Below are 141,582 nucleotides of genomic sequence, written 5' to 3' on the forward strand. Positions count from 1 at the left end.
AAACAATTTCCCTTCTAACTGGCTCAAATGAGCTGATCTTTCGTTGAAAAAAAAAAGACATCACAATGTTAACAATATGTTCTTTTTCATCATATGGTAATAAAATATAATTTTTTATATATAATAGTTAAGTGAAATAGGATAATAAAAAGCTAAATTTACAATGGAGAGACTTATATGCATCGTCCAATAGAAAGAAGTCTAATGTGCTTTCTGACATTTCATTGAAAACATACAATACCAAAAAAGAAAAAATAGAGTAACTAAAATGTAAGAAAGGAAAAAAAACCTAACAAATTCAACACACTGAATCATAATTCAACATGTAGTATTAACGCAACCAACAAACACGACAACCCTGAAATAAAAATAAAACATGGTTCCAATATATTTAGTTATAGAGATTAGGAAAAACATACATAAAAACTCTACTGAATAAATAAATCTGTCAAACATTCTCACATAATTTGTTTCCTTAGATAAATTTGGCTCTTTTCTTCCAACAACATCATCACATATATATAGTAGGAAATTACCTCATAACAAAGTTTTTTTTTTGGTAGGGGACAGGGAGAAAACCTCCCAATGTATTATTCGAAATCAAAATTATACAAGAACTTGTCGTGGATAGCGGAAGCCCAGCTCATCCTCCTTAAAAATCAACTGAACCTCAGGTGGAACAGAATCCAAGAAAAGAAAACCCAAAGGTAACAAAAAGCCTGGTTAGCCAAACCATTGGCGAGACGATTGGCTTTCCGGTAAATATGAGTAACATAGACTGACCAGTCCTTCTGCATAAAGCCATAGCACAAGCTTACCAGGAATGACAAGGGACGAGTATCACCAATGTATAAGCCGTAATAGACACTCCACCACCAATGTATAAGTCGTAATAGACACCCCATAGCTCCGCCATAGGTGCCGAACACCGACCAATTTTCAAAAGAAAACCTCCACACCATTGATCATCACCATTCCTTAACACACCCCCAGCCGTTGCAAGACCAGGATTTCCTCTTGATGCACCATCCGCATTAAGCTTCATCCAACCAGAACTCGGGCTCCTCCAGCAAATCATATGTTCTACCTGAGGTCGTGTAGTAACCATGTCCTCTTTGTTAGAATTCACAGCTGTCATTTCCGTAGCTAAATCCTTGATGAAACTCACTCGATCGCTGCATTTACCACTTACCCCAAAGACATTTCCACATCTCCATTTCCAACCCCACCAAACTGCAACTGCAAACAATGTAGGCCAAGGGACTCCATCAAGAGTTACACCGTGTGAGAGATTAGCATAGACCCATTCCAGCAGATGCCCCTGAAAGAAAGTTTGATGCATACATACCGGAACCAACCTCTCCTATACACCAAACATTGCCGGGGAATCTCACAAAATATGTAGACTAGTCTCCATCCCACCCTTACAAACTGTACATACAGCCGACTCACACAAGTGTCTCCTATGCCTTTCCACATTCATCATAATGGCTTGATTCCCAACAAGCCAGAGAAAAAATCTTATCCGTTTTGGCACTTTCACTCTCCAAACCTTGTTAAAGAACTCTGTCATATTCGGATTCGGGGACATATCTCGTGTTAACAAAGCATATGCTGATTTTATAGAGAAACTCCCATCCATAGTATCACCCCACAAAATCCGATCCTCATTACTTGTGTTGGTAACAAGAACAAACGCTGCCAACTCCAACCTCGTACCCGATGAAACATAAGGTAAAATCTTATCGAGGTCCCACCCTACGCCAACTTTCCACAAGTCACAAGCTTTCTCATGAACCGCATTTGCGAGTAAGTCCCTTGTCACTGACTCCACTAGCGGTGAATGTGACAACCATCTGTCAGTCCAGAACTTGACTCGTTTACCATCGCCCAACACCCAACTCTGACCCTTACACACCACTTTCCGTAGTACTGTACCGATGCTTCTCCATGTGGAGAACCAGTTTGACTTCACCTTAAGCCAGTCCTGATTATTCACCTCCCCTACCTTATACTTGCTTCTTAAGACTCGCGCCCAGAGGCTTGTTTATCATGTAGAATCCTCCACCCAACTTTAGCGATTAGTGCTTTATTCATGTCCTTCGAGGCCCTGATACCTAAACCCCCATCCCCTTTAGGCATACACACTTTCTTCCAAGCAACCAAATGTTTCTTTCTTCGTTCTCCCGTACCGCCCCATAGGAAAGTGCGAGATACTTTATCAAGATTAGCCAAAGTGGCTTTAGGGAGCATGATCGTACTCATTGAATGAACCCGAATGGAAGATAGCACCGTTTTGGTAAGCGTCAAATGCCCATCCAAACTCAGAGTATGACTTTCTCGCCCTGCCAGTCTCGACGAGACCCTCTCTAACACTTCTCCAAAGGTCTCCTTGTCCAACCGCTTCTGCAGGAGAGACATTCCCAAATACTTCCCCAGGTCTTTAGTGCTCTTAATCCCACTCTCTTCACTAATATGCTTTCGCAGCTCTCTTGACACATATTTAGAGAAGAAGATTTTTGACTTCTCCAAACTAACTTTTTGTCCAGAAGCACCGCAAAACTGCTCCAACACACTGCATAGAACCCGAAATTGAACTACCGACGTTTCAGCAAACAGAATCAAGTCGTCAGCGAAACAAATATGTGAAAGTTGTGGACCTCCTCGTGAAAGAGTAATTGGTTTCCATCGTTTATTCACCACCGTCCTATCAATCAGATGACATAATCTCTCCATACACAAGACAGACAGAAAAGGTGACAATGGGTCTCCTTGTCTCAGACCTCGCAGAGGTTTAAACGGTTCTGTGTTCTCTCCATTCCAGAGTAGATTCATTGTTGGACCCAAAACACTAGTCATGATCCAACGAATCTAAACCTCAGACAAACCCGCAACAGCAAGAGTATCCTCCAAGAAGTCCCAATGGATCCTATCATAAGCTTTTTTCAGGTCTAACATTAGAAGCATCCACCCCTTTCTCCCCTTCTTCCGCTTCATTGAGTGCACTGCTTCTTGTACCACAACAATATTATCCGTGCTTAGTCTTCCAGGAATGAAACTTGCCTGCGCAGGGCTGATATGTTACGGTTTTGACTCACTTTGACCCTGTTTATTTGATAGTTTTGTAGTTGTTTGAGTCCTTTTCAGGTTATAATAAGAGGCTAGGAAGCTAAAAGCAAGGATTGGAACAGCAGGAGCAATCAGAGCAGAAAGGAGTTGAATTGAAGCAGAAAAGCTGATTTTAGACCCAGGAGCACATGCTCCCGATTTCCGAGCACATGCTCCCAACTCTACGGATTCATGACGACACGTGGCAAGCATCTAGGCGCCGATTCCCTGCCTAATTCCCCTTATTTTAGGCGATCCTTTGTGAGAGAAAGAGGGAGGAGATCGATTTTTAATAGGGAGATTTGATTTGGATTCTTTCTTTATTTTTCTCTACTTGTATGCTATTTAACCTAGGGTTTTTAGGAGAGAAAATATACTTTTCTTTTTGGTTTTTGAGCGACGTTTTGTGAGGGAGAGGAAGAGCGGCCACCTTGTGAAGCATACTCTGAACCCTTTTTATTTTTATGTCATTGAATTTCTCATCTTTTGCTATGATTCATTTCTCTATGTCTGAGTAGTTTTATTTGCTAGATTAGGGGGTTTCAAGGGGGTTTCATGGGTTAGCAACAGAACACAAATAGGGCTTTATATAATCGATTGTCTTCACTATTGTTAGTCTTAATGCTTAGGTTGATTTGATCACCCAATCTATGATTTTAGGTTTATCTATTCATCAAAAGTGTAATAGGTTGCTAGAAAAGACATTAGTGGGCAAATTATCCTAGACCTGCGAAAGTTGATGTGTAGGTGATTTGTGAACTTATCATTCCTGTTCTTTAATGCTTGTCTGCGATTCTGGGCTCAAACGACAGTTTAGGGTTTATGGACCGCCGAGCATGTGCTCCGGATGTCTGAGCACGTGCTCCGCGTTTCCGCACAGAATCGATCAGATAGAGTTATTGATGCCACGACAGTGGATCAGTTTATATTTATGTTTGAGTTCTAGACTGGTACTTAATCTATGCCCTGAATAGTTGTTTAGTTGCTATCTCTGAAATTCCCGAGAATTATCTCTGATCTAGTGTTTTGCTTATTGCCTTTTTATACCGTTTTAATCGCGTTACTGTTACCAAACAAACCCAACTTTGAATTGTCTTAGCTTGAAATTGAACCAATAGAACCATAGAGTAAAACTTGGTCTTCGTGGGATTCGACCCCTAAGTACTACTTATTTGCTGTGCACTTGCAGTAGGAAAATAGGGTTTAAAACTCTGTGTTATCAAGTTTTTGGCGCCGTTGCCGGGGACCAAAATTTTACCTTTGGTTTTCGGCGAAATTACTAGACTAAGACCTTAATGATTTGTCTTTCTGTTTCTCCTTTGCGTGTGTTTCAGGTGCATGTCAAGAAGATCTACAAGAAGAAACAACACCGAAGAACTAGTTGCTTTGTCAGCCGCAGAGCTCTCTTTGGCAGAAAGAACAAACCGCAAGAACAGAAAGTTTCAATCCGTCAACATGGGTGACAACAGAAACAATGAGGATATGGCTGCCGAGTTGCAGAAACTTCGACAACAGTTGGGGCAGTTGCTCCGTGCTCAACACGAAAGAGCCGCGCCGCCGCAACCGTCCATTGGGGACAAGGACAACCCGCATGTGTTCTACACCAACCGAGCGGCGATTGTTCCTCCCGCCATCCCGAGACAAGATTTTGAGATCAAGCCACAAATGATCTCTCTAGTGAAGCAGCACCTATTTCACGGTCTCCCAGCTGAGATTCCGATGGACCACATCGAGAATTTTGAGGAGATATGTAGCACCACTGGTTCAAATGGGATACCGCCAGGCTTTCTGAAGTGCAAGCTCTTTCCTTTCTCTCTTGCGGATAGAGCTTCACGTTGGCTGAAGTCATTGCCACCTGGGTCTCTGACATCATGGGAACAGTGTAGGTCTGCGTTTCTGGACCATTTCTACACCAAGGCTAAGACCGCTGCCCTCAGGAACAAGATTTCATCGTTCCAACAGCACACTGGAGAAGCCTTCTGCGAGGCTTGGGAGAGGTACAAAGAGTACCGTAGAGAGTGTCCGCACCATGGATTCAGTGATGAACAGATCCTGGGCATTTTCTATGATGGAGTTAACTGGGACTACAGAAACGTTCTCAACTCGGCCAGCAATGGGGATTTTATGACAAAGTCTAAGGAAGGAGCATATCAGTTGATTGAGAACCTAGCTGCAAGCTCCAGCAACAAGGCCCCTGAGTATGACAGGTCCGTGAAGGTCAACAGTGTCGATACGCAAAAGATTGATGAGTTGACAGCCAAGGTGAACCTTCTTCTGAAGGGGAGCCAGAAAACTGTCCATTTTGTCGATGAGACCGAAGACATGCCGCTAGCTCAGGAGATTTTTGATGGAGAGGATGAAACAATGGAGGTTAATTATGTGAGTGGGCAAGGTTTTGTGCAGAACAGGGGTTTCAACCCGAACTACAGAAGCCATCCGAATTTGTCCTACAGAAGCACCAACGTGGAGAATCCTCAGGATCAGGTGTATCCGCAGCAAGGAGCTCAGAATCAGATGAGTTATCAGAAAACCTTCTCAAACAACTTCCAAGGTAAACAGTTTGTGCCCACTCAAAACCGTTTCCAAGGGGGGAACCAGCAGGCATATACAAGTGCTCAGCAAGCACTGCCTTACACCAACCAGCAGTTGGGACCTTCATCTGCTAGCAGCTCTCAGGATGAGCTGAAAAACATGATGCAACAACTCTTGGTGAATCAACAAAAAGCTTCAGTGGAAATCAACGCTAAGGTCGATACCATGTACAATGACCTTAATGGGAAGTATGAGGCAGTGATGTCACATGTGAAGAAGCTTGATGTTCAGGTTGCACAGACTGCTGAAGCCGTGAAAAGAACTCCTGGGACTCTGCCCGGAAAAGGGGAAGCAAACCCGCGGAACGAGTATGTCTATGCGATTGAGCTAAGGGGAGAAAAGAAGTTACCCCCTAGAGAAGCACCATCCGCTAGGATTGACAAGGGCAAGGGTATTGCTGAAGAATACCTTCCTCAACATGCTGCTGAGACTCCACCGTTGAGTCAAAAAGAAGCCGAAGCATCCGGCGAGCATGTGCTCCCATCCAGCGAGCACGTGCTCCCGACTCCCGATCAGACCGTTCCAACTGAGGTACGTCCTGCGCGCGTGTACACCCCTAGGGTTCCTTACCCTGTTCTTCCTAAGAAATCTCGCAAGGATTTGGAGGATGCAAAGTGCAAGGAGATGTTGAGAGAATTGACGGTAAAACTACCCCTAGCTGAAGCTGTTCAGATGATACCTGCTTTAAAGAGATATGTGAAAGGGTTGGTTTCTGGGAGAGTGTCATAGGAAGAGAACGTGATGATGGTTTCAAGAGAGTGCAGTGCTGTGCTGCAAAACAAAGTGCTAAAGAAGAGAGATGATTCAGGGCGATTTGTCTTATCCGTGAGAATCGGTAAAACGATTTTTGCAAACTCCCTCTGTGATCTAGGTTCCAGTGTGAACCTTATGCCATATTCAGTGGCTAAAAGGCTGGGATACACGAAGTTCAAGTCTACACGGATTTCGTTAGTATTCGCGGATAGATCCACCAAGCGCCCCATAGGAGTGTTGGAGGATTTACATGTCCAGATAGGGGACACGCTTGTACCAGCAGACTTTGTGGTTCTGGAACTTGAAGAAGAACCACGTGACCCCCTGATCTTAGGTAGATCATTCTTATGCACAGCTGGTGCGATTATAGATGTGCGAGGGGGAGCGATCGATCTCCAGCTGGGGGATATGATTGTAAGGTTTGAGATGAATAAGCTGCTCAAGAAACCTATGATAGATGGTCAGAATTTTGTGGTTGATGATGGTTCAGAGGTTGCACATGAGGTTACCGATGAAGTTCTCACTCTCGACCCGTTGGAGGTTGCCTTGACAAAGGCAGAAGGAATGTTGGAAGAAGATGCGGAGCACATGCTCGCAGGACGCGAGCAACCCGATGCACATGCTCGGAAAACTGCGAAAAAAAGAAAAAAAGATGTGGAGCACATGCTCGCAGGACGCGAGCAACCCGATGCAAATGCTCGGCAAACTAAAAACAAAAGAAAAAAAAGAGAAGAGCGATTGGGCCAGGTAAGTTTAATGAATTTCAGGCCCATGCCCACCAAGCCCAGACCGATTTCAGTGATTTTTGAGACTAAATTGCTTTATTATCCACCACGTCGGAGGCGCCGCCTTGCCCGTTCGGAGAGCGAGAGCCCAGACGATTCCGACGTCTGATCACGGTTACACACACCATCATTGTTCTATCCGCCTTATTTTCTTTTCATTTTTTGTTGTTATCTTTATTTTTCTTCTTGTCTAGGTCTCTCTTTGGCTTATTTTCACACCGGGGACGGTGTGAAGTAAGTCCGGGGGAGGGTCACCTATGACCTTTGTTTTCTTTATTTTTCTTTTTATTGAGTCTGTTTGTCATGTGAGTCGAACCAAAACTTGTGGGAATTAGGACCGAAATCTGTGATGTTTTTAACCATTTGTGAGTTTGACCGTTTCCTAGTGACCATTGTTGCAGAACTAAGAGTACAGAGACGAGCTAATACCTCTTCACATTCAGACCCTTCTCCTGGCCAGAAAAGCTTCATCCCATTAAGGTCTCACCGGAAAGACTTAGACTCTACTTTATTGGAACCTAACCGGATTTAAATTCTTCTCGTTTTGGGCATTAGGATAGGGAATGTGTCACATATTCAGGACTTCTTATTCATTTTGCCAATCTTGCTGATCCTGAATAGCTAGCTCATTTTAAGTTAGTACCCACCCCGAGCCTAAACTCTTTTCAAACCACTTGCACTTGTATTTTTATTTTTTCATTCTGTGCAGCTATGTGCAAAACGGTCGGGGAGAGCAGGACTGACACAATCTCTAACTCGCTCTTGCTGGAGAACCAAAGAGGAAAAAGCCGGACGGACAGAGCACGTGCTCCAACCCAGCGAGCACCTGCTCCGAAATTATATAAATCCGAGTCCGCGAGTTGTTTTGAGCAGAGAGAGAGCCTAGGATACGGTCCGCATGCTCCTGGGGCAATATCAGAAGAAGATCCCCCATCATCCTTCATATGTCTCATCAAAAAAAACAAAAAAAAAAAAAAAAAAAAAAAAAACGTTTAAGGATGATGGAAAGGGACCAGAGCTAGTGTTACACACCCCCGAGCATGCGTTGTAACCTGAGGAGAAAAGAGAGGCTGAGTTTGAGAAGATAAGAAGAGGAGAGCGATTAGAGGTTGTGGACATCAATGAGTCCACTCTCCCTTACCATTTTGTGCGATATCCTGCATCTCTTTCGAAGTAATGGTAACCCCTAAACACTCTATAGCTCCACCATTAAAACAGCCTTTTATCTACCAAGCCTCGATTTCACTAGCTTAATGCCCTTAATGAGAAGCTCACGCCAATTTTAATTGAATGTAAAGAGTCTTTGTCTGGAAAGTGATCTTTTTCTGGGTTTGATTGCCAATTATGGTTCTGGTTTTGGAGATGTTTGCTGGAGAAGTTTTTGGTATAGCTTGTTCTAACACATGTGGTCTGCAGGTCATGGTCTACTCACGGTTTCTGAGATTTTTGCGAGTTCCCACCTTGGCTCTCTTGGCGCTTGGTTTGAGTTTGTTTGAGGACAAACAAAGATCTAAGTCCGGGGGAGTTGATATGTTACAGTTTTGACTCACTTTGACCCTGTTTATTTGATAGTTTTATAGTTGTTTGAGTCCTTTTCAGGTTATAATAAGAGGCTAGGAAGCTAAAAGCAAGGATTGGAACAGCAGGAGCAATCAGAGCAGAAAGGAGTTGAATTGAAGCAGAAAAGCTGATTTTAGACCCAGGAGCACATGCTCCCGATTTCCGAGCACATGCTCCCAACTCTACGGATTCATGACGACACGTGGCAAGCATCTAGGCGCCGATTCCCTGCCTAATTCCCCTTATTTTAGGCGATCCTTTGTGAGAGAAAGAGGGAGGAGATCGATTTTTAATAGGGAGATTTGATTTGGATTCTTTCCTTATTTTTCTCTACTTGTATGCTATTTAACCTAGGGTTTTTAGGAGAGAAAATATACTTTTCTTTTTGGTTTTTGAGCGACGTTTTGTGAGGGAGAGGAAGAGCGGCCACCTTGTGAAGCATACTCTGAACCCTTTTTATTTTTATGTCATTGAATTTCTCATCTTTTGCTATGATTCATTTCTCTATGTCTGAGTAGTTTTCTTTGCTAGATTAGGGGTTTCAAGGGGGTTTCATGGGTTAGCAACAGAACACAAATAGGGCTTTATATAATCGATTGTCTTCACTATTGTTAGTCTTAATGCTTAGGTTGATTTGATCACCCAATCTATGATTTTAGGTTTATCTATTCATCAAAAGTGTAATAGGTTGCTAGAAAAGACATTAGTGGGCAAATTATCCTAGACCTGCGAAAGTTGATGTGTAGGTGATTTGTGAACTTATCATTCCTGTTCTTTAATGCTTGTCTGCGATTCTGGGCTCAAACGACAGTTTAGGGTTTATGGACCGCCGAGCATGTGCTCCGGATGTCTGAGCACGTGCTCCGCGTTTCCGCACAAAATCGATCAGATAGAGTTATTGATGCCACGACAGTGGATCAGTTTATATTTATGTTTGAGTTCTAGACTGGTACTTAATCTATGCCCTGAATAGTTGTTTAGTTGCTATCTCTGAAATTCCCGAGAATTACCTCTGATCTAGTGTTTTGCTTATTGCCTTTTTATACAGTTTTAATCGCGTTACTGTTACCAAACAAACCCAACTTTGAATTGTCTTAGCTTGAAATTGAACCAATAGAACCATAGAGTAAAACTTGGTCTTCGTGGGATTCGACCCCTAAGTACTACTTCTTTGCTGTGCACTTGCAGTAGGAAAATAGGGTTTAAAACTCTGTGTTATCAAGGGCCCACCTGCTTTGACACAACCCCCTTCAACCGTTCCACCATTGTCTTAGTAATAATCTTGAATAACACATTACACAAGCTGATGGGTCGAAACTGCGTGGAAAATGTTAAGCTTATACGAAATTTAATTGACACATTAATTTGTGTTTTACACATTAATTCATTACCATAACGGTTATTAATTGAAAGTCTTTGTATTTCCTCATCCCTTACAAAGTTGAGAATACATTCTATATAAAGACTACATAGTTACAAAACAGATTTAATCTCACGAGAATATCAGAGAGGATCTCTAACAAATGTTGACCCATTATTGAGGAGAGTTTTGAGGACCTAATATTGACCATCGTTCACCCTCCCGCAGTGAAATCGTCGGGACACCGGACGGTTAAACTGGACCTGAATTCGTTGAACAACATTGTCGGGAGACCCTATGTAAAAATGTCCACAAATTGCAAGGAAGAAGGAACGTGTAGGACCTTCACCTGTCCAAGTGCCACCTTCTCCCGAACAAAGTGGAGATCAATCTCGATATGTTTAGTCCTTTGATGTTGAACCGGACTGATATTATCGCAATAGACTAACGTTGCAGAGCGAATCGGTATATGCATTTCCAACAGAAGGTTCCTTATCCAACAAGTTTCAGCCACCACTCCTTTATATTCTGATTCAGCACTAGAACGTGACACCGTTTGTTGTCTTTTGGATGACCAGGAGATTAAGTTTTCGCCGAGATAGACACAGTAACCCGATGTTGAGTGTCTTGTGTCAGAGCAACCTGCCCAATCTGAGTTAGTATAAGCAGTTAGAGAACCAACTGTACCTCTATAAAGTTGCAGACCATGAGTTAGTGTGCCTTGAAGATACCGGATGACCCTTTTTAAAGCTTGAAAGTGTGGAACTCTGGGATCATGCAGAAACAAGCATATCTGCTGTACTGCATATGTGATATCCGCCTAGTGAATGTCAAATATTACAGAGCTCCTGCTAAGCTTCGATACTCTATTGGGTTTTGAATCTTTTCTCCACACTCAGCCGTGAGCTTGGAGTTGACATCCACTAGAGTCGCCACTGGTTTGCAGTCTTGCATTTTAGCTTTAGCTATTATCGACTTTGTATAATGTGATTGAGAAAGTAGAATCCTAGCTTTGTTATACTCTACCTTGACCCCGAGAAAGTAACTTAATCGGCCACCATCGGTTATTGGGAACTCGCTTTTGAGAGACTCCGTGAATGAATCAATGAGAGTTTGTCTTGAAGCAGTGAGTATAATGTCATCAACATACAATAGGAGGTAAGCCATATCACTGCCCTGTTTATACACAAACAGAGAGTTGTCACTCTTGCTCATACTGAACCCAAGCTTCGACACAACCTTTTTAAATCTTGCATTCCAAGCTCTTGGAGCTTGTTTTAGCCCATATATTCCTCTAGATCTCCATGCAAGAAAGCATTTTTTACATCCAGTTGCTTTGTTCCCCAGCCTTTGGCAACTGCTACATGTAGAACAGATCGTATGGTTGCAGGTTTAACTATTGGTGCAAATGTTTCAAAAAAATCGACACCTTCTTCTTGAGTTTATGCTTAAACAGCCACATAGAATTGACAATGTTAGCATTACTTGGTGGTGGTACCAAATTCCAGGTCTTATTTTTAATTTGAGCATCATATTCATCAGTCAATGCTGGGTTCCAGTTATGGTCTGCTAAGGCTTGTTTGTGTGTTTTGGGGAGAGGAGATATGGTGGTGGTGGTGAGAAGAGAGATAGTTTATTTTTTCTTTCTAGTTCCTGCTTTGCTTCTAGTGGTCATAGGGTGGGACGAAGCTACCGTAGCCGGTTGAACTAGAGGAGGAGGAGGTTGAGAAACAACAGGAACCAGCTGTTGAGTTGTTGTAGGTAGTTGTTGTTAGATATTTGTTTGAAGGATATCTCTGAACATTGCTGAAGGCTCATCAACCTGCTCTAGAAAGTCATAAACAGTTTGATCTTTTGGATCTTTAACATCGGCTGGGAAGATAGATTCATCGATTATAACATGCCTGGATATAATTATTTTGTTTGCAGTTATATCCAGACATCTATATCCCCGATGTTAAATTGGATAGCCAAGAAAGATACAAGGCGTGGAGTGAGGTGAAAGTTTGTGTTTTGTTGAATTGTTCAAGTTTGGGTAACACAAACAACCGAAAACTTTCAAATGCTCATAGGTTGGTGCTTTCTTGAACAAAACAGAGAAAGGAGTTTTAAAGTCAATTGAGGAGCTAGGCAAAATATTCAAGAGATGAGTAGTTGTATGGAGAGCTTCAGCCCAAAAAGATGGTGAGAGATGAGCCTGGAAGAGCAAATTTCTAATGGTATTGTTGATTGTTCTTATCATCCTTTTTGACTTCCCATTTTGCTGAGAAGTATAGGGACAAGAAAAACGAACCTGTATACCATTTGTGTTAAAGTAATGTGAAAGGAAGTATTTGAGTATTCTCCCCCATTGTCACATTGAAAGGATTTGATGGATGAATTAAACTGAGTTTTGATATAAGAAGAAAAGTGCAGGAATTTTGCGAATACTTCACTTTTTCTTCGAATAGGATATACCCACAGAAAATGTGAGTAATCATCAAGAAAAATGACATAGTAGCGAAGATCACTTAGACTTGGTATAGGGGAGGTCCAAATATCAGAATGAATAAGTTCAAAAGGTTTAGAAGCAACAAAATTTGATTTATGAAAAGGAAGTTTTACATGTTCCCCCAATTGACATGCATTACAAGATGATGTCAAGCTAGTTTTATTACAAAGAAATTTATTGGAAGCTAGCACAGATTTTAACGTCTCGGTATTGGTGTGACCGAGTCTCATGTGCCATAGAGAAGGAGAAACAACAAGGCAAGTAGAAGGAGAGCTTGTTTTATTTGAGGGTCGAAATGGATAAAGATCTCCAGTACTATCACTGCGGAGCAGAGGCGTTCGTGCAAGAAGATCCTTCACAAGAAAACCAAAGCGGTCAAGTTCGACAGAGCAAGCATTGTTTGTTGTAAATTTTCGAACTGAGATAAGAGTTTTGATTGTAGCAGGGGTAATGAGGATGTTACGAAGAGTAAGAGGACGAGATAGAGAAGGAAGAGTGGTGTGACCAGATTAAGAAACAGGAATAGACGAACCGTTGCCAACAATGACTGATTTAGTGGTGTTCAAATTAAAAACAGAATGGAGTGTACCTGGTGTGGAGGCTAAATGTGCAGTAGCACCAGTGTCCATGTACCAATCCCCTTCGTTTGGTTCTGCAAGTGTCATGGTGTTGAACGCCTCAGCAAAATCTCGAGTCGGTTGTAGATCAGCAGTATGAGCTTCTGCATTGTGAGTGTTAGCTGGTTTCGGACCTGGTCCTAGCAAACCACGGTTTTGAACATTTGGAGGGTATTGTGCCCATGGTGCAAACGGAGGTTGTTGCCATGGGTTGTATGGATTTGGCCAGTATGTCCCCCACGTAGGGAACTGTTGTCTCTGTTGTTGCAGCGGGAGATTGTTTTGTTGTGGAGAATTGTTGCGACCCTTGTTAAAGCGATTGTTTCGACGCCATGGTTTGTTGTTCCTCTGCTGAGTCTGATTCTGCTGATTCTGGGTATTGTTGGTTGTCGTGACCAAAGCTGTAGGAGCAGAGGCATGAGCCGTATGTGAAGCAATGGCCTTGTGAGCTTTCTTCATCTTCGAGCATGGATTTGGCATCATCGAAGGATGGAAATGGCTTCTGGTGTTTGATAACATTGATGATGTTATCAAACTTTTCATTGAGTCCATTCAGCATGTACATCACAAGATTGCGATCATTGACTGGAGCATCAAGATTGGAGAGAAGATCTGCCATTGACTTTAGGGATTGGCAATATGCTTGAATGGACAGATCACCAATCTCCATGGTTCGCAGGTCATTGTCAATCTTCATGACCCTCGCATCCTTGTTGTTACGAAACTGATTTTCTATGCGGAGCCAAATGTCTCGTGCTGAGACAGAGTTTCATAGATCCATAGCTTAACAAGTCCGTCTCGTTTCAGCCAAGTTTGATCATTTGCATTTGCTGGAGCAGAAGAGCCATCAATATGTCCTAAGACATCGAACGTGAGGCAATGAGTGAGAAAGAGTTCTCTCCAGGCATCATAGTTGTGATCATCTAAATCAAGAATCTGAGAAATGTGAGATTTGATGTTGGTGACACCAAATGCTCGTTCAACTTGAGCAGCCATTGAAAGAAGAACAAGCTAAAAAAATATAAAAGAAAGAGAAGAGAAAGGAAGAAAAAAAATTGAAAGCTAGACTAACTTGGCTCTGATAACATGAAAGTTTTTGTATTTCTTATCCTTTACAAAGTCGAGAATACAATCTATATAAAGACTACTTAGTTACAAAACAGATTTGATCTCACGAGAATATCGGAGAGGATCTCTAACAAATGTTGACCCATTATTAAGAAGAGTTTTGAGGACCTAATATTGACCATCGTTCATTAATCGTATATTATTTAATTTAGTAGGCATTATTGTAACTTAAAGAATCCCTACTTTATTATTTTGGAAGTAGATGATTGTTTTTGGTAGACTATAATATATAATAGATTTACGAATAATTTTTGGTTATAGATATGTAGGTGACATTTTGGTTATAAAAATTTAGGTGTATTAGGGATAGTATGGATATTAGGTTTATTAGGGATAGTATTGACTATTATTAAAATAACAAAAAATGAATCTTCAACCCAAAGCAAAAATCTTCCGAAAAATATCCGAATAAAATATTTATTGTTAGCAAAATATATGGGTGATGTTTTGGTTATGAATATCTCTTATTATTAAAATGGAAGATTTTTTGGTTATAAATATCCCTTATTGTTAAAACAGAAGTATATTTGCTAACATAACATTTTATTTGTAAAATTTACATAATAAGTCCTTACCATTTTAATAATTATCACAACTTAAATCTATTATTTGTAATATCACAATCTAAAGTTATATGTACATTATCTATATATACATTTTTGAAGTATATTTTGGGTTCTACCCTTTTAATTTTGTTTATTTAAAATTTTGCTTATTTCTTGGTTATAATTAAGTAAAATATGATAAATTGATAAAATTAATTTTTTATATAGAAACTAATTAATTCTTATTTCTTGATAAAATTAATTTTTTATATAGAAACTAATTGATAAAATTTTGCTTATTTCTTGGTTATAAATAAGTAAAATATGATAAATTAATAAAATTAATTTTTTAATATAGAAACTAATTAATTCTACTTTAATTCCTTATTAGCAAAATGTTTTTCTATATATGTGTCCCAAAATAAAATAAAAAGTAGAAAAATCAATTATTAAACTGTATACACTGAAAAATAAACAATCAGTTAAATTAAATAATTATATATCAAACAAAACAATAATATAGTATTATTTTAAAAAAATAAAAAATATTATTCTGATTAATTATACAAACAGTTATAATTCGTAATTTTTAGTGTCTTATCCTGATAAAATTCTAATACTTTAAGAATAGTTGTATCACCGCTTAAATATAAAAATATTAAAAATTAAAAATATATAATTTTATTACTAAATTATATACTGCTAAAATAAAAAATTATTATAAATAAAATTAAATAATTGTTTGTGGTATACCACGAGTTAAACCTAGTTTATTTATAAACAGGTGCAGATCTTATTATCTATTCTATTATTATTTATCTATTAAAACGTGTTATTAGTGATATGATAAAATGAGTTATAAATTTGTAATTTTATAATGGATGACGAATTAAATGTAAAATATCAAAATTATATGATGATATTGTTTAATACTAAGATATATTAAAAATTTATTTTAACATATAAAAAATATTTTTAAAATTTTTGTATAATATAAAATTCTAAGGTGGTTAACCTATATAATATATAGTGCATCTAAATTTTTAAAAAATCATTAAAAACTAAAAAGAAATTAGGAGATACTATGAAATTAATGTCCATTTTCTTAGATACTTGTTACAAAAATTCGATTTCAATTACACAAATTAATAACTTAGGTACATAGTGAGTAGAGTGACAACATGGGGACTATATTAAGCCGGAGATGGAAAGACAATAAGAGGAAACTTGCGGCAAACATCGAGTCCTGTCGTTTCTGCTAGATCATATTCATCCCCGGAGACTCGGACATCCATCCTCCAGTTGAATCGGTTCACAAGGTTAGCTAGTGTCACCTCGACCAAAGCCAGCGCAAATCCGATCCCAGGACACATCCTTCTTCCAGATCCAAATGGAATGAGTTCGAAGCTTGTTCCCCGAAAATCCAAATTAAAGATGAGTTTAAGTGCCTTTCTGGCCTAAACTCTTCTGCATCTATCCCCCATGACACAGTGTCTCGTTGAATAGCCCATGCATTGACTATCACCTATATATAAATGTCCTCCAGTAGTCTTTTAATGCTTATTCATGATTTAATGACTAAAAGCAAAAGAAAAATAAAACTACCACCTGTGTGCCTGCAGCTACGTCACATCCTCTTACTTTGACATCTTCAGTCAGTAGTCTCGGAACTAGTAATGGTAAAGGCGGATGCAACCGTAGCACCTCCTTAACCACTGATTTTAAGTACTTCATATCTTCAACATCTTCTTGTGATCTATATAGTTTAAACGTCGTTGCCTCAGTGCGAATCTCGTCTTGGAGTTTCTTCATGCATTCCGGATGTCTAATAAGCTCTGTCATTATCCATTCTAGTAGTGCGTAAGTTGTCGCCGTTCCTCCTAAAACATATCCTGAGGAATAAAAAAGTTCATTGTTCCAACCAAATAAAGAAAGTTATTCCTATGTATTCATGGCTTATATATAAATGTTACCATTTACCAAGATTATGAACTTAATGTCGCTTCGTCAGACTTCAATTCCATTTCTGTTCTGTCTTTCTAAGGATAGCATTATATCGACTAAATCATGTGTTGGTTTATCAGCATCTACATGCTCTTGCACCACTTTGTCCATAAGACCTTCAAATTTTTCATTCACTTGCTTCACTTTATCATCAAGACCACGGATTTTATCGATCCAGGCCAAACAAGGAATATATTCACCAACTAGAAACCCGCCTACAAGCTCCATGATTGTCCTCACTTGATTCTTGAAATCGCTCATGCTTTCCTCATTGCTATGTTTTCTTCCCAAGGAAACTCTACTTGTCACATCGCTTGTCAGTGTGATAAGAAGCTAGTTTAGATTTAGAGGTGAAGTACTAGAACTCGCTTTCTCCAGACTCTCCATCATTAGACTTATCTCTTCTTCTCTTACTTTTTCAAAGGATTGTACCATTTTTTTACTTAGTAGGTGGATGACGCACACACTCTTCTCACAAAACAGATTTAATATTTTCATCAGTTACTTATTATATGTTACTCTTAATATATATATATATATATATATAAACAAAGTACCTTAATATGCCTCCAATATTCTCCGTAAGGGGAAAAGGCCACGTCTCTCCCACCGTTCAGAATTTTTTCGACCACTTTTAATTGCGGGCGGTTTGCAACCTTAAAATCGTGTGTTTTCATGAGGTCATGAGCTACTTCAGAGGAGGAAACTACGATGACCGGGACGCGGCCGAAATGAAGGAGCATGAGTGGGCCGTACCGGAAGCTTAGGGAACGAAGAGAAAGGTGAGGGTGGAGGCTTAGCTGGTGGAGGTTACCGATCACAGGAAGTCGCCACGGAGAAGGTGGTAGGTTGATTTTGGTAGCGGTTCGTTTGAGTAGTCGTGTTAGGAGAAGTAGTGCTAGGATTGTTGTTAGGCAGAGAGAGATGATTACCATTTCCATTTCGTACTTTTGAAATCTACATTCAATTTTTCTCACTCGTTGATATATATATTTATGTGACAATGAAAAAGCAAACTTTTTAACTACCACCAGGTGTTTGTTCCACCATGCGTTAGACAATTACAAGGTGTTATTCAACTATAGATTTTAATAGAATATAAATCTTTGGATCATTTGTTCTTATTCAATAAATTTAAATCATATAATCATATGAGTATGTGGTAAATAGTTGTCGATGTTGCGGCATCCGTTCGTACGGGAGTGAAATGGACAGTCATGAGTCTTATGACATAGCCTGGTTCATCTAAGCGCGCTAGTCTCCTACGATAAACCAAAATCTTAAATCCAAAAACCAAAAACTATAATTCAAAAAATATTAAAAACTTTTAAGAGGTGTTTCAGATTAAGTTATGTATACAGATGTCAATCGGGTCTTAAGCTCTCGGGCATGGCCCGTTATGTAGCTTAGCAGATCGGGTATGGGTTTGTAATTTGATGCCCGAAAATTGGTGGGTCACGCGGACTCGACCCATTTAGTTTGCGGATCAAATTATGACCGCGGGGATGCGGTCAGTCCGAAATTTTTTCCGTTTCCTTCCACTAAGTTTTAATTCTACTCGATTTTTCAATGAATCTAATGAATCTGGTATATTTGTGATGAATCTGAAGTTATGTTAGTGAAGCTCGTTAGTATGATTTTTAACGCCCGCGGGCATGCCTGTTAGTCTGCAAGGCTAAGCAGAACGGACATTGACTGTGATACGTTGCCCGCCGCCCATGGCGGACCGGTCTGCAGCGAATCAGAAAAAAGCAAGATCGTCGCGGTCAGTCGATGCGGTGGCGGGCATGTTTGACATCCCTAGTTATGTATATCTTTACACTAGTGTTTAATTAAATGATCTTTAATTTTATTGAGATTAAACGTTTATAATGTCTTTTTGTTAAAATTTATTGACGAACTCAATTTTTTTGAAAAATCTAAAACAGGTTTCCAAGTTATAGAACATTTTCCACAATTTCCAGAATAGTTTTTATTTATTAAACTTGGTTTTGAACGCGTCGAAGACTTAAAAAATAAAACAAATTTGCATTGGTTCACATCACCCATATGTGCTGGTCTGCAGAGAATATTTGTTGCCACCTTACTCGTGAGTTGTTAGTTTATGAGAGAGTTAGAGACAAGTGTTTCAATAGATGTCATATGGAGAATGCACATGAAATAGAATGCATCCTTGCATGAATGGAATGCATCCTTGCATTTCATACGTTTATATAATATGAATTCTTAAGAAGAAGCGAACACAAAACTATCAAGTAATACAGTTGGTGATCATTATAAATTGACACATCGTTAAAAAATATGTTCATCGCATCCTCGATATGACACCAAATGCGACACTTGCCTCCAACGAGGACCGGCTTAAAAATAGCTAAAAAAATTATGATTTCTATTTAATTTTTAGAAAATAGATTTTAATTACATAGAAAAAAAATTTATAATTTTTTTTAGATCTTAAAATACATTACTTTTTATTTTAATTTAATATAATTCCAGTGCAAATGCACACATTGCATGTGTCTATCGCCGACACTGCCTCCAGCGCTCTCGTAAGCTTTGGCTATATGAAAAACCGCATTTTGGTTTGGTTTCTCGTGTCCTAGCACATTGCACAAGCTAACAATATCATTATGAAGTAGATAAATTACCCCTTTTTTTATTTATCTTTTTTACTTCTTTTTTTTTTGTAACAATGCGAAGATATTATAATCTTTTTTCCCATACCGGTGGCGGTTCATATATTTAGAAAAAAATTCATAAAAATTCTTTAACTAAATTACGAAAAACTTTTCGGTATCCCAAAATTTTCAAGCTCATTTTACTACGCCTTGTTAACCAACGTTAAATACTGTAATATTCTGAGATTGATTAAGCGAAGTTGGTGGAATTGAGGGATGTGATGTTATTGACTAGTAATACGCTTTCTTGGTCGATATGGGTTGATGCCTTCATCATTCTGTCTTATTAAAGCAGTTTACATGTAAAACAAAAAAATTCTCTTAAGAAAGGTTCTTACGCACAACATGTTAATAGAGGACTAAAAACATTTAAGAGGCCTTCCAAGTTTGTGTGATGGTCCTTGATTAACAAAAGGTTCATTTTTGCGAGTGGTACTGTTATGTCTTACCTTCTTACAATTATCACATGTAATTGTTATGTCCTACCTTCTTACAATTACCACATGCATGTAACTGTTATGTCCTACCTTCTTACAATTATCACACGTAACTATTTTCAGTGAACCCAGATCCGACTCGGAGCATTAACTTTAATTAGATCCGACTTTAGGACACATGTCATTAGCATTAGGGGGGATCGAAGAGCTCGAGGCTAACATGGTCCGGCTCGGGAGTCAAGGGGAGCTCAGGCGTCGAGGTGCACAAGATGAGGAGTCCAGGGTCAAGCAACGGGATTCGCGGCTCGAAAGAAGATTTGGGCAACATAGAGATTCAACGGTACAAAATAACTGCAAAGATCAAAAGAGACACATTTATGGAGAATAATCGTGTTTAATGTCTAAATTTATTATATATTTTAGTATAAATATAGGGTTTTGTAATCACAAAAAGGACACACGATTTCGAGGCAAGAAGCTTAATAATACATATTTTATACTACAAATTTGTTGTTGAGATCTGACTCATTTCTAACCACAAAGATTATCTATCGTGTGTGGGATGTGACTCCCACATTTAGCATGAATCGGAAAAAATCAAAAACAAAAAAATTTTTTATATAATTCACTTAATTTGTTATTTCACATGGGTGTATATCAGTCACATCAAACTAGAAAAAGGTATAGATTGTTATCTGAGATGTGGTAGTTGTGAGGATACTGATCAATTAATTAATCATGCAATGTTTGAATATCTACTAGTTTGCCAAACTTAGAAACTATCTCAAATTCCTGTGGAAGAAGGAATTTTTCCGACATATTCTCTGTATGAAAATATGGATTATCTATTATGATGAATATCTAATACTGTGGTATATATGAAAAGCAAGGAATGACATAATCTTTCAAAATGTGGGAATAAACATTTAAGGTGTTAGGTTTGGCGGAAACCGAGGAAAAAACTTGGTAGTTAGCCCAAATAGAGATTGGCACGGATCATCAGGGTCTCATGGTTGTTTAAGACCCACCGTGGCTGAGATTTGATTCAATTGGATCTGGTGGTTCAGGTGTAACACCCGCGAACTAAAAGGAAGATTTATAATGCATTTTTTTTTTTCATTTGTTCCTCATCAATTTGAAGGGGGAGTATATTGTTTCTCATTTGGTGAGGAACATAGATGAATGATGTGAAAACAATATTACTTCTAAATGGTAAAAAAATTGATGAATGAAGAGTAATATCACATTTCTATTTGTTCTTTTCATATATCATGGTTACTAATTGAAACCTATGTTTTCAAATGACAAAGCACCAACTATGAAGGTGAAACAATCGGATCCTTTTTTTTTTATATAATAATAAATACATTATATAATTAAGTATCATGTACTATTTAATGAAACCAACCCAAACCACAACTCAACATTAAACCAACAACAATCATTATGCACAGCGAAAACATACAAATAATATAGAAACACTACAACATCAATACAATAACATTCCTAACCATTCTATCCAACAACCTAACATAACTCTATCCAAGGTTCCAACATAAACAATATATCCAACAACACACATACGAGACCCTAGATCATCCTCCTCCTCATCGCCATGATTCGACGTCACATACCTGCACACCACAAACAACAATTGAGATGCGTAAGTATTATCATAAATACTTAGTGAGGCAATCCTCCCATCTACTAGGCTATATACACAAGCAACTGAGATTCTCATGTTTAACAAACAACAAACAAACACAACAAACCAGGAAAATCACGAATCAGACAAGTTGGTGTCGACCGACACCAGAGTGGTGTCGATCGACACTGGCCCAAACATGGTGTCGACCGACACCAACATGGTGCCGATCGACACCGACTCCGCAGACGTTATGTGTCTGTATTTTATAGGTTTTAACCATAGTTTTTAGGTTTGTTTTGAGTCTTTTATTGAGTCAAAGTGTGCTTTTAGAGTCTTTTTTAGTCTTGTATGAGTTTGTACAGGTTCTAGGTTGCTTTTGGAGGAAACTGAGTGTTTTGGGGATGAAAACAAGCATCTGGAGCCATTTTGGTGAAGACTGGTCGGACTAGCAAGCTGATATGTCTATATTTTGCATCTCCTTAGCATGCATTTGTCATACATTTAGCTAGGATAACTAGTCATTTTGCATCATTTTAGAACCTCTTTTATACACTTTGCATGTTTAGGAAGCTTTTGCATCATCCTTGCATGCATTGTGCATTTCGAAGTATTTGAGGTGTTTAGGAGACGTCGAGACACACACAATCGAGCCACTCTCAACCTCCACAATCGAGCGACTCTAAACCTCCACAATCGAGCCACTCTCGACCTACGCAATCGAGCCACTCTAAGGGCACCAGTCGGACCACTCAATCGAGCCATCACTCGAGCCACCGGTCTAGGGATTCAGCTTTTGACTTCTTCATCAAAGTTGTAGAGAATCGAGTCATATTTCCAATGCCGTTTATTTCAAGCCAATCGGAGGTGTGGTTCAAGAGTTATCATCGTTTTAGTAGATGCGTATACACCCAGCTCGAATCACTTTCACCGACCATACTCGAGCCATTTTCACTCGCACGGCTCGACCTACTCCTACTCACACCAATCGAGCCACTGGACGCACACGGACGAAATCACGCATGCCAGGAAGACGCTCTGTCTGACACGCTTCTGGAGACTCTCGAACCAACGCTCTATCTTGTCGTTTTAAGTTTTAGGGATTCACACGTTTTTACTATATATACATTTTGTTAAGTCTTGGTTTAGGACATCCTATCTTTTATCTCATTTTCGTTTTTATTCTTAAGGTTAACCTAGCCACCTAAAAAAACGTTCTCAGACTTGTAATCCGACATCTCCGAGTTTATTCAGTATTTTCATTTGATTCCTTCTACAAAGTTGTTCTTCTCATTTTTATCTATCTTATTATGCTTGGTTCAATGTTTTCTGTGTTTGTATCTTGGATAATGATTTTCGGATCTGAGTAGTGTAGTAGTCCTTGAGGATGGGATAGATTAGGTGGAGGATCTTAGGATGCAGAGTGTTTAAGCTTTGATTTTATGATTCCCTTCTGGACTAGTGTTAGAAATACTAGTTTCTCTCTGATGAATTGGAATTAGGTTCGAGACATTTCCACACCCAAAAGGTGTTTGATGAAATGTCTGACCAAATAGTGCCAGAGACTTACGTTCCTAGCCTAAGAGATTAGTTGTCTAGGATGTTTGTTGACATGAACGAACTTGTTTGTCGTGCCTGCTCAACCATGTTTCTCTAACGAGAACTGAGTATGGAAGTGGTTGAGTCTGAGTAGCTTTTATCAAGAGATTGGATTAGCTAAGTTGTGATGTTCGTTGTCTAGGGACAGATTGCTTGTGGCATGTTAAACACTTTGTAGACTAGGAGACTTCACCGACATCAATTACTCCCATCCTTAGGACCTCTTTCTTTCTGAATTTTATTACATTCCTGAGACTGTTTCATTTCTTGCCTTTTAGTTTATGCTTAGACTCGTTTTTATTTTTATTCATTTTCGCTTCTTGTCATACATTTTCGTTTCTAGTTATGTGACTCATTTCCGTTTGGCACTCTGATCACACTAAGATTGTTAGACATAAAAACACTCTTTTTGAATCGGCTTAACTTGTGATTTCTTGATTGCATCTTGAGTGGTAGCAATATCCCATTTGGATTGACACCTTAAGTACTACAATTGCATAAGGTTAATTGAACCTGCTAGGACATACAAAAATCCTAGTATCACAAGCAGATGAAGCAAACACAGAAAAAAGCATCCTGGATCGGCCAATCCACATTTGGACCGGCCAGTCCCGAACCCGAAGCAACTTTTCCTTTTCCGTTTTAAACCGACTTTTAGGGTTTTATTTTACTATTTAAGCATGAGGCTCGACCTCAAAAAGGATACAATTTTATTCTACGCAGCCTTTAAGCACTTGTAACTTTGGGAGAAGATCTCTAATCCTTCTTGACACCTTGGAGAAGATTTCTAAACCCACTTTATTTCTTTTGCAATTCAATTATGTCTTCTTCATCTTTGATTTGCTGTTTTTGTTTCTCCATGTCTGAGTAGTTTTTCTATTGGGTTTCGGGTTTCAAAGGGGTTTATGATTCTCTAATGATGGTGATCTATATTTGGGATTGATCTATTTTATTCTTCATCTATTGTTGTTCTTAAAGCCTAAACTAGATTAGCTGCCTAGTTTATGATCATAGGTTAAATTCATCGAGGCACCGAAAGTGTTGTTAAGTTGCTAGAAAAGAACATAGGTGAGCAAGGTGGACCTTAGCCAACGGAAGTTGAAGTTGAGGCACCTTGTGAACAGATCAAACCTAAACTTTTATTGCTTGCTTGGTTTGCTAGATCCAAACGACGGTTTAGGGTTTAGTGAATACATTGCATAGATAGTTAACGCTGCGGAAGTAGGTTACCGTGATTTGAGTTCTAGAACGGTGCTTAACGCATCCCTATCTATTCACCTTAGTCCGAGATTATATTCTCCATAGATTTCCTGCACCCAATATTTCCTTTTTGATTTAAAACAGCTTATTTAGTTTCCGTTTTTAGTTATTACTTGTTTCACAAACTTCCTTTTTTCTGTCTTAGCTATATTCGATCTTCATAGTTTCATAGTGCAATTATTTGGTCCTTGTGGATTCGATCCTGAAGTGTTACGACGATACCACTAGATCGTGGTTGAGTGCACATTAGGTTTTATTTGACACTAGATCAAGACGCATTCTACTCGAAGCCGATCATCGAATCTACGTTTCCAACCACCTCCAATCCGTTCCAAACTCACCCAAAAGCTTCAGGAACCTATAAGAACCATAACACAACCATCACAAGAGAAAACAACACCACAAAAACAACCAATCAAGCAAACAAAGGATCCTCACGCTTAGATAAGCCATGGTCATGCACTCACCTCTTTTGCAGGAAGATTCTAACCCAACAACGACGAATCCAACCCTTAGAAGCCTTCTCCTTTGTTCCTAGCACAAGATCTCCACTCCACAGGGACAAATCTCACCAAAACAGCTTAAAATCTCCAAATACCCTCAAGAACACTCTCTCTTCTCTCTTTTCTCTTTAGAAAGGCTAAGACAACTACTCCCACGACCTAGGTCGAGTTTTCTCTTATATACATCGATTAGGAACTCTCAATTAAGCCAAACCAAACCAAAACGACAATTAAAAACAACATGGTCGAACCAAACATTGATGGTGTCGATCGACATTCTTCTTGGTGTCGATCGACACCCCTTCCCAATAACCAGAAATTGGTTCGCGGGTGTTACAATTATTCCCGTCTAACAAAGGATTCGTCCTCGAATCTGAACACACCGACACTCATCCGCAAAACTCATCAAACCACCGTCGCAACGGTTTGTACCATCCAACCATATGGTCTGCCGCAACCATGACACCACTGGTCCACACAATCCTGACCCCGCCGGGTAACAAAGTCCTGCCCCCACTAGTCAATCCAAACCATACTCTTCCAATCATCACCACTCTAGTCCCCCCCGAGCAGCATACACCTGACCCTCCCGGTCAACACACAGAAGTCCCGAGATTGAACCCCCATCAACCACGAGATCCGCATCTGATCTCAACCGGACACCTGAGATTGAACCCCCATGAATCTCATAAATCCACTTCCGGTTACCATGCTTATCCCCACGTCCTTGACACTTTTGCCACCAACTCATCTGCTCTTAGGCCGCAACCTTCAAGCCATACCGATCACACTCTCAGACCCTCCGTCTTCGAGCCATACCACTCATCCTCGAGATCTCGGTACCAGGAGAATCCCCATCTCCTCAGGAGAACCCCCATCTCCTCTGCCACCCTCAGGACCGTAGTCCCTCAAGTTATTGGTATCCAGGGAACCCCCCGTCACCTCAGGAGAACCCCCATCTCCTCATGAGTTGTTCAGGACCCCCCATCTCTATAGCAAATGGTCATAACGTCTATAAGCATTTCTCCAACTGGGACCACCCCCCGTGATCTGCGTAGAACATCTCAATGTCCTACCAACACCATAATCTCTCCCAGAATATCACCACTGTCATGGCCACCCCCAGGCCTCACTCCAGACATCTAAAACACTTTGGATGTCCCCCCGCACACTTTCCAAAAATGGACAAGTTCTACCTCCCGAAAAATTTTCCATTTTTAGAAACCATCCATATATGGAACTTTCCATTTATGGAAACTTTCATTTATAAAATTCCCAAGCTATTTCATTTCCACATAACACACAAGTCACATAATCCAAAAGAATTCCATTTGCAAAACATCCACTCCCACAAATCACCGCCAACGGTATTTCCCGATACCGGCGTGACTCCGTACCACAAACAAATTGACTAACTACTCATAATCAATTTCCATTCACAACATCCTATATTAAGCAACAGGAAAATAATTCACCCAATTAAATTCCTAGTCGCTCTAACCATCAACTTAACCATCCTAAAACCGTAAGGGCTCTGATACCAAACTGAAACAACCTGATCCATTTTTTATATAATAATAAATACATTATATAATTAAGTATCCCATACTACTTAATGAAACCAACCCAAACCACAACTCAACATTAAACCAGCAACAATCATTATGCACAGCGAAAACATACAAATAATATAGAAACACTACAACATCAATACAATAACATTCCTAACCATTCTATCCAACAACCTAACATAACTCTATTCAATGTTCCAACATAAACAATATATCCAACAACACACATACGAGACCCTAGATCATCCTCCTCCTCATCACCATGATTCCACGTCACATACCTGCACACCATAAACAACAATTGAGATGCATAAGTATTATCATAAATACTTAGTGAGGCAATCCTCCTATCTACTAGGCTATACACATAAGCAACTGAGATTCCCATGTTTAACAAACAACAAACAAACACAACAAACTAGGAAAATCACGAATCAGACAAGTTGGTGTCGACCGACACCAGAGTGGTGTCGATCGACATTGGCCCAAACATGGTGTCGACCGACACCAACATGGTGCCGATCGACACCGACTCCGCAGACGTTATGTGTCTGTATTTTATAGGTTTTAACCATAGTTTTTAGGTTTGTTTTGAGTCTTTTATTGAGTCAAAGTGTGCTTTTAGAGTCTTTTTTAGTCTTTTATGAGTTTGTACAGGTTCTAGGTTGCTTTTGGAGGAAACTGAGTGTTTTGGGGATGAAAACAAGCATCTGGAGCCATTTTGGTGAAGACTGGTCGGACTAGCAAGCTGATATGTCTATATTTTGCATCTCCTTAGCATGCATTTGTCATACATTTAGCTAGGATAACTAGTCATTTTGCATCATTTTAGAACCTCTTTTATACACTTTACATGTTTAGGAAGCTTTTGCATCATCCTTGCATGCATTGTGCATTTCGAAGTATTTCAGGTGTTTAGGAGACGTCGAGACACACACAATCGAGCCACTCTCAACCTCCACAATCGAGCGACTCTAAACCTCCACAATCGAGCCACTCTCGACCTATGCAATCGAGCCACTCTAAGGGCACCAGTCGGACCACTCAATCGAGCCATCACTCGAGCCACCGGTCTAGGGATTCAGCTTTTGACTTCTTCATCAAAGTTGTAGAGAATCGAGTCATATTTCCAATGCCGTTTATTTCAAGCCAATCGGAGGTGTGGTTCAAGAATTATCATCGTTTTAGTAGATGCGTATACACCCAGCTCGAATCACTTTCACCGACCATACTCGAGCCATTTTCACTCGCACGGCTCGACCTACTCCTACTCACACCAATCGAGCCAATTGAAAGGGTTATAGGTGCTTATTACCTTCCAGTGGACGTGTTTATATCAGCAGGCATGTCATTTTCGATTAAGAGGTTTTTCCCTTCTCAACCTTGTACGTTGATGCCTCACAACGATGTTCCGCTGGAATTGATGTGCGCCGGCGTTGTGGAAGATGAACTTTTCGTGTTCTGCAAGAAACTCTCTATTTCGGCTAACCTTGAACCTGTTTGCAAAAGATTCAACTTTCGCACGAGAAACTGGGCTGACTCACCTCTTCATAGGCTGGGCATGGAAGATTCCGGTTCCATGATTGCTTCCATAAAGGCCCCAGCCAGGTCATCAGAAACCATCGGTTCTAATGAGGTCATGGGTTTGATCCTCTCCTAACACTTTTATAGTTTTTGCACCTGGTATAAAGTTTGGCTAGATCCACCACTGAGCTTACCTCCTTTATATAATGAGGTTGAAACTTCAGTCTGGACAATGAACTGTCTGATTGAAGCTGATAATAGAGATGTCGTTTTTTACTGACTATTTAGACGTAGTGTAGATGGTATTTTTACCTATCAACTGACCAAATTTTTTAAAGAGTATGTGGACCACAGTAAAGATTTTTCAATTTTCGTCTTTTATTTCTAGTAGTGTGAATATAAAAATGGATTTTCTATCTTTATATATTTGTAACAAACCGTATTATATGAATTTTGTAACTCTCTTTTGAGCTAATCATATAAATTAAAGATGTTAAAAGAAAAAAAAAAGAGAAAAAAAAAACCATTATGATGTGTTACATTATTACATCTATTATTGGCATGTACGTTGATTTTTTCTTTTTTTTTGAAAAAGAGTTCAGTGGGTTGGCAATTTGAAAATGACGGAAGGATTATTCTTCACTACGAAAAAAGAATAAACAAGAAGATACATATATTTGTCGCGTCTTTCACGATCTTATGTTCAATAGTCCAAGCACTGAAGAATGGACCCTTGTATTATTTTATCAACTTGCAAGTCTGTGAGACTTCACAAAGAAAAATATAAAATAAAAAATGATGGAACAATTCTCTCTGCTTTATAGTTTTCTTCTGGTTCTGGCCATCGTTTTGGCAACAAGCTACTACACTGATGCCTTCACCAGAAATGATTTTCCAAAGGATTTTCTCTTCGGTGCCGCCACCTCTGCTTATCAGGTTCAGACTCTGCAGTCTCCTACGTCTATAGCAAGTTGGTCTTTTTTTTTTTTTTTTTCGTTTTATAGTCTAAAAATTTGATGGAAAAAATAGTGGGAAGGAGCTGTTGATGAAGCCGGAAGAACTCCTAGCGTCTGGGATACAACCTCCCACTGTTGTAAGCTTTTTAATTTGTTAGTCAGTTTATATATACGACGTTTATATGAGAATATTCATAGATCACTGTTCAATTATTTCAGATAATGGAAGTAATGGAGGAGATATAGCATGTGATGGGTATCACAAATACAAGGTTTCCTCTTTTTATATTCTGTCTTTTACTTGTCAAAGAAGTTATCGGCTCTGTTTTTTTTTGTTTCCAATGTCGATGTTATTGTGACTTTTTTGCAGGAAGATGTTAAGCTGATGAAAGATATGGGCATAGAAGCATTCAGATTCTCTATATCCTGGTCAAGACTTATACCTAGTAAATGCCTTCTTCCTGGTTTCTTTGTTTACACGCAACTAAACGATATTGTATCTAACCTTTTAAAACCCTAGATGGGAGAGGACCCGTTAACCCAAAAGGTCTACTGTTTTACAAGAATCTCATTAAAGAACTACGAAGCCATGGTGAGGTTTTCTTTTTTCTTAATACTTAAATTTTCCTTCTGTCTTAAATACTTTGATCCAAACTAAAGCCAATTCAATATAAGCTTCTAAGTGATTTTTTTGGCAAAACTAATTTAACAGGAATCGAACCACACGTTACACTTTACCACTATGATCTTCCTCAGTCTCTTGAAGATGATTACGGAGGATGGATCAACCGAAAAATCATGTAAAGTATCAAAGAAGCTGATTCTGATCTAACAAAGCCAATTTTTAAGCTTTATTTTGTATATATCGCAGAGAGGACTTCACTGCTTTTGCAGATGTTTGCTTCAGAGAGTTTGGGGAGGATGTGAAGTTGTGGACTACGATCAATGAAGCTACAATATTCGCCATTGCGTCTTATGGCGAAGGAATAAAGTTTGGACATTGTACTCCTACCAAATTTACTAATTGCTCTACCGGAAACTCTTGTACGGAAACATATATTGCAGGCCATAACATGTTGCTAGCTCATGCCTCCGCTTCAAATTTGTATAAACTAAAGTACAAGGTATACATATATATATATATATATATATATATATATATATATATTTATTTATTTCGCTCTTAAAATCTTTCAATCCGTATGAACGTAATTCATATGATGGTGCAGAGTAAGCAGAGAGGATCAGTAGGCTTTAGTATATTTGCATTCGGGTTATCTCCTTATACAAACTCCAAGGACGATGAAATCGCAACTCAAAGAGCTAAAGCTTTCCTCTTTGGCTGGTGGGGGAAATATATAATCTTTCTTTGTTTCAATAAACTTAAGGACAAAAATCTGAAAGATATATAATTCAGGATGTTGAAGCCTTTGGTATTTGGAGACTATCCAGATGAAATGAAGAGAACCTTGGGGTCAAGATTACCGGTTTTCTCAGAGGATGAGTCGGAACAAGTGAAAGATTCATCCGACTTTATTGGAATCATTCACTACACGACTGTCTATGTCACAAACCGACCTTCACCTTCTATCTTTCCTATCAGCACTAACAAAGTCTTCTTTGAAGACATGGGCGCATACATTATCTGTAAGCCTTATTTTCATCATATCAGATCAGTCAATTGGAAACTCTCTCTTTTTAGCTGATAAATCTTCTTCTTTGCACAGCCACTGGTAATTCTTCATCAACCGAGGTGAGGCCTCTTGCAAATCTGCATATGTATATCTATGTGTGTCAAAACCTCTTTGTTTGATCTTGAATCTGAAAATATTCCTTATTGAATATGCTTTTATTGAAGTTTGATTTCACTCCATGGGGTCTTGAAAGTGTTCTTGATTATCTAAAGCAGAGCTATAACAATCCTCCAATCTACATTCTTGAAAATGGTACTCTTTATTCTATTTTTGTCTTCTTGCGTGTTTTTGTCTTTTTGAAACCACACCTATTTGTTCTCAAAGATTCTTCATATCACACTAAAAAAAAAAACAAAAACAGGTAGACCCATGGAACACGATTCGATGCTACAAGACACACCAAGAGTTGAATACATTCAAGCTTACATTGGTGCTGTGCTCAACGCCATCAGGTACAATTATCCTTCTTCGTCTTTTAGTTCATTAGATTAGCATTGATGTGTTTTAGTGGTCCGATGTCCCACTTTCATTATGGTTTACTTGACACACTGTTTTTGAAAAAAATCTTCCGACATGATCAGGAATGGATCAGACACGAGAGGTTACTTTGTATGGTCACTGGTTGATTTGTATGAGATAGTGGGTGGATACAAGCTGAGCTTTGGAATGTACCACGTGAATTTTAGCGATCCTGGTCTCAAGAGGTCTCCAAAGCTCTCCGCATCATGGTACACTGGTTTTCTCAATGGCACAATTGATGTTGCTTTTCAGTTGATAAGCAACTTCTCTGGCTCTTCATCACTGTAATGTTATAACATTAACGACTCTTGGTTCAGCTGTGATCCTGATTTGGTTTGATTTTATCTGTTATGTTGGCAAAACTCAGTGAATTTGAAAATGGTGTAAGACCAAAATAAGTTGTACGGATTCTGAAACTTTAAACAAAGACAGCACTTAATGTTTCATTCCAGTTGGCTCAAAATTTCAACATCTAGCATCTTTAACCTTTGACCAAAACGCATCCTTAACCTATAGAGTGTGAAGCAAAACGAGTGCGCATATGACATTCATTGTGTTCGTACAAACCAATTACACATAGAAAACATACTCAAAAAGTCTTAAGTTAGACTTTTTCTTTTTCATCTGTTAGCAAATCAGTTTAACGTTTCAGGTGAAAATTATATTACGTTAGTTTAGGCTAATCTTCTATTGATCGTGGTTGTCCTATAACAACAAAGTAAACCTAATCTTACTAAGAGTCGATGGTATAACCAAACGTAAGACCCAAGGATGATACTTATTGGCTCCTACTGTGATGGAGCAATTTGGAGAAAAGGATCCAACAAGTGTGAGGCACTTTGTGGCCAAAATGGGTAGACAATGCAGAAATAATATCTAAAGCATAACTATGAACCTCAGACTTCCTTGACATTCGGAGAAACATTGCTGTCCACATTCCAGGTGCAAGCTTCACCGCCTCACTCAGACACCTGAATCCATTGCTCACTCTTTTCATTGTCCCTTCTTCCTGCAGATTTGAATTCTAACAGTTCTTCAAAAGACTTTTCATTGCGGAACAAAAAAAAGAAAACGGAAGGTTTTGATTATTACTGACCCTGAGATTGACAGTCTTGTTGAAATTAAAAGACTCTTCTTCCAGGAAAATATCGACCACTCTGATTATGTCCTGAAGAAGGAAGACCCGAACTCTCTGCCCTTTCTCTGATAATATGAACAATAGTAGATCTTCCGTGGCGGAAACTACTGAATGCATGTCGAATGATTTTAGTTCAGATGATTTCTTCAATGCTTGATCTTCTGGAGAGTCTCCTGAAGTTGCAGAAGCCTGTTCGGATATTGCTGCTACCTGGAAAGAGAGTTTGTTAGCCACATTCTTCAGATTACTCAAATAATGCTATAAAGAGAAGGTTTATATGAGGATACCAGGCGTTCAAGTCGATTCCACCTTATTGATCCATCATTACAAATGACAAGTTCCCTCAGTATTTTCCTCATATCTGGGCTTGGATCTGCTAATAGCCTCCCGATAACAAATGGATATGAGCTGTCGATCACTTTAAACTCTGGATCAAGAATCTTAGCCGTGCCTTCTAGTGAACCAAGGGATCTTATGACAAGAGCATAATCTGGAGGCAGCGAAAAGTTGAACTCATACATAACATCATATAATTGTTCCATCACCCCCTGTACAGCAAAAAGCAAGGATTATGGTAGATGGCCACAATCATATCTTTCAGTGTATGTGTCTGTCGGAATTAACTTGTGAAGATACCTGGAAATCTTGTGAAATTCTGGTAGTCGAACCAAACGAAGCACGCAAAGCGTGTGAAACCGCTTGTATATCGACCCCTTCAGGCAAAAATCCCAAGGAAAGGAAATCATTTGCCAAACTTAGAGAATCACGGTTGACAAAATGCACCAGCTGTAATTGTAAAAGAACTAATCAAAATCTGCAACGTGAGGCAAAACACAATTGCAGATGGAAAACTTATTCTTTCCCTATCTGCAATAGAAAGATGCTGCATGTAGTTTATTTTTTAATCAAAATCGAAAAAGAAGCTAGAAAGACAGGCAAGCATATAAGACACAGAAAAGGAAGGAATAAACAGACGCAGAGCTTACAATTTGAATAAGTCCCACACGGTAATGGCGAGGGATATTCCCCATCATCCCAAAGTCAAAATAAACAAGAGACCCTTCTTTCGTAGCCACAAGATTTCCTGGATGCGGATCAGCGTGAAAGAATCCAACCTCAAGAAGCTGCTTTAACGAACAGGATAAGCCCTGTGAACCAAACCAATACAAGGTTCTCAATGAAACATTTACAGGCACCTAGCCATACTAAGTCCACCCCTATCTCTCAGAATCACACAGTTCTATCTATAGATTCATTTGTCACTTCGTGAGGGATGGACATTAAACATTTACAGGAACCTGGTTACTTTTTAACCTGATCAATCAAGTCCCTTTTATCAAGGGAAAACCTTCTCAGCTTAATTTCATCTGTTAGTTTTATGCCATCGATCCACTCCATTGTGAGCACTGCCGTGCGTGTAAAATTCCAGTAAATTTTAGGAACTTTGATGTTCTCTGCTCTGTGATTTCTGGACTTGATCCTAGGTCCAGCGTTGTCGTTAATCTGCTCATTCCCTGTAAATGTTCAAAGTATTGTATTTGATCATCTTATATCAGAAGAGTGTGCACAATTTTAATCAAGAGAACCTACCCAAGTCAAAACTGTATAGAGAAGCAAACCGTTCTGCATTTTTCGCCTCTCGAACGTAATCTATTTCATCAAACATATGTCTGACCTGTTCATCCAAGAGAGACATGAACACGTTCATATAGTAGAGGTAAGCAGGAAACTAGTTCGAATATTCCATATAAATGACTCACCATCTCATTCACCGCCACCAAAAGATCCTTACGGGCTTTTGCGAATCGTTTCAGTTGTCCCCCGATCATTTTGAATAAGAGGGCATCACGTGTTAGAATGAGTGACATTCCAGGTCTCTGAACCTTAACAGCTACCAACTGTCCAGAATGCAGATGAGCTGCAATACTTAAGGGAAAAAATGAAACAATTAGCTTCTAGTAACTCTAAATTGAGAATAATGGAAAGGAGAATAACGGTAGAGACCAAAAGGATAAGAAAATAGCGGAGCACAGTTAAAAGGTATCTAACCTTTGTATACCTGACCCAGCGATGCAGCAGCTACAGGCTTAAGACTAATATCTGCAAAAAGTTTTGACACTGGAGCACCTAGTTGCTCTTCAATACATCGCATGGCAACAGTAGTTGGAAAAGGAGGAATTTGGTCCTATAATCATTTAGAAAAAAAAAATTATCCAATTACTCGAGCACAGCCACATGGATAACATGAAAGAAAGAAAGATTCTCCACCTGTAATTTTGAAAGTTCATGGCAATATACAGATGGTAATATATCTGGTCTCGTGCTCAGTGCCTGTCCAAGCTGCAAGTCAAATGATATATTAATAAACAAGGACATCAAAGAAAAGACTATGATTAGTATGTTAGAGGAGTATTGGAATAGCACACAAGTAACATGCCTTAATGTAGAAAGGCCCCAAGCTGATAAGAGTCTCACGGAACTGCATCCAAATTGTGATAAAGCACTATCAAATAAATTATTGCCCGAGACATGTATCCAAAAAGCACTCTTCATGTTAAACTAATTAAACAAGTAATGGAAAACAAACAAATTTCCATAGATAGCGAACTTGCAGACCTTGACAGCCCGTTTCCTCATATCCTGAACAAAGAGCTGCCAAAAGGCAAGCTTCACCACATGGTATGAAATGATTGCAGCTCTATACAATGCCAAAAAGGGGCCAAAACGATACACTGCAGAGAAACTTTTCGAGCTATATGCTCCAAGAGCTTGTCCAAATTCGGTTTCAAGGGATTCTCTCCGCAACTTTGCATAATCTGATGTAGGTATTCCACCATGTACGCTGGTAAAGCCTGATGAATACCTGCAAATCCATTGCCAAAAAGAATTAAAAAAAAAAAAAAAAATGATTAGCCCAGTAGAACATCCTCAAATCCTCGACAGGTTGTGTATCCGCAAATTATTCAATCTGATCGAGAACTCACGCTCTGTGTTGCAGGTATAATGGTGAAATCCATGTACTTGTCGTCTGTCTTGAGAACCCATTATCAGTCCCTCTCGATATGTACTCCCCATGCTTGAAGTCAATAGTTTTGTTATCACGTAACGCTACAACTATAATAACAACAACAACAACCTCAACAACATCAAAATTCAATTTCCAAAAAAAGGAAAATCTCAGCAGCATTATCATATCATATAAATCTAATTCACGTCTTGTACACCCTTGAGCTGATCTAGAACACAGTAAAAACTCCACTGAAGCTAAAGCTTGTACAACCAAGGGATTACAAAGCAAACGAGTAATCACTAATCAGCATTACGAAACTAACAGCCCAGTTTCTAAAATTTCCCAAACGCAGAAATTGTATGTTCTCGTGATAATCACAAATCCAGTAAAAATCAAGTGGATTCTCGAATCAGAAATCCAGAAATTTCAACACGAAAATCATCCACACCCGCCAATTTCTAACGAATAAAATCAAAAATTGCAGTCAAATGCAAGACATATAAGGAAGAGAAGAAAAAACGCACTTCCCCGGAGAAGCGACACCCGGCGGTGATGGCGGAGAGCAACAACGACATTCCTCATCGGCTAACAACAACACGAACGAGACGACGACGAGGATCTATTAAGTCGAACAGCTTGCGAAAATCCCATAGTCCGTCTGATTTCACACCGCTTCGTAGCCTTTTTTTTTTTTTTTTGATGCACTGAAACTGTTCGATAAAATGCGTAAACGAGATCCTCCGTCCGTAGAAGAAGCAGAAGGAAGAAGAAAGTTTTTGAGAGTAAGTAACCACGTAAAGGAAGCAAAACAGAGCCCAAGGACACCGAGTGAATTAGTCGCCACGTCCATGACACGTGGTGAATTCCGAAGCAGTCGGCTTGATCAGGCCCATTAAACTTAGGCCCATGAAATTCAACTAAACCAGATTAAGGATAAGAATACTCTTGTCTCCAAACAGAACTTCAAAATTTTCAAATCGGAGAAGGGATAAATCGACGATATCTTTTCTTTCTCACACGATATATACTTTAACCCTTAGTCGTCGTCGTCGTCGTCTCCGGCAGAGTCAATAACACCGATCCGTTTAAGAGATGGAGAAGTCAGTGGATCTAGTTCCGGCGATGGTTGTATTTCTCGCAGCAGTTCACGTCATCGCCTTGGTAACTTTTTTTTTTGTTCACTTTGTTCTTTCCTTAATGCTCTCTCTGACTCTCTCTGATTCGAATTTGTATTCGTTTATTATCTGTTTTTTTGGGATTTTTGGTGTGTAGGTTTACTGGATTTATAGATTGGCATCAGATCGTCCACCTCAGAGAAAAAAATCTCAGTAGAAGAAAACTTCGATTCTTCATCGATCGGTGTGTTTCGTTTTTTTTTTTTTTTTTTTTTTTCCAATCTGTTTTGATGAGTATTTATGGAATTTGAAACTTGTGTAAGGATCTTGATTAGTTGATTATATGCATACACTTTTTTAGTGTTTGATAGATTTTTTTTTTCTTCTTTTCCAATCATTGTTTCATTAGCATCATCATAAAGACTTGATATAGAGAGATATGTACTAAAAAGTTACAAAAACCAAATTTTATTCTATGCTAAGGAGGGGGATGTGTTCTTTGTTCTTCTTGGTTGGCCTTGTCCACTCACTTTTTCTCAATTGCTATAGTTTTGCAGCACCATTGATTGATTAGTTTGATTACTACAACTTATTGATGAAGGCACCTTGATTGATTTGATTATTGGTTGGTCCTGACTCCTGTAAAGGGTAGGGGTTTCTTTTGTTTTTTTTTAGAGGGTGCCTTCTTGGTATGTTTTTAGAGGAACCGTTACATTTTCGTTAGTAAAGTTCAAACTTATGATGAGTGTGACCAAAACGAAAGAAAGTTGTAAAAAGGATTTGATTGATGATGATGAGTGTGACCAAAAGTAAGAAGAAGCAATTGTAGTAGATATGGTTATTATAACTGATGTTTAGTAAGTCGACCAAAAGAAAGACCAGACGAGGTGTGTGTGTGTTTTTTGTTCAGTGGACTTATTATATAGTCAAAGGTCAATTCTAGTTTACACTCTAAATTTAGGGGAGTTCTTGTACTTAGGATTTTCAGATTAGATTTTTTTTTGGAGAGATTAGTGTTAATCAACTGGGAGATTAAAACTTTTGTCAAGTTAGTCACTAACCCTAGTGTGTCCATAAGTCTTTATAGCTTTTAATATCTCAAACCAACTCTTTCGTCGAAATTAAAGAGGATTTGGTGAAGAGAATTAATGTGGATGATGATGACTACGTCAGGATAAGAAAACGAAACACTTTTCTAGCCTGAGACACTGCAATTTCAATTTGTTTCATGAGTAATGCGTGACAGATACATCTCAGTACCAAAACAACATGTCTATTTATTTAATCAAGTTCTGAAACGATGCCAATTAGCTAAAATCCAAAAACTGTTTAAATAAATGCCATAACAATATTTATATGTTTACTTTTTCTTTATCAAATTAGTCCATTACAACATATTCTTCTACAAAAAAAAACAAATTATTACATAAAATGATAGATAGCCGAAAATTACATAGATCCAAACGTGGTAGCTGAGTCAACCAGTTAATGTGTGCTGGCTTGGATTGTATGCCATGATAACAACAAAAACAGCTACCTTTTTTCCAAAATTGTTTATGCTCCAAGGACACCTTTTAGTAAATCGTGTTAATCACATTTATCATACCAGTCAGTGTAATAATGAATTTTTGTCAGAATTAAGCAACATATGCTATCTTCTTTTCTCCATCACATATACTATTTCCAAGTTGTAGCCACAACCACAGAAAGAGAAAGAGAGAGAGAAAGAACAACGTAATCAATCACAAACACACAAGCCATGAACCAAACCAAAACCTCCACCGACGATAAAAACACCAAACCAGCTTCATGGACAACCGAAACAATCAACGGTGGATCCTTTCGCCACGTTGACCTCAACACCGGAACCAACGGCTGGTCAACACCACCAGGTAACGTCTTCCCTCTCCGTTCCCAAAACTACTTCACAACCAAACAAAAAACTCCCGGCGGAGACTACCTCCTCTCTCCCGCCGGCGTAGACTGGCTCAAATCCACAAAAAAACTAGACCACGTCCTCTCTCGTCCAGACAACCGTGTAGCACACGCAATCAAAACCTCCCAATCTCCTAACAGCTTCATCTTCGCCGTAAATCTCCAGACCCCAACCAAAGAACATTTTTACAGCTTGGTCCTCTACTTCGCAACACAAGAACCAGTCCCTTCAGACTCGCTCCTCCACAAACTTATCAACGGAGAAGACGACACGTTTCGTGACGAGAGGTTAAAGATTATTAGCAATGTAGTGAAAGGTCCTTGGGTTGTTAAAGCAGCGGCTGGCAAGTTTGGTGCGTTCGTTGCTGGCAAAGCTTTGAAGTGTAGTTACTACAGAGGAGCTAACTATTTCGAGATAGATGTTGATATAAGTAGCTCGGCGATCTTGACGGCGCTTGTTAGGTTTATGTTGGGGTACGTTACGAATTTGACGATTGACATAGGTTTTGTTGTGGAGGCGCAAACGGAGGATGAGTTGCCGGAGAGATTGATCGGTGGTGTTAGGATTTGTCATATGGAGTTAGCGTCTGCGTTCTTGGTTGATGATGATGAGAAGAAGAAGGATGATGATATTGATTTGCAACAACGGCGGAGAATGATGGGTGCGGCGGAAGGAGAGAACACGGTGAGGATGTGATTGAGAAACGAAGTCAATGTTTTTATTATTAAATATATAAATTGATCTGAGTTGTAGAAAGATAGTTTAATATTTCAGTTATTTTGTTTCCACGATGAGAACAAGGTTTGAGATTCTTTTTTTTGTGTTTGACTTTGTTTTGTGGACTAAAGAAATTTTTAATAAGGATTAACTTTGAAATGAGTTTTGAGTTAGAAGAAATGAGGGAAAATGGTGTGTTTCACACCCTCAATTTTTGTATACAAAATGACGTGAGTTTTATTTAATGGAATGTTAACTCATCGTTTTTCTTGCCACAATGTTCTCGTCATTGATTTCTAAGGTTGACAAAAATTTTAATAAAAATTTATACATTGGTTTCTGCTCAAAACAAATTTTGGATAGTAATTTTGATGAGTTAAGGTGAAAAATACCATGCAAAAAGGTTGGGTTTGAAATACAGAATTTTTTCCAGAAAAGAAATAGACAAAAGTTTATGTAGTTTATGTAGTTTCAATGTTCTGCTACTAACTTTTCAAGAGCATACGGACAGACATGTCCGAGCAAAGGCAGCGAGAGTTAGCCACTTTGGGGATGTTGTGGGCTTTAGTCCACCAAATGGACTATCATTTTGGTATCAAGAACCTAATTAAAACAAATGGATTCTGACTTTGATGATCGTGCATCTCTTTTGCAGCCTTCGACCGCTTTCTAGAGTCGGGTAAAGAGTAAAGTTAACCACTCTTATTTAGTACTTTAATAAATCTTATATAAGGTTAGCATCTATCAGTCCTTAGGACCTTAGTTCGGTGCAGGTAATGTCGGCTTGTCATCGCATAAGCTGTGGAGTTTTATTGAACTGATCAATAGAGCGATACATTAAAAAGGAAGCTATTTCTTAAATATGAAAGTAACAGCTGATATGTAAGGAAAGCCATAATCACATATACTTCCTCTCTTGTTGGGGTAACCTGGAAAGTCCCATTTGTCAAATTGCTTGATTAAACGCAAACCCTTTTCTTCAGCTAGAGCTTTTATATCCCACTTGTTAAATGGGCGTATGTTACGAATAATATGAATCTCTCCATCTTCCTCTTTCAACATCTCTTTTGCACTCTCCATAAATCCTCCTAATACCCCATGGTGTTTCCTGTGATTTTTACACACAAATGTTCAATATTATATTAAATAGGAAACATTCTGTGTTTATATATATACCTGTATATAACTGATCTTTTTTTTTACTAAATATAATTGATGATCTTCATAAACATTTTAAAACATATACTTAAAGAGTTAAGAGATAATCTAAAAATCTTAAAGAATATGGTAACTTGTAGAGGCATTCCTCTATTTATTATGTAATCTATCTTTTTGGTGAAATTATTATGTAATCTATATAAACATTATACATATATTTTAAATTATCTATATGAAAGCGATTCCAAAACATGAATACGAAGTTACGAACATCCTAAGTTTTGCATCAAATCTCGAGATCATAATTCCAAAAATCTTTCGATATGATGGGAGAGAAAAACCTTACCCTGCATGAGGAAAATGAAAGAGGATAACATCGTATCGAGCTACACGATTGTCTGAGGTGATGGAGTGTACGCTAACACCACGGACCACGGTGCACCCAAGTCTCTCCAACTCATCCACGTTCACTTTTCCATTGTTGTAGTTACGCCCTAGCTCCTCTACCATACACAACATTAATCATCAAATTTGATAAGCTAAAGTTTATGTTTGCTTGTGGTGAATAAATGTTATATGATAACAACAACAATATTTATCAGATGATTAATAATGTTTTACTACGTACTACAGTACCTCGAATATCAAGGGATGTTGCAGTGATGCTGATGGCAGGACCAAATGCTTTGGCCAAAGACAAAGAAAATGAAAAATCTCCTTCTCCGACCACAAGTATTTGCTTATTGCTGAACCTTAACTTTTCTGATTGCTGAATATCCATTTCAACATCTGGCGTGTCTTTTCAACCAACACCATGTCCTTATATACACATATGGATGCTTGAGTCAAATTAAGAGAGTTTTAGTGTTAAATGTTTGGTTTTGTATCCGTCTCTTCGAATATTGTGATCATTTATATATTTTGAAGACCTTTCATATTCTATTAAGTATTGATTAGTCAAACTTCTTCAGTTCTTCTGTAATTCTCTTTGTTCAAAAATATTATTACGGGTTAGGTTTGTTTAATCTTTACTTTAGTTTGGTTAAGGATCATGAATGTTATTTTGGCCCTAATAAATATGATTATCATATATTCATATACTACTACGTATATACAAAGGAGTGACACCTTCTGATTCCTTCTAGGGTCTAAAAAAAGCTGAAAAAGCTGGGGGAATTTTTTTTTCTTTCTTTTGGGCAATTTTAACTGAAAATATTGAAACGTTTTAATTGAATTATAAGGTTTCTTTTTTATTCATTAGAAACAAAAAGTGTAATTAGGTTCCCCAGCTTTGAAACATAGTTTCCAAAAATTGTAATTGAAAATTAGACAAGAATGTTCTTACCAAATTAGCAAGAGACGACAAACAAAGAGATGTGTGTTGTGTTTGGTCAAACATTTTAGCAGCAAAAGCTTGAACTTTTCCTTTCCGTCTTTCTCCGATCTGATTTCATCCTTTCATTTATCTTCTTTGTATCCTCTAAATTTAATAGAGGCATTTTATGTTTCGTAATGTCTAAAGATGTTGGCCTCAGAGCTTCACTGGAGCTTTGTGCTTGGTGTGGTCTCACTGTACGGAGTAAACTAAGGTCTTGGACTCTTGGTGGCTCATTGGGTCGTGTAGATACAGAGTATTACATGAAATATGTTCAGCCTTCTGAATATGCATATCCAACGCATCCCACATAAACGGCTGTTTTCATTCTACGTTGCATCCACTTCAACTGAAACAGGGACGTCTTGATGCTTGGTGTGCTTCTAAACCGCGTGGAGCACATTCTAGCTGTGCTTGTTTCTAGAGTCTGGCCTCTAGGACCATTTTGACGATGTCATCCGATTCAGAGCATGGCTGAGCTGATTATAGACAAGCAAAGATGTGTTGTTTTGCATCAAAGTCACCATAACAAACCTAATACGTAATTTGATACTTCATTAATACTTTTGATTATTTTTTTTGTTGTTTTCTTACATAAGAATGTTTTGGTCAAACATTTAGTTCCTGACCTTTTCTTTGGTAGCTCTTGATGTGATATTTATCCTTTCATTTCTGATCTAATATCATTTTTTATATCTTCTTCTTCTCCTCCAGACCAAACACACATCAAAAGTTGCAATATTAAGCTCAAAACAGACTCAAATCTTGAATTTTTCCTTCCTTAATAGCACCAGAGATGGAAGTAGAAGAGCAAAGCGAAAGTAAATTACGTAATGTGGTGTGTGGTCCGGCGCCGTGGCTAAAGATGTTGGCCTCAAAGCTTCATTGGACCTTTGTGTTTGGTGTCGTCACAATTTATGGAATAAACCAAGGGTTTGCTTACTCATTTGGAACAGTAGCTACAGAGTATTACATGAAAGATATTCAAAAGGTTCAACCTTCTGAATATCAAAGTATCAATGCAATCAGTAAGATTCCATGGATCATTAAGCCTCTTTGGGGCATTCTCACAGACGTTCTTCCCATCTCTCGTTTCCACAGAAGATCTTATTTCATATTAGCTGGTAAATGTCACTCGAAATCGGAACAAATCCTCAGCAATTGTCTCATTAATTATATGCTTTTTGTACTGTCTTTGCAGGGTTGCTTGGAGGGGTTTCTTTCTCGTGCATATCGCTTCAGAGTAATCTACACCTTTACTTGGCAATAGTTGATGAAAATATCAAGTGCTGGAATGGCGATAGCTGATATGACAATTGACGCTTGCACTGCTTACAACAGTATGAAACACAAGTCTCTTGTATCATATATGCAGAGCTTATGAAGGTTAAGCACCTCCGTTGGAGCACTTGTTGGTTTTTTATGAGTGGTATCTTAATTCATCTTGTTGGCTCCAAGGTTAGCGAACCGTTTGCTGTGACGTTTTCCATTTGGTGATTTCTCTCTAATGTTTTGTTTTGTTTGCCTTCTAACATTATAGGACGTGTTTGGCTTGATGACATTTCCATTTGCATTAGTAACTGTAGTTGGGATCGTGTTTATTGAGGACCCTCATGAGCAGGAATTCAATACATTCACCGATGCATGGAATGCCTTGTGTAGGAGGATGAAGCGCTCAGAAGTGTGGCATCCGAGTTCGTATATGTACATTTCCCTTGCTTTTGGTGTGAACATTCATGAAGGTATTTTCTATTGGTTCACAGATTCAAATGATGGTCCTTCGTTTGGTCAGGTAATCCCAAAACATGCAGCTTCAATCTTTCAAACCCCACCCGAAAATGCCTAATATATATATACTAGGTGTTAGCTCAGGCTATGCGTGAGTTCTTACATACGGGCTATTCTATTTTGAAAAAATAATAATTAACATGTTATTATTATTATGTTTTTTTCGGTGTGCATCAAAATTAAAAGACTACGTACCATGAATTTAAATAAAGCAAAGAAATCAAATTTTCTTTTGATGATAATATTTAGGGCAATTAAGTCATATTGTATCTTACATGCCATATGCCATATATTTTTGTAGTTGTAGTCAATAGTGATGTTTCAAAATCATTGTGATATATATTTTCATAAAATTTATTTTGTGCTGTTAGTTATGCATATATATATATATATATATATATATATTATGGTGATAGCTTGAAGAGATTTAAAATGTTTCAGTTAAGAAAAAAAATTAAAATAATAAACAGTAGGTTTGCAATGTCTCATACATATATAATTAAGTGAGTCTAACCATAGATTATTAGACTACTATATTTCCATAAAAAAACAAAAAAAAAACCAGTGACTACTTTATTAGGTTATTATCTTAAAGTCTTTAATTGTGTATGGACTTTGATTTATATGAAACTAGCAATTGACCCGCGTTACGCGCGGTAGTTAGATGAAGGTGTATTTGGAGGTTTTGTTGTGTATATTATTTTTCGGCTATGTAAATTCATTTTTATGCGTGTTTTCTGTTTTCTAACGGCTTCCATATAATTTTTTCTATATTTTGTGACCATTTGACTAAACTTAATCTCTGCGTATACTTTATCAAACTATATTTTGGCACACACTACTGAAACAATAGCTTCTGTTTCTTATCGGTTCCTATGCAAAATGGTCAAGCTATATCTACTGCCTCCTGATTACTAACCTTGTCCCATAGACTGTCTGATGCTAAGATTAAGAACTCGTGTTGGTAAATTGAGATGCATGAGTATTTGATAAATACTCAGTGAGACAATCCTCTCATCTACTGGGCTATACATAAAAGCAAGTGAGATACCAATGTCCAAAACAATCAACAAACAAAGCATATAAACCAGGAAAACAAACATCGTCTCGCTGGAAGGGAGGTGTCGACCGACACCAGCCAAGTGTCGACCGACATTGGCTCTTGGTGTCGACCGACACTACCCCATAGTGTTGATCGATGCTCCTTCACTGGTGTCGACCGACACCCTCCTGGTGTCGATCGACACTGACTCTGCAATCGCGAACCGCTCAAAGCCGAGAGTCACATCTCGCTTCCAATCACCACCAAATCGCCCAATACTCAAACCCAAATCCATATGCATCCGTAGGAACCTATAGCAACCTATCCCATCAAGAAAAACACACAAAAACAGCAACAAACAAGCAAGAACAAAGGAATTTCAGGTTTAGATCAGCCATGTTCATGCACTCACCTCTTTGCAAGAAGTTTTTGACCAACCACGACGAATCCAACCTTTCTCGCAAGCTTCTAACACGTCTCTAGCTGTGGATCTTCACTCCCACAGAAAGATCTCACAAAAAACGCCTTGAAATCTCACAAACTCTCACCAAAACCTTGAGAAACTGTTTCTTTCCTTTTCTCTATGTTTCAAGCGATATAAAACAATAAAAACACAACCTAGTTCGTTCTCCCACTTAAATATCACGGTTCCTTGAGTTTCCTTAAACCAAACCGACCAAAATAAACAATTAAATCGAACTGGTCGAACCAGAAAGATGTTGGTGTTGACCGTCACCCCCTTGGTGTCGATCGACACCCATCCCCAAAATACACATTTTGGTTCGCGGATATTACAATTTGAAATTTAGTAAAATACGTGAGAAGGTTCACCCAAAAATACATTTATTAATTGTTTTAAGTTCATTTGTTTTTTTAGTTAATATAACTACAATTATATGATAGGAATCTCCATGTAACCAAATTAATATGAAAGTTACAAAAGATGTGATATAATATGAAATTTAATAAAATATGTGAGAAGGTTCATATATACTTACATTTATTATTTTTCAAATATAAATTGTTAATGTAACTAATAATATCTGATAGGAATTTCAAGCAATACAAATAATATATTTATTATAATAAAGAGATAAGGAAAAAAATTAAAAAAGAAAATAATTATTTTGGACAATATGCTACACAAATTAAAAAATAAATAAAATATTTTAAGTCATATAAAGTTAATTGAAAAAATATAATAAAATTATTAAAGAGAAAATGACACAAATTGCAAGAAGAGAGTGGCAAATGACAACTTCTTAGAGAAAAAAAAATTGTTATTTTGGACTATGTACTACACAAATTAAATAATAAATTAAACATCTTATTAAGTATAATACCAAATTATATTTTGTTTTAAATATATATATAAATAAGATAATATATGTCATAGAAATTTAATGAAAAGAATATCCTAAAAATGTTAAAGAGAAAATAACACATGTTGTAAGAAGAGAGTGCCAAATGACAACTTCTTAAATCTTGTTAAAAGAAAACCTTACTTTATTATATAAGATATTCTAGATCCACTATAATAAGATAATCTTTTAATAAATAATATATTTTTTTCATTCATCCAATTTTTAATGATAAGACTTTATATGTCAGTACTCCTTTGATTATAATTAATACGCAATACATCTCTAGCTAGTGCAAGTTTTTGAAAGAAAGTGATTATTTGATCAAAAACATGAATTTTAGTATGTTTTTCCTTCTTCATTAATTGTTCATAATTTGTTCTCTAGTTACATCTCTGTTTGGTATTGCATGTGGAGACACTGAAATTGTATGGCCAACAGAAGATCACAAGGCCCCTATAGTCTGGCTTCACGACATCGGGCATAATTGCAAAAAGTAACTTTTGATATACTTTTTCCTTCTTCATGACATCGGGCATCGGGCATAATCACATGCTTTACTTTTGATTTTATTTACCTATATATATAAAGTTGTTCACTTATCCTTTCTCTATATGAGCATCTAATCAATTTTGCTGCATTAAAAAAATATTATTTTTAATATTCATTGTATATTTATTAGTTATAATTAATAATATTAATAAATACATAAAAACGAATTAAATAAAATTAAATAAATTTTAAAATAGTATAAACAATAATATATTTTTTAGTAAATAACAAAAATAATAACTATCTAAAAATGAATTATGTAAAATAAATGAGAAATTTAAAATAGTAAAAATAATACTATAAATTTGTTTTAGTAATAATGTTATTATTATAATTATAACCAAAAAATGATTATATTCCAATTTTTAAATGATTAATGAGTTTTAGAATGTAAGTAAGATTTTAATGCTTGGTGGATTAAAAAATAAAGTTATGTAATAGTATTTATAAAAATTTAAACAGAAAAATAAAATTGAAGTGAAACATTAGTTTCTAAGAAACATAGACCATAAAGATTTATTATTAAATTTTACTTATAAGAAAAAAAGATTAATTACTTAACTTAAGTTAAAAGTTTTGATCTAAAACAAAGACATTGTAAGGGGCACACTTTTTTTGGGAAAACTATGAAAAAAAAGTTTGAAAAAATAATCTATCTAAAAAAAAAATCAATGGTTAGGAAATATAGAAAAAATGATATGTAAGCCGTTACAAAAAGTGGCAGATGATTTGTGTAAAGTATATTATCAACTGGAGCTACAATTTTATAACATGATATAAAACATATATAACAAATATAACATATATATATATGATCAAATGCTTTTAAGTTTTAACCCAAAACATTGGCAAAAACAACATATTTAAAGTACAATATGTTTTTTTTTGAGAAAACGAAGCTGGGTTGCATCACAAAATTAACATATGCAAATAACATATGAGATTTTAGAAAAATATGCAACTTGGATTAGTGAATAAATATCTATTGTGTAAATGTTTCGCCATTTAAGAATTCTTGACTTAGTCGGAAATTCTATTATGGCAGATGATGCATTTGGACAACCTCATTGTAGCAATATAACACTAAAACTGTTCATGAAACTTTGTGTATTCGCATTTAATGTAGAATATCGATATGTTTAATTGGTCTCTATAATTAGGTTAACGATTGACATTGACGTAAAATAAGTACGATACTTATATAGATTTATCTTTTAATCTTCAAATTATATTCATATTCAATAATTCTTATTGATAAAAAAATTAACTAAAATTCCACGTAAAATCGTAAATAGATATAACAAAAAAATATCATCTTCAAAAATATATATGTTATATATCACTGAGTAAAGTAAGTTTTGTATTTATATAAATTTATATTCAAAAATTGAAATGATTATATTTGAGCTCAACAATTTCTATTGATAAGAAATATTTTAAATTAAAATCTCGCGCATGCACGGATACAAATTATAGTATATATATATATTATTTGTTTTTTTTTCAAGTATCTAAGTCACCTATTTCGTTATAACAAAAGTTTAAAACGAGTGACATCTTCTACTAAGGGCATCATTAATGGGAGAACTTTTTTTTGTGTTCTTAGATTAAATATATAGTGAAAATAATGTTAGATCAGTTGTTAAGATCATAGGTAAAAAAAATGGGAGAACTAATTATGGTGTTCTTAGAATAAAGATATAGTGAAATAATATTCATAAACATTTTACAAATTATAAAAAATTATAAAATAACATTTAAATTGCTTACTTATATAAAAGCAATGGGAGAACTTATAAATTAATATAATATTCATAAACATTTTACAAATTATAAAAACTTATAAAATAACATTTAAATTGCTTACTTATATAAAAGCAATTGTATACTTATAAATTAATATAATATTCTTAAACATTTTACAAATTATAAAAACTTATAAAATAACATTTAAATTGCTTACTTATATAAAAGCAATTGTATACTTATAAATTAATATAATATTCTTAAACATTTTACAAATAATAAAAACTTATAAAATAACATTTAAATTGCTTACTTATATAAAAGCAATTGTATACTTATAAATTAATATAATATTCTTAAACATATTACAATTATAAAAACTTATAAATTAACATTTAAATTGTATACTTATATAAAAGCAATTATATACTTATAAATTAATATAATATTCTTAAACATATTACAATTATAAAAACTTATAAATTAACCTTTAAATTGCTTACTTATATAAATGAAATATTTTCTTTTTTTCCAAAAAATCTCGTCCAATCACATGAAGCCACGTCAAATAAGAACTGGGCTTAAATCAGTTCTACATCAAGAACTAAAAAAAGTGTTCTAAGCCACTATTCATTATTTTTATAATTTTTTTGGGCTTAAAACAGTGTTCTCCCATTAATGATGGCCTAATAGAGTAATTTATAAACACTTGTGAAAAGTATTTTTAAAAGTTGATTTTGACATGTTCTACAAATATTATGATTTGATTTGAAGTGGTATTTGTATATAATTTTTTTTTCCTTTTTAGTATTAAAATATTGGTGACATGACAAGAATAATTAATAAATTTTCTCTGTCGTACAATTTCACATAAATTTCATTTGTTATGTTCTCACTTAGCTAAAATTATATATACGTAAAATCATGTTCTTCTCTCTACTTGAAGTGTATCTCTGATCACTCTATATATTCCTATTCTTTCTGCATGCAACTCAGCTGAATTTGTACGTCAATTGAATCTTCCAAATGTATGGATCCATGCAGATGTTAAATTTTGCCATATATCTGTTTTTTAGTTTTAGTCAAACAGAAACAAAATTGAAGTTTCTAATTAGAATTTATAATTTTTATGCATAGGTAAAATGGATTTGTCCGACTGCTCCAATACGTCCCATTACTTTCTTGGGTGGAACACAAACTACTGCTTGTAAGATATACTACTTGGCTTTAAACTTCAGAAAGACACTAGTATTAATTAATATCCTTTAAAATTTTAATTAAAAACCAATAATATTGTATATAAAATTTTAGGGGCTGATGTCTGCGGAATTTTTGAGAACATGGAAGAGGATATGGCTTCTTTCAATTTAGCTTATTTGCTTGTTGTTGACCTTTTACATCATGAACCAAACAATGGTAACCAATAATCATCAACATTCAACACATAGCATGCTTAGTTTTATAGTATACATCAAATTTTTATATCAATTCTATTAATCCAATTGGTTTTGATAGTCATGATAGGACTAGGAGGTATCGGCTTGGGTGCAGCGGTAGCTCTTTACTATGCGTCTTCTTATATCACAGGAGTGGTAAACATAAACCTACAATTTATTGTTGGAATCGATGGCTGGCTTCCCGCTTGGAGGTAGGCTCGTTTTAAACCGTAATGTCACTATTTGTAATAAACCTTAAGTTACACAACTTTTAGACGTGGTATAAACCTAAATCAATCTTGCAGAAACTTACAGAGTATAACATATCATTATGGGTCCACAAGTATTGCTCCATCGTTACCAATCTTAGTTACACATGGAAATTGTATGTGTATATTGTCATCTACAGATCTACATTACAATTTAGATATCAATCGCGAGAAGATGCTGATTCTTCTTAATTATTCTTTTTTTTTCCTGTGTGTGTCACAGCTGATAATATAGTTCCCTTCCAATTTGAATACAGAAGTGCTGAAATTCTTCGCATGGCTGGATTTCCAATTATGTTTATAGAAAACCAAGGGTCTCTGAACATGAAATTAACTTCACTTTTTATTTGATTTAATTTACTACTTGACCTTATTTTTCTGAATCTAATTTTTGGATTATGCCTTGTGCAGGGATCATTATCCAATCATATCGATGATGTTCGCTCATGGCTCAAAACAAATTTCCAACTCTAAGGTCAATAATCACCACTGCGTAGAGAAAGAAATTGGAGAACAAAACTATCATACAATATACTACATTCATTTTTAAATCCTCATTTTAGTTCAAAATCAATAATATATATGAACATTATAATTAATATTATATTATATTAACTACATTTAAACAAAACTAATTACTTTATAAGATCTAAGTTATATAATTAACTTGACATGCAACTACGACGTATATACAAAGGAGTGACTTGCTCGTTTTACATTCCTTTTCTAGCTAGTGATGAAGTTATACATTATGTAGAAAAAGGAAAAGTCAAAAGTATTAATGAAGTATTAGGTTCGTTATGGTGACTAATTACAATTTTTGTTTCTAATGAATAAAAAAAACCTTATAATTCAATTAAAACGTTTCAATATTTTCAGCTAAAATTGTCAAAAAAAAAAAGCTGGGGGAATTTTTTTTTTCTTTTGGGCAATTTTGACTGAAAATATTGAAACGTTTTAATTGAATTATAAGGTTTTTTTTTATTCATTAGAAACAAAAAGTGTAATTAGGTTCCCCAGCTTTGAAACATAGTTTCCAAAAATTATAATTGAAAATTAGACAAGAATGTTCTTAGCAAATTAGCAAGAGACGACAAACAAAGAGATGTGTGTTGTGTTTGGTCAAACATTTTAGCAGCAAAAGCTTGAACTTTTCCTTTCCGTCTTTCTCCGATCTGATTTCATCCTTTCATTTATCTTCTTTGTATCCTCTAAATTTAATGGGGGCATTTTATGTTTCATACCAAAGCAGGTCAACGAAGTTTCATGTGTGCCAATTTCATTCTTGTTTTTTGAGCTTTGGATTCAAGATTCATCATTTTTATGGTAGTAGAAGAGCAAAAACTTGACAACGGCGGATCCGTACATGTGGTCGAAGGAGGAGAAAGCCATTTCCGTAATGTCTAAAGATGTTGGCCTCAGAGCTTCACTGGAGCTTTGTGCTTGGTGTGGTCTCACTGTACGAAGTAACCTAAGGTCTTGGACTCTTGGTGGCTCATTGGGTCGTGTAGATACAAAGTATTACATGAAATATGTTTAGCCTTCTGAATTTGCATATCCAACGCATCCCACATAAGCGGCTGTTTTCATTCTACGCTGCGTCCACTTCAACTGAAACAGGGACGTCTTGATGCTTGGTGTGCATCTAAACTGCGTGGAGCACATTCTAGCTGTGCTTGTTTCCAGAGTCTGGCCTCTAGGAACGTTTTGACGATGTCATCCGATTCAGAGCATGGCTGAGCCGATTATGGACAAGCAAAGATGTGTTGTTTTGCATCAAAGTCACCATAACAAACCTAATAGGTAATTTGATACTTCATTAATACTTTTGACTTTTTTTTTTTGTTGTTTTCTTACATAAGAATGTTTTGGTCAAACATTTAGTTCGTGACCTTTTCTTTGGTAGCTCTTGATGTGATTTTTATCCTTTCATTTATGATCTAATATCATTTTTTATATCATCTTCTTCTTCTCCTCCAGACCAAACACACATCAAAAGTTCCAATATTAAGCTCAAAACGGACTCAAATCTTGAATTTTTCCTTCCTTAATAGAAACAGAGATGGAAGTAGAAGAGCAAAGCGAAAGTAAATTATGTAATGTGGTGTGTGGTCCGGTGTCGTGGCTAAAGATGTTGGCCTCAAAGCTTCACTGGACCTTTGTGTTTGGTGTCGTCACAATTTATGGAATAAACCAAGGGTTTGCTTACTCATTTGGTACAGTAGCTACAGAGTATTACATGAAAGATGTTCAAAAGGTTCAACCTTCTGAATATCAAAGTATCAATGCAATCACTAAGATTCCATGGATCATTAAGCCTCTTTGGGGCATTCTCACAAACGTTCTTCCCATCTCTGGTTTCCACAGAAGACCTTATTTCATATTAGCTGGTAAATGTCACTCGAAATCGGAACAAATCCTCAGCAATTGTCTCATTAATTATATGCTTTGTACTGTCTTTGCAGGGGTGCTTGGAGGGGTTTCTTTCTCGTGCATATTGCTTCAGAGTAATCTACACCTTTACTTGGCAATAGTTGATGACAATATCAAGTGCTGGAATGGCGATAGCCGATATGACAATTGACGCTTGCACTTCTTACAACAGTATGAAACACAAGTCTCTTGTATCATATATGCAGAGCTTATGTAGGTTAGCACCTCCGTTGGATCACTTGTTGGGTTTTTTATGAGTGGTATCTTAAATTCATCTTGTTGGCTCCAAGGTTAGTGAACCGTTTGCTGTGACTTTTTCCATTTGGTGATTCATCTCTAATGTTTTTTGTTTGCCTTCTGACATTATAGGGCGTGTTTGGCTTGATGACATTTCCATTTACATTAGTAATTGTAGTTGGGATCGTGGTTATTGAGAACCCTCATGAGCAGGAATTCAATACATTCACCGACGCATGGAACGCCTTGTGTAGGAGGATGAAGCGCTCAGAAGTGTGGCGTCCGAGTTTGTATATGTACATTTCCCTTGCTTTTGGTGTGAACATTCATGAAGGTATTTTATATTGGTTCACAGATTCAAAGGATGGTCCTTCGTTTGGTCAGGTAATCCCAAAACATGCAGCTTCAATCTTTCAAACCCCACCCGAAAATGCCTAATATATATATACTAGGTGTTAGCTCAGGCTATGCGTGAGTTCTTACATACGGGCTATTCTATTTTGAAAAAATAATATAAATTAACATGTTATTATTATGTTTTTTCGGTGTGCATCAAAATTAAAAGACTACGTACCATGAATTTAAATAAAGTAATCAAATTTTATTTTGATGATAATATTTAGGGCAATTAAGTCATATTGTATCTTACATGCCATATGCCATATATTTTTGTAGTTGTAGTCAATAGTCATGTTTCAAAATCATTGTGATATATATTTTCATAAAATTTATTTTGTGCTGTTAGTTATGCATATCTATATATATATTTTTATGGTGATAGCTTGAAGAGATTTAAAATGTTTCAGTTAAGAAAAAAAATCAAAATAATAAACAGTAGGTTTGTGATGTCTCATACATATATAACTAAGTGAGTCTAACCATAAATTATTAGACTACTACATTTCCATATAAAAAAAAACAGCGACTACTTTATTAGGTTATTATCTTAAAGTCTTTAATTGTGTCTGGATTTTGATTTATATGAAACTAGCAATTGATCCGCGTTACGCGTGGTAGTTAGATGAAGGTGTATTTGGAGGTTTTGTTGTGTATATTATTTTTTTTGGCTATGTAAATTTATCTTTATGCCTGTTTTCTGTTTTCTAACGGCTTACATATAATTTTTTCTATATTTTGTGACCATTTGACCAAACTTAATCTCTGCGTATACTTAATCTCTGCATATACTTTATCAAACTATATTTTCGCACACACTACTGAAAAAATAGCTTATGTTTCTTATCGGTTCCTATGCAAAATGGTCTAGCTATATCTACTGCCTCCTGATTACTAACCTTGTCCCATAGACTGTCTGATGCTAAGATCAAGAACTCGTGTTGGTAAATTGAGATGCATGAATATTTGATAAACACTCAGAGAGGCAATCCTCTCATCTACCGGGCTATACACAAAAGCAATTGAGATACCAATGTCCAAAACAATCAACAAACAAAGCATATAACCCAGGAAAACAAACATAGTCTCGCTGGAAGGGAGGTGTCGACCAACACCAGCCAAGTGTCGACCGACACTGGCTCTTCTTGGTGTCGACCGACACTACCCCACAATGTCGATCGATGCTCCTTCACTGGTGTCGATCGACTCTGACTCTACAATCGCCAACCACTCGAAGCCGAGAGTCACATCTCGCTTCTAATCACCACCAAAGCATATAACCCAGGAAAACAAACATAGTCTCGCTGGAAGGGAGGTGTCGACCAACACCAGCCAAGTGTCGACCGACACTGGCTCTTGGTGTCGACCGACACTACCCCACAATGTCGATCGATGCTCCTTCACTGGTGTCGACCGACACCCTCCTGGTGTCGATCGACTCTGACTCTGCAATCGCGAACCGCTCGAAGCCGAGAGTCACATCTCGCTTCCAATCACCACCAAATCGCCCAATACTCAAACCCAAAGCCATATGCATCCGTAGGAACCTATAGCAACCAATCCCATCAAGAAAAATACACAAAAACAGAAACAAACAAGCAAGAACAAACAAACAGAAACAAACAATCCCATCACCTCTTTGCAAGAAGTTTTTGACCAACCACGACGAATCCAACCTTCCTAGCAAGCTTCTAACACGTCTCTAGCCGTGGATCTTCACTCCCACAGAAAGATCTCACCAAAAACGCCTTGAAATCTCACAAACTCTCACCAAAACCTTGAGAAACTGTTTTTCTCCTTTTCTCTGTTTCAAGCGGCGTAAAACAATAAAAACACGACCTAGGTCGTTCTCCCACTTAAATTCAAAAGAGTGGGTCAAGTCACATTATACAAAGGAGTGACTTGCTCGTTTTACATTCATAGCTAGTGATGAATTTATACATTATGTAGAAAAAGGAAAAGTCAAACGTATTAATGAAGTATTAGGTTCGTTATGGTGACTAATTACAATTTTTGTTTCTAATGAATAAAAAAGCCTTACAATTCAATTAAAACGTTTCAATATTTTCAGTTAAAATCGCCAAAAAAAAATAAAATAAAAAAAACTGGGGGAAAATTAGACAAGAATGTTCTTAGCAAGAGACGACAAACAAAGAGATGTGTGTTGTGTTTGGTCAAACATTTTAGCAGCAAAAGCTTGACCTTTCCCTTTTCGTCTTTTTCTGATCTAATTTTATCCTTTGAGTTTCATTTATCTTTTTTGTATCTTCTAAATTTAATGTTCAAAGATATTAAGACCATGTCCACCGGGGCGTTGCTCACACAAATACTTTTATTAACAACAAAAAAAAAGAGGAGAGAAGAGAAAAGGAGAAGAAACGATTCCTCCTAAACAAACTAAAGAAACTAAATAAACGTTTCTCAGAAGAAATAACACTAAGTGTCACTTATTTAGTGGAACAAATATTAAAAAAAAAAAAAAATCTGCAATAAAAGTAAATTTTTTATTTTGTTGAGTAACGATTCACCGTTTCTCCCACTAATGATGCCCTTAAGGCATTTTATGTTTCTCCCACTAATGATGCCCCTAGCGCATTTTATGTTTCATACTAAAACAGGTCAACGAAGTTTCATGTGTACCAATTTCATTCTTGTTTATTGAGCTTTGGATTCAAGATTCATCGTTTTTGATTCCCAAATCTTTGATTATTTTGCTTTACATCAAAAGATTCATCCTTTTTCTTTTGATCTAAGTTCAATCCAGTTCAAGAATTACCCACTTCAGTAGACTCTGTTCCTTGGATCTTTCTTTTTGTAGTGCAAATCCACATCACATTTGAGCTCAAAACAGAGTCAAATCTTGAATCTTTCACTCCTTACAGAAGAACTAGTTATGGTAGTAAAAGAGCAAAAACTTGACAACGGCGGATCCGTACGTGTGATCGAACGAGGAGAAAGCCATTTCCGTAATGTCTAAAGATGTTGGCCTCAGAGCTTCACTGGAGCATTGTGCTTGGTGTGGTCTCACTGTACTGAATAAACCAAGGTCTTGGACTCTTGGTGGCTCATTGGGTCATGTAGCTACAGAGTATTACGTGAAGTATGTTCAAAAAAGGTTCAGCCTTCTGAATCTGCATATCCAGCGCATCCCACATAAGCGACTGTTTTCATTCTACGCTGCATCCACTTCAACTGAAACAGGGACGTCTTAATTTTTGGTATGCTTCTAAACCGCGTGGAGCACATTCTAGCTGTGCTTGTTTCCAGAGTCTGGACTCTAGGAACGTTTTGACGATGTCATCCGATTCAGAGCATAGCTGAGCCGATTATAAACAAACAAAGATGTGTTGTTTTGCATCAAAGTCACCATAACAAACCTAATAATTTGATACTTCATTAATACTTTTGACTTTTCTTTTATTGTTTTATGTTTTCTTACATAAGAATGTTTTGGTCAAACATTTAGTTCCTGACCTTTTCTTTGGTATCTCTTGATGTGATTTTTATCCTTTCATTTCTGATCTAATATCATTTTCTCTATCTTCTTCTTCTTCTCCAGAACAAACACACATCAAAAGTTCCAATATTAAGCTCAAAACGGACTCAAATCTTGAATCTTTCCTTCTGTATAGAAGCAGAGATGGAAGTAGAGGAGCAAAGCGAAAGTAAATTACGTAATGTGTAATACAGAGTAATGAATCGGTTGCATTTCTATTCATTAGACGTACGAAATATATACAAATATGAGAGAGTGTTCTCCAAGTATTGGTTGTACACAGTTGGTAAGTGAATATTACATATTCCCTTATCTATCATTCCCCCACAGTCTTAGCGTCGTTGGGAAGGATGCCGAGACTGGATCGAAAGTCGGTGAACAATGGAGTGGTAAGACTCTTTGTGAAGATTTCCGCATATTGGTGAGACGAGGGAACATGGAGAACACGTACGGTGCCGAGGGCGACACGTTCACGAACAAAGTGAATGTCGATCTCGACATGTTTGGTTCGTTGTTGTTGAACATGGTTGGTGGAGATATAGACGGCGCTGATGTTGTCGTAGTAGACGAGAGTGGCTTTGGTGAGAGGACAGTGCAATTAGAGGAGGAGGTTACAAAGCCACGTTGTTTCGGCGACGACGTTGGCCACGCCGCGATACTCAGCTTCCGCGCTTGAACGAGAGACAGTGTGTTGGCATTTGGAGGACGAGGAGATTAAGTTGTCGCCGTGGAAAATGCAGTAGCCGGAAATTGATCGTCGGGTAGAGGGGCAGCCAGCCCAATCGGCGTCCGTGTAAGCGATGAGACCGGTAGGTTGTGTTGGGTAGAGTTGGAGGCCGTGATCAAGAGTGCCCTTGAGGTAGCGCAAGATACGTTTGACGGCTTTGAGTTGAGATTCGCGGGGGTCATGCATGTATAGACAAATTTGATGGACGGCGAAAGAGATATCCGTGCGTGTAAATGTTAAGTACTGGAGGGCGCCGACGAGGCTTCAATAAAGAGTTGGATCGAAGACCGGTGGGCTATCCTCGATGGCAAGGCAAGCACGACGATCGGCTGGCGTGGTACATGAGTTGCAGTTAGACATGTTGACTCGGTGTAGGATGTCAGCGGCGTACTTTCGTTGTGAGAGGAAGAAGCCGAAAGTGTTGTGTTTGATGGCAATGTCGAGGAAGTAGTGAAGCTCACCAGAATCTGTCATTTTAAACTCACTGTGAAGAGAGGTGATGATGTCGTTGAGTAGCTTGGTGAAGGATGCGGTGAGACCAATGTCGTCGACATATAGGAGGAGATAGGCGGTGCCATGTGGTTGATGGTAGACGAACAAGGATGGGTCTCCTTTGCTTTGCATGAAACCAACTTTACGGGCATACTGAGCAAAGCATTTATTCCAAGCACGTGGAGATTGTTTAAGACCGCAGATGGACCGTTTGAGCAAACAAGCATGATCGGGTTTGTCCAGGTCGCGGAAACCCCGCGGTTGGTGCATGTAAACCATCTCCTCGAGTGTGCCGTTAAGGAAGGCATTCTTGACATCAAGTTGATGTATAGGCCAGTTGCGAGATAAAGAGAGCTCTAGGACGAGATGAATTGTTGCAGGCTTCACGACAGGGCTGAAAGTCTCTTGACAATCGATGCCGAGTTCTTGAGATTTCCCATTTGCAACCAACCGGGCCTTGTAGCGAGATAACTTCCCATCTGCACCAAATTTATGCCTAAACAACCACATAGAGCGCACAATGTTAGTATTGGGGGGTCATGGTACTAAGTCCCACGTCCTCTTTTTAATTTGAGCTCCATGTTTGATAACTCTCTAATTTATATGTTTTTAGCATCCTTTTTTTTGTCTATATTTTGCATTGTCCATACCTCTAACTTAGCATTTTTAGGTCATTAACTGTAGGAATTCACTTTTAGACCATTTAGGGTGTTGCATTTCTGCATTTGCATATTTTGGATGAAAACAGGTGCTAAAGAGCCAAAAATGGGGAAAAACAAGGACAATCCGAGCATGTACCCGAAGGAGCCATCGAGCTGCAAGAACAAGTCCGAACCCCCAACACGATCAAGGAGGATCCGAGAGCATGAAGAACAATCCGAAGATCCACCCGAGGAGTAACCCGACTTCACCCTCGTGTATCCCATCGAGTAGACCATCGGGCAGGTTTGGGAAGCTAGGTCAAAAGGGTTTCCATATATAAACCCCCTCCTCTCCTAGATCGCAAGGGAGCACACCGCAGACCCTCAAACCAGAGAGCGAGAGCTTCTGTGAGAGAACTGAGCGACTCAAACATTTTCCTTTTCATTTTGCATTTTTATTTTCATAGTTTTTATAGTTTTCTTAGATTTCTATCTTGTACTCTTTCTACTCTACTCTATCTTTTAATACAATGCAAGTTTCATTCATTTTCGTTATTTTGTTCCTTGTTATCATGTCCGAGTAGTGTAGTAAAGTTTCTAGGGATGGGATTGATGATTTTGTGTTCTTGATTGGTTAGGATGCCTTAGTTTGATTGTAAATGATTGATAGATTTCCTTCTAGGTTGGTGTTCTTAATGTTGTCAACAGACCGAGAGGTTGAGATTAGATCTAGGGCATTTCAGCGACCGAGAGGTGTAGATGAGATGCGTGAATTAGCCAATGCTAGAGGTTTACTTGACTCTGAGTAAGGGATTAGATGAGTTTGAGTTTACTGACAATAATGAATCGTTCTTAATGCATGCTTGTTCATATTGCTAGTACGAGAGTGTGGTAAGTGATCAAGGTTGATTGTTGCTATTGCGAGAGTGTGGTGACAAGGTTTTAGAGATTCATTGCCTAGGAAATAATTGCTTGAGGCATGTAAGGCATCTGTACTGGTCTAGAATACTTAGGATTCGATTACCCCATCCTTAGGAGCTTTCGTATTTTATTTGTTTACATTTTCTTTACCTACTCGACCACTTACCCGATCAGGTACACGATAACCTGCATCGAGTACTACCTCGAGCTGTTCATATCTCATTTGCTTACTCGATCACCCCACTCGATCTTGTACTCGACTGCTTGCATCGAGTGCTTAGGTCGTGTGGTTTCTTTGTTTATATTCCTTTCTTTTATTTATTTTAGGACTGTTAGAACAAAAACCCTATCTGCTTGGCTTGACTTGTATTGTCCTGATTATATTCTTCCTGCTAGCAATAAAAAACTATTTAGATTGATAACCCTTTGTACTACAACTGCATAGGGAATTGATACCCTGGGTGAAAGGGGTTGTTTCTGTTTGGTGATCCCGCTTTTGTTACGCGTCCGCATAGGGTGACTAACGGCTTGTGGAGGCGGTTGTGCAACTTGAGGTTTTGGAGGTGGGAGTGTTGTTTGAGGAATGGTAGGTTGGTGGTTTAGTGAAGCTTGTCGGCGGAGAAGAGGAGAGATTGGTTGCGGAGGTGGTGGTGGGTCGTCAAGTGGTGTAGAGATTTTAAACTGGGAAAGATTGGAAAAAGGAAAGCTTGACTCCTCAAAAATGACATGGCGTGAGATAATTACCTTGCGACTAGTGAGGTCAAGACAACGATATCCTTTATGATTGGAAGGGTAGTCAAGAAAGACGCATGCGGTGGAGCGAGCGTCGAGTTTGTGTGAAGTGGTAGGGAGGAGATCTGGATAGCAAAGACACCCGAAGGTAATCATAAGTGGCTGGTTTGTTGAACAGTTTTGTGAACGGGATTTTGTTGTTGATGGCAGATGAAGGAAGAATGTTGAAGGGATGAGTTTCCATCATAAGTGCCTCCACCCAATATGTGTTTGGCATGTGTGCTTGGAAGAAAAGTGACAGAACAGAATTGTTTAATGTTCGGAGTGTGCGTTCAGCTTTGCCGTTTTGTTGGGAAGTGTGAGGGCAGGAGAACCGAGGGGTGATGCCGTGAAAAGAGAAGTAATTGAGAAATTCTCGGTTTTGGTATTCACCACCATTATCGCATTGGAAATTTTTTATGTTGCGGCCAAAATGGTTAGAAACATAAGCCATGAAAGTTAAGAACGTTGAATGGACATCTGATTTGTTGCGAAGAGGAAAAACCCAAAGAAAATGTGTAAAATGATCAAGATAAATAACATAATATTTATTTTCACTGATGCTGAAAACCAGAGAGGTCCAAACATCTGATTGAATAATTTCAAAAGGTGCAGAAACAGAAGAAAAAACTGAATCAAATGGTAATCAGTGTTTCCCCAATTGACATGCATGACAAAGAGGCATATCAATTTTAGAACAATTTATTAAACGAGAAGAAATAAGAGATTGAAGAGTAGTGTTTCCCAAATGTCCTAGACGACGATGCCATAAGAGAGAATCATGCACCGTTGCGAGCATGGCTTGTGGAGGTGATGAAAGAGAGGTGGCCGATGGTGGTGAATGGACTGAATAGAGAGGGCCACTGCTGTCACAGCGGAGTAGCGGGATCCGAGAAAGGTAGTCCTTAACACAAAAACCAAAGGGGTCAAACTCGACAGTGACATAGTTGTCGATAGTGAATTGACGAACATAAATAAGATTTTTTGATAATAGACAGACACACAAGTACATTATTGAGATGAAGTGGTCGAGATTTAGAGGGCAGAGAAGAATAACCAATGATTTTTGTAGGAATAGAAGATCCATTACCGACAATAACCGATGGGGCGGAGCTCGAATTAAAAAGAGAATGAAGGGTGCCTAGTTGTGCGGTTAAGTGCGAAGTAGCTTCGGTATCCGTGTACCAACTGGCATCATTTGGGTCATGCATGGTCATGTTCCCAAATGCAGCCGCTAGGTCGGCAGGGAGTTGTGTAGGTTGAGCCGGAAGAGCAAGTGACTGCGGTGAGTGGCCGAGTACGCCTGTCGCGGGATGGGTGGTGGAGGAAATGTGCGCCATCAGTGAACGCGGCATCTAGTGTTGTTGTGGCCAGTGCGGATATGGCGTTGGTGCGGGGAACCAGGGTTGATGCGTCTGCCAATTATGTGGGTTCAATGGCCAGTACGATTGTGGCCATGATTGTCGTCTGCGTCCCCTGCCTGAATTGCCACGTCCGCGTCTGCGGCCCCTGGTGTTGGTGTTGTCACGGTAGCCGGAGTAGTCTCGAGAACCGGAGGTGGAACCGTCACGGTGGTTGGTGTTGTGAGATATGGAGTGATGTTGACCATGTGATTAGGCATAGAGGACGTTCGAATATGAGGTATTAGCCGAGGTGATCGTATCGGTGCGCACTTGCTTAGAGAGACGACGTTCCTCCTCCACGAGCATGTATCTAGCAATGGAGAAGGAGGGAAATGGTTGGCGGTGTTTTATGATGTTGACGATGTTGTCGAACTTCTACGACAGACCGTTTAACTTGTGCATGACAACAACACGGTCAGTTACGGGAGGTTCGAGAGCTTATGCCAGTAGTCATGGACCGACAAGTCACCGATAGTGAGAGATCTGAGTTCGTTGTCGAGTTGGATTGCGCGGGCCTCTTTGTTGTCACGGAAGAGGTTTTCAATGGATAGCAATATGTTGCGGGCGCTACTTCGAGTTTTGAGGATGGTGTCGAGAAGGGAGGAGGAGATCGTACCATAGATCCACATCTTGACAATACCATCACGTTCTTGGAAGATGGTGTCGTTTGCATCAGTGGGAGTAGAGGTGCCATCGAGATGCCCAAAGACGCCAAAGCTATAGCAGTGGGTCTCAAACAGATCACGCCAAGCATCATAATTCATCTTTTGCATATCAAGTACAAAAGGAATATGTGACTTGATGTGAGTCACGGTGAACACTTTGTCAAGTGGTTGGGCCATCGTAAATCTGTCGAGTGAAAGAAGAACAGAATAAAAGGAAATAAAATTGTAGAGAGGAACAAGAGAGAACGAGAGGAAGAAGAGAGACAAGGGAGATCGGGAAAGAAGAAGAGCGGAGGGAGGCGGCTTCTTTTTTTTTTTTAGGGTTTTTTAATAGAAAGATGGCTCTAATACCATGTTACAGAGTAATGAATCGGTTGCCTTTCTATTCATTAGACGTACGACATATATACAAATATGGGAGAGTGTTCTCCAAGTATTGGTTGTACATAGTTGGTAAGTGAATATTACATATTCCCTTAACTATCAATGTGGTGTGTGGTCCGGTGCAGTGGCTAAAGATGTTGGCCTCAAAGCTTCATTGGACCTTTTTGTTTGGTGTCGTCACAATTTATGGAATAAACCGAGGGTTTGCTTACTCACTCGGTACAGTAGCTACAGAGTATTACATTAAAGATGTTCAAAAGGTTCAACCTTCTGAATATCAAAGTATCAATGCAATCACTAAGATTCCATGGATCATTAAGCCTCTTTGGGGCATTCTCACTGATGTTCTTCTCATCTATGGTTTCCACAGAAAACCTTATTTCATCATAGCTGGTAAATGTCACTCAAAATCGGAACAAATCCTTAACAACTGTCTCATTAATTATATGCTTTGTATTGTGTGTCTTTGCAAGGGTGCTTAGAGTGGTTTCTTTCTCGTCCATATCGCTTCAGAGTAATCTACACTTTTACTTGGCAATATTGTTGATGACAATATCAAGTGCTGGAATGGCGATAGCCGATGTAACCATTGATGCTTGCACTGCTTCCAACACTAAAAAAACGATTCTCTTGTAACGGATATGCAGAGCTTATGTAGCTTAAGCTCCTCCGTTGGAGCACTTGTTGGTTTTTTTATGAGTAGTATCTTAGTTCATTTTGTCTGCTCCAAGGTTAGCGAACCATTTGTTGTGACTTTTTCCACTTGGTGATTCCTCCATCTCTAATGTTTTGTTTTGTTGCCTTTTGACATTATAGGGCGTGTTTGGTTTGCTGACATTTCCATTGGCGTTAGTAACTTTAGTCGGGATCGTGTTTATTGAGGATCCTCATAAACAGGAATTCAAGACATTCACCGATGCATGGAACGCCTTGTGTAGGAGGATGAAGCGCTCAGAAGTGTGGCATCCAAGTTTGTATATGTACATTTCCCTTGATTTTGGTGTGAACATTCATGAAGGTCTTTTCTATTGTTCACAGATTCAAAGGATGGTCCTTCGTTTGCTCAGGTTGTCCCAAAACATGCAGCTTCAATCTTTCAAACCCCACCCGAAAAATGCCTAATATATACTATTTTTGTGGTTTGTTTCAGGACATTGTTGGTTTCATTTCCTCAATTGGTTCAATAGGGTCAATTATAGGAACACTGTTGTACCAGCTGGTCCTAAAGGATCATTTGTTCCGTAACATATTTAAGTGGACTCAAATTCTCTTTGCTTTATCCGGAATGTTTGACCTCATGTTTCTGCTACGTCTCAACTTAAAATTTGGTTTACCGGATTATCCCTTCATAGTAGTGGACGAGATAGTTCATGAGATGATCGAGTGCCTGAAATGGATGTCGATAAAAGTCCTTGCTAACAAACTTTGTCCTGACGGAAATGAAGGGACCTTCTTTACGTTGCTAATGTCGATTGCGAATTTAGGTGTCATAACCTCAAATGGGCTAGGAGACATATTGCTGCATGTCCTCAAGGTGACTGGGACTGAGTTTGGTAACCTCTGGCTTGCGGTTTTGGTTAGGAATGTGATGAGACTTTTGCCGCTCTTTTTCTGTTTCTTGTGCCTGAAGGAAATCCGGAAACAATCAAGCTACCGAATGAGAGAGAAGAAACTGGGGATCAACCAGCAGATGAGAAAAATGGGGAAGAACATGAAGCAGAAGAGGTAGAAATGGTACATCTTCTTCAGTCTGATGATAGAAGAATCACTCCGACCAAAGGCCGCTAGTGACCACTTTAAGCAAGCAGAGCTCGCACCTGACGGTTCCACATCAGAAAGTTGGAAGTCGTTAACTTTGTCACGTTGGACATGTTGAGACTTGACGTTATGGAGAGAAGTAGTAGCAGAGGTATCAATAACATTGGATGGTTCAGCAGACATGGCGAAGGAACAAAGAAGAAGAAGAAGAAAAAGAGAGCGGCGTAAAAAAAAATTTAGGTTTAGGATACTTGCTGCTCTGATACCATGTAAGGAAATGCTTTCTATTGATGTGTATTGTGTACAACATTTATAGTTCTATACATAAGGGTTTTGTACCTACTAATTTACACATATATCCTCTTGTTATATCTCTCCTCTATAACCACCACCTAATTTTAGCTTTTCTCTAGTTCAAATGATACCTATCTGAATCAAAGAAGTGGTGAGTGTCAATTTCACTACTCTGTCACCATCCTCTTACAATACATTTTTTCTCTCATTGGCTTTTCGAGTTTTCTATATCTGTTTGGATTTCAGTTGGACTATATCAGAAAATAGTCATTTAAAACTAATTGTATTATTATTACAAAAACTTAATTGGTACGGAAGCAATCTATGTCCTATTTTTGCAATTTAGAATCCTTCACACTAAATCTATGTCGTATTTTGCAATCTACGGCTGATATTATTATTATTGTGTGGCTTGTTTCTTTTTATGTTGACGAATCATCAATGCCTCAAAGTGGATATCGAATGTCAAAACTCTTATCCTAATGTTTGCATTACAATGTTCAGTTGTCACCACAATAAGCTGTGAAGATTAGTGAATTGAAGAGCAATAATTAAAAACAAGATGCTATTTCTTAAACATGAAATCGGGTAGGAGACCTACAATCACGATTAATTCCACTTCTAATCGGGTAGGAGTATCCCTGAAATCCTCATTTGCTAAATTGTATTTGCTCGATTAAACGTAACCCCGTCTCTTTAGCTAGAGCCTTGATATCCCCCTCGTCAAATGGGTATATTGTCTTATGAGTGACATGAATCTCTCCATTTTCGTCTTTCACCATCTCTCTCGCACTCTCCATAAAACTTCTTAATACCTCATGGTGTTTCCTGTGAATTGTACACGCAAATGTTGAACAATATATTACCAATAATAAACAGAAAAAAAAGATTAAGTGTTGCAATTAGCAATGGACAAAACGATCGTCCTTTAGAATTTTAAGATAGTGCCCCCATCCTCATGTAGCCAAATGCATTAAAAAGTTAAACACAAAAAAAATAAATGAAAGTTAAAGATTAAAAAAAAAAGAACTTAAATTAAAAATGTCATGTGAAACTTTTCTACTTGATTTCCATGAAGATTTGAAAACGCAGATCTTGTTGAGTTCTAGATCATATGTTGAGATCATGATTCATATATAATCCTAATGTAGGAGCATTTCGGATTATATATTTTGTCCATCTCTATTTGCAATACGCCAATACGTACATACACATGGTGTAAAAAGCTCTCAATCTCACGACATAAACCTTACCCTGCATGAGGAAAATGAAAGAGGATAACATCGTATCGAGCTACACGATTGTCTGAGGTGATGGAGTGTACGCTAACACCACGGACCACGGTGCACCCAAGTCTCTCCAACTCATCCACGTTCGCTTTTCCATTGTTGTAGTTACGCCCTAGCTCTACCGCAAACATATATACCATATATATAATCACAAGACTGAATAAAGATATTGTTGAATTTTCATGTGATAATGATTATCTATTATCTCAGATAAAAACAATAAAAAACAAATTTTAGAGAATGATTGATGCATGATTTTAGATTTACTCTTACCTCGAGTGTCAAGAGATGTTGCAGCGATGTTGGTGGCAGAACCAAAGGCTTTGGCTAGAGATAAAGAAAATGAAAAATCTCCTTCTCCGACCACAAGTATTTGCTTATTGTTATACTGTCTTAACTTTTTAGATTCCTGATTATCCATTTCAACATCTACATGTTTTCAATTTTACACCATGTCCTTATATACACTTGTCTTTTCGAACTTTGTGATCATTTATGTACTTTGAAGAACACATGACATCGTATGAAGAAGAGAGTCAAACGTTTTTTTTTTTGGTTCAAAAGTTCTTTGTATTTTTTATTTTACTTAGGATCATCACTGGTCAGTACTAATATTAGTATCATCTTACACATATACGAAGAAGTGACTTGCTCATTTTACATTCTTTTTCTAGCTAGTGATGAAAAAACTAAAAACCTTCTTGGTAAAGATTCATATTTAAAAAATAATACACATGATGACAACTTTTTTTTCTTGTAGTAGGATTTTTTAAAGCTTGTTTTCTTTCTTTATTGAATGCAAATTTTATTCAACCAAAAAAACCTTGTTTACAATATATGCATCTTGTGCTTGATAAAACTTTGAAAAATCAACTGAAAGTTTGGAAAAAAAATATCATTATCATTAGAAACGAAAGATTAACAATTAAAAATATCATTAGAAAAATATATATATCATTATCAAATAAAATAATATATAATAATGAGTAAACAGGTAGTAGTTGGTGGCAAAGCTATTTTTGTCTATTTCTATATAACTTAATAATAATGGTGACAACATCCCAAAGATGCTGGGAATGGGATATGCTATTTTCCTGTTATAAAGAAATGAAAATAGACTTTTTGGTATATCAAACTCAGTCGAGAAGTAGTGGTGACAAGATCTATTTTGATCCAACGGTGTCCGGACACGTTCATAAAGAAGAAAGATACTAGGTTAATGAAATGTTCTGTTCCTTTGTTTGCCTTACTTATCTCGGAAAAGCTTATATTTCTTTATTTTTTTCAGTCGAATGCAAACAAATATTTTTTTTATGAACGTGTATTGCATATAATATAACATAATTTACAAATAATTTCAGATACACTGTATTTACTTAACGTAATTTTAATTACAAATCTACAAATTCTTACGTAGGAGTTAGGACTTCAGCAATTTAAAATAAATAGTAGTATAGATGAAAAAAAGGAAAAGTCAAAAGTATTAATGAAGTATTAGGTTAGTTATGGTGACTTTGATGCAAAACTAAGCTTTAAAATAAATTTCATCGTTAAACCTTACAATTTTTGTTTCTAATGAATAAAAAGACCTTTTAATTCAATTATCAGTTAAATATTGCCCAAAAAAAAAAAAAAAGCTGGGGGAAAAATAGACAAGAATGTTCTTAGCAAGAGACAAACAAAAGATGTGTGTGTTGTGTTATGGTCAAACATTTTAGCAGCAAAAGCTTGACCTTTTCCATTTCGTCTCTCTCTGATCTGAGTTTTATTCTTTCATTTCTTTAACCATTTCACTGCTTGCAGCTTCTAATCTTCTATTATAGTTCAATGGGCATTTATGCTTCATACCAAAACAGGTCAACGAAGCTTCATGCGTGCCAATTTCATTCTTGTTTTTTGAGCTTTGGATTCAAGATTCATCCTTTTTGATTCCCAAATCTTTGTTTTTTTTTTACTTGCTTTACATCAAAAGATTCATCCTTTCTTTTCTATGATCTGAGCTCTATCCAGTCCAAGAAGTACCCACTTCAGACAACTCTGTTCCTTGGATCTGTTTTTTATTTTCAGACCAAACCCACATCAAAAGTTTCAATATTTGAGCTCAAAACTCAAATCTTGAATCTTTCACTCCTTACAGATATGGTAGTAGAAGAGCAAAACCTGGAAAACGGCGGATCCGTCCGTGTGGTCAAAGGAGAAGAAAGCCATTTCCGTAATGTGGTGTGTGGTCCAGTGCGGTGGCTAAAGATGTTGTCATCAGAGCTTCACTGGAGCTTTGTGTTTGGTGTGGTCTCACTGTACGGAGTAAACCAAGGTCTTGGTGGTTCATTGGGTCGTGTAGCTACAGAGTATTACATGAAAGATGTTCAAAAGGTTCAGCCTTCTGAATCTCAAGCTCTCACTGCAATCACTAAGATTCCATGGATCATTAAGCCTCTTTGGGGCATTCTCACTGATGTTCTTCCCATCTTTGGTTTCCACAGACGACCTTACTTCATCTTAGCTGGTAAATATCACTCGAAAACGGACCTAATTCTCTGCAACTGTCTCGTTAATTAATATGTTTTCTGTGTGTCTTTGCAGGGGTGCTTGGAGTGGTTTCTTTGTTCTTCATATCACTTCATAGTAATCTACATCTTTACTTGGCACTGTTATGGATGACAATATCAAGTGCTGCAATGGCGATAGCGGATGTGACCATTGATGCTTGCACTGCTTACAACAGTATCAAACACCCTTCTCTTGCATCGGATATGCAGAGCTTATGTAGTTTAAGCTCCTCTATTGGAGCACTTCTTGGTTTTTTCATGAGTGGCATCTTAGTTCATTTTGTTGGCTCCAAGGTTAGCTAATTGTCTTGTCTAGTGTCTACTGTGATCTTTGTTATTCATGATTCCTCTCTAATTCTGTGTTTGGCTTGTTTTACTGACATTAGGGTGTGTTTGGGTTGCTGACATTCCCATTCGCGTTAGTATCCGTAGTCGGGATTGTGTTTAATGAGCCCCATGTTCCTGGTTTCTCTTACAAACAGGTAAATTTTTTTCTATCTTGAACTAGTTTGATTCGTAGCAATATGTGATTATTGACTCTTGGTTGTATCGTTTCAGGTACACCAGAAATTCACAGATGCAGGGAAAGCGATGTGGAGGACAATGAAGTGCTCAGATGTGTGGCGTCCGAGTCTGTATATGTACATTTCCCTTACTTTTGGTTTGAACATTCATGAAGGTCTTTTTTATTGGTTCACTGATTCAAAGGATGGTCCTTTGTTTGCTCAGGTAATCCCAAAACAAGAAGTTTCTATTTTTAGAATCCATCTGAAAATGCCTAATATGTTGAGTGGTTCTCTGGTTTTGTTTCAGGAAACAGTTGGTTTCATTCTCTCAATTGGTTCAATCGGGTCGATTCTAGCAGCAATGTTGTATCAGCTAGTGCTAAAGGATCATCCGTTCCGTAGCTTATGTTTGTGGACTCAACTTCTCTTTGCTTTGTCCGGAATGCTTGACCTTATTCTTGTGCTACGTCTCAACTTGAAATTTGGTTTACCGGATTATCTCTTCATAGTAGTTGACGAGATAGTTTCTCAGATGATCGGTCGCCTGAAATGGATGCCGCTACTCGTACTCACTTCAAAGCTTTGTCCTCACGGTATTGAAGGGACTTTCTTTGCATTGCTAATGTCAATCGACAATGCAGGCCTCATGACCTCATCTTGGCTCGGGGGAATATTGTTGCACGTCCTTAAAGTGACTCGGAATGAGTTTGGTAACCTCTGGCTTGCCGTTTTGGTTAGAAACGTGATGAGACTTTCGCCGCTCTGTTTTCTGTTTCTTGTGCCTAAGGGAGATCAGAATACGTTCAAGCTACCGGATGAGATAATGGGTGAGGATTCTTCGGAAGAAGAGGAAGACGAGAAAGATGGAACTCGGAATTTGGAGTTGGCATCTCTTGTTCATTCTGTTGATAGAAGATAGCTTTATAGTTAGTGTTTGAAGCAAATGCTTCGACTTTTTTTCAGCAGCTTCTACCAACTTTTACTTCTAGTACTGTGGAAAGTGCAAATGGCACTACATTTTTCTCTGAATACATAACAAGTTTGTGTTTTTTTCTTTTTTTGGTGTAAAAGAAAACATCTTTAGTGAAGTTAGGGGCCTAATCTTCTTCCATATCTAAAATAGTTTCTCAAGAACAAAACATGTGAATTCTGCAGAAGAAACAATGAATGAGGAATCTTTCAGAAATTTGAATACACAATTACAAGCTGTGTCTGGGGACAAGTGCTCTACATATCTTCTGGATTTAGAAACACGAAAGGGTTAAAATCTTTTTCATAGGAAGATAATTTCCAGTAATGCAAAGAACAAACCATGAGGTGAGAAACAAGCATAATCGTATCATTATCTCGTGCCTCGTCTGCGCCAGTCCCTGTCTCTATCTTTGCTTCTATCATGATCATCTCGATCGTGGCTTGAACTTTTTTCACGTCGGTCTCTATCCCTGTTCAAATCATGTTGCCTGTCTCTGTCTCTGTGTCTCTCTCTGTCCCTATCCCTGTCTCTGTCCAAGTCATGATCTCTCTCCCTCTCCCTGGTTGATGATTTCCGCGGCGGACTTTGGCTCTTGTTTTCCCCACGTTGCCGCTTTTTAGAAGATTCTCGAGAATCTTCTCGCCTCTCCTTCCGCTCTACTATTGATTTCTCTGCAGTTAGGATCAATGCTTAAATTTATAAGAAGGGTCAATTGGATCAACATGAACATTGGCCATGTCCTGGAATACACCAGATGCTGCCAGTCTCCGTGATAAAACCATTTCAAGAAAAGAGGAAGCAGTAGGAAAACAAAAAAAGACACCCTAAATACATGGATAATCAAAATCAAAGCTAAAGCAAGAAACATGCATGCTAAGTTCGACACCAACAAAAGTGCAAGAGAGCACAGGCAACTTAAAGAGTTCTAAATACAAACACTAGAGAGGATATAAAAGGAAGCAATTAGTTCTTAGTTGTTAGCTATCCAAGAATTCAATCAGTGGAACGAGTAATTCAAATTTCACGTTTCTTTTTCCGAATCACCAACACAAAAACAAAGGCAAAATATTTGTAAATTACAGAAGAGATTTTTGGAAAAAAAACTGGCTTCAAATACTTGCCCTAAATTTAAGAAAGTAGGACAAGTTTCGCCCATTGTTGCATCAAATGGACATGGAGAAAAATAACAACCTTTCCCAAAACAAAAGAAGAGTATATGTTTGATGCGAGTGAAGTAAGAACTTACGATTTCTGTTGCCCTCGTTAGGTCCTGATAAGCCATAATCAACTTCAAGCCTTTTTCTGTTGATTTCTACTTTTCTCTCTATCTCCTCGGAGTTTTTCATCCCCTGTTCCTCAAGAGTTTCACGATACTCTATTAAAGCAACTTCTATGCGTCTACGCTTTTGTCTGCAGTAACAAAAAAACAGGTCAAGGGAGAAGTCTACCGAGCTTAAAATTATACAATTGAATAGCAACTTCTAGTTAAGGTAAGTTCTCATCTTTTCTTGTAAACATTACAGTATCGGTGCCAACTCATGAATGTGACTATGGGCTTCGACAAATCCGGGTATATACAATTGATGCGTATGCCCAAAAGTTTCTATAGCATCAGTTATCTACCTTAAGAGGGTAAGAGCTAAAATACCAAATATTGTGTACTCTATAAACCCCAAATCTTTTTAAGTTCAAAAGAACACACATCCCTCACTAATATAGACTACCCTTACGCTGATGTTCCTCTTTCCTGGAACTTTTCGAGCTATTCTTTGTTATTTTTGATGCTCAAGCACCAAGATGAAGCAATAATGCAATTGGTGTTTTTTTTATCCATATTGTGCCAGGTTAATTTACTTTCCTTATATCTTTCCAAAAGCAGATTCATTGATCATACCTTTGTTCCTCATCCATTCCATTGTCAGGTTGGGCGCGGACACAATCATTACCCTTGAGATCCTCGTCATCAGCCTTGAAAGTTATCCCACCAGTATTGTCACTTCCTGAAGAGGAGCTCCTTTTTTGTTCATCATCAGCTTCGTCATCGTCTCTCGCCCATTTTGAAGCTGGCAATATGAGGTCATTCCTCTCTTTTGCCACAAAGGCTTTCAGCTCAGGCTGTGGGATTGGTATTGTCGTAGGAAGATTCATAGGCTCTTTCATTTCAACTTCTGCGTAGCTGTTCTTGATATGCCCCCGCTCACTCTTAACTTCTTCCCAAGTCGAATGGTCTTGCGGATGATGCTTTGAAATTTCATCCACTGCTTCATAGCCACGTTGTTTCTCTGTGTCTTCAAGGCTTAGTAGCCGGGCAACCATCATTACTCTACCTCCTACAAGAGACAGTCCGTTGTGCCGGCAACGTCTCTCAAGCTCAGAGATCGGTAAATCCATCAGCTCTTGCCTTGCAGCTCCTTTGCCTATTGCCAGCGCAGCATCTGGATTGATCTTACCAATATCACTCTTGTTGTCAACGGAACTTTTGTTCTCTATTTCGGGTGCATCACCGCATATAGAATGAAATAAGGTAACACCAGATACTCCTGATCGGAGAAATGTGGAACGTAGTCCATATATGTATGCGTCTGAAAAGAGAAACCAATCTGCCCATACTTGCAGTACTTTGAGAACCCGTTCCTGCAAAATTTCAGAATGAGTTTAGAACAGTATATTACAAGGGACGGAAAACCATCAAGGATTAATTTTTCTTTCTGACAGTACTTTTAGAGCCTCAGCGGTAATTCTTCCAGTTATGCTTCGATACAGATCATTGAAGCTTTCCATTATGTCGGGTAGAGTTGCTTCGAATTTGGTTCGGTACGCAGATGCATTTTTAACACGTGCACTGCTATTATGAAGAATATCAGACACTAGCATGAGTCTAGCAACTTTAGTTGGAATTGAGGTCTCTTTTAGGGTCAAGGACTCCGTCAAAACTTCAACAACCTGTGGAATAAGTACACATAGATAAGCAGGGAAAGGCATTTGAATATCTATTTTACAACGAGTAATTCATTTCAGTATTCTTTGTGGTATCTAGAAAGAAAAAAATCTGAAGATACAATCAACTGGAAAAACATCTGATTTTGGTCTAATAACAAGTTATTTTTCTAAATATGTTATGTGTAAAATGCATTTTGAAACTACTGCATACAAATTAACCAATCTTCAGAAATTTTTATAATAAATCAGGATTAAATTATATGTAAAAGCCTTTGACTGATATGTATGAATTGTAGGATCTTCCGTAAACTCAAATGTACCGAATATAACTAACATATAATACCTCTCCAGCTGCATCTGCATTATCTAAAGCGAAACCCATAGCTTCTTTAATCTGACTCCTTTCTAAAGTAAGGTTACGCAACATGTCCTCGAACTCATCCCTCTGGGGATCGGTCAGAGTCCTCTCAACTTCCGCACGCTGTAAAATTTACCAGAGTGAGATATTCCGCACAACCAAAATACAACTTGGCGAGCAAAAAAAAAAAGAAATAAATAAAACAGAAGTGAGACTGCAAGAAGATTACCCTGCTTCTTCCCGCTGCATATGTGCTGGCAGACTCTTTTTCGAGCTCCTGGGTCCTAGTTACAGGCAGAGGTGGCGGTATCCATCTGCAATAAGAGTAAATAGACAGTGTTAATACACCAGATGTCATATGCAAAGGTGAACCAACCCAACCGAACACCCGGATCAGTTTCACCGTCGGCAAGTTACAATACCTTCCACTACCAGTTATCATGATATACGGCTCTGTTCTCCACCTTTGAAGTGTATCACCCTAAACAACGCAAAAATATTCATCAGCTTATGAAAATGTAAAGCTCAAGGAGAATCTAAGATATGCCTAATTATATAACAATCAAAATGTACCTGAGCAAAGGAATAGAGTCTCCAGACGTAGTAAGTATGCTCCTTCGAGCCAAGCTCGAACAAAAACTTAAACATTGGATTCCCACGGCCCCTCTCCATGATAGCTTGTTCAAAAGCACATTCACCATCCAGAACATACAGAGCCATTGTATCAATGACATGTCTGAGGTGCTCGTCCTCAGGAGTAACAACAGTGATATCCGGAACATTAGGGGTAAGAACCTGTTCCACGAAAGAGAGGTTCATTTGGAATATGATTACTAAAGATAGGTAGCGGATAAGAGTGTCGTCAAGACGTCAACTACATGTGCCACATCAGCAAGTTAGTCGAATCAGGTTCATTTACAAACAAGAGAGAAGCCTTAAGTATTGAGAAGTTTCTGAGTATTTGGGCACTGGTTTGGGGCCATTGGGGGGGGGGGGGGGGGGGGGGGGGGGGTTCTGGGAAAGTATAGGATGCACTAGAAATAGAATTGATCTCAAGTTTGGTTTTTAGTTCTGCTTCCGTCTAACATTACTTCAAGAAGTAATAACAATCAATCCTGGAACTTAACAGTACCATTTCTGAACTAAAAAAAGTAATTCAACGCCTTCCTAGAATATCAATAACATATAAAGAACCAATTCAAGCCATGTGTAAGTGTAACCAAGTTTACATACCAGCTCAGAGTTTTGATTTGGAACAGAAGTTATTGGTGGACCCGTTTGACCAGAAAAAACCAAGTTGCAGCCCTGCCAAAGAATATAGATGATATTTTATAGTTACACTAAACAGATATAAAACTGGATGTCAATAAATTTTGTGCAAAAAATGCCAAGGAAATACCATTAAATTGAGAGATCAGGCCCATTCTTAGGTTAGCGAATAGATTTAGAAAAATGTATCTAGAAGAGCAGCACAAGATGCATTACAAACCTCCTTACTCCGAATAGCCATATGTCCAGGTGGTGGAGCGGGTAATGCTTGTGATGGTAGAGATACTGCTTTACCCCATCCAATTTTAAGTTCATACTCGTACACGATTATGCCTGTAAAATTGAAAATTTCCTTCATAACTTTCTTTAACATTGTCACATGCAATCAGGATGTATAGTAAGTACAAAACCAGTGAAACATAGATAGACTAGTCAATAGTGCCAGAAGGGTCACTAGTTTCTAACATTGATCAACCACCGAGTATATGAAACAATCAAAAAAGAAAAGCAAAGAAAAGGTGCCAACACTAAGCAGTAATGATGAAGAAAGAAGAGCCGGAAGAAACTGCATCAATGAATAAACAAAAGAAAAGGTTCCAAAGTAAGGCAGTACTAGTGACTAAAACTAAATGCTAATGCATGCCTTGTATTGAATATTGGTTACATATTTCTTTGACACTGACACAGGCTTTACACATACAAAACCAATCAAATTTTGTTGAAGTGAAGTACTCAAACTAATATGGTTTTACAAAGTATAGAGCCTAAAGCCGTTTCTTGTTCAATTATCCATTTTAAGTGCAGTACTCGAACTAATATGCTTTTACAAAGTATAGAGCCTAAAGCCATTTCTTGTTCAATTATCCATTTTTAGATTTTATATCATATATCACACATTACTTAGCAAATGATTCTAGCCCAGTACAATAGAACTTAGAGGAAAAGAGGCTAGCTAACCTTGCATTTCATCTTTTGCAGCTTGTCCATCAGCCCTATTCATGAAGGAAACAAAGCCACAGTTTCTTTGTCGCCTCTTCTCCTCATCTGTTCTTGGCCACATAATCTTGACACTAGCTATGGGCCCAAATCTTCCAAAAGTGCGCAGAAGAAAATTCTCATCAACCTACGTGAGCATATAGATTATACCTCATGAATATTAAGAAATTGTTGGCAAGAGAAACAACACATGAATCCAAGTAAGAAAAAAAAAAAAAAAAATACCTTTGGGGAAAGGTTCCCAACATAGAGATTCGTAGTTTGTGGGTCACCATCGTCAAACGATCCTAGCCTTCCACTGGGATCAAAATCATCAGGTAGCTCATCAAAGCGGCTAGATGGCTGAAGACAGAATAATTTTAGTACAGAAAGCAGGGGATATCGCTCTAAAAAACAGTGCCAGAGTTAATATGAGAGTAGACCACCGATGAAGAGAGTGCAAGAGTATGATGAACTAACCGAGTTATCGCCCTGACGGTCACGATCCTGGTTTCTTCTTTCTCTCATTTCTTGTTCGCGTTTTAACTCCTCCATGAAATGATCTATATTTCGAGTCTTTCCCTTTTCTCTTTCCTTAGGCCTCTCCTCTTCCCTCTAGAAAGATGAAATAAATGAATTTACAACCCCATTGCTGCTTCAAACAAAGAACCCATTCAAAAAGAGATTTACAGTGACAAAAGCCATGCTACTAACCTTCTTCTCCGGTTCTTTACCCTTAGACGCCAGTGGTGGTGGAAGGAAAGAGGGAACATACCTGCATAGATCACGTGAAAGATAATCTTCTATACACAAGAATACACACAAGGATTTCCAACTTATCAAGCAATAACCAAAGAACATCATTCCTAAGACCCAACGTTTAGCAATAAAGCATGAAGACCTCAGCTAATGGAACTCTACTCAACCATGTAACAAGCATACCAAAAGTAGTATACTCATCAACAAAATCACGAAAACGAAAGCAATCAGTTTTACCTACTCCCCTTCTTTGAAATGGAACCCCCATCTTTGGACTTTTCACCTGCCATCCGCGAACGCATAGAAAAAAAAGGTCCATACTCTTATTAATGTGTTTCCCAATATAATCAAAGCATCGCTCTAACCATTTTGACACCCATAAACAAAAAAAAAAAAGTACACACAAAGAGAGGCAAGGGTAACAACAACACCGTAGCATTCTCTTCAAAGACTAACCTTCAGAATCAACCTTAGGCTTCTCTCCTGGATTAATCGTCCCACCTCGAACAAAAGTCTTAGTAGTTGCACTATCTCCTTGAAACGATTCCACGAATTCTTGATACAAACGAGCCGTTTCGTCCTCAGCTTTCTACGATAAAGATCGAAAAAAAAAACATCGATTAAATCAATCTTCCATGAACAAATTCGATTGAAATTTCAACTCATGAACAAGGAAGAGATACAAACCTTCTTCCGAGCTTCTTCTTCTTCTCTATGTTTCTGGAATGGCGTCTTCTTTCGATTAATCGAGAATGAACTCATTTTTTCAGCATCCAACTTCTCTTGGGGAAGCTTGTAACCGCGCGCTGGCTAAAACCCTCGTTGACGAGACTGGGAAGCCTCCTAATAGAGGATTGAGAAAGATCAAAGTAGAAAGATACGATAACTAGGGATTCTGATTCGGATTTAAAACTAGGGTTTGGAGGAATCGACAAGGGTGACGATGGATTGATCAAAGAAGCTAGGGCTTGAAGAGAGAACACATACAGGACGAGCTTAAAAAAAAACAGATTGAATAAATTAAAAAAAAAATATTAGATAAATCATAATATTATTACTTTCTCTCTTTTTTTTTAACACGAAAATAAATCATAATATTCATTATTCAATCAAATTTATTCAGTCGTCTCTTGTGGAATTTCGAAGTTTAATTATTGATAATGCTTCAGAGAGAAAAAAACATTGATATTCCACACAAAAAAATTCTGTTAAATTATTTTCTCATTGCATTTTTTTTATCTGCAATTTGATGGTTTAATTTTTTTTTCTTTTTTTTGTCGATGGTTTAATCTTTATACCGTAGATTACAAAGTTTTATTGATTCATTTATTTAAGAAATTATATGAGATTCAAACAATTTCATTAGTTTTGAAATAATATAGTGTACCCACATATTTAAATTATTTTATTTTTCTTTCATTCACGTACTTTAATATCAATTTTTACCTATATAAAGCATCACCACCACATCATTCATTGCTTTTCTCTCCATGATATACATGACTTCTTGGATTGAAAGTTCTTCATTAAGTCCAAAGTCCAGCAAGCATCCCAAACATGTTTTAATACGGATCGAATTAAGTTTGGTTTACTCTCCTCACTATGTTGTCTATCATGTTTGTGTGTAAAATACGCAGGGATCTGAAATCAATAAGAGCAGTAATCATAATATAGTTCCAAAAAAAACCCCAAATTATTATTGATGAAGTTCAGCCCAATTTCTCCAACTTTTCTTTCCATTCGCGTATTTGTATATCGATTTCTATCTAAATGAAACAGAGAAAATATATATTTATCAGAAATAACAACATATAATCTGTGGTAAATAACAAATTTAAATTATTACTATTTAGTTTACTCTTTTTAATAAGAGAAATAGGAAATTAGAGAGCTAGAGAGTGATTTAGAGTAGGTCTCTTATATTCACTTTTACATATTAGAATTAGAGTTTGTTAGTTAATTCGTGATTTCATATATTTAGAAATTTGATTATTTTGGTCTATGCTAAGTTTATCAACATCACTCGCCTAATTAGTTTTTAAAATTCACCACAAAATTTGTACAAGTTTTCATAATACCATATATTAAATATTAGAGTGCGATTGGTTTTCTGATATATTTGTCTATTTTGTCCATGTTATTTTGGTTATTTCTGATACAATTGATATGATAAATATATTTTAGAAATTTGTGATTTATTTTTGTCAATGGCTATATCATCACTAATGATAAAAAGTCATTGAAGATAAAAATGTCAAATATTAATCTCTTTAATTTAGTTATTTTATAAAAAGGAAAAATACATTTCTAATTTTCAAAAAATGAAAAATACTTGTTTCTATGTCACTTTTCAAAATATCATTTTTTATCTTCTAAAAATACCTTTTTATGGTGTCTATTTTCAAAAATACACATTTTCTATATACCAAATGACTAAATTCTAAACCCTAAACACCAAATACTATATCATACCCCTTAAAACTATTCCGTCAATGTAAAGTAGAGAACTCAAACCTAAAAAAATTGTAAAAATTAATTTAGCATATTGTAATTGTACAAAAGACGATAAAAATGAAAAGAACCAAAAATGGGTATTTGAAAAATAATATCTCAAAAGGGACATTTCTAACAAAATCTCAAAAATAAATAACAAATCAAATTGGAAAAATGAAATTTTATATATAAATTAAACATTAGTTTTTAATAATATATTTTTAAACTACAATAATATATTTTAGTTATTTCATTTTTTTCTTTTACTTTGTAGTTTAAAAATATATTATTAAAAACAACTAAAAAGGTAAAAAAAAAATGATAACTAGGAACTTTACTTAACATGCGTCATGATTTGAATAAACTCAATTTCATACATTATTATCTGTTTATTTGAAATTCATAATTATATAAATAAAATAATTATCTAAATGGATTTTTTTATTTAAATAAAAACAAAATTTCAATCACCTAAAATCATATGATATAAGAGAAATTGATAGAAATGCCCTTTTGTAAATACCTTTTTCAAAAATAACCTTTTTGGCCATTTTCTTTTTTGCTCTTTTTTACACAATTATAATATATTAAATTAATTTTTGAATTTTATTTTAAGTTTGTATTTTCCTATTTTACATTTAGATATAATTTTAAAAGGGTAGGGTTTAATATTTAAAAATTAAGGTTTAGAATTTAGTTATTTTGTACCTAAAATAATGTATTATTGAAAATGGACAACACAATAAGAAATTATTGCAAAAATGGTATAGAAAAAGAGAGTTTTTTTTTTTTTTTTTGCAAATTCTCTTGTCAAATCAACTTTTTTTTTTATCGGCAGCAGCTGATGTTTAAGTAGTGATCACTGATCATTGTAGTGATTCCTAAGCTACAATGCTAAATTAGTATCAATGTAAATCACCGCATCCAAGAACTAGAGAGGTTTGATAAGACTTCTTATAGTACCCATTACGGAGAGGTTGATAAGACTTCTTATAGTACCCAATTCTCAAAATCTTATATTACAAAGACGTTGACCACAACGTACCCAAATGAACAAAACAAAGAAATTACATTCCAACATATTTCTTTATGGTGGTTCTAAAACCTTCTCCTGTATCCCCAACATTTTAAATTGAATAAGCTTGCACTCTTTTCTTTGAACAACCAATCAATCAAAGGTGGATCCCGAAAACAAAAAACAAAAACATACATGTGGACTGCGTTATGAAGGGTAAATGATGTTGATAAATCTATAAACCATTGATGATTCCTTTAGTCACTATGATTGAACCTGGAAGCAGCTTCAGAGTTTAAGATGGAACAGATTCCGTTAGTTCTTGTAATTTTTTCAGACCAACGGTGGCTATGAGTTCCATCGAGACAAAAACTTCATAAGATTTTGCCTCTTCTTCTCCTTCTTCCTCTTTGAGGCCGCATGTGAGTTTGAGCTTCTCTGCCTCAGATTCTGCTTCTTGCGCTTCCTCAAGTAGAAGATTAGCTTCTTCGAGGTCGCTCAGTTCCAGAGCAGCTGAACTCTCTGCTTTTGCAGTGCCACTGTCAATCCGCAACCTCTGGAATCTACTGATAGCCAGTTCTTTTTCTTTTGACAGAATCAACACCTCTATCTCTTGTAGCCTCTTGATGGTTTCTTCAATCTCATGTTCTGCTTTTTCGAGCTCAGCGTTGGCTTTTCCTGTTTCCATCTGTATCTTATCCTTTTCAAGATTTAAGGACTTGGCTTCTGCAGCTATTCTTCCAGCTTCTTTGAAATTTCTTGTTGAGGCAGCCACTTTCTTCTCTGCTTCAAGCTCCGGCATCCTTTTCTCTATGAACATAATTTTATCCATGAAAGATGTAATATTCTGTTGGATGATCGACTTTTTAGAAGATTGCTCCTTTAGTGACTCTCGGGTACTAGAAACCTCCTCTTGTAACTTCTGGACTTCCTCAGAAAGCTTCTCTTCGATATTTACAAGCTTAGCTCTCTCTTCTCTAGTTTTAGATACATATGACATCAGACCTTCACGCAATTTACTAACTTCCTCATATTCACAGGCTTCATCTGCTGAAACACGGACAAGATCACGGAGTTTGGCTCCTCTCTCCTTCTCAGCTGCCACAAACTCGTCAACCTCTTTCTTTTTCATTGACAAATCTTCAGTTTCCTTATCAATCTGGGTGAGTCCCGCTTGCACATTGTTTAACATATTATCCAAACTTGTTTGCAATTCCTTGTAGCCAGTCACCACATTATTAATTTTTTCCTCGACTTCCTCTATTTGCAAATTGTTCTCATCAATCTCCTTCTCCTTTGCCTTCACCAGAGCAAGCAGCTCCTCAAGTTCATCAGACAATTGTTCCTTCTTCTGACGCAGCATCTCCTTCTCTTTTATATCTTGTTCAACGGATCCCTCAAGAGTACCATTCAATGACAACCGAAAATTATCAACTACCACAGATTCTATATCCAATTCGACTTTTCTAACCTCAACATCTTCAGAACATGAATGCCATTTCTCAATTTCATCTGAACAAAAAGCTTCTGCCTTATCCAGAATCGATCCAGCATCATTCTCAGCATCTTTGCAAAACATGCGAAGCAAAGAGGCAGATTCTTCCTCAGCTTCAATCTGAGAAACAAGAACCTCCTCCATTCTCGACTCAATAGCATCACAATCAGACTCAGCTTGGCGTAGCAATGACAACAGAGCTAGCCTATCTCTTTCCTTAGCCGCGAGGCTTTCGCTAATCCTCTCAGCCGCATCGAAATCCTCCGCCTCGATCGCTTCCTCAAGCTGCTTCTCGAGCTCTTCGTGCTTAGTAGAAGCTAATCTGAGATTCTCAGATGCTTGCCTTCTCTTCTTAATTGCGCTCTTGCGTGCAGAAGTAACCGAAGCAGCCAAGTCACGAGCACGGTTCAGCTTCGTTTCGATCTGAGCCTTGACTAATTCTAACCTCGAGCTACCATTACTAACAACAACAGCAACATCAGCGGGAGGAGTAGAGGAGTCCAAAGATTGGTTACCGGAATCAAACACTTGCGCGACGGAATCCGATACTTGACTGACGGAATCCGATACTTGACTAACGGAATCGGATTGTTGACTGACGGAATCATCTTCGTCTTCGTCGAGATTGTTGATCTCGTGCCTGCCGTATCCTATTCTTAATCCACCCGCTCTTTTCTTCCTCCGTGACACCTGACGTCCATAACTCTTCGCCGGAGATGGATGAGTAGTAGTAATAACTGACTCGATCGGCTCAGGCTGGTGTTGAACCGGAGTCACAATCGTTAAGTCTGAAAACAGATTCTCGTCCAAAGCTTCTGTCGCATCTGGCTGAGGAGCCGTCGCATTCGTCTCCGCCGCCTTGGTCTCGTTATCTTCAGAATGAGTCGGTTGTGTAATTGAAGATGAGCTTACCTTTTTGTCACTGTTATCGGCGAGCTGAGACGCCGGCGTGAAAAGTTCCATCCCTTCGAAGAGAGAATCCATATCATCGTCGCCACCATCCATCGCCGATCTGATCACCGCCGGATCTGATCTACTTTTTGTCTTTAATGGAGTCATTTCACTTACTGGGCCTTAATGTAATTAGGCCTTTTAACGGCCCATATTTGATTATAATGCTGACGGTCACTCTTTCCGATTTCGTTAGCGCCTTTTCATCTTCGACACTTATCGGCGAGACTCAGAGAAACTAATCGGAAACCTAATTCTTAAACCTCTGAGTAATACACAACGAGTTTGTTTCTTCAGTCAATCAGCTTTTTCAAAATTTTAATTTCTCGGTTCGATTGAAGATGGAAGGAGGTGGAGGAAGTAGCGGCGGTGGTGCGGCGGCGGGAGCTGGAGTGGTTCCGGTATCAGCGATTGAAGCTGTGACCCAAACAGTTGCGCACCTTAAGGAACTGAAACCACAGCTTGAGCAGATGCTTACTTTAGCTGAGCCAGAGGTTCTTGCTGCAATGAAGCCATTGCAACGAGCTAAGACTATGTACTTGCTAGCTGATGCAACCACTACTCTTTACGAACGTAACTCTCTTTCTTCTTCTTGTGAATCTGGTTTCCATTGAAGTTTGTTTTATCTACGATAATGTTGAAATTTATTTGTGGTTTTCTTTTTGTTTTGCAGTGAGGTTGAGGTGTACTGGAGTTGATCCTGATGATCATCGTGTGAAATCTGAAATTGTATGTGTAATTATGTGTCTTTTGTAGACTCTGTATGCTTTGGAAATGTAATGAAAAAGGTTTTTTTTTGCTGATTTGTTGATTGTGGTATTGGTTGTGTAGGAGCGGATAAATGTGTACCGAGAGAAGTTTCAGAAGTGCTTGGATCAAAGTAAAGGTAAAGATTGATTTTTCTAGTGCCTGAAATGATTTGTGGAGTGAGAGAGATCAAAATTGTTAGTTCTCACAAGTATTTGGGTTAACATTCTCTGAATGTGGATTGAGAAGACAAGTATTTGGGTATTAAACTTTTGTTTCTGTGGTTAGAAAAGCCATTTTGTTTCAACTTGAATTGGTGATTGTATTGCCTTGTGTTGGAGAAAGTTATATGACTTTCTCTTTATATTGGAGAAATGCTGCATCCTGTGTTGTTAGGGATATAATATCTCAGCAACCTTTGAATATTATGCTCAGTTTAGAATATTTTTCTGATAGGTGCTAGCCATTTCTCATGTGGTTAATGGAATCATGTGGGTACCTGTTGAATGATACATTCTCTCTTAAGAGAATTTGTGTTTCTGATCCTTTTTTTTTTTGTTGGGATTATGAATCTCTGCCTTCGTTTGTTTTCTTTTATTTCAATCTATGCTTAGTATTGCATGTACCCATCTTAAATGCAGGGGGGTAGTAGTTCAACTTTTTTTACTGAAGTGGTGACTATAGTGGAAGGCTTATCATAATGACTCGCGCCTAATGCATTGTTCTGTATTTATCTTTTCGTAACCTTACTATTGCATCCATCTATTATCTTGAATTTTAAGTGAGATTCAAGAGCTAGTTTCTCTGTTTTCGCTTTCCGTTGAAGAACTTTTTAATTAAATGGAGTTATATTTCACTTTGTTTTTGTCAGGATTTACTTCCATTTATAAAACTTTTTTGATTTGAATTCACTAGAGGCTAATTGTTGACTTTTTGTTGTATAACTTTTTGTTCCTGTCTGCTATCTGAATCTGGGGGATATTAGTCTCTTCTCTTTGTTTATCGAACGAACTTGTATGTCTCCGTACAAGGTGTTTACTAGATTGGTCACGCTTGTGCGCTGTTTTTTTTTTTTAAATGCCTCGTCGGACTTTCATACAACGATCGTTTTGTCGGTCTGCTATCGGATACTAATGGGCTGAGTAGTTCTACTTAGTTACTCAAAAGTATTTACCTATGCGCATCGTTTCATTTTAATTTGTTTGGTTGATGTTAGGTTCATCTGATTAGGAAATTTTGTATTCATTTTGATTTTGTTAGGGACTGAATTGCTACCTCTTATTCAATGTCTTATCCACTAAATGATCTCTTATCTGTTTCTTGTTTATATCGTAGAACCATTGCGCCCGACTACTGTCTTAAACCGTCAGGCAGCAACCCGTTTCATCGAGCACTCTCTACCTGATCTTACTTCGAGTAAGTTTAAATGCAGTTTTTGTCTCCAGCTTTCTCTTTACCTTTATATTCATGATTTTGTGTGACTCTTACACTCATTACTAAATGAATCTAGCCCAAAAGCAAAACATTAGAGACCTCAGTAAAGGAGAGAAATCCAGGATCAGGTATTCGGAAACAAGTGCAAGAAAGAGGAAATACCAATCAAATGAGAAACAATCTGTTCAGTCAGCCGCGAAGGACTTTCTTGAAAAAGCAGCTCGTGAGATTATCGGTAACAATGAAAATGGTTTGAAGGGCCCTTTAGTGGCTGTAGCTGATGGTTCAGATGATGTTGAAGTTGGTACAGCCTGACGTAATACCAATATATCATGGTAATGGTCTTTTCTGATTATCTCTGATAACTGAAAGCAAATCTCTAGAATTTTCAACTAGGTGGTCGTTCAGGAAAAAAACAGATACCTTCTCCTAATAAACTTATAGACATTTATCGACAGCTATCCCATAACAAAGACTGTTTGTGTCCATTTCTTTTGAAAAATTTAGTCTCTTTATAAGGTTTTTTCCCCCTATGGATTTATTTGCTTCTCCTGATGGTGTAATTCTAGTATCTTTGACACTTTTCTTTGAAGTCATAAAGGGTTGGTCAGTGAGGAAGTAGTCAAGTAGTAGTGTTTATTTTGGTGATTTCCTAGGCTATCAATGTCTTCAATTTCCTAGGCTAGTAAAGTAGTAAAGTAGTATCAATCTCTAATTTTCGTCGTGCCAGTCTGTTGCTTATTTGCTGACTGTGGAGGTTTGAGGTTTTCAGCATCATTTATTTCTGTCTATGCCGGAATAATGGCTCAGTTCTTTCTCTTCGTAACATTGCATCCTGCATCCGTTACTTCGCAAATTCTCAGTCCCTTTGACACTCTCTCTTCTTCATTGTTTGCAGCTGCTGCTACATTTTCTGGATAGTAGTTGTGGCATTTGTCAGCATCGCCATTGCAGAGAAGTTGGTTTTTGCAACTCATCTTTGATAGGGTTTTTATATTTTTGGACCCACGTTAGTGTTATAGTGTATGCTGTTGTACATTGCATTGTGTTACTGTTAGCAACTATTTTCTGAAAGCTCTTAAAGTTGGCGAATTTATATTCGGAAAATACATTAATAATGTCTAAAATGCAAAAGAATCCAAGTGGGTTTGTTTAGTCACACATCCAACTATGACCAAATAACAAAAAGAGATGGGCTGGAATATTTTATTTTGTCCAGCCGCATAAACAATGCAGCCTATTTTGGTATCAAAAGCAATTGTTGTGTGGCTTGACAACAAGTACCGTCCGGTTCCTATCCTATCTTATGTGCCCGTCCGGTTCCTATCCTATCTTATGTGCGCTCTAATTGGGTCACTTCCAACACCAACACTTTATCGTTCAATCCTGCATTATAGGGCTCGATTACATATTGTAATAGTTGCTCCGGCATGGTAACTATTTCGATTTGATAAATAAAATCTTGATATATGTGACGTTACGTTTGGAGAAAATCTAAATAAATGGTTCATTTCTCTCATTAATCCAAAATATAATACAGTGTGTGTTTATATAGCATACCAATGAAACTATAACTCAATATATCAAATACGTAGTTTGTCAATCTCGCCTAAAATATGATTACACAACTACATCAGATAATGTTTTACATGCAAACTACCACTCAAACCGTCATCTTATTTACATCAATTTGCAAATTTGTCAACTACTTAAGATGTATTATTTATACACTCAATCATATTTTACTGTTGAAGACCACCACTAGAAAAATGTCTCTATAAACACATTAAACCAACTATATAGCTTCATAGAGAAAATTTACAATTAAGTAACTAAAATTTTTTAAAAAAAAAAAATGCTACTATTATAGTTGACAAAGAAAGAAAAAGTTAAGTAAAATACCACATAAAAAGCATATACTGATCTCAAATAATCCTAATTGAAAAAAGAAACTCAAATAAACAAACCAAGCTTTACACTAACAATAATTCCTTTTCATTTTTGATTAGTTGCTATATTATATTTTTTTTTTGTCTTTTTTTAAAAAAGAAGTAATCATAATCTTTTTAGTTTTAGGATTTTTATTTTATTGTATACTTTCATTTTTTTTTAATATTTTCTATACCATTTCAAATATAACAAATGCAAATTCTTTTAATTTCAGATTTTTAACTTATGTGATTTCATATTACTTTTAGTTTTAGAATCTTTTACATAAAACCCCAATGATTTATGACTTGACCCCAGTTAGTGTTGTAGTGTATGCTGTTGCACATTGCATTGTGTTTTCTGAAAGCTCTTAAAAGTTGGCGAATTTATATTCGGAAAATACATTAATGTCTCAAAATGCAAAATAATTCAACAAATCTCGTGAATATGAACAAAATCAGAGCAAAACAACGCCAAATCCAACAAATCCAAAAATCCCAACTTGACTGGCCAAAGAAGAAGCAGAACCAGTGACAGGAGCAACAGCAGGAGCACCCAGTAAAGCTGGAGAAGGTGCAGGAGAAGGAGCAGAACCAGTGAAGAAACCACCAGTGTGGCCACCACGAGAGGACATGACAACAATGTGAAGCTTCTCACCTTCGACACAGTTGCTTTTGGAGCCGCTGATGAAGTAAAAAGGACCAGATCTCTCTAGCTTCACCTTAGTGTCTCCATTGCTGTAATTAGCTGCTGGGTTTGTGGTGTTGCAGTTAATGTATGCGTCCTTTGTCACTTGCAGAACAGAGTCCTTTTCCCCATCGTACTTCCAAACTGTTTCACATACAAACAGTTATAAAATTTTCAACGTTAAGAGGAAAGGGTTGATTTTGGATTTGAATTTGGGGTAAAAGAAAACTTACCAAGAGAATCACCAACGTGAAAACGTAAACTCTCAGCCCATTTGTTTAGAGACTCAGAAGGCGAAGAAGGGATTTTCCAAGCGCTGGTTTTGCCTCCGACCAGAATCTCTTTGCAACAGGCGAAATTAGTCAACAAGAAGAAAATGGAGAAGATTAGAAAAAGAGTTCTGTGAGCCATTAGGGTTTTAAGTTAGTGTATGAGCTAGAGAGATAAGAGTAAAAGAGAGATAATTTGGGCTCTGTTGTGAATGATTGGGTCTGTATATATAGAGGAAGAAACTAGCCGTTGTAAGTGTAATAGTGTCTGCTCTGCTAATCTCACTGTTGCTTCCAACGCTTACTTTTAAAACGGTCAAGTCCCCGTACCAAGACAATTTACATATAAAACCAATTATTTTAACAACGGTCGGAGACAGAATTTTAAATACGAGTGCAATGAGGGACCAGTAATACTATCGTTTTGTTTTTTGGTGTCTTGCGATTAAACTGGCAAGAGAGACTTTAAGCAAATAGAGTTTAAAAAGAGAGTATAAATAGAATTGAAAGAATCACATATTGTCAATCAAGAAAAGATAATCCGAAGTTTCATTTGGGAAAAATCAGACAGAATACACACTCTAAAGAAAAAGGTTTACATATAAAAAACCCTTCTTTTGTTACTGTAACCAAAACCAGAGATGAAACAAGAAGACACCTATTGAGCAAAAACAAAGCCTTTTAGCACTTGTGAAAATCATAATCTATATTACCTTCTTTCTTTCTTTCTTTCTTCTCTTGAATGTGTTTTCTGAATCAGTCGATCTTAACCGAGGAATAGATGAGCCTTGTGAACCAGAGACAAGCGTAGAAACCGATTGTTCCGGTCAGGACAAAAAACGCGTAAGAGGCGATGAGCATGTATCCGAAGTAGAGCATAGCCGAGACGAGCTTGGTGATCTGGAGCTTTGTGAAGAAATAGAAGGCAGCGTATAGGAAGAGATAGACCGCAGAAGAACCTGAGGTGAGGTAAGACCTCCACCACCAGAGATAGTCTTCACTGCAAAGCTGGAAGTAGCAGAGAACAATGGTTATCTCTGCGCAGGTGACCATAAGGATCACAAAGACGAGGAATAGGAAACCGAAGATGTAGTAGAACTGGTTGAGCCAGATGGATGTGAGGATGAAGAAGAGCTCGATGAAGACCGCACCGAATGGTAGGATTCCTCCGATAAGGATTGAGAAAACTGGGTTCATGTACCAAGCTTGTTCTGGGATTTGACGTGGGATTTTGTTGGTTTTCACGGGGTCATCGAGCGGTGGCTTCTTGAATCCGATGTAAGCTCCAACAAAGACAAGAGGGACTGAGATTCCAAACCAGAGGAAGATAAGAGCAAACATCGTCCCAAAGGGAACAGCTCCGGATGATTTTTGTCCCCAGATAAGAGCGTTTAGGACAAAGAAGATGGCTGAGACGACTGCAGGGAACAAGAAGGCTGTTCTGAAGGCAATTCTCTTCCATTCTGTTCCTTTGAACATTTTGTAGAGACGTGAAGAGGCGTAACCGGCAAAGAGGCCCATGAAGACCCAGAGGAGGAGCATGGCTGTCATAAGACCTCCCCGGTTGGAAGGTGATAAAAATCCGAGCATGGCAAAGATCATAGTGACAAGTACCATACCTAAACACTGGACACCTGTGCCAACATATACACAGAGAAGATCTGAATTGGATGGAGGTCTGAACACATCACCATGGACGAGTTTCCACCCAGTCTCTTCTTGAGCTTCTTCTTGTGTCTCAAGCTCGTTGTACCGTGAAATGTCACGGTAAAGGGTCCTCAGCATAATCATCGCTACCATACCAGAAAGGAAGAGGACGATCATCAGAGAGTTGACAATAGAGAACCAGTGAATTTGATTGTCGCTCATCAGAAGATAAGCATCCCATCTAGACGCCCACTTCACTTCACTTTCCTGAAGAGGCAGCAGGGTGAGAAGAGGAACACAATCATCGTATCTCACTAAGACAAAACAGTGAGAAAAGGAACACAATAGTTATAAACTGATAGTCGAAGAGGAACTTGCCTGAAAATCAACATCATATGTGAAGATAATTTCCTTCTTGTTTTCGACTTCTTGAGGTGTAGCTGAGCTAACAACCAGGCGTTTAGTGTGAGGATCACAGGTAGTCAAACGGGTCTTCTCACTCCATTGTCCCTCGTATTCATGCTTGACACTGCAAATGAAGGGAAGGAATATTAGAACTGAAAAAAAAGAGAACACCCCGAGAGTCTATTTTTGTTCAACAAGAACTGCACCTGAATGGTTTGACCTCAAATCCCACAATCCTTGCAGCATCGGTTTGCACATCTCTGTGATACCGGACAGTGAAAGCCAAGTGATTGTGCATAAAGTACTTTTGCTCTTTGCTCTGTGTAAATCCAAAGGAAGGACTGCTTAGAAAATCGTTGCTTTCACACTCAACGCAAATAATGAATAATCTAAACTTACTTACCCCCTCATACTGCCCTTTAAGACCGATATGATAGCCTAGCTGATACACAACAGAGGGAGAACCCTGACCAGGATCAATTCTTTCAATTGGAACCACTAGAGGAAGGTTATCAAGGATCCTAACACACACATATACACAAACACAGCATGAGAAACGTAACAGAGGAAGCGTACATGAATGTAGTTCTCATAATTCAAAAGTCTTACATGTTGACCCGATACTCATCATCAATCTTCTCTTTGAATGCCTTGGCAGACTTGGCATCAAGCGTGACACGGCCGAGAACATTACACATTTGTGCTTCACGCATTTTAAACTACATACATTATTCCAGTTCCGCAATAGTTAGTTAGGGGTTGGTAAGACAATAAATAATATCAACTTTTTCTATCAAAAAAAAAAAAAAAACAGAGAACAAACCGAATAAGGAGCGTTTTCGATCCGGTCACCACGAAGCACTTCACCAAGATTCTCAGTACTGTCAACAATCTTCTTAGGACGGCAAAAAGGAAGAGAGTAATACGAATACGGAAGCTGAGTCTTAATAGATGTCAACTTGTTCACTTTCACCTTCAACTCATCTCCCTACATAATAATACCCCAAAACATAAAACAACAGCTTTGGATCTTCTACTACTATACGATTGTATTAGCATTGCAAAAGATTTGTATCCAGTTTAGCTATGAATTAGTGTAATGAGAGATTAAGAGCCTAAAAAGTGTCGGTGGCACTAAGAACTAATCTTGAAAAAAACCAGATCCGAGAGATCCAAAATCAGATCCCAAGTGGAATTTAAGAATACGTTTTTTTTTTTTTTTTTTTTACCTTTTCGAAATCCTGAGGAGCGACACCGGGGAGGTAAAAAGAGTGAGCGGCATGGATGAAGAGAAGAAGAATCACAGATCCAAGGAATTGTAATCTCCTTGAACTTCTATAAAACTCCATAGCCATGGGTTCGGTTTCCACAGATCTGGAGAGCTTTATAAGCTTTTTTTTGTTTTCCACAGTTTTGTGAAGAAGAAGCAAAGAGAAATCGAATTGATTAGAGAGAGAGAAGCGAAGATCCTTGTTCCTCTCTCCGTTATTGCTTTCGTTTTCCTGTAACATCATTTTATCCACTTATATATCGCCACGTGTCTAACATAATGGGCCTCATTTCCTAAGCCCATTATATAATTTACGCTAACATTTCTTAGGCCCATTGAATACTTTGAATGGGAAATCTTTTGGATGATGTTATTTTGGTCACGTTGAAGTAAAATCTATTAGTTAAGTAACGTTAAGCAAGCCACAAGATGTTAGTTTTGGACATAATTATAATTAAGGTCAATTGTCATCAATACCAGTAAAATAGATTTTTATTCCAAAAATATTACAATTTATTTTTTTTCCCAAAAATACCACTAAAATGTAACTTTTTTCCAAAAATACCACATAATTGAACTAAAGTTTTAATACTAAAAATTAATTCTTAAATTCTAAATACTAAACTCTATCCCTATAAATTATACCCTAAAATTAAATGTGTCAAACCAAACCTAAAAAAAAAAATTCTACATTCTTAAAAATCAATTTTTTGTGTTTGTACTAATTTTGAAAAAAAAAACTTTTGTGGTATTTTTGGAAAAAAAACTAAAATGTGGTATTTTTGGAAAAAAAAACTTTTTTAGTGGTATTAAAAAGAATTTCTCTTCTAGTAGTGTGATATATATATTAATTCGATTATTTGATTCTCATAAGTCATAATGAAGAGGAGATGGTACTTGTATACGTCTCGTTTTGGTTCTCCCTGCAACGTGTTGCCAAATATTCGGACCAATGCAAAGCAATCCATCCCCACGGACCTGCCTGGCGACCTTCATGGCATCTCTGGGGTACTCTCCACAGGTTGTTCAAAGCTTATCACTTTTGAACGGTTTTGTTACACAATTTTCTCTGTTTTTTTGTTAATTCCTAGAAAGAGTTTAGTAATACGGTTAAGCTATTACCAAAGGCAATGTATCTGTAATGTTGGTTGTATGCACGGGGTGTGTTTCAAGTGGTTTGCTAACAATTCAACACAATTAATGGACATCATACTACAGTATTGACAACTTCTTGCTAATCCAAACGATCCTAGGTTTCGGGATATATTTAGGTTAGTTTCATATTCAGATTTGCAGCGATTTGGAGCTCGTATTGGTATCCTAGTTTACAAGTCCACTGACCAATGCTACCAAAATCTCGATAGATGATTTGATAATTCAATAAATGTGGTTTAAATAGAGAAAAAGAGGACAAAGTAGAAATTCAAATCATAATAGAATATCATACCATTGAAGTTATACAGTAAACAACAGTAAAGTGTATTTTAATAAACCTATTAAATCTTACAAACCTAATAAACCAAAACGACAACTATAACTATTGGGCCTAAGATATATGTTAATCTTCTAATTCCTATATTTATGTGGGTCCCAAGTTATCTTTTAGAACTACGTTTGTATAAATACCTTCGGACTCTATTGAATATACACACTTTTAGATTTGCACATTATTTTGTCTTATTTCATGGTATTAGATGGTATTAGAGCCATTCAAATCTATGACCTTTTTTTTTTTTTAACACAGCCACCGCGGTCGTTGTTTGTAAACAACCGCCGCCGCTGCACGACATATATGTCTAGTTTCTTGTTGCCAATGTTCATCTAAATACCAGTCGCCGCAACATGTCTACCTCTCCACAAACTTCTTCCACACAGGTGGTCGTCGCAGCTGCACCCTCTACGTACCAACTCAGTTCTTCTGACAATCCCGGTGCTTTGATATCCTCTTTTATTTTGCAAGAGGATAACTATGCTGAGTGGGCTACGGAACTGCAGAACTCCCTCCAAGCAAAACATAAGCTTGGCTTTATCGATGGATCTACTCCGAAACCGACGTCTGAACCCGATCTCAACATGTGGCGTGCTGCAAATTCCATGATTATGGGTTGGATCTGAACCCCTATTGACCCTAAACTCCGCTCAACTGTTTCTTTCATTGCCGAGGCTTCAACTTTGTGGGAGAGTCTTCGGTCTCGGTTCTCTGTTGGTAATGGGTTCGCAAGCAAGTTCTCAAATATGAGATTGCGGAGTGCAAACAAAACAGACAAAAGTTGTTAGAATATTATGGCCGCTTATCGAAACTTTGGGAGGAGCTGCAACACTATAAAACATGCCGTGAGTCTACATGCGCCGCTGCTCCGGATATTGCTAAGGAACGTGAAGATGACCGTGTTCATCAATTCCTTGACCTTCCACAGTTCAACAACATCCATTCTACAATCACTGGTGAAGATCCCAAGCCTCCACTCACTCAAGTTTATTCTCGTGTCATCCGTGAGGAACAAAATCTCAACGTTGCACGCTCCAAAGAAACAACTAAAACAGAGGCGATTGGTTTCACAGTGAAAAAAGAGGTTCCCCCTCAAGCGGCGGCTGTCTCTGCTCGACGCTTTTGTGATCGTTCTACTCTTTCATGTACTCATTGTCGTCGTCAAGGACACGACATCTCCGAATGTTTTCAACTCCACGAGTATCCAGAGTGGTTCTTTGAACAAAAAGGCGGCCCTCGCTCGACAACAGCCAACCAAATCGTTCTGTTCAACGTGGTGGTCGTCAAACAAGGGGTTCTGGTTGCAGCCGAGGTCGTGTCAACATAGCCCGTGTGGTGTCTCCATCTGACACTGGCCATAACCAGATCACACAACTGATCAACCTGCTCGAAGCTCAACGCTCCAATACCTCCTCCGAAAAACTGTCTAGTAAAACTCACTTAACCGATGTAGTCTTAGATATTGGCGCCTCTCACCACATGACTGGTGATCTTTCTGTTTTGGTGGATGTGGTTGATATTATTCCTTCACCTGTTACTAAGCCTGATGGGCAACCATCTCGTGTTGTTAAGTGTGGTTCCCTTCCATTGAGCTCAGCCTACCTGCTGACTGATGTGTTGTTTGTTCCTGATTTTAATTGCACTCTAATCTCAGTCTCCATTGGTATTTTTACTGACACATTGTGCTTCTTGCAGGACCGTTTTTTTAGGACTTTGATTGGAGCAGGTGAAGAGCATGGGGGAGTGTACTATTTTACTGGAGTGTTGGGATCATGGTCTCCTAGGTTATCGGCTCATCATCTTTCATCAAGTGCTTTGTGGCATAGACGGCTTGGCCATCCTTCTCCTGGTGTTTTAGTTACTTTATTTGAGTGTGTTCCTTCTCCCAGCATTGCAGGAGATATCAAAAGTTGTGACATTTGTTTCCGTTCAAAACAAACAAGAGATGTTTTTTATGATAGTAGTAATAAAGCTTCTGATTGCTTTTCACTTGTTCATTGCGACGTTTGGGGTCCTTATCGCACTCCTTCTACAAATGGTGCAACATATTTTCTTACACTTGTTGATGATTATTCGCGGGCTGTCTGGACCTATCTCATGACTGCCAAATCTGAGGTCCCTCAGCTCATACGTAATTTTTGTGCCATGTCCACTCGACAATTTGGCAAACCCGTCAAGTCGTTTCGCACCGATAATGGCACAGAGTTCATGTGCCTTACTTCTTATTTTCAAGAACATGGTATCTTGCATCAGACTTCTTGCGTCAATACTCCTCAACAAAATGGTTGTGTTGAACGTAAACACCGTCATATTCTTAATGTTGCTCGTGCATGTATCTTTCAAAGTCATATGCCCGTCAAGTTTTGGGGCGAAAGTGTCCTTACTGCCACACATTTAATAAACAGAACACCATTTTCTGTGTTGAAGAACAAGACTCCCTATGAATTGTTGTTTGGCCAACGCCAGTCGTACTCTATGATACGGACTTTCGGTTGTTTGTGTTACGCACATCTTCGCTCTCGAGATAAGGACAAGTTTATTCCTAGGAGCCGGAAATGCGTTTTTGTTGGATATCCCTATGGGAAAAAGGGGTGGCGTCTATTTGATCTTGCCACTGAAAAAATTTTCATAAGCAGAGATGTGCGGTTTGAAGAAGAGATTTTTCCTTTCTTGGATCTTCCGTCTTCTCCTTTGTTACCTGTACAACATCCTGTTGTTGTTGATGATGACTGGGTTACACATTTTGTTCCTCCGACGGTTGCAGTTGTTTCTCCTGACCTCAATTCATCTCCGGATGTCCACCCTGTCCCTGTTCGTCTTCACCTCCTGTTGACAAACCGTTAGAGCCTGATTCACCTGTTACTTCGGGTCTACCAGAACTGTTGGGCAAAGGTCATCGCAAAAAGTTCCCCTGCGTACTTCTTAAAGATTTTGTTGTCCTTCCAGTACACTCTTCCTCTCACGCTCTTGCATCTGATCTCCCCGACTCACTGTCCTCGTCTACTGTCTCGGGTAAGGTTCTTTATCCTATCACTAAGTTTTTGTCTACTGCTGGTTTCTCTGCGAACCACATTGCTTTTATGGCTGCGATTTTAGACAGTCACGAGCCAAAGCATTTCAAGGACGCAATAAAGATCAAAGAGTGGTGTGAAGCAATGCAGAAAGAAATAGACCCATTTATTTAACCATCACGCGTCCTGATTTGAGCTACCCAGTACACATTCTTTCTCAGTTCATGAAGACTCCGCTTGTTGCTCATTGGGAAGCTGCGCTTCGTCTTGTGTGTTGATATGCTCAAATTAAACCTTGAGGTACTCTCTCAAATTAAGAGGTCACTATAATACTTAGGGGTCGAATTCCACAAGGACTCTAGATTACACAATAAATTATAGAGTTTTATAATTAAGCTAAACAAGTTGATTTAAATAAAGAAAAGCAATGCAAAATATTAAATAAAACTGTTGTAAATTCAGAAGATCAATAAGCTAGGTCCAGGAAATTTCTCAGGAAATTACAAAATATTAAATCAATAATTAAATAGGATTCAAGCAATTAAAATCAGATCTAGAACTCTAAACTCTTTTGTAAAATAAATCAGTTCTTACTGCAAATATTATTTAAATTTTAAACCAGAAAATCCAAATCTCTTTGTAGAATTCTAGGTTAAAAATCAGCTTTAAAAACAAGTTTAGATTGTTCACAAAATTACTAAATCAAATCGTTTTGCAAGAAGTAAGTTTGCTCATCAAAAGGTTTTATCAGGAAAATCAATCATATTCTCATATCAATTAATTTTCCTAAGGTTACTAATTCTAGATGACCAATCAAGGATCAATATGAAGAACAACCTATGATGAAGATCTAGAAAGATAATGAATCCTAAATAAACATATCTAATAAATCATAAAATCCCTGTGAAAAACCATGAACCTAACAAGCAAACTACTCAGACATATTCAATGAAGAACAAAACATAATTCTGAATAATAAGCAATTGAGATTAAAAGAGTAAGGAAGGAGTTTAGGAATTCTTCTCTCAAAGCAGTTCAGATCTCTCTCCCAAAAGCTCTCAATATCTCTCTCAAAAAGCTGCTTAGAAAATAAAACTTGCTAGAATAAAACTTAAGGGTCTTCTAAAACCTAAAAATACTATTTCTATGTCCAAAAACACGTTAGGGAGTAATGATGCAAATATGGAAAACTTTGGGGCAGATTTGTAAACTTTCCAAAACTTGCTTCTCTCTCGGCTAAACATGGTGTCGATCAATGCTAAGGCAGTGTCGATCGACACTCTCATCCTTCCTCGGCTCCAAGTTCTCTTCCTTAGCTGAATTGCTCCAAAATCCCTTCTAATTGCTCTATTTTGCTCTTTCCATGCCAAAATCCTAGAAAACTTGTTAAGACTCTAAAACATCCTACAAAACAAATCAAAAGACTATAAAAGACTCCTACTATCATGGTTAAAAGCCATAAAAACCATGATATATCATATGTTATTTCAAGGGCGCTCCTGCTCAAGGCAACCTTCTCCGTTCCGACAGTTTTGTGACTCTAACGGCTTATTGCGATTCTGATCTCTCTGCCTCCCCATGCACTCGTCGTTCTTTGTCCGCTTATGTCATTTATTTGGGTGACTCCCCCATTTCTTGGAAGACCAAGAAACAAGATACAGTCTCGAGTTCCTCTGCTAAAGCCGAATACCGGGCCATGGTTTACACCCTTAAAGAGATAAAGTGGTTAAAAGGTCTCATGGAGGATTTAGGCGTTGCCCAATCTTCTCCGATTCCGCTGCATTGTGATAGTCAGGCAGCGATCCACATTGCTGCTAATCCTGTTTTTCATAAACGAACCAAACATATTGAGCGTGACTGTCATCAAGTCCGCGACGCTGTGCATGCTAATTTGATTACTACCGTTCATATCTCCACTTACGACCAAGTTGCGGACCTCTTAACCAAGGCTTTGCCTGCGCCTCAGTTTCAACGTCTTATGTCCACTTTAGGTGTTCGATATTTCGTCCCACCAACGTGAGGGGGGGGGGGGGGGGGGGGGGTTTGGGCCTAAGATATATGTTAATCTTCTAATTCCTATATTTACGTGGGTACCAAGTTATCTCTTAGTTAGGCAACTACGTTTGTATAAATACCTTCGGACTCTATTGAATATACACACAGATTTGCACATTACTTTGTCTTATTTCAATAACAAACAGAGGAAGAGCACGTAAAGAGTGAAGATGGCAATAACAACAATAGTCACGGTGTCAGCACGGCCGTTCTCGTTCTGCTCCTGCAGCCAGGTAATTATAAAATACAAAGTCCCCATCAAAATCAGCAGGATGAAGAACAAGGAGAATACTGTTAAATCACCATTTTCTCTGAGTTTTGGAATCCTTGAGTAGTTGAGTATTTGGTTTTATTGGATGATGATGAACCGGCTTACAAAAAGAAGCGCGGTAGGCTCCAAAACAGAAACCGAATCAGTCTTTTAAGCAACACTACCAACATTATTGCGTATTCACTTTTCAATCTATCGTTTTTTTTTTTTGCTCTTCCACAGAATAAGAGTTTTTCAATGGTTTCTTATTGGATTTATAGTGTGTTGGTGATGATTGAAAAAAATGGAAAGTAATCATCATAATTAGATATTTAACATTTTAAAAAAGTTCATAGTTTTCCAAAAAAAAAAAGGAAACAACAACAACGTGCTCACTTTTACAAAACGTTGATTTTTTTTCCTCATTATAATTTGTACAACAAATTCCCAAAATGGAAACAAAAAAATCTTCAGTGTTTACATATTTAACATTTTGAAAAATTGTACATATCTTAGTTTTCCAATTTTTTTTTTTTTTTTTTTTTTGCATTATAACCATTTATAGATTTAACAATTTGAAAGACTAAAACCTATTTCGATAACTTATGGAGATTGGCCTCTATTGACGCTTCAACTCACACAAGAAGTGTATCGACAATGGTTGATCACTAAAACTATACTCCATGTTGGTCCCAATTCCTTCCTAGAAAAGCAAGGTGCAGGTCATGGAATTGAGAACCAAACAAAACTCATGATAATTGATAGTTAATACTCTTCTTGATCATCTTACTCGCCTAAAACGCTAGAATTTGAAATACATACACATGTCTGTCTTCTCCAGGAATGCTTAAGTGAAGATTCTAGTACATTGCATCAAGGCGAGGCTCCTGATGGATATACTTGAGGTCGCTGCTTTTCTCCAATATATATTCTTTGCTCCTCTTCCTCCTCTATGGAAACCAAATATTCTGGCTCAGTGGAGACCATATAATACATTATACATGTTTCCTGGTTTTAACAAGACAGGGCCTGCGGTTAGAACTTAGAAACGTAAACTAAAACAGGAGACATGTATCCAGATTACACGAGGGTGAATCACTGGAAATACGCGGTAAGCGATGTCAGAGCTCACGTAAGAACCATCAATCATGTGTTTGTAAGATTAACATAGAACTTGGGAGCAAATAAAACTTGTGAATGAAATATTGATTCACAATCTCTTTGCTTTTGGTGACAATCGAAGTTCTTGTCCCTCTGTTAAGATTTTTTAGTTTTTTTACACACTAACGAACTAATGAGCTATTTCAAATTATCCTCTTTTCTATTTCATTAGCTTCAATAAATCCTTTATTTGATTCTTCTACATTCTGCATTTAAAAGCTTTCGACGACTAAATGACCTATCTGATCAAAATCCATTAACTCCAAACAATTAATCCAATTAAGTCCATCCCTACTATTATTTGAAAAGTCGTTTATAAAATAAACATCAGTTTTGTAAGAAATTACAGGGATATGTCATCAGAAACAAGGCAAAATAATAGATTCTCATTAAAAAAAAAAAACAAGATGTGATCATAACATTTGGATAATTAAATTTTGTTTCATCTTTCAAATATAAAAAATGTATACTATATATATTGTATGTCGAGAAAGTACTTAATTATCTAAAGAGTCTCAGTGGTTAATATGTTGTTGTATATTGTGCTGTTTATACAAAGATATATATTTTTTAAAAGTTGATTATACGACATGTAATCAGTTACTTTGGAACGGATACTTTGAAAATTTTGGATATTTTTGAAAACAAATAAGTATTTTTTGGATAATTTCAACTAAGTAAATAAAAAGTAAGTATTCAACAGGATCTTTGTGGTAAAACAGATGGTAAAAGTAAGGAATCTTTGCTACCTAAGTAATTATGATTATTAGGGAAATCATTTTATGCAATAGTAATAGTACAAGAAACATTTCCCTATCTTATACCATCTCGATATTTATAGAACAAAATCTCTACTTTGGAATAATTATTTGAAAATTTTAGGAAATATTTTTTTTTAATAACATGTAAATGATGTTATTTATATAAAAGAAAATATGATCTTCTAGAAAAGAACGTGTAACAAACATGAACAGGTAATTCAAACAATAAAAGTAATTATCTAAACTATTTCTAATCAAACAAGATGAGATCATTTAATTTGGATAATTAAATTTAATATCAACTTTCAAATATAAAAAATGGATACGATACATGAACATGTTGTATGCCGAGATAGTACTTAGAAGACATTAAGAGTCTCAGTGGTTAACAGGTCGTTGTGTATTGTGTTGTTTACACAAAAATATATATTTTTAAAAGGTTGACTATGCGATTTGTAACCAGTTACTTTGGAACGGGTACTTTGAAAATTTTGGATATTTTTGAAAACAATTATATAGTTTTTTTTGAATAATTTCAACTAAATAAATAAAACTAAGTATTTAATGGAGAACTCGAGTATCCTATCTAATTTTTTTTATCCAATCTCTATTAATAAACATCATCTAATGAATAATCATTTAAAAGACGGAATGGGATGGTACATAGAACAAGATAGAATGGAAAGGTACAGACAGAATAGGAGGGATGTATTTTCCATTCTATAGTAGATATGTTTAGATTATTTACACACAATAATCCAAACTAAAACCAAACTGAAATCGAATGTTTGGATTTTAATATCAATATTGTACAAATACTTAACTTATATATTTAAAATAATAAAATTCTAACTTATTAATACGAATTTAAATTTTATATAAAAATATTTTTCCCATGCTACAACACGGATTACTACCTAGTTATATATTATTATTTTTGTTGAAGATTTTGTAAGGCTTTGGATGGAAATTGTGAAACAATTGTATAATGGGACATTGGACTGTGGAAACTCTCTATGCAATCGACAGACAACCTTTTTATTGGATTTATATTGACATGACCTTTTTATCTTTTTTTTTGGACAATTTGGCATGCTCGGAAAATTTAAGATAGCTAGTTAAGATCTGGGCAATTAGGACTGAATACATTCGTGGTCTATATTGTTCTCAAAAAAAAGAAAATTTTAAGATCCATAGATGTTAATAAATCTGCATCCTGCAAGAATATAACCGTTAAACCCAATATTTGATTCATTATATACTGGTAGTAAATTTAAAAATATGTGATATCATCTTAGTTTTTTATTCTAGAAATCATATATATAAAAGTAAAATTTTAGTCTTTCCTTATTGGTTGATTTTTATTTAATGTTTTCTAATTTTTTTTATTTTTTATTTGCTTTCTAATTGCTTTAAACAATATTTAAGACCCAATAAACACAATACATTTAGCTCACACATTAAAATAAAATTATAACTGAAATAAAATAAATTATGCATTAATCATATTCCACCATTCAATTTTATTCAAACACAATAAATTACTATTGTAACTCCATAATTCTAATCGTAACTTCCAACATTTGTTATCATATAAATAAGCATTCTCTCAATCTCTCATATTGGCATTCTTTTACTATCTCATTTTCACATTCTCTCATTCTCTTCTACAATACCTCAAATCATTTTTCATTTTTTTTTTTAATTTTTGATTTCTTATTTTTTGTTGTATGGATTGTAAAAAACAATTGAAATAGCATTGTAAATTTTTAATGCTAAATTTTAATTTTATTTGAGAATTAGATGTTCCTATTCATTTTTAAACGATCAATGTGTAACATAATATATATAGGCATTTTGTCTTGCAATCACAAGTTTCATTTCCATTTCTTAACTCCATGATTAAAATATAACATATGTTGTCCTATTTGTATGATTAATCAAAATAAACATTTCTTTAAATTTTATAATTTAATCAGTGTTAGTGTACTTATTACTTTGAAAAACCTTTACATTGAAGTTCATAAAATCATATAAGAAAACTAAAATACTAAGTCACTTCAAATTTGGAAGGAAACACTTAATATTCATTTTTAAAAAAGTCAAGACACATATAAAAATTTATTAATATTTAACTCACCTTAAAGGCATAAAAGGTCAGTAACTCAAAAATAACTTCTATCCAAAAATTCCATGCATTCTTCCCACAAATATATATATATATATATGTTCAAGATTATATTTAAATATTACAAAATTTTTTAGTTAGCTAAACTTATAGTCACATATATACAAATTATATTACTTATTAACAACATAATTCGACCCATAATTTGCTTAACTCAAAATTGGTTTCAAAGCCAACTAAAGAAAACAGAAACAATCTTATTGATATTAGACCAAAACATGTACATACAAACATAATCACTCACACGGAAGATAATTATTTTTTAAAAATAACTTACTATTGCAACATCAACATATGAAGGGTTTACATAAGCAGTTAATTAGAAAATATAAAATACAATAAATGTATTGGGAAAAATATCAGTCAATGATAAGATTGGATCCTCAAAAGCAAAAAACAACGTCCTCATAATTCATAAAAAATAAACGTCACAATTGTACACATCTAAACGAAATGGTATAAAGATATAGTGTACAAATACAAGTGATTGTGAAGCCCGTATATGCCTAATTAAAACGAAATAATACAAAAGAGAAAACGAAAAGACCAAAAAGAAAACAAGAAAGTGTCAACTATACCACAACTCACGCGTTGCGTGGGGAAGCACCTAGTAGGAAATTAAAAGGCTAATTAAGACGGTTAAAAGAGGAACCGATGTTTCGAATTGAAGAGAATAATATCAACTTAAAACATTGCATTTTGAAAGTATTCTAGAAATTTTATATATTTCATATAGATATTTATTAATTCATATAAATTTCATAAATCTATTTATATTATGCTTTTTTTTCTTTAAACCATTTTACTTATTAGAAGAAAAAAAATGTAAATAGAAATTAAAATTTTCTCATAGTAACTGACTAATTCACGGAGATATATACGAATTGTATTTTGTAAAGTTTGTATTTTGTAATTTTGTTTTACTCTAAATATATATATACGAATTGCTTCAAATCACTATGAATATCTAGATTTTTTTGAATTAAACAAATTTCGAATCGAAGCATGTCAAAAAGATAATACACAATGATAAAGGAGCATTTGTGTAGGAATTTGGTTGGAGTAGGACGTGAAAATGGGGCCTATACTGAACCCCACAATGATGGGTAAGCAGTTAGGTTGTGCCAAAGTGAACCCCTCACTGATTGACCTCTCTATCTTTATTAGTAGAGATGGTGGCATAATGTGAAAGACACTAAATAATTACAATTGATGGACGTCTACTATTGGTAAATAACAATGCAACAGTTTAAAAATTCTGATTTTTTTTTCCTGATCTTTTATGTGTATATTTCTAACTTTTTATTGGATATAACTACTCTATTATATTGCATCTGTTATATGTCACTGACACCACACCCCCTTCCCCCATACCAACCGGTTATAATCTAAGATAGCACCAGAATCGACCCGTTTCAATATAGATTTGTTAGACTAGAAAGAAGTAATTTTGTCTTTTTACGTCTTTTGGCCACAAAATTTCAGAGTTTGGTTTATTGAGCCTCGTCTTAAACAAATATGGGACCTCTGTCAAATTTTTAAAAAACCTAAAAATCTTTAATAATTTTTTTTTTTTGAAAAAATTGGACCATTTTGCTTAAAGAATTTTTTTAATATTTGGGATGGACCCATGGCATTTGCCTACTCTGCCATGGGGTAGAGACGGCCCTATTTATTGGGTCCATATAAGTTCAATCACACGGATCAAGCCGGCTCATAACAACATGATGGAACCGGATCAGACCAGACCTGCACACTTAAAAAACATGATCCCAAATCCGTTTGACCACCTTGAATTCAATTTTCTCTGGATGTGGTTATGCCCTTTAAATATCTTTTATTCTGTAGGATTATTAATAGACGTACAGTAAATTTGTCGGTTTTGTTTTAGCGTAACCCTATTATTTGGAATCTTGGATAGAGTTTGGTGCAGATTCAATCCATTTCATCTCGGCTTATATTCCGTGCATCCGAGGCTAAATAATGCATGATGATGATTCACAGGACCTACAAACATTATCTTCACATTTTGTTTTTATCTTACTCTTCATTTTACCTTCTTCTTTTTGGTGATTGATATGCATGGTTGTGATTTCTACGACAGCAATTCTTACACGATAGGGCAAACTTTTTGAGTAATGTATAATAATATCTCGAACTGTTATCAGAATTGATTGTTTTGATTGTACATTTATCATTTGCGGGTAATTAAGTGAATAGTCATATATGTTTCTGTAATAATCCAATAACCATTTGACAAACTAAAATGAATTTTCCATTATGTAGTAATTACCAATGATGTAATTTACCACTTACACAATTTTTTGGTAACCTTTCTAAATGCACCAGATGTAGGCGTGGTGAATGTGTTATTGGGTGTTTTGTTAAATGGTTGGTTTGTTATGTTTTATATTATTTGTTGTACTCTTGATTTGCTTGTGTGTATAGCTTGTAGATGGGAGGATCGCCTCACTAGGTATTTTTTGTAATACTCACGCATCTCATTGTGTTTGTGGTGCAGGTAAGGTGTTGCGTGGAATCACGGCGATGAAGAAGAGTATGATCTAGGTTGTCGGTTGTTATGCTGTGTATGTTATTTTGTTGTTGGAACCTTGTTATAATTATGCTAGGTTGTTGGTTTATATTGGTTATGATTAGTATTGTATTTTAATATATTGGAGTTGGTTTTATATGTCTTCCGCTGTGTATGTTGGGTTATTGTTGGTTTATCGGTTGGATTGTAAATAAATATTATGGGGTATTTAATTATATTATTATTATTAAAAAAACGGGTCAGATTGTTTTAAATATACTAGTCCAGTAAATAAAAACATTTGCCTAAGTTTTACTCTCAGTTTTTTTTTTTTAAATTGAAACCTATAATAAATACATAATTTTTGTAATCCAATAATGAATAATAAGTTGAAAAATGTTTGTTTACGTATTATAAAATAAAAATATTTATTAAGAAGTAGGCAAGGGTAAATTATCTGAGTCTGAGGATCTGATCTGAAAACCGACCCAAAAAATCTGATCCGAACTCGAATATGAAATTTCAAAATATCCGAACGGGATCTATACCTCAATATCCAAAAATTCGAACTTGGATATACCCACAATATAATGATATAGTAATAATACATTAGCAATATTTATATTTTTTGTAATAAGTGTCCAAAACATTTGAAATTTTTTGTTATTTTAGATATTTTTTAGTAGTTAAGCTATTTTTTTTAGTAAATTTGAGTAAAAACTACTCGAGATTTGTAGATAGTTGAGTTTTATTGAGTAATTTTGAAACAATCCGACCTGTTTTTTATATAATAATAATCTAATCAAATACCTCATAATATTTAATTACAACCCAAACAATTAACCAACAACAAATAATTATAAAGCAATCATGAACATGCACAACGGAAACATAAACCAAACTAGCATCTTAACCAAAGTTCCAACAACAAAATAACATAACCAATAATACAACCGAGACCCTAGATCATCCTCCTCCTCATCACCATGATTCCACGCTACATATTACCTGTACCACAAACACAATGAGATGCGTGAGAATTACCAGAAATACCCATTGAGGCGATCCTCCCATCTACGAGCTATACACACAACCAAATCAAGAGTACAGCCACAAATAAAACATAACAAACCAGCCATCAAACAGAACATCCAATAACATATTCACCACACCTACACATCATCACACAAAACAAATCATACAGCTCAATTGCTCATATAAGCTCATGATCACGCACTCACCTTATCTGTAACATCCGCGAACCGGAATCCCGGTTTGGGATGTGCATCGATCGATGCTGGAGGAGCATCGGTCGATGCAGGTCAATTTCCTGCGTTTTGACGTAAGTTATACGCTGCGTTTAGGGCAAAGAGAAAAGGGGAAAAACCCTTAAGTCGTTTCTTTTGTCTCATTAGACGACTTTGGCCGTTTTTGAGAGAAAAGATAAGAGAGAAGAGTGTTCTTGGTGTTCTTGGAGATTTATGTGGATTGGTGCCTTTTTCTGGTGAGATCTAAGGCTTAGGACGTTGTAGGAGGCTTCTAGAAGTGTTTTCCTGTGGGATTAAGGTTCAGAATCTTCTTGGCAAAGGTAAGTGCATGACCATGGCTTATCTAAGCTGGAGATTACCCTGATCTGTTTGTTTCCGTGTTGTTAGGCTTGTTAGAATGTTGTTTGAGGCGTTAGGAAGCTTTCTTGTGGCTTGGGATCGATTCTTGTGTTGCAGGAACAAAGATCTGGCGAGAAGCTTCGGAGAAAACGATGCTCGGCATGTGCATCGGTCGATGCACTATGTGCGTCGGTTGATGCTAGTGCGAGGACGGCGCAGATTGACCTAGGAGCATCGGTCGATGCCATGTGGAGGCGTCGGTCGATGCGATTAGGGTTTCCGCGTGATGTCAAGCATGCATCGATCGATGCAAGTGGAAGCATCGGTCGATGCACGTTAACCTTATGTCGATCGATGCATACCTTGTGTCGGTCGATGCTGGTCCCTGATGGTGTCGGTCGATGAAAGTGCGAGGACGGCGCGGATTGACCTAGGAGCATCGGTCGATGCCATGTGGAGGCGTCGGTCGATGCAATTAGGGTTTCCGCGTGATGTCGAGCATGCGTCAATTGATGCTTGTGTGTATAGCCCAGTAGATGGGAGGATTGCCTTACTGAGTGTTTACAAAATACTCATGCATTGCAATTTGTGTTTGTGGTGCAGGTAAAGGCAAAGTGTGATCGTGGAATCAAGGCAATGAAGAGGAAGATGTTCTAGTGGTTTGCTTGGTTGTCTGGCTTTTGTTAGTTTGCTAGAGTTGAGTCCTAGAATGTTGTTTAGGATTGCTGGTTCTCTGGTTTATGCTGTTTGGATCATTAGTTTATGATTTGGAATTAATGTTGGTTATTCGTTATTATTTATTGGATATTGGTATCTATTATTTCCGCTGTTGGTTGTGTTTGAGGTTAGGTGGCTAATGAGTATGAGACCACTAGCTGTAGTGTATTTATTATATATTAATTAAAAAAAAACGGGTCAGGTTGTTTCGTTATCAAACTGATAATAACAACAAAAAAACAAGTTGAGACTCTCCTAACATCTGCAACAGCCCAGCAACGCCCTACAACAAGCCACACAACCAAAAACGACTTTATAGCAAAACTGGACAGAAACATCAGAAAACAACAGTCTCAAAGACGAAACCCTAATATAAAAACAAACCATTAACTATCAAATCTCTCCGGTGAAAAGCTATCCCGAGACGTCAAGAAGCGTCCCACAAAATCTCGTGCCGATCAGAAACTAGACGAAACCACGATCTCTGTTACAATACCCGATGGTCCCAACTCGCGTCGGAGCAAACGTGTCTCACGAAACTTTGACAAGGATTTGATATGTCGAAACTGTTTCCTCTCAAACCCTATCGATTCTGCTCCTTCTCCTTCACTCTAAAATAAAGTTTTGTTGATCTCTTTCTCCTTCTCACCAAATTACCAAGAATTCTCTTTCATTCTCTTTCTATCTCTGACTAGAACAATGTCGACAACCACACCCAAAAGAAAGGAGGTAGAGGCGTCACTTGATAGATAATAGAGTTTCTGGTTTAATTAAATTAAACCAAGATTTACCTAAACCAGATTTAATTAAACCATTCTTTAATTTAATTAATAAATCGACCAGCTTAGTAAACCAACCGGAAATTAAACCAACCCCATTCCAATTCTCGATATAAACTTCAATATTTCATATTTTTTTGGGACACGGACGTTACAAATTTAGAACCTCCTTGGTATCGATTGATACTCACCCCAAAACGATAATTTGGTTCGTGGATGTTGAATATGTGGTTAGATATATATTGACAATATGTAGTTAGTTTTTAATATTAAATAAAATATAACTTAATAAATATGTTGCATATCACGATTAAGTTTTAAGAAATAATGCGATATAATATAATAGAAATGTCAATAATACAATTACGGTTAATACTCAATAATACTTTAACAAAGAAATAGTAATAAATGAAAAACAACTGTTAAACTCTTGATTAATATAGATGAATCAAAATCTATCGAAGGTAATTTTGTAAACATTCCCATCTAAGGTTATTTTCGTATAGTCAAAATATGTCAATGTAATATTTATATGCATATAATCAAAATTTATTACAGAAAAATTGATTATTTTTTTTTACAAAAAAGAATAAATCAATTATAAAAAAATAAAGAAAACAAAAATTAGTGTATAATTTTTGTTTGACTCTCATCAATAGCATGCCAAACAGATATTTCTCCCTCAAACTTGTCTATGTCAGCATGTTAGTTCTGATTTTAGGTGTTTGGGTTTGCCCCGATCAATGCAAGATTGGTAGAAAATTTTATGGGTAATATTAATTTTGATGATCATTCTTACAATGTTCTAAAATTTATATTGTGTCCAAACATCTTCCAATGAATATAAAAATCTAATGATCAGAAGATCTACTTAGCAATCAAAGAAAATTATCTAGATATTTATTCAAGTTTGCTGAATCTTTACATATTGAGTCTGTTCATTTCGTAGCTGCAGATATCGTTGTTCATTTAGTTGTTGCAGATATCTGTGGTATGACACTGCGGCAAACGTTGTTTCTGATTTTAGACATCGATTAGATGCAGTGATTAAAAAGGTTGCGTTTTCCGCAGCCGCCTGTGTCAACAAAATGAACACGCCATCGTCGTTAGTATTTTTTTTCATCTCTTTTTGTGTTGTGAGACCGAGAATTTTGGAGAAATTTTGACTTCAAAGAGGGTCTTTTCTTATGTAATTAACCAACCAACTTCATTTCCTTAACATTTTTTTTAAGATAAATATATATTATATTTACAGTAAAACCTCTATAAATTAATAAGGTCGGGACCATGAAATTTTATTAATTATTAATTTATCGATAAATTAATAAAATATTAATTTAAGAAGAAATTTTCTCATTTTCATAATTTTAAAAAATTTCTATTACAAAATAAGATACTTTTGTTATCATTCACATTTTTAAAGATTTTTTTAATTTATAATCTTGGCTATCGTAATAAGATGAATATCAACTGTTTACTAGATTATCTAGATAAAAATGATAAATGTTAGAAGTTTAGAGTTTAGAAGATTGTTACTACTATCCTTCATAATAATGATGAAGTGGAAGAAGATATTGCGGTAATTAATTATCGCATCTATGACTCTCCAAATTTTTTGGATGCGATTTGGGAAGATTACAATAAAAAAAGATAAGAGATGAGCTCTAACAACAATGCAAATTCAAGAATATGCAAACAACAATAGAATCATATTTCACTAGATTTTCTTAAATATGCAAACAACAATAGAGTCATATCTCATCAAATTTTCTTAGATATATATGTATATATATATATATATATTAGTTTATTTGATTATTAATTTATGATATTGATGAGACCATATTTTTATATAGAATTTCTAAAAAAATTATTATCTTATTATTTTATCAAAATATGTCATTTTTTATACTGATCCAATTCGAAACTGGAATAATTTATTAATTTATAACGAATATTAATATAAAGAATATTAATTTATAGAGTATACTTTATTATTGCAATAGGGCTATTGGTATGTCTCCATATAAAAAAAAACTAAGACCATAAATTTGAAAAAATTGCTTTAAGATTCTATAAAGCTAGGAACCTCACTTGAAGGATCCTAAGTTATTGTAGAACTTATAATTTGTGCATTTACACGCTTTCTGGACATGTCTGCATAAACGCAATATAACGTTTTTTCAGAATGTTTGGTCCTCAGACTCCTCGTCCAAGCTTACATAACGTATCATACCTGCTGTTATTAAATTAATTAAAGGGATAAGGCGGTTCAAGAACTTATTGTCGTCTCTGTGTCCTTGGAAATTGTGATTACTCTTTTACTAATTTGTTTTGACTTTGGAAAACGAGAAAAGGTGGGTCGTTTCGGACACACTACGACACGAACACGTGCCCTGTTCTTTGTCAAACTATCCAATTATGTTACAAGTTTTGTCCGTTACCTTTTTCCTCTATCACGCAACAAACGTTACCGTGTCCACTTGTCACACTAATCTCTAGAATTATCTTCTAAGAATAATAATAATAATCTATTTTTGTTATGATGGCATATTGGCATTAATATGCTCGACATTAGTGATTTACATAGAATTTTTTTAACTTGTAAAGAGAGAAAAAAAGTTTTAAGTAGTTCTTGTTATTAACGCCTACTGCATAATGTTTTCCTCCTAGTGGGAGATTAGTATATTGGGAAAACAGATGGAATAGATGAAGGATAAACAACAAAACAGAGAATGAATATTTCAGAGTTTATATTGGCTTACATGTGTGGTATGTGCCTGAGATATGAGTATTTGAAGTAGACTTTTCATCATCCAACCTCTATTATTTACTTGGTTTTTTTTTTTTTTTTTACTACTCGATGTAATAAAATTGTATTTACATAAAATATATGATTTGAATAGTTGTTGGATGGTCAATTTAGATCGTCGGATAAACTATAAACAATCGATTGTAGTACGTTTTGGTTAATATATTACACGATATTCGTAATTTTGGCGTGGTTAACAAACTTCTGTGGTGCGGTACAAATGTTGCAATGGTGGCTCCAAAGCTCTCTTCAACTTTAGATAGTCATATAAGGCAAAACAATATCTCTCTTACTAGTAAATACTAGATAATGTAAATGATTAAATGAAGTCTTTTAAAGCTAAGTATAATCATATAAAATTTAAAAAAACTCAACTTCTATATTACACAATTTACAAAACTTCCTTAATCTAAACAACTGGTTAACAAAAAAAAAAAAAAAAAAACTAAACAGTTTTTACATCACATTCTCTTAACAGTCACTACCAGAATTTTCATCAGTAACATAATTAACATGATTATAATTATTATTGTTATGATTATCACCATGCCACGACCACACAATATCCTCCAACGCCGGGCGGACTTGCTCTTCATACAACCTATTATACTCCAAAGTATCTCCCGCCGATTTGCATAACTCAACGACGGCTACTTCCGGCGCAACCTCGAAAACCTCCGCCGTCACCGCGATCTGTCCTTTCCTCCCTTCCGTTTTCCCGAACATCTTCACTTTAAAATCTTTAGTCCTCTTCATCTTCATGTTCATCTCTTTACCAATCCCTTCAAGCTTCGCTACTATCTCCGACGCTGACCACCTTGACGTAAACATAGATCTAAGCTTCCTCTTGCTCTCGAACAAACTCGACAAATCAAACCCTGATGACATGGATGAGATGAACTCAAACGCGTTAAAGAACTTTGGCGTTGTTGCTGTTGTTATTGTTGTATCCTCTTCTACGTTTTGGTTATCGAGCTCGTCGATCTTGAAAGCGACCGGAGAGTTGAAGTTTTTACGAAACCAAGGCGTTCGCATAATCGCCGGGATAGAGATACGTTTACTAGGATCAACGACTAAAAGCTTCGAAACTAACCTCCTAGCTTCCGGCGGAAACCACGGCGGAAACTCAAACTCCGATTTGAATATTTTCCGGTACATGTTCATCAGATTCTCATCTTGAAACGGCAAGAACCCGGCGAGAAGCACGTACAAGATGACGCCGCAAGACCATATATCAACTTTAGCTCCGTCGTAACCTTTCTTCCTCAGAATCTCCGGGGCAACGTAAGCCGGAGTACCGCACTGAGTATGAAGCAAACCGTCTTGCAAAATCTGTTCCGGTAAAGCAGAGAGACCGAAGTCGGAGACCTTGAGATCACCGTTCTCGTCTACCAAGAGATTCTCAGGTTTCAGATCTCGGTGAGAGACGCCTCGGCTGTGACAAAAATCAACGGCTGAGATTAACTGTTGGAAGTATCTACGAGCTGAGTCTTCTTTAAGCTTTCCTTTAACGACTTTGGAGAAAAGCTCACCGCCTTTAACGAACTCCATGATGAAGAAGATCTTTGTCTTTGTAGCCATGACTTCTTTTAACTCGACGATGTTTGGATGACGAACTAGTTTCATGATTGAGATCTCTCTTTTGATTTGCTCCATCATACCTTGACGTTTGAGTACTTGGTCTTTGTTTATGACTTTGATTGCAACGCTTTCTCCGGTGGTTGTCTCTTTGCCGTAATAGACTTTTGCGAACGTTCCTTTGCCTAGTAACCTTCCCATCTCGTATTTCCCGAACAGAACTCGACGCTGTTGTTGTTCTTCCTCCATTAGGGCCGATTGGTAAAGACGGTTATTGATGTACGAGAAATGATTTAGGAGAGGGTAAAGTTGTTGATACATGAGTTTAAGTTTGGATTCCATGAGCATATACAGAAATAGAAAGATTCCATATTCAGCATATTGCTCACAAGTGACAATATGGAGATAAATGAGAGAGAGAGAGTATGATGAATGATAAGCTTGAAGGTGGGTTATAGTTATAAGAAATGAAGAAAAAGGACTTGAGGCGGTTTGAGGAAGAAGGCCCCTTGTAAAAATATTCTGTGGGGTAAATAAAAGAGATGCTGACACGAAAGAATCTTTCTTAATCAATCTGCTGCGGTTTTGAGAAGCAAGTTTTTTCATACGAGTGAATGGGTTATTCTTTCTCTATCTATATATTTGTGATTTTACAGTAATTAATGTTCCTCTTTCCGTTACACCTCAATGAATATTAAATTAATGATTATTGTCATATAAGTATAATTTTATTAATATGTGTTGTTTTTTTTTCAACCACACGTATTAATGTTTTTTGGTTTTTTAAAATGATTTTATTAATGTAAATAACTATTGTGACGTCTCCTTAATTGTTGTACTTACATAAGGAGGATGTTATCCACCTTATCCTTTTCACCCTATCATCAGGGCAGGATTACATGGTTGGGCAAATGATGCAATCGTCTAGAGCCTACTTTAATACATTAATTAATTAAAGCCAAATATCATAATCAGAAACAGTCGTACAAGTAAGTATATGATAAGATAAAAAAATTTATACTTAAAAAGGGTCCAAGTTTTCTTTTAAATACATTATATTATTTTGTTATCTTATCCCACAGTTCGGTTTGCATATAATCTACTAAATGATTTTACCACATAAAGCGTGTATATGCATATTGTAGAAACTAAAAATAATTCTGATTATTTTGAAATTTATCATCCACATATATTTGAATTTATTTATCAATAAATGTGTACTTCGGATTTTGATTTGTAGAGTTTATCTTGATGATTAAATTTGTTTATTTGGAGAACGTTGTGGATTATGGAATAATGGTAGATTATGGAAGAACGATTTCCAATAAACTATAGTTTTGTTTGTTACAAGTTAAGTACCAAAGCTAACAATAGTCCAAAAGTTTTGGTGGAAGAGATTAGTATTATTGACTGAAAATTTCGAATAAACACGATGACGATGACGCAATGGTAGCATTTGTCTGTATCCCATAGTTGGAGAAGATATTTTTTCAGGCGAATGACTAAAAATTTTCATTGGCTCCAATCTTGTTTAAAACAAATATATATCTTACCCAACAATTACTGAATATTGTATATTCATCTATATAATAAAACGACGCAACTTAAAACTATTGTTGATTTGTTGTTATATATACTCTTAGTAGACGACGAGATATATTACGAGTTAAGTGCAAACAATTATATTATTATAAACATGTTACATAATACATGATACATGAACAATTCAAAAACAACCAATAAAACAAATAAAGGAACTTGATATATTAGGCAGAGTTAAAGTATTGTTTACATTTTTTAGTTCTTGTACTTTTTGATTCCACCACCAACAAAAAAAAATCATATACTTTAATTATTAATTATTCATTCATATCTCTATCGGATTTCAGGACGTAATATATAAATGAATTTGAAACAATAGTCCAAAGATTTTTGGTAAAAGAGATTAATATTGTTGACTGAAATATCGAATAAAACAAATAATGATGGCGCAATGGTAGCATTCATTTGTAGCTATAGTTGAAGAAGATTTTTATTGGTAGAATAACTAAGTTTTTTATGAGGCTCCAGCAATTTTAAAACAAATCTTGTTACATTATTAATGACTATATATGCATCTGTATAATAAAGTTTTTTATGTCGACTGCAAAGGACACGATATGCAAGTCAATTTTCGTCATGCTGTTTTGGATCTTAGTTATTAAGGCTCAAGAGTTTATTATTATCTGTAATGATGTTGATTGCATGGTTTATTATATATTAGTCCCACTCAATGACAAGATTTTGCATGGTTTATTACATTTTAGTTGCACTTAGAGACAAAATTTGAAAAACAATTAAGAGAATAGTAACAGCAATATACTAATGAAATATTATAGATAAAATAAATAATAACTAGTTATTCAAAGATTAAACAAATAAAATTTTAAGTGGATTAAAACCAAATTATATTTATGTTGGAGGATTAAAGTTAAAAAAAAAATTAGTATGTGAGAAATAACGTTGGTATATATATAGAGTTCGATAATATATTTTTTATTCATTGTTTATGTGTTTTTTTTTTGTGGCTCGCTAGCTTCTGTAACCGTTAACACTCGAGAGAAAAAGTTTTTGAAATTTAATGATTTTGAAAAGTTCGTGTGGGTAGAATCAATCTAAACCCAACACATCATTTTGAAAATATGAGAACATTGCCATATAAGATCTTTTTACAAGATGATACACAAATAGCATCAAACCCAAATCAAATAAATTTTAGTCGGTGTTTTCTTATTCAATAGTATTTTATTTTTATCTTATGGATTATCTTTAAATTTTTAAACGTACATATTTTCGTCTGACTATAACATATATTGTCCAGGTACTGAATGAAATAAAATATATATATATATATATATTTTTGTCTCATGTTGCATAATGGTGTGATATTGTCTAGAGACAACTACTGTATAGAGAGATTCAAGATTGTGCTTATAGCGGATCTATTTTTTTTTTTTAGGAAGTCATACTATATAGTAATTTTTTTTTTTGATGAAAACTATATAATAACATTATGAAGTAACTGTAAAAATACCCATATAAAAAAGTCTACAAAAAACTTTCAACTAAAACAATAACAAAAAAATATAAAAATTAATAAGAAAAGTGATGGGTGGCCTATATATAACATAAACAAAACAGAAAAAATAAATATACCATTGCTTCAACATAGATTTGAACACACATTAACAGGGTCAATTATTTGATTGTCAACCAAAATCAGGAATGAATACACGGTAACATTTTTAATTTTTATATTTTTTGGGGGTCATCTGACCCCGTTCATCTGAACGTAGGTCCGCCTATATGTGCTACAATGTTTGATATTTAGTTTTCAAGAATGGAGTTACAACAACATGATTCTATGAGAACATTAATTTACCCTTCAAAACGCTTATATTATTTCAATGATACATCTTTAGAATAAAGTTATCAATGATGGTTTATAAAAATTTGTTAAATATATAAACAAATTAATAATTTGCATGTAATAAAATAAAATAAAAATTAAATGAAAGAGTATTGAATTAAAAAAATTACAAAATATGTCTGCAAAGTAGCAATTTTTTAATATCTAATTTCGTTTAATTTGAGTGTGTACACATGTGTTAATTTATATTCTGGTGATCTTTTAGTTATTTTTGAAAAATACATTTTTAGTTGGAATTTGTTACCAAAGTTATTTGATAGATGGTGTAATATAAACGTAATACTGTATATTTTATCTCTTTTGTAATATAAGATACAGTGTAGACATACTAATCTAAAGAAATAGAACCCACATGGTAAACCCACTTGACTGAAATTTTTTTAAAAGAACCATAAGTTATAAAACACGAAATATTATAATTAAATAAAGTTAAAAAGTTTAATTTTCTTTTTGGGAGATTTGCTACTATAACCTACAATTTATTAGAAACAACTAAAATAACCTATCAAGATTTAAAAAATATTTGTACAGCACATTTTTACTATATTACCCTTGCATATATTATTCATTTTTCTTCTTAACTACATAAATATTGTAAAAATCACACATACAATACTAAATATTCAGAAAATTACTTTAAAACAAAATTTAAAAAAGGAAATAACTGAAAACGAAAATTAAGGAAATCATTTAATAAGGGAAGCAAATGAAAAAGGAAATATTTTTTAATAAAAAATCTTCAAAAATCTTTGGTAATTTTTTAGACTTCAAAAATATAATTTAACAGACTTATAGGTCTGCATAGTTCTATAAACTTTGGTGAAGGATTCTAAGAGATTGTTTAGGAAGTTTTTTAAAATCTTGCTGATTTGTTTTTTCTAATCTTGTAAAATCTTTCTATTTGATGAAAGAGTTTTCATGACTTTTGTTATGAAGAAAATGATATAAAATCCTAAACCAATAACATAAAATTTGAATTCATTAATAATCCAAGATTTTTTTGTTTTACTTGAATAACATAAAACTTTTAATGACTTTATAAAACTCTTAATCCAATAGCACTAGATTTATTAAGATTTTAGATAACTTTTTACAAATCCACAACCAATAACACCAAATTTTTAAAGAGTTTTAAAAAGTCTTGATTGAATAACAACGTATTTACCTAACTTTTAAAGTCATTAAAATTCTTTCTAAATCCTAAACCAATACCTCCCCCTAAGTCTTCGCATTTTTGGTAGACTTAATTACTCTGCTGAATCATAGACTTTAGTAAAGTCTTCGGATTTTCGGTAGACTTGAAAAATATATTAAGCAAACTTCTAGTTAGTCTGCGGAGATTCATATACTTCGATAAAGTCTTCGCATTTTTGGTAGACTTCAAAAATATATATAGCGTTGAATGGAGAAAGCATATCAGGCAGAGCATATCAAGTGGTTCAAGTAGATCAAGCAAAATAGATTAGATCAATATTTGGTTGTTTAAGTGCAGATCAAGGGTGAACAACATCAAAAAAGTTGTAAACCATATCTGCATGTATTTCTCCTGCATTTATCACAAAAAAACAAAAAAATATGAACTGCACACAGTTCATCTGCATTAACTTTTAAAAGTAAAAAAATTCTTGAATAGTAACTTAGTGATAGGAGGACTACATTAAAGGGTGATCTGTTATTTTTCTGTCTTTCCATTCAAAGCCATATTAAGAAGACTTATAGCTAGTTTGCGGAGTATTATAGACTTTCTTAAAGTTTTCGCATTTTCAGTAGATTTCAAAAATATATTAAGCAGACTTATAGTTAGTTTGCAAAGTAATCTAGACTTTTGTTAAGTTTTCGTATTTTTGGTAGACTTCAAAAATATATTAAGCAGACTTATAGCTAATCTGCTTAGTAATCTAGACTTTTGTTAAGTCTTCGTATTTTCGGTAGACTTCAATAATATATTCAGCAGACTTATAGTTAATCTGCGAAGTTTTATAGACTTTTGGTTAAATTTTGTATTTACGGTAGACTTCAAAAATATATTAAGCAGACTTATAGATAGTCTGCAGAGTTGTATAGACTTAAGTTAAGTCTTCAAAATATATTAAGCAGACTTATAGTTAGTCTGGGGAGTTGTGTAGACTTTTGTTAAGTCTTCGTATTTTTAGTAGACTTCAAAAATATATTAAGCAGATTTATAGTTAGTCTACGGAGATTCATAAACTTCGGTAAAATCTTCTCATTGTTGATAAACGTTAAAAATATATTAAGTAGACATATAGCTAATCTGCATAGTTCTATAGACTTTGGTTAAGTCTGGTGTATTGTACTAATTCTAGGAGACTTGTTTGGTAATAATTTAAAAAAAATTCTTAATAGGCATTGTATCCACCTCTCTTTTACCTTTCAATGGTATTTTTGAAAATTATTAATGAAACGTAATTAAAAGAATAGGGGTTCATAATTAACAATAATTGAACCCAAAAATTCAATAAACTAATCAAAAAGAGAAAGACGTAACAGATCTTATGTTGTGGAGAACGAAGAAAGTCGATTCAAAGTTAATTCATTATATTAGGTTTTAAACAATTAATATATTTTCATAAATATTTAGATATTGGAATTTAATTTTAAATTTTTTATGAACCATATATCTTTGCCATTTGAAAAAAAAAAAGACAAAAGATATTTTTGGTATTATGAAAATCATTACACAAAAAATGAGTTAGTGTGACAATAAAAATAAAAAGAGGTTCGGGTGGCTAATCATTAACTAAAGTGGGTTACCATGGATAATTCTCTCTTTCTTTTATCTATTCTAGGGGCCATATGCGTAAATATAAAATGCTAAGAAGCAATTGTAACCTTGTTTAGGAACCAGAACAAGACTTGGACGGTGATGTGCCAATGACTTTCCTCACAATTTTGATTTTTTGTATCTATCTCAACTGGCTTTTCAAATCGGATAATAAAGAGGCCATTGGAGTTTAGAGAAACTAGGGTACGAAGAGAAGAATTAGAGTTCCCTCTTCTTGGGATAAAAAAAAAATGAACGACGGTCAACGAAAGTTGAAATTGAAAACGCATATTTGTAGCTGATTCTCTATACTTAAGTACGTGTATGATCGACTTCGAGATTGTATGTGCATAAAATAAATAAAATACACAAGCTTTGTTAACAGGGTTTGGTTTTTCCTACATCTCCGGGACCTAGTCCAGAACGAATCTACTAAAACAAGATAGCAATTACAACTGCATATGATAAAAACACTACTATGCCTATACTTCTTTTCTAGATGAATACCATCAAAAGATCTCTCTAACTTGATGATGGGGCGACACCACACATCTTGTGTGCATCTCTCGAAACTAACTTGAAGCGCGCAAGTCTTCATGAAGCGCCCTCTTGGTATTTATATTCATTGCCCAACCCCTAGGGTTGACAACTTTCCTATTATACAACAAATAGGAATTGGGAGATTAACAATTGTACAACCCCTAGGGTTGACAATTTTCCTATTATACAACAAATAGGAATTTGCTATTATACAACAAATAAGAATCTTCCATTCAAGATGTTCATCCAGCTCAACAACCGCCACTTGGCTTGTCCAAGTCGGCCTTAAGCTTCTGTACTCAAACTCTTCAATTCAGCTTCTTGTACTACTTCCTTTATTAACGTCGGAGTAGTACAAGAACTGCTTCAGACATTTGATACCATCTCCATTGAATCTGACCCTCTTGGCTTGTCCAAGTTGTCCCCAAACTTCTGTATTTCAACTCTTTAAAGTACTCACACAATTCGGCGTCCTGTATAACTTCATGTAATACCTCTTGTACTACTTTGGAACTTCACATATGTTCGTACTGCAACTGTGTCAAGTAGTGCCTCAACAACTTTGTCAAGTAGTGCCTCAACAACTTTGTTAGTTCTGCTCATTGTCTTCACACCATCTATGAGACATCTGTGATGATTCTATCTTGTTGTATCATATATCACAATGTTGTATGACATCCTGATTTAGTAGCAATCCCATGACATGTTTCGAACAACTTATAAAACTCAGTCAACACATACACCTTCAATCTCTCCCTTGGTGATTGAGTTTTATAATCCATGCACCTATTAAAACTAGTTAGCACAACGTCTTCAATCTCTCCCTTAGTGATTGAGTTGTTCAATTCCATGCATCTTATAAAACTATTCATCACAATATCTTCAATCTCTCCCTTGATGACTGCGTTTTAAATCTCCTTCAATCTCTCACTTCATGCTACATCATGTATCATTCTTGAAAGATCATAACATTTTCATTCTCCCTCTTTTTTAACTTAGTTTGATACTCAAGCACATTCTTTAATCTCTAATCACTAGTAGAGCTCCCCCATAATATTTGCTCTTAGCTCGCTACAAACTCTTAGCTCTTTGCTCTTCTCCCCCAGCTTGAGTGCAAACTAAGATAAAAACAAACAACATATTGAATTCACCCATCTGGACTACTACAACATTGCATAGCACTTGACTAGTCTTGAATTATACCCGCTGTTATGCCTTTAATGTACCCATCTTCTGATCATAAAAATTGAAGTTTATTTTATTGATTTTTACTTGAAACAATCTTCGTAGCCCTGCAACAGACCTCTGTTTCAGTGATCTTTGTGAGCTGATGAGTTAGTTCTTACAACAGCCACGAGCTGATTGTAACATCACATATCCAAACCAACAACTATCTCTCCCACAACTCTCTCTATCTCTCCCTGATGGAACATACTCCATTACCAGAAATTATAGCAGCCAATATCAACTATTAGATTTTTCTATGCACTGCTTTATGATAGTAGCTGTCTCACACAAACTGATTCAATGAAACTTCTACAGCAAACTTGAACCTGATATGTCGGACTCCAAAACGGTAGCTTTTCTTGTAGCTATCTCACATCAGCTAATCCAAAGACGTTCTTGAGGCTTCTGTTTTAACAATTTTTCTTTTCACAAATGAGCACAAACTTTGCAGACACATCAAACTCCAACGATGGAACCACATGATGAAAGAAAGCCTAACTTCAAAAACTGCAGATCCCTGAAACTCTTTTTACATTCACCACACAAAACTTTGCAAAAGCATAGCTTTAAAAATCTTGGAATTAACTAGTCTGAACCACCATCATTCTACTAGGTTCCCAGATTCCAAAACCAGTTCCCTTCTACCAGAATCTAGTTCAACATGTCTTTAGTATCTCTGCCAAACTTCATTCCATTCTGAGTTCATTTGGTCCTCCTTTTGATATTACCACAGAAACTGGAAAAATCTGAAACTTGGGAAACACTGTGCCTGAAACACACTGAACATGCTTGAATAAATACCAAACCAGCCATTGAAAACTTCAATCTAACCGTTGAATCTCAAGTACGTAATAGCACCAAGCTCCCCACAAAATTTCAGTATGATCAGATTATTTTTGTATCACCAAACCCTCTCCTGAAGTTGCTATCTTGAAACAAATTTTGGTAATCCTTCTAAGATTTAAAAAAAAATAATCTTCTCTCTTTTTCATGGCATATTACAGTCACTGACACCCAACAATTCTAGTCATGTGCTTGCTACCTCTTAAATTTCTTCATCTCTCTTGATGTTGAGCATAAACGGAGTAGCAAAATAACCCAGAAAATTAATAAAATTGGTGGGGATATCAAACATAGTCATACGAAGCCATAGGAGAAAACAGATCGCGATTTCGATTTACGGTTTGAGAGTTATGGCCAAAATCCCAACACAGATCCGAAATAATGCTGCCTGCAAACAGCCAAATTTGAGAGCAATTTCCCGTCAAGCCACAAGGAATGAGTAGAATATCTTTATATAATTGGAAAGATCTCGTTTCCAAGTTTCTAGAACAACTTTTAGAACTCAAATCCAAAGTCTGTAGCCAAAGTAATTGAAGAAGAAAGTAGCAACCCGTGAAAGAAAAAATGTTCTTAAAACCTGCAACCTTCTTTTCATCATTATTTGATTTCTCTGCAAATACCAGCGACATCTTTCCAAACCATATTTTGATTCATGTTTCTTTCTCATGAAAATAACCATTAATAGCTGATCAAGAACACGCTCTTTGTTTTCTTCTCCCAAAGCTCTTTCTATGAAGCTCAACATTCTTCTCCCTCATGTTGATTGCGTGTCCCGCTAAGACAAATTCCAATTCAGGACACATACACCAACACACTTCCAAATCATACTTCAACCAATCAAGATGCAGACTCCCAGTTTACTTTCTATCTAGATCAGTTTCTGAAATTTCCATGTTTAAGCATAGTTAGCTCCACACCACTAAGTTTATAAGCATGAACTCATCAAGATTTTTGAACTCTATTCAATCAACTCATGCATGAGCTTTCTTGGAATCTTCATATTCTTCATCTTCACCAAACAAGATGAAGATGTAATAGTACCAACTTTCCTCTTCAACTTGGAAAACTTTAGCAAACCTGTAATAGTACCAGACCAATCTTAACAAGCACTTGAACTGATTTGTGGACTTCGTAGATTCCATAAGGAAAAATCTATGTATCCTTCTTTTGGCCAGAAATAGAACCACACCCTACCAATTCTTTTTGACCGTTGATTTATTTATTTTTTATTTTAATTTTATTTATTTATTTATTTTTTATTTTTTTGTTGATAATGCATTTCCTAAGCATCGGATTCCAAAATCTTAACTTTGAACTCCTTGATCCCTTCCTCGACACCTGCTATGGTTCCAATAGCACTCTCTTCCTATACAGCCACAAACAAACTCCTTCTGCTTTAAAAATTGGAGCTCGATTTAACCTTTTGATTCAACATACGTCTTTGCTTGCTTATCACCGAATGGTATAAATAACACAGTCAATTCTTCAAATAATCTCTGGAATCCTCGCTTCAATCACAATCGCCATTCTCACCACTTGACTTCTCGTATTCAGAAACTATATCTGATCAAAATCAAAATTTCTGTTTTGATTTCACAATTCCCTTATAGCCTCGTGTTTCTCCATGAATCAGTTTGATTCTGCTTAAGCAATCATCTCATTCTCTATTCGAGCCAGAATACAAACTTCAAGCAATTTTGCAAAATCATCTCCGAAATACTTTTCTTCTATTCAAATCAACCACAAAGAAGACATCATCCCGAGGTTAAATCCACCTTTGCTTGAATGATTCTTCAACATAAAACACTTCTTTTCCTTTCAAATTTCTACAAACAAATCATGAGGAGAAGGTTCTCGATAACTTGAGATGAGTCGACAACCCTTTGATTTTACGAATTTCTCCATTCATCCTCAAATTATATTGGGTTTTTTACTCTTTATGTCTCTTTTAAATCTCCAGACTATAAATTTATCAACAAAGACTTGTGATCCCTTTCTTCGTTTCTCCCAACAGCGCAAAATCAAAACTTTGATACCCTTGAAATCTTTTTAAGTAGCGTATAAGATTCAGACCCAATCAGACTTTGGTTTTTCTGCTCAAACCAACCGATTATCTCTTGGTTCAAATTTAAAACCTCTTTTATCATCTTTATTAAGGATCAATCATATCATTGATTGTATCAACTATATATGTAAAGTAGATTAGGTAATTACTTTTAGTGCAAAGCCCTAGTAGTACATCTCCTTGTATATATAGTTCTTCCTCTTATTGTAATAAGATCATCCTTTGCACATATATTTATATGGTATCATATCAGGGGCGCTGTCAGTACTGTGGTGTGCAAGGTCACTCTGCGAAGTTCTGTTCCCAACTGCTGAACCGGCTCTCCTCCACTAGCTCCTCTCCGAGCAGCCCTTTCACGCCATGGCAACCACGGGCTAATCTCGCTGTTCGATCTCCTCACAACACCGATCCCTGGTTACTAGACAGTGGTGCAACTCATCACCTTACCTCTGATCTTCAGAATCTCTCTATGCATCAACCTTACACTGGTAATGATGATGTGATGATTGGTGATGGAACAAGCCTACCAATAACTCACACTGGTTCAATACTTTTACCTTCTCATTCTAAACCTCTTACGTTAACAAATGTGTTGTGTGTTCCCAACATTCACAAGAAACTCATTTCGGTATATCGTCTATGTAACTCTAATCAAGTCTCCGTTACATTCTTTCCTGCTTCCTTTCAGGTGAAGGATCTGCGCACGGGGGTCCTGTTGCTCCAAGGCAGGACTAATAACGAATTGTATGAGTGGCCGATGTCTGCATCTCACGTTGCTGCACTCTATGCCGCTCCTAGTCCTCGTACCACACTCCTATCATGGCATGCTCGTCTCGGTCACCCCTCTTCATCGACCTTGAAATCTGTTGTTTCCAACTTTTCTCTTCCTTTGTCTTCTTCATCTCACTCTATTTCTTGTTCGGATTGTCTGCTTAATAAAACACACAAGCTCCCTTTTTCTACAACCTCTATTGTCTCAACAAAACCACTTCAATATATTTTCTCAGATGTGTGGACCTCCCCTCTCCTCTCCATTGATGATTTCAAATACTATGTGATATTTGTGGATCACTTCACCAGATATACATGGTATTATCCCCTGAAAAATAAATCACAAGTTCACTCAATCTTCATCACTTTCAAAACACTTGTAGAAAACCATTTCTCAACCAAAATCCAAACCTTATATTCTGACAATGGCGGCGAATACATTGCACTACGTGGTTTCTTGTCCTCTCATGGTATTGCTCATCTTACGACACCTCCACACACTCCTGAGCATAACGGCCTCTCCGAACGCAAACATCGGCATATCGTCGAAACTGGTTTAACACTTCTATCTCACGCCTCTATGCCTCTCAAGTACTGGTCGTATGCTTTCTCCGCAGCTGTTTATCTCATCAATCGTCTTCCGACACAGACCATCGACAACGTCTCCCCCTATCAACGCCTCTTTGGAGTCAAGCCCAATTATCTCAAGCTTCGTGTGTTCGGCTGTGCTTGCTTCCCTTGGCTTCGACCATATGCTGCTCATAAATTGGATAATCGGTCCAAGCGGTGTGTGTTCCTGGGCTACTCGCAAACACAGAGTGGTTATTATTGCCTGGATCTTGCAACTGGACGAATCTATACTTCACGCCATGTTCAATTCCTTGAGACTGATTTCCTGTTTGTTGCGTCAATCTCACCGTCTTCACCACCACCTGCGGCTACTGCTTCTCACTTGTCCTCTCCGTCTCCACTTATACATTCGTTTTTCCCCGGCACGGTTCTTCACCACCCGTCTCCGCCATCGTCTGCCTCACCGTCTCCGTCATCACCTTTGGCTGTTTCACCATCACCTTCTCAATCTCCAGCGTCCTCACACACTCCGTCGACGACGTCTCTATCTACTACGTCTTCTCCGCCGGTAACGCCATCTAAGGTACGTACTCCGATCTCTGACTCTTCTTCCTTGACTTCTTCTCCGTCTTCCGCTGAGCCCACTGCTCCAACTCAAAATGGATCGCAGCCCACGATCCAGCCCTCTACCTCCACTCAAAATTTAATCCATAAAACCCAAACACATGACCAAGCCCATCATGATTTCCCGGCCCACTTATCCTCTTCCACTCCAAACAAAACTCCAAGCCCATCAAAAACCTTATCCGTCTCTCACGACTCATCGTCTCTGTCGTCTGCTTCTCCGACTCCGGCACACTCATCTGACACCGCCACTGACTCTTCCTTGTCCTCGCAAGCTTCTACAATCTCTGCTCCGGTGGATCCGACCCCTTCACCGGAACCGATAAATAATCATTCCATGACGACTCGTTCCAAGCGTGGGATCTCTAAGCCTAATCCCAAATATAATTTTCTCGCACAGGCTCGCAATGCTGATGATTCTGAACCACGAACAGCTCGCCAGGCTTTGCGCCATTGATCTCGACGGCAAGGAAAAAGTGAAGCTTCCAATGAACAGTACTCCGACTTCCGTTATACTGCACTCCTAATCCGATAAGTTTGACATCAACTCCACTGTCTTCATCAATCTCCGTTCTAATGTCGACTCCAATGATTTGGTTGAAATCACCTTATCTTTAATTCCTTAAGGATCTTCTTTTCTTTAAACTCAATATTTTTTTAATACTCAGTGTGAATCACTGCCATTGATGCCAAAAATCTGATTTGTGAACTAAAGCTTCGACTTTGTCTTCACCATTGTTGATTTAATGTCTTATTATGATAATATTAATAGCCATTGAAACCCAAAAGGGTTAAACCATGCTATCTCCTTCTCAATTCCAAGTCTTCTGACATAACAACAAAAAAACCCAAAAACATGTATGATCTCTACTCCTTCAGTCTTTCTTCTCTATTCTTTCCCACGTTCTTCGCACAACTTCGATGAATAGCACAAGAACTTCCTAGGAGTTTATGATTAGTTCTGCCTCTGTCAAATTCAAAGCGATTCATTAGGAGTTTTTGATTAGTACACCGTATAACTCTTTCTTCGCTTGCTTCTTCAAACACAAACACTTCTGAACATACTCTCGATCTCTTTCTTTATAACTTCATGAATACTCGTCCTTCTCATATGCTTTAATTCTCTACTAGCCACAAATCCAGGATCACACCCAAAACAAAACCAAATCTCTATCGAGCCCTGCTCTGATACCAATTGAAAACACATATTTGTGGCTAACTCTATATGCTTAAGTACGTGTATGATCGACTTCGAGATTATATGTGCATAAAGTAAATAAGACACACAAGCTTTATTAACGAGGTTCGGTTTTTCCTACATCCCCGGGACCTAGTCCAGAACGAATCCACTAGAACAAGATAGCAATTACAACTATATATGATAAAAGCACTACTATGCCTATCATTCTTTTCTAGATGAATACCATCGAAAGATCTCTCTATCTTGTTGATGGGGCGACACCACACATCTTGTGTGCATCTCTCGAAACTACCTTGAAGCGCGCAAGTCTTCATGAAGCGCCTTTTTGGTATTTATATTCATTGCCCAACCCCTAGGGTTGGCAACTTTCCTATTATACAACAAATAAGAATTGAGAGATTAACAATTGTACAACCCCTAGGATTGACAATTTTCCTATTATACAACAAATAGGAATTTCCTATTATATAACAAATAGGAAAGTTTCTCTCCATGATCCCATCTTGAATCTTCCATTCAAGATGTTCATCCAGCTCAACAACCGCCACTTGGCTTGTCCAAGTCGGCCTTAAGCTTCTGTACTCAAACTCTTCAATTCAGCTTTTTGTACTACTTCATGTATTAACGTTGGACTAGTACAAGAACTGCTTCAGACGTTTGATACCATCTCCATTGAATCTGACCCTCTTGGCTTGTCCAAGTTGTCCCCAAACTTCTGTATTTCAATTCTTTAAAGTACTCACACAGTTCGGCGCTCATGTAATACCTCTTGTACTACTTTGGAACTTCACATATGTTCTTACTGCAATTGTGTTAAGTAGTGCCTCAACAACTTTGTTAGTTCTGCTCATTGTCTTCACACCATCTATGAGATATATGTGATGATTCTATCTTGTTGTCTCATATATCACAATGTTGTATGACATCCTGATTTAGTAGCAATCCCATGACATGTTTCGAACAGCTTATAAAACTCAGTCAACAAATACACCGTCAGAAATTAGGACACAAAATTCAAAACCATGTTATTTCAAGGCCATACGAAAATCTAAAGCCCAAACCTAGACATTTTATGTTCTGAAATAATTTTTTTTTCCGATAATGAGCTGATCATATTTAAATGAATCATTCTGCCTCGATGGTAAAAGGTATATAAAGAAACATGCACTAATTAATCCACAAAGCAACCTTGAACAGAAATATATTTATATCCTTACATAATGATGCCTCGGGATTTGACAAAATGTTTATAAATTATAGTTTAGTTAGAGCTAGCATAAAATATATCACAAAACATTAAACTTAACGGTATGCTTTTCTTTATTATTATTTTTTTTTGGGCAGATCCTCAGACTATGGGACCGGAACTAGGCTTGGAAGATACATATAACCAGAGTTATATGTCCATACCTTTTCCTCCCTATGTCTTTCTATCTCTTTTTTTTGGAATCCATCTTTTCCAATAATGTATAAGTTAACGCAAACGCATTTGCTTCCATTGGTAACTAATATTTCAGAACATGTAACGTTAATCCTATTATTTTGGTCAATAAAAAACACCGAATGAGGAGGATCTTCCCCGAGCTCAAATGATGGCAGATCAGGTCTCCACACAACAAAAAGTTTGGTCCAAGAAACAACCCTATCTTTGATACTGTTTGTGACCCATACCTGAATCTCCCCTAGATCATGTTCTTCGTATATGTGTTGGCGAAGCAAAGAAAGTTTATCTCCTCTATAAGCTGATAAGGCTACATTATCATATGGACCTTCGACGAAAGGAATTAGGCTCATATGTTTGAATCTCTCCATGGAAAAATCGAAACTTTGGATAAATGGTGGGCCATGATATTCTGCAGCAATCCAATACATATTTCCTTTTAAGGACACACCATCACACGGTGAGAGTACAATCCAATCCAAAGGAATGTCAAGAGTTTTCCAAGAATTTGACTTGAGGTCGTAAATCTCAACCGGTGGGTCATACTTACCCGTGGGGGACTGGTCGTCTTCGAAAATATCTTCATTGTAAAATCTCAAGATTTTGTAGTTATCATGAGATGCACCATCATATCCAATGCCGTAATAATCATTAAATGCATAAGATGAATTCTGTTTGGTGACCCATCTTACTCTGTGAAAGCAAGGGTTCCAAACAGCGAGTCTTTTGGGATGACGAAAGATGCATAGCAATAACCCATCGCAATGAACAATATCAGACAGCTTACCGCTTCCTCGAAACTCCTTTGGGAGTGGTAAAGAGGAATGATCGGCGTTGGACGCGGGATTAATGATCCGAACCTTATCAGTGATTCGTATGATATGTTCTTGGACCTGCTCTAGATGATCGTAGATGAATCTCTTATCTTTCAACAGGGCATTCCATCTTGTGCACGTCAACTTGAATCGGTTTAGATCTTCGGCTGGAACACTACCAAATATTAATTTCCATATTTCGGGAGGTATAAAAGAACCTTCTGACGAAGATGAAGCTTTATTTCGGGAGGTATTAATTCCCATATTTACCATATGAGAGTTCAAAAAGTTATTGCTGCAAGAGGTATGAGTTATGAATCTGTCGGTATGGATGTTTATATAGCATGTTGGATATGTCACGTGGATGTAATAAAAGTTTAGGACCACACTTTCTTATTACATAAATACGGATATACTATAAATATGAAACTAATTTTTTATTTTTTTTTATTTTTTATTTTTTTTGCCACCTATGATACTAATCTTATAAAATGTAAAAAATTTGATTGTCATGCCATTGGTGTTAAGACAAATGTTTAATTTTTTAATAAAGATAAATATAAATTTAATATTTAGATGAATAAAATCTTTTAAATAATTATTAATTTCAAAAAATATTTTCTCTCTTTAATTAATTATGGCCAAAAATAACTAATTAATTTTAAAAAATTGTAAATCAATCAAAATTTTTAAAAGTAAGTTTTTATATCTAAGTACCCAAATTATTCTTTTAATAACTATATTTGGAAGATTTTGTTAAAATTTTAAATTATGATTCTCCTAGCATTTTCCTTTAATTTCATTTACAAATTGTTTTGAGTTATCATATATACATGTGGAGGTAATAAAAGTTTAGGACCACGCTTTTTTTTAGTGGGAGTTATTAGTATGAGATTTTAATAAACTTTAAATATTATGTAGATTCTGTTGTTATTAAATCAATATTTTGTTAAACTATGTTAAAGTTTAGTGTTATTTGTTTGTGATTTGTAAAAAGTCAATTAAAATCTTAACAAATTTGAGTTATTGGATTCATACTTTTATAAAGTCAATAAAAGTTTTGTGTTATTCAATTAAAACAAAATAATCTAGGATTGTTAATGAATTCAATTACAATGTTAATTGTTCATGTTTTTGCACACTTTCTTTACAAAATAAAGTCATTAAAAATATTACAAAAACTTAGAGATTGTTTAGATTACTTTACAAAATTTTAAAAAACTAATCAACAAAACTATATAATACTAAATAGTAATTTTTTAAAATCTTTCACTTATTCACTTTTGATGATTTTGTTAAAGTCTTCCAAATTCTTTATAAATTAGAATCCAATAATAAATTTAGATATAATCTTATTAGAAATATACGTGGACCATAGAAGGATATGATCTTAATTTCATAAAATCATGCGAAAATAGAGCTTTGTGCAATAAATTAAGTGAGAGGGTTTCCGCGTTTGAGCTTGTCATGACGAATTTCATTATTTTATCATCGTAATCCAAAGTTTTAAAGTGTTGTTGTTTGTAGTTCTTTACGTTTGAGAAACTAACCGAAGGAAATATGGAGCGCAAATTAAAAAGATAAAATCAATATCGTAGAAAGTATCAAATATGTGTCTATGTAAATCTTGTCATGTACCTTTACTTGACCCTAGAAAACAAAAAAACATTATATATATATATATATATATTAACCAAAAGAAAAAACATTTATACATATGAATTGTTTTTATTTTTAATAATTATAAGCTTATCTCCATGGCAGGGGATGAGGAAGGGAAACGATGAGATACGTTGCTGATCTTTTTTTGTATATGCCAATTTTGCTACCATTCGTTCCATACTTCGTCCATTCAGCACCAATAAATCATATTTAAATTGTTACTCTATTTTTTCTGCATCTCCCTCAGTTGTCAGTATTCAAATTCCTTCTTACGAACTTTCGTGAACGTTGGACGATCCCTGGCTTATGAGAAAATTACCTCATATTGATTTTTTTTAGCATTATTCGTTTGAGAAGATTTTTTTTTTCTTTTTTTTTTGACATTTTAGCATTGTTGCAAATTAGAGAATAATTATATATTCTCGTGGACGTACGCTTATATAAGATTATCACACACTATCTTTCCTCCCTCTCGTGGATGTTTCAGTATTGTAGAATGTAGAGTGTCTTCTACAATACTAAATTTTGGGGTGTAGAAGTTTATCCATGGTTTTCTAAAAGTTATTATGATAATAAGAAAAAATGTTTTATTGTCTTAATTTTTTTGTGATCAAACTAAATTTTTTAAAATAGCTATTAATTATCTTTTATTTATATTTGAAATGAAAAATATAGGAATAGATTTTAAAATCATGAGATTGTAAATAACATGGTTAATATTGTTTATTATACTTTGTTGCGTCAACTCCAGAGACAGCGAAGGATCTCTTAAAAACGTTTGACGAAGATTGTTGTTCGCGACCATCCAACAGTTCGCTTCGTTGGAGAAACCGGTTAACATGAACAAAAAGGTTTTGAAACTCTCTGGGAGTGTCATTTGTAGAGTTGGATTTGGCATTAATGTTGAAGGGGAGCAAACTTGAGAATACATATGAAGAAGTTATTCATGGAACAATGGAAGTCTTGGGGAGTTATTGGTAGAACCATCGATAGGATCACAAGGTTACATAGCAAATGTGAGAAGGTTTTTAGGGCTACATATGCACTTTTCGATCAATCTATACAACATCACATAGAAGATGGTGGTAGTTATGATGATATCATTGACTTGATGCTAAAGGTGGAAAAGGGAGAGATTGAACTAAAAACCGGTTAACTTAAACAAAAAGTTTTTGAAACTCTCTAGGAGTGTTATATGTAGAATTGGATTTGGGATCAATCTTGAAGGGAGCAAACTTGAGAATACTTATGAAGAAGTTGTTCGTGGAACAATGGAGGTGTTAGGGGAGTTTTGCAGCATCAGATAACTTCCCGGTTATTGGTAGAATCATCGATAGGATCACGCGATTACATACCAAATGTGAGAAGGTCTGTAAGGCTACAAATGCATTTTTCGATCATTGTATACAACATCACCTAGAAGATGGTGGTAGTAAAGATGATATCATTGACTAGCTGCTAAAGGTGGAACGGGACAAATTGAACTTGAAGAGTTTCAGTTTACTCAAAACTACACCAAAGGAATTCTTATCGTACGTGATGGGACACCTCTTTAATCTCTAACTTTGTTTTTCTATTAAGTATTTTTTTTTTTTTTTGGGGATAATTACAGGATATTCTTCTTGCTGGAGTAGACACTACTGGCCACACAATAACATGGGTGATGACGCATTTGATTACTAACCCAAGAGTTATGAAGAAAGCACAAGAAAAGGTGAGAGAAGTGATCACAAACAAAGACGATATCACAGAAGAAGATATAGAACGACTTGTGTATCTGAAAATGGTGATTTGAAATAAGATAAGGTAATGTGCGAATCTGTCTGTTTATTCAATAGAGGTTGAGAGTATTTATACAAGAGTAGTTCCCTAACTAGAAGATAACTTTGTACCCACGTAAATATAGTTTATAGAAGATTTACATATATCTCTTAGTCCTAATACCCCCCTTCAAGTTGGTGAGACGAAATCTCGAACACCTAACGTGGACATTAGTCGTTGAAACTGAGGCGCAGGCAACGCCTTGATTAAGAGGTCTGCAACTTGGTCGTGAGTGGAGACATGAACCGTAGAAATCAACTTATCTTGCACGGCGTCACGAATTTGATGACAGTCACGTTTGATATGCTTTGTTCGTTCGTGAAAAACAGGATTAGCAGCAATGTGAATGGCTGCTTGACTATCACAATGCAGAGAGATCGGAGTAGTGTGTGCGACACCTAAATCCTCCATGAGACCTTTTAACCACTTGATCTCCTTAAGTGTGTAAGCCATGGCACGGTATTCAGCTTTAGCAGAGGAACTAGATACAGTATTCTGTTTCTTAGTCTTCCAAAAAATGGGGGAGTCACCCAAATAAATAACATAAGCAGACAAAGAGCGACGAGTGCATGGACAAGCAGAGAGATCAGAGTCGCAATAAGCCGTTAGAGTCAAAGAACTATCGGAGCGTAGAAGAATGCCTTGATCAGGTGTGCCCTTGAGATAACAAACAAGACGAAGCGCAGCTTCCCAATGAGCAACAAGTGGAGTCTTCATGAACTGAGAAAGAATGTGAACCGGGTAGCTCAAATCCGGACGCGTGATAGTTAAATAAATGAACCGACCAACCAAGCGACGATACTGTTCAGGATCCTTATACAACGGACTCTTGACCGAGCCAAGCTGATGATTAACTTCCATTGGTGTTGGAGCAGGTGCAGCACCTAACAAACCAGCCTCGTGAATGATGTCGAGTGTGTACTTTCGTTGAGATAAACAGAAACCATCTTTGCCACGAGAGACCTCAATACCCAAAAAATATTTTAACTTACCAAGATCTTTCATATGGAAGCACTTGCTGAGCTGAACCTTAAAATGATTAATAGCTTCAAGATTATTTCCGACAATAACGAAGTCATCAACGTAGACCAGAATGTGAATCACCGTCGAGCCACGGAGCAAAGAGAACAAAGAATAGTCCTGGTAGCTTTGCTTAAAACCAAATGCACGAAGAGCGGTGGACAGTTTTGAGAACCAACACCGTGGTGCTTGCTTAAGACCATACAGAGACTTGCGGAGACAACACACTTTATTAGGATCAGAGGTTTGAAAACCCGGAGGGAGCCGCATGTAAACCTCTTCCTCGAGATCACCATGAAGGAAGGCATTATGCACATCCATTTGGTGAACCTCCCACTCTTTTGCAACAGCAACTCCGAGAAGAGACCGTACCGTAGTCATCTTTGCAACCGGAGCAAACGTTTCTTTAAAATCAACCCCCTCTTTTTGAAGATTACCCATTGCAACAAGACGCGCTTTGTGTCATTCGAGAGAACCATCAGCTCGAAATTTCAACTTGTAAATCCATTTACTATTGATAGCTTTCTTTCAAATCAGTAACATCCCAAGTATTATTTGCTTCCAATGCGTCAATTTCTTTCCGCATTGCTTCACACCACTTTTTGATCTTTACAGCATCCTTGAAATGCTTTGGCTCGTGACTGTCTAAAATCTTAGCCATAAAAGCAATGTGGTTCGCAGAGAAACCAACATTAGATAAAAACGTAGTTATAGGATAAAGAACCGTACCCGAGACCGTAGAAGAGGACAGTGAATCGAGGAGATCAGGGGCGAGAGCGTGAGAGGAAGAGTGTACAGGAGGAACAACAAAATCTTTATGAAGAACCGAAGGAAACTTTTTGCGCTGTCCCTTGCCCAATAGTTCTGGTAGACCCGGAGTGACAGGCGAAGTAGTCTCCGAGGTTTCGTCAACTGGAGACGAAAACGAAGTAGACGGGCTACCCGGAGAAGGAACCACAGTGGATGGTGGAAGAGGTTCTTCTTCGGGTAGAACAGGTCCAACAGCCGGTGAGGAACTAAAGTCAGGGGAAACAACTGCAACAGTCGGAGGAACCGGAGGTGTAGACCAGTCATCATCGACAACAACAGGTTGTTGTATAGGTAACGAAGAAGGAGACATCGGATGCGAGAAAGGGAAAATCTCCTCTTCAAACCTCACATCGCGGCTAACAAAGAATTTTTCAGTGGTAAGATCAAACAAACGCCACCCCTTTTTCCCATAGGGATAGCCAACAAAGACGCATTTCCGGCTCCGAGGACCAAACTTGTCCTTATCTCTAGACCGAAGATGTGCATAACACAAACAACCGAAAGTACGGATCATAGAATACGACGGGCGCCGGCCAAACAACAATTCGTACGGAGTCTTGTTCTTCAACATAGAAGACGGCGTTCTGTTTATCAAATGTGTCGCAGTAAGGACACTCTCACCCCAAAACTTCACAGGCATATGACTTTGAAAGAGGCATGCACGGGCAACATTAAGAATATGCCTGTGTTTGCGTTCAACACGCCCATTTTGTTGAGGAGTGTCGACGCAAGACGTTTGATGCAAGATACTGTGTTCTTGAAAATAAGATGTTAGGCCCATGAATTCTGTTCCATTATCTGTGCGAAACGATTGTACCGGTTTGCCAAATTGTCGTGTGGACATGACACAAAAATTTCGTATGAGCTGAGGAACCTCGGATTTGGCAGTCATGAGATAGGTCCAGACAGCCCTCGAATAATCATCAACTAGTGTAAGAAAATAAGTAGCACCATTTGTAGAGGGAGTGCGATAAGGACCCCATACGTCACAATGAACAAGTGAAAAGCAATCAGAAGCTTTATTACTACTATCATGAAAAACATCTCTTGTTTGTTTAGAACGGAAACAAATGTCACAACTTTTGATATCTCCAGCAGTGCTAGGATAAGGAACACACTCAGATAAAGAAACTAAAACACCAGGAGAAGGATGGCCAAGCCTTCTATGCCACAAAGCACTCGATGACAGATGATGAGCCGACAACTTGGGAGACCGCAACGCCAACACTCCCGTAAAATAGTACACCCCCTCACGCTCTTCACCCGCTCCAATCAAAGTCCTCGAAAAACGGTCCTGCAAGAAACAAAATGTATCAGTAAATATACCAATGGAGCCAGTCTGCTTCAATAACTTGGAGACTGAAATTAAAGTGCAATTAAAATCAGGAACAAACAACACATCAGTCAGCAGGTAGGCTGAACTCAATTGAAGAGAACCACACTTAACGGCACGAGATGGTTGCCCATCAGGTTTAGTAACTGGTGAAGGAACAATGTCAACAACATCCACCAAAATAGAAAGGCCACCAGTCATATGGTGAGATGCGCCAGTATCTAAAACGACATCGGTTAAGTGTGTTTTACCAGACAGTTTTTCGGAGGAGGTATTGGAGCGTTGAGCTGCGAGCAGGTTGATTAGTTGTGTGATGTGATCATTGCCATTGTCGGAAGAAGACGCCATACGTGTTGTGTTAACACGACCGCGACCTCGTCCTGAACCCCTTGTTGGGCGACCACCACGCTGAACAGAAATATTGGGTTGACTGTTGTCGGAACGAGGCCCACCTTTTTGTTCAAAGAACCACTCCGGATACCCATGGAGTTGAAAACATTCTGAGACATCGTGTCCTTGACGACGACAGTGAGTACATGAAAGAGTAGAACGATCACGGAGCGAGGAGCAGAGACAACAGCCGCTTGAGGTGAAACCTCTGTTTTTACCGTAAAACCAATCGCCTCTGTTTTAGTTGTTTCTTTGGAGCGTGCAACGTTGAGATTTTGTTCTTCACGTATCACACGAGAGTAGACTTGAGTTAGTGGGGGCTTGGGATCTTCACCAGTGATGGTAGAACGGATATTGCTGAAGTGTGGAAGATCAAGACCGAACAAGAATTGGTGAACACGATCATCTTCATGTTCCTTAGCAATATCCAGGGCAGCAGCACATGTACACTCACGACCCGTTTTATAGTGTTGCAGCTCCTCCCAAAGCTTCGACAATCGGCCATAATATTCCAACACCGATTGTCTGTTTTGCTTGCACTCTGCAATCTCGTCTTTGAGAACTTGCTTGCGAACCCCATTACCAACAGAGAACCGAGACCGAAGACTCTCCCACAAGATTGAAGCCTCGGCAATGAAAGAGACAGTCGAACGAAGCTTAGGATCAATAGAGGTTCGGATCCATCCAACGATCATGGAATTTGCAGCACGCCACATGCTGAGATCGGGTTCAGATGTCGGTTTTGGAGTGGATCCATCGATAAAACCAAGTTTGTGTTTTGCCTGGAGAGAGTTCTGCAGTTCCGTAGCCCACTCAGCATAATTATCCTCTTGTAAGATAAGAGAGGATATCAACGCACCAGGATTGTCAGAAGAGCTGAGTTGGTACGGAGATGGTGCGGATGCAACGACCACCTTTGCGGAAGTATCTTGAGAAGTAATAGACATGGTGCGGCGGCGGAGACAAACAGCGGCGGCAATAAACTAGATAGAAAGACTCGTGCGGCGGCGGCGGTTGGTTAGTAACAACGGCGGCGGTGGCTCTGTTCGTAAAAAAAATTAGGTCACAGAATTGAATTGCTCTGATACCGTGAAATAAGATAAGGTAATGTGCGAATCTGTCTGTTTATTCAATAGAGGTTGAGAGTATTTATACAAGAGTAGTTCCCTAACTAGAAGATAACTTTGTACCCACGTAAATATAGTTTATAGAAGATTTACATATATCTCTTAGTCCTAATATGATTAAAGAAACATTAAGGATAAACCCACCTGTGGCACTTGTAGCTCCAAGAGAGGCTTTAAAAGATATAAAGATTGGAGGTTATAACATTCCAAAGAAAGCATGGATCCATGTCAACGTATGGGCTCTTCATAAGAATCCAAATGTTTGGAAAGATCCAGAAGCTTTCATCCCTGAGATAGCAAATCCATTTTTAAGGGTATGCTAAATCTAACAATTAATTTAGATAAAAAGAAAATTGATCTTACGGTTGAAAATATATTTTTCTTCTCACCCCTTCGCAGCCAAGGATTGCGTCCACACATTCACACTGCTTCGTTCAAGTATCACACTCCTTTGCTGTCTCATATATTGTGAACTGCTTCGTTCAAGCATCAACTTCGGTTAGATGTTTTGCTTGTGTTCCAAGATCTTCTCATCCATCATTTGCATAAAACAAAATGGCTTTAAAGGTTAAACTCTTCATCTAAAAACAAAAATACTAATAACCAATACTTAAAAATGTACTTTTTGTTTCTATCACTTGTACAAAAAAATAAACATCTTTACAATGCACCTGCTGACAAAAGAAAAGGCAAAATAAAGAGAAACTTACCAGCTGTGATGACCAAATAGAAAACAGAGAGTGAGAGCTTGAGAGAAGAGTTCTTCATTTTCAAAATTGCTTTGGTTTTTCTAACTTCAAAACTTCGAGCCTCTTTAAAGTTTGCTATGTATCCCTAGGATTTAGCCGTACGTTTATAAAGTGGTAAGCGTGCAAAATCTAGAACAATTGGTCAAAACTTAAAACATTATTACTTAAACTGGGTCATTCGTTTTTTTAGTAGAAAATCATACCATATAATTTCAAGATTTTAGATAACACAATATAAAATAAAAAACAATTGACTAGAAAAGTATACCATAAAAATTGAAATTTTATACTCAAAACAAAATATTAAAAAAATGCAGATAATTAATATAGATATATCACCGTCTATTAAGATAGCATTCAGTTGACGGATAAATGCAAAATGAAGTTTTTTTTAAGAATAAACAGGGATTGCTAGCTATATATGAGAGAACGAAGCAGTTCACAATAAATGAGAAAGCGAAGCAGTGTGAACGTGTGGACGCAATTCTTGGCTGCGAAGGGGTGAGAAGAAAGAAAATTTTCAACCGTAAGATCAATTTTTGCTATGACGTCAGCTTATCCTTAAAAAATGGATTTGCTATTTTATATAGATCGTGAACTGCTTCGTTCAAGAATGACACTCCTTCGTTCTCTCATATATAAAGCTTCCTAATTAACAAACCCTATTTTCTTCTTTTAAAAAACTTCATTTTGCATTTACCCGTCCAGTGATTGCTTTATTTTTCCGGCTATCGTAGTTGTGAATTCCCCTTTGAATCTCCTCTTTGAGTTTTACTGTTGGTCGATAATTGAGTTTCCAGAGTCGCAACGTTTTTAAGTCTTGACGTTTTGGTTTGTGTCCTTTCATCCAAGAGTCACATGTACAAAGAGACACAACTCATTATGATGTAGTAGTGTAGCTAATGTAAATAACAAGTTCCAGTTAATTAGAGTTTATTTTTCATTTCTGTTTTTCTATTTTGTGGGAAAATCTCAATAATTTAGAAAAATTAGTTTACTTTATAAAATAAAATAAATAGTAATAATTTTTTTCTTTGTTCTGTGTATAATTTTTTGTTTTACATTTGAACTAAACCGTTTACAATAGAACTATTATTACTTTCATTTGAAATATTGGGCCAGATAACATGTCTGCCTTTCAATCTTATCAAGCATTTAGCAAATCTATAATTGATTGCCTACTAAACCCATATATTTAAAAGAATAATAAGTAGGAGCGTGTGTGACAGTAGGATAAAGTTTCTAACTAAGGATGTATAAACGAAGAACATAAGGTTCCCACAATGCGGCGTTTGGGTGCCTAGATTTTACATAATTGGCCACCAAAATACATAAACTGACGGTATGTCCTGGTGAGACACTCTAATATTGTATTATGTAAAGGCTGATCATTATATATCACGGTGGACAATTATGTAAATGGGATATCTAAACACCCCATTATAGGCATATTTTAAACAAAATATTTATTTTAATTTTATCAGTTGAAATCTTAGGCTTTTCAAAATAATACCTAAACATTATTTTTTAATTCAAAATTACATCTGAATTGGTGAGATTATTTTTATTTTATTTCTTAAAGTTTCAAATCATTTTTACATTTGAAAACCTATATTTTAGCCATTTAGAAAGTTGATTGAATATAATCTTAATTTTTTTCTAAAACTAAAATTTATGTCACTAACTCATATTCAAACTTTGAAACTAAGAATCTAGTAAATTTAATCGGTCTAGATCCGTCCACGCATACGCGTATACAATTACGTGCTATAAGCGCTTGTCCACCATTAAAAAAATGTGATACAAATCTCCAAAATTGGACATTTTATTTTACTTTTTGTTTCCTAAAACTAAAATTGATGTGAGTCTGATTTGCAAGCTAAGAATTAATCAAATTCTCGGTCTAGATCCGTCCACACATACTGAGAATCTAATAAGTATTATCGGTCTACATACATCCACGCGTCCGCGTATACCATTTGGTGCTAAGGTCTTGTCCACCATAAAAAAAGAAGTGAGAGGTCTATCTTCAGATCTCCAAAATTTGTGAAGAGATTAGGGTTTCAGAGTAAACAACAAACAAAACAGCCATGATCCGGCTTGGGTCAAAAGAGAAGAGGTGTTACACTTCACCACCCTTGACAAGGTCCCAAACATACCCGTTGGAGAGGATTCCTCTAGAAATGAAAGAGGAGATTCTCATGAAATTGAAGGGCAAATGCATCTCGAAGTTCATCAGCGTTTCTAAATCCTGGTCATCGATAGTCCGTAGCAAACGTTTTACCAACTTGTACCTAAATCGATCTATGGCTCAACCACGTATCCTTTTCTCATTGACCTTCCGTGGAGACAATGAGATGCAGCTCTTCTACTCTTGCTCTCAGGAGGATCCATCTTCTGATCATCAAACGGTTAGTTGTCACCCTCTGAATCAAGATAACTGGTTTGATTTGTATCCACCTGTCCACGGCTTGCTGTGCTGTCTGAATGATAATAATAGAGTGATGATTGGGAATCCTACTACTTGTCAATTTATTACTTTGCCGAGAGTCCGAAATGTGAGGAAAGACATAAGCTACTTCTTTGGATATGATCCTGTTAATGGTGAATACAAAGTGTTGTGCATGACGGTGTCACATAGTAGTACATCAAGCAATCTTGTGTCGCAGGAGCATCAAGTTTTCACTCTAGGAGCTAGGATAAAGTAATGGAGAAAGATCGAATGTAAGCATCCCCATTTGGCTCTTCCTACAACTCTATGGTTATGCAGCAATGGGGTTGTGTATTATATGGCTTGGATAGGCAAAGTTCGTTCTCTGATGTGCTTTGATGTTGGTTCTGAAAAGTTTAGTGTCATTAAGTTACCCAGTGACGGGTATGTCCAATATCTGTCGCACTACAGCGAAAAGATAGCTGCAGCGAATGTGTTAGTCACCGGTACACTTGACTTGTGGGTTCTTGAAGATGCCAGCAAACCACATTGGTCACAAGTTTCAATCGTGATTCCTTCTTGGACAGATTCATATGGTGAGTTTGATTTTTTCATGTTAAGGGGTAGACTTGGCACCGCGAGCTTGTATTTACACCGGCCTTTGTCACAGACCCGTTCTATAAACTATGTTACGATCTCAAGGGGAGGAAAGCTAGAAAAATCCAGATCGAAGGTATTGGGGCTCACCTAACGCATATAGATGTCTATCTGGATCATGTTGAGAGTCCTATGTTTCTGGAACTGTAAGGTAATCATCTGTTGATGACGATTTCTTTGGTGTTGTTGTATGCTGAACTAATCTCTCTCTTTCTCTTTTTTTTTTCTTTCAAGTTTTGAATTAAGTTGTCGGATATTGTTTGTTTAAGACTAATCCTTAACTGAATATGATCAACAATGGTTTTGTATGCTTTCTATGCATTTGCAATTTTTATAACTTGTTTAAAATAATCTATGATTTTGTGTGGAACTTATAATGCTTTGGTTTTTTTTAATTTGATTTATTTTGGCGAGAATGATGAGTTTAGTGTTGTTGGCTAGATGTTTTTTTATCACCCTCTTATAAATCTTTTGCCTAAGAGCAAAATTACCTCAAATAATTACATTAAATCTTTTTTAATTATGTTTGACTAAACCATCACACACGTTCGTGCTCGGAGATTTTATGTAACTTTACATTATGTTTTTATTTAACCTATTGTTTGAAATCAATTCTATATTTTGGGAATTTTGGAAAGTTAATGAAATCAAATCTTTGAGACTTCTTATCTGTTTCCTAAAACTAAAATTTCTGTAACTGTAGCTCATATATTCAAACTTTTAAACTAAGGATCTAAATCTGGTCGTATCAGTTGAAGTCATTTCTACGTTTGAAAATCTATATTTTAGCAATTAAAAAGTTGAATCATTGAATCTAATTTTTGAGTTTTTCTTTTTAATTTTTTTTGTTCCCTAAATTTAAAATTTCTATTAGTCATATTTTTAAATTTTCCGCTACAAGAAAACATGTCATTTGCGACTCTTTCGCGACCACTTAAGATGGTTGCTAAAAACGGTCGCAAAATATGTTGGTCGTAACAAGGACGCTTATTTGCAACAGATTTCGGATTCTATAATATAGTTGTATATTTGACGGGCCGTGGTAGTTGCACATTTCCGACTAAACTGCAACAAAGTCTATTTGGGGACATTTTTGTGTCTATATAAAACAGTCCTATGTTTACACAGTTTTGGGACTAATTTATTAGTGTGGGTTTAGCGACAAATTTTGTAATTTGGATTAGTCACGAAGTAGTCACATTTTTAAAATTGATTTGGTCACAAAATAGTCACATTTTTTTAATTGGTTTGGTCACATATTAGTCACGGTTTGGCAATCCTAAATCTGATTAATTTCGGATTTTGAAATGATATTAATCAAAAGGAATGATGATTTAAACTAATAATCAAGCAAAATTTATCATCCAAAACAAAAGATCATCCTAAACAGCCAACAAACAGTATTCATTAAAAAGAAAAAAGGAGAATTGGAAGTTCATTAGTTGCACGTTCATTAAAAAAGAAAGGAGAATTGGAAGTTCATTAGTCGAAAGCTGTATTAGAGGAAGGAGAATTGGCAGCTGGACTAGAGGCTGTTGTGGTGACTACTGTGGTGCCTCCTTTGGTGGGTTGTGCAGTGGTTGGAGGCACGGTAGCTGGATGGGTGGCCGCATCTGTGTTCAGGAAGAGAAACCATAAAAGCTTCGAACTCAGGATTTTTTTCTTTCATGAAGAGGAAAAGCTTCTTCATCTAAGCTTGATACTCTCGGTGTTCCTGATCACGTCATGCATTCTCAGCCTCGT

At 36.6% G+C, this 141,582-nt stretch overlaps 13 protein-coding genes, 2 long non-coding RNA genes, 1 other non-coding gene and 8 pseudogenes across 26 annotated transcripts; 12 read left to right on the plus strand and 12 right to left on the minus strand.

Moving 5' to 3' along the window:
* Positions 1–5,037: 5,037 nt before the first annotated feature.
* LOC147929396 (small nucleolar RNA R71) lies at positions 5,038–5,144 on the minus strand. The gene has a single exon (XR_015579069.1). It is a non-coding gene; the product is annotated as a small nucleolar RNA R71 (small nucleolar RNA).
* A 7,551-nt stretch (positions 5,145–12,695) lies between these two features.
* LOC147929397 (uncharacterized) lies at positions 12,696–14,347 on the minus strand (annotated as a pseudogene).
* A 1,672-nt stretch (positions 14,348–16,019) lies between these two features.
* Positions 16,020–17,890, minus strand: LOC104738162 (cytochrome P450 71A14-like; annotated as a pseudogene). The gene is made up of 4 exons (XR_015577606.1): positions 17,501–17,890; positions 16,913–17,411; positions 16,548–16,831; positions 16,020–16,464 (listed from the first exon to the last, which is right to left on the minus strand). The product of XR_015577606.1 is annotated as a cytochrome P450 71A14-like (transcript).
* A 10,936-nt stretch (positions 17,891–28,826) lies between these two features.
* On the plus strand, positions 28,827–31,775 carry LOC104736520 (beta-glucosidase 8). Of its 2 annotated transcripts, XM_087480455.1 has the most exons (13): positions 28,827–29,096; positions 29,190–29,253; positions 29,336–29,388; positions 29,487–29,562; positions 29,637–29,708; positions 29,829–29,916; positions 29,988–30,240; positions 30,346–30,461; positions 30,534–30,763; positions 30,844–30,869; positions 30,975–31,062; positions 31,172–31,262; positions 31,392–31,775. In XM_087480455.1, the coding sequence occupies exons 1-13, from the start codon at positions 28,956–28,958 to the stop codon at positions 31,615–31,617; spliced, it is 1,524 nt and encodes a 507-aa protein (XP_087336581.1). In that variant the 5' UTR covers positions 28,827–28,955; the 3' UTR covers positions 31,618–31,775. The 2 variants fall into 2 exon arrangements, with proteins under 2 accessions (XP_087336581.1, XP_087336582.1); XM_087480456.1 differs by lacking the exon at positions 30,975–31,062.
* Positions 31,776–32,078: 303 nt separating this feature from the next.
* On the minus strand, positions 32,079–36,428 carry LOC104736521 (uncharacterized). Of its 3 annotated transcripts, none has more exons than XM_010456523.3 (14): positions 36,002–36,428; positions 35,452–35,581; positions 35,084–35,330; positions 34,905–34,946; positions 34,736–34,807; positions 34,517–34,652; positions 34,228–34,385; positions 34,058–34,142; positions 33,782–33,981; positions 33,454–33,615; positions 33,104–33,253; positions 32,755–33,015; positions 32,426–32,677; positions 32,079–32,338 (listed from the first exon to the last, which is right to left on the minus strand). In XM_010456523.3, exons 1-14 carry the CDS (start codon positions 36,057–36,059, stop codon positions 32,108–32,110), a joined length of 2,184 nt encoding a protein of 727 aa, XP_010454825.1. In that variant the 5' UTR covers positions 36,060–36,428; the 3' UTR covers positions 32,079–32,107. The 3 variants fall into 3 exon arrangements, with proteins under 3 accessions (XP_010454825.1, XP_087336579.1, XP_087336580.1); XM_087480453.1 differs by having other exon boundaries at positions 35,452–35,692; positions 35,745–36,261; XM_087480454.1 differs by lacking the exons at positions 34,736–34,807; positions 34,905–34,946; positions 35,084–35,330; positions 35,452–35,581; positions 36,002–36,428 and having other exon boundaries at positions 34,228–34,393.
* A 141-nt stretch (positions 36,429–36,569) lies between these two features.
* On the plus strand, positions 36,570–36,962 carry LOC104736522 (uncharacterized). The gene is made up of 2 exons (XM_019235038.2): positions 36,570–36,638; positions 36,750–36,962. The coding sequence occupies exons 1-2, from the start codon at positions 36,570–36,572 to the stop codon at positions 36,807–36,809; spliced, it is 129 nt and encodes a 42-aa protein (XP_019090583.1). The 3' UTR covers positions 36,810–36,962.
* Positions 36,963–38,153: 1,191 nt separating this feature from the next.
* LOC104736523 (protein ENHANCED DISEASE RESISTANCE 2-like) lies at positions 38,154–39,404 on the plus strand. Its single transcript, XM_010456524.3, has one exon. The coding sequence runs from the start codon at positions 38,352–38,354 to the stop codon at positions 39,222–39,224; it is 873 nt and encodes a 290-aa protein (XP_010454826.1). The 5' UTR covers positions 38,154–38,351; the 3' UTR covers positions 39,225–39,404.
* Positions 39,405–40,085: 681 nt separating this feature from the next.
* On the minus strand, positions 40,086–41,193 carry LOC104736525 (uncharacterized protein At4g26485-like). Its single transcript, XM_010456525.2, has 3 exons — positions 41,040–41,193; positions 40,750–40,906; positions 40,086–40,353 (listed from the first exon to the last, which is right to left on the minus strand). Exons 1-3 carry the CDS (start codon positions 41,182–41,184, stop codon positions 40,095–40,097), a joined length of 561 nt encoding a protein of 186 aa, XP_010454827.2. The 5' UTR covers positions 41,185–41,193; the 3' UTR covers positions 40,086–40,094.
* Positions 41,194–42,592: 1,399 nt separating this feature from the next.
* LOC104738163 (putative folate-biopterin transporter 2 pseudogene) lies at positions 42,593–43,624 on the plus strand (annotated as a pseudogene).
* A 2,677-nt stretch (positions 43,625–46,301) lies between these two features.
* Positions 46,302–50,522, plus strand: LOC147929398 (uncharacterized). Its single transcript, XM_087480598.1, has 9 exons — positions 46,302–46,311; positions 46,357–46,463; positions 49,257–49,295; positions 49,405–49,474; positions 49,579–49,683; positions 49,783–49,915; positions 50,009–50,088; positions 50,196–50,286; positions 50,384–50,522. The coding sequence occupies exons 1-9, from the start codon at positions 46,302–46,304 to the stop codon at positions 50,520–50,522; spliced, it is 774 nt and encodes a 257-aa protein (XP_087336724.1).
* Positions 50,523–51,295: 773 nt separating this feature from the next.
* Positions 51,296–53,080, plus strand: LOC104738164 (putative folate-biopterin transporter 2; annotated as a pseudogene).
* A 2,851-nt stretch (positions 53,081–55,931) lies between these two features.
* Positions 55,932–64,326, plus strand: LOC104738165 (putative folate-biopterin transporter 2; annotated as a pseudogene).
* A 914-nt stretch (positions 64,327–65,240) lies between these two features.
* On the minus strand, positions 65,241–66,300 carry LOC104738166 (uncharacterized protein At4g26485-like). Its single transcript, XM_087480877.1, has 3 exons — positions 66,153–66,300; positions 65,844–65,997; positions 65,241–65,418 (listed from the first exon to the last, which is right to left on the minus strand). The coding sequence occupies exons 1-3, from the start codon at positions 66,298–66,300 to the stop codon at positions 65,241–65,243; spliced, it is 480 nt and encodes a 159-aa protein (XP_087337003.1).
* Positions 66,301–67,406: 1,106 nt separating this feature from the next.
* On the plus strand, positions 67,407–70,073 carry LOC104736526 (putative folate-biopterin transporter 2). The gene is made up of 5 exons (XM_010456526.3): positions 67,407–68,385; positions 68,463–68,722; positions 68,815–68,910; positions 68,987–69,157; positions 69,242–70,073. The coding sequence occupies exons 1-5, from the start codon at positions 68,019–68,021 to the stop codon at positions 69,851–69,853; spliced, it is 1,506 nt and encodes a 501-aa protein (XP_010454828.1). The 5' UTR covers positions 67,407–68,018; the 3' UTR covers positions 69,854–70,073.
* Positions 70,074–70,081: 8 nt separating this feature from the next.
* LOC104738167 (protein RRC1) lies at positions 70,082–77,415 on the minus strand. Of its 4 annotated transcripts, none has more exons than XM_087480054.1 (17): positions 76,896–77,415; positions 76,665–76,797; positions 76,446–76,491; positions 76,164–76,224; positions 75,930–76,064; positions 75,696–75,812; positions 75,432–75,597; positions 74,695–74,807; positions 74,439–74,510; positions 73,779–74,000; positions 73,628–73,686; positions 73,435–73,519; positions 73,191–73,328; positions 72,626–72,850; positions 71,802–72,541; positions 71,154–71,317; positions 70,082–70,578 (listed from the first exon to the last, which is right to left on the minus strand). In XM_087480054.1, exons 1-17 carry the CDS (start codon positions 76,968–76,970, stop codon positions 70,277–70,279), a joined length of 2,853 nt encoding a protein of 950 aa, XP_087336180.1. In that variant the 5' UTR covers positions 76,971–77,415; the 3' UTR covers positions 70,082–70,276. The 4 variants fall into 4 exon arrangements, with proteins under 4 accessions (XP_087336180.1, XP_087336182.1, XP_087336181.1 ...); XM_087480056.1 differs by having other exon boundaries at positions 74,605–74,807; positions 76,896–77,230; XM_087480055.1 differs by lacking the exon at positions 76,446–76,491 and having other exon boundaries at positions 76,896–77,253.
* A 2,261-nt stretch (positions 77,416–79,676) lies between these two features.
* On the minus strand, positions 79,677–82,287 carry LOC104736527 (uncharacterized). The gene has a single exon (XM_010456527.3). The coding sequence runs from the start codon at positions 82,268–82,270 to the stop codon at positions 80,012–80,014; it is 2,259 nt and encodes a 752-aa protein (XP_010454829.2). The 5' UTR covers positions 82,271–82,287; the 3' UTR covers positions 79,677–80,011.
* A 66-nt stretch (positions 82,288–82,353) lies between these two features.
* On the plus strand, positions 82,354–85,450 carry LOC104736528 (uncharacterized). Its single transcript, XM_087480057.1, has 6 exons — positions 82,354–82,735; positions 82,836–82,891; positions 82,994–83,048; positions 84,245–84,325; positions 84,420–84,678; positions 85,242–85,450. Exons 1-5 carry the CDS (start codon positions 82,504–82,506, stop codon positions 84,656–84,658), a joined length of 663 nt encoding a protein of 220 aa, XP_087336183.1. The 5' UTR covers positions 82,354–82,503; the 3' UTR covers positions 84,659–84,678; positions 85,242–85,450.
* A 1,173-nt stretch (positions 85,451–86,623) lies between these two features.
* Positions 86,624–87,546, minus strand: LOC104736529 (early nodulin-like protein 13). Its single transcript, XM_010456530.2, has 2 exons — positions 87,193–87,546; positions 86,624–87,103 (listed from the first exon to the last, which is right to left on the minus strand). The coding sequence occupies exons 1-2, from the start codon at positions 87,368–87,370 to the stop codon at positions 86,730–86,732; spliced, it is 552 nt and encodes a 183-aa protein (XP_010454832.2). The 5' UTR covers positions 87,371–87,546; the 3' UTR covers positions 86,624–86,729.
* Positions 87,547–87,707: 161 nt separating this feature from the next.
* Positions 87,708–90,777, minus strand: LOC104736530 (transmembrane 9 superfamily member 9). Its single transcript, XM_010456531.3, has 7 exons — positions 90,510–90,777; positions 90,104–90,268; positions 89,890–89,999; positions 89,684–89,801; positions 89,487–89,599; positions 89,254–89,404; positions 87,708–89,142 (listed from the first exon to the last, which is right to left on the minus strand). Exons 1-7 carry the CDS (start codon positions 90,633–90,635, stop codon positions 87,985–87,987), a joined length of 1,941 nt encoding a protein of 646 aa, XP_010454833.1. The 5' UTR covers positions 90,636–90,777; the 3' UTR covers positions 87,708–87,984.
* Positions 90,778–92,198: 1,421 nt separating this feature from the next.
* On the plus strand, positions 92,199–94,028 carry LOC104702138 (uncharacterized). Its single transcript, XR_015577378.1, has 2 exons — positions 92,199–93,468; positions 93,735–94,028. It is a non-coding gene; the product is annotated as an uncharacterized LOC104702138 (long non-coding RNA).
* Positions 94,029–110,244: 16,216 nt separating this feature from the next.
* Positions 110,245–112,117, minus strand: LOC104736531 (CBL-interacting serine/threonine-protein kinase 25 pseudogene; annotated as a pseudogene). The gene has a single exon (XR_015578408.1). The product of XR_015578408.1 is annotated as a CBL-interacting serine/threonine-protein kinase 25 pseudogene (transcript).
* A 14,637-nt stretch (positions 112,118–126,754) lies between these two features.
* On the minus strand, positions 126,755–128,224 carry LOC104738169 (F-box/WD-40 repeat-containing protein 1 pseudogene; annotated as a pseudogene). The gene has a single exon (XR_015577738.1). The product of XR_015577738.1 is annotated as an F-box/WD-40 repeat-containing protein 1 pseudogene (transcript).
* Positions 128,225–129,096: 872 nt separating this feature from the next.
* LOC147929399 (uncharacterized) lies at positions 129,097–132,902 on the plus strand. Of its 2 annotated transcripts, XR_015578410.1 has the most exons (3): positions 129,097–129,459; positions 129,604–131,033; positions 131,114–132,902. It is a non-coding gene; the product is annotated as an uncharacterized LOC147929399 (long non-coding RNA). The 2 variants fall into 2 exon arrangements; XR_015578409.1 differs by having other exon boundaries at positions 129,097–131,033.
* A 5,877-nt stretch (positions 132,903–138,779) lies between these two features.
* Positions 138,780–140,176, plus strand: LOC104738172 (putative F-box protein At3g10790 pseudogene; annotated as a pseudogene).
* The last annotated feature ends 1,406 nt before the right edge of the window (positions 140,177–141,582 follow it).

The sequence above is a fragment of the Camelina sativa genome, chromosome 13 (assembly GCF_030686135.1).
Source record: "Camelina sativa cultivar CO46 ecotype springtype chromosome 13, ASM3068613v1".
NCBI lineage: Eukaryota > Viridiplantae > Streptophyta > Magnoliopsida > Brassicales > Brassicaceae > Camelina > Camelina sativa.

Coding starts and splice junctions, on each gene's coding strand:
- LOC104738166 (XM_087480877.1), bottom strand. CDS start 66,300: ATGGATAATCAGGAATCTAAAAAGTTAAGACAGTATAACAATAAGCAA. Junction 65,998..66,152: donor AACATCTCTTGACACTCGAG/GTAAGAGTAAAT, acceptor TGTTTGCGGTAG/AGCTAGGGCGTAACTACAAC. Junction 65,419..65,843: donor TTTCATTTTCCTCATGCAGG/GTAAGGTTTATG, acceptor TACAATTCACAG/GAAACACCATGAGGTATTAA.
- LOC104736523 (XM_010456524.3), top strand. CDS start 38,352: ATGAACCAAACCAAAACCTCCACCGACGATAAAAACACCAAACCAGCT.
- LOC104736521 (XM_087480453.1), bottom strand. CDS start 35,660: ATGATAATGCTGCTGAGATTTTCCTTTTTTTGGAAATTGAATTTTGAT. Junction 34,947..35,083: donor TGAGGAAACGGGCTGTCAAG/GTCTGCAAGTTC, acceptor ATTTGGATGCAG/TTCCGTGAGACTCTTATCAG. Junction 34,143..34,227: donor TGGTGGCGGTGAATGAGATG/GTGAGTCATTTA, acceptor TTGGATGAACAG/GTCAGACATATGTTTGATGA.
- LOC104736528 (XM_087480057.1), top strand. CDS start 82,504: ATGGAAGGAGGTGGAGGAAGTAGCGGCGGTGGTGCGGCGGCGGGAGCT. Junction 82,892..82,993: donor ATCGTGTGAAATCTGAAATT/GTATGTGTAATT, acceptor TTGGTTGTGTAG/GAGCGGATAAATGTGTACCG. Junction 84,326..84,419: donor TCTACCTGATCTTACTTCGA/GTAAGTTTAAAT, acceptor AAATGAATCTAG/CCCAAAAGCAAAACATTAGA.
- LOC104736530 (XM_010456531.3), bottom strand. CDS start 90,635: ATGGCTATGGAGTTTTATAGAAGTTCAAGGAGATTACAATTCCTTGGA. Junction 90,269..90,509: donor CTCCTCAGGATTTCGAAAAG/GTAAAAAAAAAA, acceptor ATTATTATGTAG/GGAGATGAGTTGAAGGTGAA. Junction 90,000..90,103: donor TCGAAAACGCTCCTTATTCG/GTTTGTTCTCTG, acceptor TAATGTATGTAG/TTTAAAATGCGTGAAGCACA.
- LOC104738167 (XM_087480054.1), bottom strand. CDS start 76,970: ATGAGTTCATTCTCGATTAATCGAAAGAAGACGCCATTCCAGAAACAT. Junction 74,808..75,431: donor TGCAAAAGATGAAATGCAAG/GTTAGCTAGCCT, acceptor TCAATTTTACAG/GCATAATCGTGTACGAGTAT. Junction 71,318..71,801: donor GGAATGGATGAGGAACAAAG/GTATGATCAATG, acceptor TTGTTACTGCAG/ACAAAAGCGTAGACGCATAG.
- LOC104736526 (XM_010456526.3), top strand. CDS start 68,019: ATGGTAGTAGAAGAGCAAAACCTGGAAAACGGCGGATCCGTCCGTGTG. Junction 68,911..68,986: donor CTGGTTTCTCTTACAAACAG/GTAAATTTTTTT, acceptor GTATCGTTTCAG/GTACACCAGAAATTCACAGA. Junction 69,158..69,241: donor ATGGTCCTTTGTTTGCTCAG/GTAATCCCAAAA, acceptor GTTTTGTTTCAG/GAAACAGTTGGTTTCATTCT.
- LOC104736527 (XM_010456527.3), bottom strand. CDS start 82,270: ATGACTCCATTAAAGACAAAAAGTAGATCAGATCCGGCGGTGATCAGA.
- LOC147929398 (XM_087480598.1), top strand. Junction 46,464..49,256: donor ACATCGGGCATAATTGCAAA/AAGTAACTTTTG, acceptor CTTTCTGCATGC/AACTCAGCTGAATTTGTACG. Junction 49,684..49,782: donor ACATCATGAACCAAACAATG/GTAACCAATAAT, acceptor TGGTTTTGATAG/TCATGATAGGACTAGGAGGT.
- LOC104736529 (XM_010456530.2), bottom strand. CDS start 87,370: ATGGCTCACAGAACTCTTTTTCTAATCTTCTCCATTTTCTTCTTGTTG. Junction 87,104..87,192: donor TCACGTTGGTGATTCTCTTG/GTAAGTTTTCTT, acceptor TATGTGAAACAG/TTTGGAAGTACGATGGGGAA.
- LOC104736522 (XM_019235038.2), top strand. CDS start 36,570: ATGGAGAAGTCAGTGGATCTAGTTCCGGCGATGGTTGTATTTCTCGCA. Junction 36,639..36,749: donor CAGTTCACGTCATCGCCTTG/GTAACTTTTTTT, acceptor TTTGGTGTGTAG/GTTTACTGGATTTATAGATT.
- LOC104736525 (XM_010456525.2), bottom strand. CDS start 41,184: ATGGATATTCAGCAATCAGAAAAGTTAAGGTTCAGCAATAAGCAAATA. Junction 40,907..41,039: donor AACATCCCTTGATATTCGAG/GTACTGTAGTAC, acceptor TGTGTATGGTAG/AGGAGCTAGGGCGTAACTAC. Junction 40,354..40,749: donor TTTCATTTTCCTCATGCAGG/GTAAGGTTTTTC, acceptor TAAAAATCACAG/GAAACACCATGGGGTATTAG.
- LOC104736520 (XM_087480455.1), top strand. CDS start 28,956: ATGATGGAACAATTCTCTCTGCTTTATAGTTTTCTTCTGGTTCTGGCC. Junction 29,389..29,486: donor ATGGGTATCACAAATACAAG/GTTTCCTCTTTT, acceptor ACTTTTTTGCAG/GAAGATGTTAAGCTGATGAA. Junction 31,063..31,171: donor AATCTACATTCTTGAAAATG/GTACTCTTTATT, acceptor AAACAAAAACAG/GTAGACCCATGGAACACGAT.